The sequence below is a fragment of the Oncorhynchus gorbuscha genome, linkage group LG16 (assembly GCF_021184085.1).
Source record: "Oncorhynchus gorbuscha isolate QuinsamMale2020 ecotype Even-year linkage group LG16, OgorEven_v1.0, whole genome shotgun sequence".
NCBI lineage: Eukaryota > Metazoa > Chordata > Actinopteri > Salmoniformes > Salmonidae > Oncorhynchus > Oncorhynchus gorbuscha.
Genome location: NC_060188.1, coordinates 84,102,155 through 84,246,333, shown reverse-complemented (window position 1 = coordinate 84,246,333; position 144,179 = coordinate 84,102,155). Strand labels below are relative to the sequence as shown.

The 144,179-nt window shown below is 44.0% G+C and overlaps 5 protein-coding genes and 1 non-coding gene across 7 annotated transcripts in view; 3 read left to right on the top strand and 3 right to left on the bottom strand.

The window, feature by feature from the left end:
* LOC124000710 (proline-serine-threonine phosphatase-interacting protein 2-like) overlaps positions 1-13,495 on the top strand; it is a 19,797-nt gene extending 6,302 nt beyond the window's left edge. Inside the window, exons 4-15 of the mRNA XM_046307279.1 lie at positions 2,570-2,604; positions 2,764-2,870; positions 3,272-3,334; positions 8,123-8,221; positions 8,748-8,793; positions 8,929-9,008; positions 9,221-9,319; positions 9,513-9,609; positions 12,136-12,220; positions 12,392-12,426; positions 12,584-12,651; positions 12,767-13,495. Of these exons, the coding sequence (XP_046163235.1) occupies positions 2,570-2,604; positions 2,764-2,870; positions 3,272-3,334; positions 8,123-8,221; positions 8,748-8,793; positions 8,929-9,008; positions 9,221-9,319; positions 9,513-9,609; positions 12,136-12,220; positions 12,392-12,426; positions 12,584-12,636 (799 nt within the window). The 3' untranslated portion in view covers positions 12,637-12,651; positions 12,767-13,495. The remainder of the gene's footprint in view (positions 1-2,569; positions 2,605-2,763; positions 2,871-3,271; positions 3,335-8,122; positions 8,222-8,747; positions 8,794-8,928; positions 9,009-9,220; positions 9,320-9,512; positions 9,610-12,135; positions 12,221-12,391; positions 12,427-12,583; positions 12,652-12,766) is intronic.
* Positions 13,496-26,963: 13,468 nt separating this feature from the next.
* Positions 26,964-55,662, bottom strand: dhx29 (DEAH (Asp-Glu-Ala-His) box polypeptide 29). The gene is made up of 27 exons (XM_046307100.1): positions 55,113-55,662; positions 54,871-54,944; positions 54,669-54,782; positions 54,404-54,533; positions 54,153-54,280; positions 53,834-53,977; positions 53,403-53,529; positions 49,347-49,514; positions 48,807-48,975; positions 47,985-48,105; positions 47,354-47,716; positions 46,997-47,263; positions 46,617-46,760; positions 38,323-38,499; positions 37,764-37,904; positions 37,350-37,494; positions 37,028-37,148; positions 36,797-36,881; positions 36,473-36,690; positions 36,271-36,346; positions 32,568-32,792; positions 31,905-32,041; positions 31,508-31,598; positions 30,588-30,920; positions 28,545-28,676; positions 27,453-27,549; positions 26,964-27,263 (listed from the first exon to the last, which is right to left on the bottom strand). The coding sequence occupies exons 1-27, from the start codon at positions 55,276-55,278 to the stop codon at positions 27,208-27,210; spliced, it is 4,149 nt and encodes a 1,382-aa protein (XP_046163056.1). The 5' UTR covers positions 55,279-55,662; the 3' UTR covers positions 26,964-27,207.
* A 48-nt stretch (positions 55,663-55,710) lies between these two features.
* On the top strand, positions 55,711-105,035 carry LOC123999249 (exosome RNA helicase MTR4-like). The gene is made up of 26 exons (XM_046304818.1): positions 55,711-55,820; positions 57,805-57,948; positions 58,216-58,282; positions 58,418-58,480; positions 58,620-58,732; positions 58,932-59,106; positions 59,514-59,729; positions 60,154-60,252; positions 63,012-63,132; positions 63,282-63,413; positions 68,716-68,795; positions 69,786-69,896; positions 70,186-70,287; positions 76,723-76,848; positions 81,353-81,503; positions 82,049-82,221; positions 82,454-82,522; positions 84,101-84,229; positions 85,547-85,657; positions 85,866-86,054; positions 95,050-95,213; positions 98,379-98,484; positions 100,965-101,021; positions 101,855-102,017; positions 103,745-103,849; positions 104,758-105,035. The coding sequence occupies exons 1-26, from the start codon at positions 55,729-55,731 to the stop codon at positions 104,808-104,810; spliced, it is 3,111 nt and encodes a 1,036-aa protein (XP_046160774.1). The 5' UTR covers positions 55,711-55,728; the 3' UTR covers positions 104,811-105,035.
* On the top strand, positions 59,927-60,056 carry LOC124000963. Its single transcript, XR_006832725.1, has one exon. It is a non-coding gene; the product is annotated as a small nucleolar RNA SNORA35 (small nucleolar RNA).
* Positions 105,036-105,137: 102 nt separating the features above from the next.
* LOC123999250 (phospholipid phosphatase 1-like) lies at positions 105,138-132,683 on the bottom strand. 2 transcript variants are annotated; one of them, XM_046304820.1, is made up of 6 exons: positions 132,158-132,683; positions 118,357-118,508; positions 116,215-116,498; positions 112,634-112,691; positions 107,197-107,373; positions 105,138-105,860 (listed from the first exon to the last, which is right to left on the bottom strand). In XM_046304820.1, the coding sequence occupies exons 1-6, from the start codon at positions 132,213-132,215 to the stop codon at positions 105,741-105,743; spliced, it is 849 nt and encodes a 282-aa protein (XP_046160776.1). In that variant the 5' UTR covers positions 132,216-132,683; the 3' UTR covers positions 105,138-105,740. The 2 variants fall into 2 exon arrangements, with proteins under 2 accessions (XP_046160776.1, XP_046160775.1); XM_046304819.1 differs by lacking the exon at positions 118,357-118,508 and adding an exon at positions 122,897-123,051 and having other exon boundaries at positions 132,158-132,679.
* A 6,910-nt stretch (positions 132,684-139,593) lies between these two features.
* Positions 139,594-144,179, bottom strand: part of LOC124000705 (chondroitin sulfate N-acetylgalactosaminyltransferase 1-like) — a 70,394-nt gene continuing 65,808 nt past the window's right edge. The window contains exon 8 of the mRNA XM_046307277.1: positions 139,594-142,421. Within this exon, the coding sequence (XP_046163233.1) occupies positions 142,126-142,421 (296 nt within the window). The 3' untranslated portion in view covers positions 139,594-142,125. The remainder of the gene's footprint in view (positions 142,422-144,179) is intronic.

The window sequence follows — 144,179 nt, the reverse complement described above, 5'->3', positions numbered from 1 at the left end:
CCTTGAATTCTAAATAAACCACCAACAGTGTCACCAGCAAAGCATCATCACACCTCCTCCTCCATGCTTCCCGGTGGGAACCACACACGTGGAGATCATCCATTCACCTACTCTGCGTCTCACAAAGACATGGCGGTTGGAACCAAAAATCGCAAATTTTGACTAATCAAACGAAGGACAGATTTCCACCGGCCTAATGTCCATTGCTCGTGTTTCTTGGCCCAAGCAAGTCTCTTCTTATTATTATTGGTGTCCTTTAGTAGTGGTTTCTTTACAGAAATTTGACCATGAAGGCCTGATTCACGCGGTCTCCTCTGAATAGTCGATTTTGAGATGTGTCTGTTACATTTATTTGGGCTGTAATTTCTGAGGCTGGTAACTCTAATGAACATATCCTCTGCAGCAGAGGTATCTCTGGGTCTTCCTTTTCTGTGGCGGTCCTCATGAGAGCCAGTTTCATCATATCACTTGATGGTTTTTGCGACTGCACATAAAGGAACTTTCATTGTTCTTGACATTTTCCGATTGACTGACCTTCATGTCTTAAAGTAATGATGGACTGCCATTTGTCTTTGCTTATTTGAGCTGTCCTTGCCATAATATGGACTTGGTTTTTTAACAAATTGGGCTGTCTTCTGTATACCAACCCTATCTTGTCATACCGCAACTGATTGGCTCAAAAGCAATAAGAAGGAAAGAAATTCCACAAATAAACTTTTAAGAAGGCACACCTGTTAATTGAAATGCATTCCAGGTGACTACCTCATGCGGCTGGTTGAGAGAATGCCAAGAGTGTGCAAAGCTGTCATCAAGGTGGCAGCGTAGCCTAGTGGTTAGAGCGTTGGACTAACCGGATGGTTGCAAGTTCAAACCCCCAAGCTGACAAGTTACAAATCTGTCGTTCTGCCCCTGCACAGGCAGTTAACTCACTGTTCCTAGGCCATCATTGAAAATAAGAATTTGTTCTTAACTGACTTGCCTGGTTAAATAAAGGAAGAAAAAAAGGAAAAGGTGGCTTCTTTGAAGAATCTGTAATATAAAATATATTTAGATTTGTTTCACACTTTTTTTTTTGGTTACAACATGATTCCATATGTGTTATTTCATAGTTTTGATGTCTTCACTATTGTGTCTTCTACAATGTAGAAAATAGTAAAAATAAAGAAAAACTATTGAATGAGTAGGTGTTTCTAAACTTTTGACTGGTACTCTACGTACATACATACATACATACATACATACATACATACATACATACATACATACATACATACATACATACATACATACATACATACATACATACATACATACATACATACATACATACATACATACATACATACACTACATACATACACACACTACATACATACACACACTACACATACATACATACACACACATACATACATACATACATACGTACGTAGTCAGGGCTTTCCAATCGTTATCACCGTACGTACGTACGTTTCCCACCGGTTGGTCAATCCTAATCACAACCAATCAAGACAAGGATCACAGATTAATGCAAACTGAACTGTCAACTGTTAATCATATCATCTAACTCAAGTGTACTGAGATTGAATCAATCTGAATACAATATATATGAACATATCTGAATATAATGTAATTGTCCCTTGATTTTGAAGAATACCTTACAGATCTTGGAACTGTTTTACTTTATCAATATAAAAATGTGAAAGACCTGTTAATGTTTTGTCATTGGATCATTTGCAAAGAAAAGATCAAGCATTTGAAGCTTGTACATATGATTCATCGTGCTTGTATTAATTATTATCCTAGACAATCTTATTAGTTTTTGTATTTTCACAAAACTATATTTTCTGGTGTTCTTTGTTTGTGAATAATATTCTGAAATGACCAATGAGGAGTTTATCAACACATACCGTATAAGAGCAGGGAATGCATTCTGCACTATAAAAGATGTGAAACACCATCATTAGTGTTTAGGAGCTTTAGAGGGAGGAAACAGCACCAAAAGAGAAGGAATCTATTTCTGCACTAAACAGGACTCGAAACAACAAAATAGTGTTTTTATCATTTCCCTGTAGCGCTCCCAATCTCTGGCAATGTGTTGTACAACTCTTGATTATGTGGTGTTACAACACACCATGTCATGTTTCGGAAAATCTCAGAATTATATGTTTCAACACTCTAGCAAAGTCAAGGTTTTGTCTCCTTAACGTTGGTGGCAGTGTAACGGATGTAAAACGTCTAGCTAGTTAGCGGTGGTGCGCGCTAAATAGCGTTTCAATCGGTGACGTCACTTGCTCTGAGACCTTGAAGTAGTGGTTCCCCTTGCTCTGCAAGGGCCGGGGCTTTTGTGGAGCGATGGGTAACGATGCTTCGTGGGTGACTGTTGTTGATGTGTGCAGAGGGTCCCTGGTTCGTGCCCGGGTATGGGTGAGGGGACGGTCTAAAGTTAGACTGTTACAGCAGCTCAGTTGCCACTAGTTGTAGTGTTACAAAACACTTACATTCTGACAGCATAGGTTGTACTGCATGCATTACTTTTCATAAAGCTGGTGTTTGTTTGTTTCATTAGCACACTGAAGAGATCGCTGGACATGTTCAAACTGCGTAAGTGTTCTGCTGTCACAACAAATGTTTCTGATGTATGTTGATGACTAAGCTCAATTCTTTCGATTTCCATGCGTGAGTGAGTGAGTTCGAGTGTGTGTGTGTGTGTTCATGTAATTTACTAACTCTCTCTTTACTAAACCCTCCTTTACAACATAGAAACTGAACATGTGAGTTTATCACACCTCCAACTGGCACAAACAATGCGGGACGAGGCAAAAAAACTGGAAGACTTCAGAGAGAGACAGAAAGAGACAAGAAAAAAGGTACATTAGAAACCAACCAATTACTTAAAAAATGACACAAATGTAGGAATTAATACGACCTTTAATTACTAATAGACCTTATACGTTGCTAATACAGTGCACTTTGCTTAATAGTGAATGCGGCTATAGTGAACAATTGCTTATCAACCGCTTATATCAACTTATTTAGCGAGGCGAGCCACCAACCAGAGGTTTGCCAGTTTGAATACCATGTCTGACGGAAACCTGAAACCTCTGTGTGTCTTTCGGGATGGGATGGGAAGTCAGATTTCAGTTGGACCTTGTGATCTTAATCCTAAACGCCCTGCACATATGTGATAATTATCATGGTGCAAATCATGGATATATCATCTCTATGTTCTTTGCTTTAATATAATATATTTGACACCTCTTCTTCACAGGTAGAACAACAGATGGATGCCCTACACAAACAGAGGGCCACGCAGTTCAAGAAAACCATGGAGGTAAACTGGAGAACTTTCCTACATTTTTTTGTCAAACCAGCAGTTTGAGATGAGAATGAGATCAAATCAGATTTTATTTGTCACGTGTTGAATACAATATGTGTAGACCTTACAGCGAAATGCTTACTTACAAGCCCTTAACCAACAATAAAGAGTAATAAAAAAAGTAAGTAAGAAATATTTGCTAAATAATCTAAAGGAAAAATAGTAACAAAATAAAAATTACACTAATGAGGCTATACAGTGCCTTGCGAAAGTATTCGGCCCCCTTGAACTTTGCGACCTTTTGCCACATTTCAGGCTTCAAACATAAAGATATAAAACTTTATTTTTTTGTGAAGAATCAACAACAAGTGGGACACAATCATGAAGTGGAACCACATTTATTGGATATTTCAAACTTTTTTAACAAAGCAAAAACAGAAAAATTGAGCGTGCAAAATTATTTCAGCCCCCTTAAGTTAATACTTTGTAGTGCCACCTTTTTCTGCGATTACAGCTGTAAGTCGCTTGGGGTATGTCTCTATCAGTTTTGCACATCGAGAGACTGACATTTTTTCCCATTCCTCCTTGCAAAACAGCTCGAGCTCAGTGAGGTTGGATGGAGAGCATTTGTGAACAGCAGTTTTCAGTTCTTTCCACAGATTATCGATTGGATTCAGGTCTGGACATTGACTTGGCCATTCTAACACCTGGATATGTTTATTTTTGAACCATTCCATTGTAGATTTTGCTTTATGTTTTGGATCATTGTCTTGTTGGAAGACAAATCTCCATCCTAGTCTCAGGTCTTTTGCAGACTCCATCAGGTTTTCTTTCAGAATGGTCCTGTATTTGGCTCCATCCATCTTCCCATCAATTTTAACCATCTTCCCTGTCCCTGCTGAAGAAAAGCAGGCCCAAACCATGATGCTGCCACCAGCATGTTTGACAGTGGGGATGGTGTGTTCAGGGTGATGAGCTGTGTTGCTTTTACGCCAAACATAACGTTTTGCATTGTTGCCAAAAAGTTCAATTTTGGTTTCATCTGACCAGAGCACCTTCTTCCACATGTTTGGTGTGTCTCCCAGGTGGCTTGTGGCAAACTTTAAACGACAATTTTTATGGATATCTTTAAGAAATGGCTTTCTTCTTGCCACTCTTCCATAAAGGCCAGATTTGTGCAATATACGACTGATTGTTGTCCCATGGACAGAGTGTCCCACCTCAGTTGTAGATCTCTGCAGTTCATCCAGAGTGATCATGGGCCTCTTGGCTGCATCTCTGATCAGTCTTCTCCTTGTATGAGCTGAAAGTTTAGAGGGACGGCCAGGTCTTGGTAGATTTGCAGTGGTCTGATACTCCTCCCATTTCAACATTATCGCTTGCACAGTGCTCCTTGGGATGTTTAAAGCTTGGGAAATCTTTTTGTATCCAAATCCGGCTTTAAACTTCTTCACAACAGTATCTCGGACCTGCCTGGTGTGTTCCTTGTTCTTTATGATGCTCTCTGCACTTTTAACGGACCTCTGAGACTATCACAGTGCAGGTGCATTTATACGGAGACTTGATTACACACAGGTGGATTGTATTTATCATCATTAGTCATTTAGGTCAACATTGGATCATTCAGAGATCCTCACTGAACTTCTGGAGAGAGTTTGCTGCACTGAAAGTAAAGGGCCTGAATAATTTTGCACGCCCAATTTTTCAGTTTTTGATTTGTTAAAAAAGTTTGAAATATCCAATAAATGTCGTTCCACTTCATGATTGTGTCCCACTTGTTGTTGATTCTTCACAAAAAATACAGTTTTATATCTTTATGTTTGAAGCCTGAAATGTGGCAAAAGGTCGCAAAGTCCAAAGGGGGCCGAATACTTTCGCAAGGCACTGTATATAGGGGGTACCGGTACCGAGTCAATGTGCTGGGGTACGGGGTAGTTGAGGCAATTTTAATTGCAACCTGGAATTAAAATTGTCCTGATTTTTGGGGAGTTTGTATCATTTGATTGATGCCTACCACTTTGAAGATGCACATTTTTGTGTGTGTGAAACAAACAATAAATAAGACAAAAAAAACAGAACTTGAGTGTGCACCCCCCCAAAGTCTGTACTTTGTAGAGCCACTTTTTTCAACAATTACAGCTGCAAGTCTCTTGGGGTATGTCTCTATAAGCTTGGCACATCAAGCCACTGGGATTTTTGCCCATTCTTCAAGGCAAAACTGCTCCAGCTCCTTCAAGTTGGATGGGTTCCGCTGGTGTACAGCAATCTTTAAGTCATACCACAGATTCTCAATTGGATTGAGGTCTGGGCTTTGACTAGGCCATTCCAAGACATTTAAATGTTTCCCCTTAAACCACGCGAGTGTTGCTTTAGCAGTATGCTTAATGTCATTGTCCTGCTGGAAGGTGAACCTCCGTCCCAGTCTCAAATCTCTGGAAGACTGAAACAGGTTTCCCTCAAGAATTTCCCTGTATTTAGCGCCATCCATCATTCCTTCAATTCCGACCAGTTTCCCAATCCCTGCCAATGAAAAACATCCTCACAGCATGATGCTGCCACCACCATGCTTCACTGTGGGGATGATGTTCTCCGGCTGATGAGAAGTGTTGGGTTTGCGCCAGACATTGCGTTTTCCTTGATGGCCAAAGAGCTAAATTTTAGTCTCATCTGACCAGAGTACCTTCTTCCATATGTCTGGGGAGTCTCCCACATGCCTTTTGGTGAACACCAAACGTGTTTGCTTATTTTTATTTATTTTAGCAATGGCTTTTTTCTGGCCACTCTTCTGTAAAGCCCAGCTCTGTGGCGTGTACGGATTAAAGTGGTCCTATAGACAGATACTCCAATCTCCGATGTGGAGATTTCCAGCCCCTTCAGGGTTATCTTTGGTCTCTTTGTTACCTCTCTGATTAATGTCCTCCTTGCCTGGTCTGTGAGTTTTGGTGGGCTGGCCTTCTCTTGGCAGGTTTTTTGTGGTGCCATATTCTATCATTTTTTTAATAATGGATTTAATGGTGCTCTGTGGGATGTTCAAAGTTTCTGATATTTTTTTATCACCCAACCCTGATCTATACTTCTCCACAACTTTGTCCCTAACCTGTTTGGAGGGCTCCTTGGTCTTCATAGTGCCGCTTGCTTGGTGGTGACCCTTGCTTAGTGGTGTTGCAGACTCTTGGGCCTTTCAGAACAGGTGTGTGTATGTATACTGAGGTCATGTGACAGATCATGTGACACTTGGATTGCACACAGGTGGACTTTATTTAACTAATTATGTATCTTATGAAGGTAATCTTTTTTAGGGGCTTCATAGCAAAGGGGGTGAATACATATGCACGCGCCACTTTTCATTTTCATTTTTTTTTTTCACTTTAGTTTTCACTTTATTTTCACTTTACCAATTTGGATGTTGTTTTGTATATCCATTACATGAAATCCATTTAAATTACAGGTTGTAAGGAATGAAAATAGGAAAAACGCCAAGGGGGTGAATACTTTTGCAAAGCATCGTCGATGCACTTATTAATGAAGCCAGTGACTGATGTCGCATACTGCTAAATGCCATCGGATGAATCCCAGAACATATTCCAGACTGTGCTAGCGAAACAGTCCTGTAGCCTAGTATCCGCTTCATCGGACCACTTCTGTAATTGAACACTGGTTGAGTGCAACCACTGATACCTCCTGTTTTGAGTTTTTGCTTGTAGGAAGGAATCAGGAGATAGAGTTGTGGTCAGATTTTCCAAATGGAGAGCTGTAAAGATGATCTAGAGTTTTCTTTCCCCTAGTTGCACATTTGACATGCTGGTAGAAATGAGGTAAAACGGATTTCAGTTTTCAGCGTTAAAGTCCACGGCCACGAGGAACGCGATCTCTGAACGAGACTTTTCTTGTTTGGTTATGCCTTGTACAGGTTGTTGAGTGCAGTTTTAGTGCCAGCATTGGTTTGTGGTGGTAAATAGACAGCTACAAAGAATATAGATGAGAACTCTCTTGGTAAATAGTGTGGTCTACGGCTTATCACGAGGTACTCTAACTAAGGCGAGCAAAAGATACAGACTTCTTTAATATTAGTGATCGTGCACCAGCTGTTGTTAATAAAGAGACACAGACCCACCCCCCCGATCTTACCGGAGGCTGCTGTTCTGTCTTGCCGATTTATGGAAAACCCAGCTAACTGTATATTATCCATGTCCTTGTTCAGCCACTAATATTACAGTTTTTAATGTCCCACTGATAAGATATTCTTGAACGGAGCTCATCCAGTTCATTCTCTAGTAGTTGCACGTTCACCAGTATAACGGAGGGTAGAGGAGGATTATCCACTAGCCGATGCAGTCTCGGCAGGCATCTGGCTCGTCGACCCCTGTAGCAGCATCTCCTCTTCTTCAAATTACGGGGGTTTGGGCCTGGTCCCGGAAGAGATGATATGCACAGAGGGGACCTCATTCTAGGTCAGCACTCTAACTCTGTCTCTTTCTAAATTATTTTCCTGATTTGATTTTGATCCTAAATGCCTGCCGTTTTTCATTGGTCAGACAAAGTGGTACTGTTAGGGCTGTGCATGTTGTGCCACATTGCCATGCCAACTGAAACATCAGGCATTTTATACACAGTGGAATGACCTCAGAGTGTTGAAAAATGCAGGTTGTGGTAGTTGAATTCAAATGCATGGGCTTCATGTTTCATTTAGAGACTTTTATGTTAAGTGAAGACAGTATAGAGTCTAGTAGAGTCAGTAAACTATATTATGAGTTATTTCCTACCTTCACCCCCCCCCCTTCCTGTCCATGTCGTTAACCACAGACAAAGAAGACATATGAGCAGAAGTGTCGAGACAAAGAGGAAGCAGAACAGAACATGAACCGAAACGCCAGCACCAGCAATGTCAAGCAGCAGGAAAAGGTGAGTATTCTGAGATACTGTGGGGGGTTGGGCAGGGGGCAGGGGGCAGGCGGGGGGGGGGGGGGGGGGGGGGTCTAGTGGTAGTGCTGCTGCCCCCGGACCACACATTGTCCCTGCAACCATGGGTTCAGAACCAGAAAGCAACACTTTCCATTCTATGTCCTTCTCCTTTATCACCTCATCAATCACTTATTCACCGTGTTTGTTGATTTAAAAAAAGATACATCAAAAAGAAACAGAAAGCACTAGTGACAATAAATAATGTGAGTGAGCCATGGGAATCTTTCTGAAGGAAATAGCATACCTATTTTGAGCACAGGAATCAGACCACAAAAATTAGGCCTACACTGACCACAGAAAGAACAAGGCTACCTAGTTTGTACCCTGTTTATTGAGAGGACATTTACCAATCAGACATGTGCTTTCACTCCTATATGCAGCATTGCATTGAAAGTCATATCTGAACACAATAAAGAGTTGAATAAAGTACAGAATCAGTGATTTTGTTTCCTTCTTCATCTTTCAGCTATTGACAAAAACACAGCAAGCAAAGCAGAATGCAGAAGAAGCTGGTAACAATGACAACTTATTCTCCTTTGGTCTCTTAGCAACCATCAACAGGAAAACCATCATTTAGTCTAAAGATAATCAAAAATGTGCCTCTATACTATGGTCTCCCAAGATGTATTCTCTGATTTGAATCCCAGACAGGCTATACATGCACAATGTGTCTCTGCTGGGGAAAACTAGGGAGGACTGGCAGAAAGAACACATTAAAGCATGTGAGGTAAGGGCCAGAAAGCATGATGATATTTACTTTCTTTGTTAGTTACATACTGTATTACTGATGTAGTATGTGTAACAGTTTGACTACATCCAGGTATTTGTTTCTTAGCTATATGTTGTAGTATTGGTATATATAATTTACATCCAGTTATTTGTTTGTCAGCTATAGGTTGTATTACTGGTATATATAATATAGTGCTCTGTTACATCCAGGTATTTGAGAAGCAGGAAGTGGAGAGGATCAATACTCTAAGGAACATGGTATGGACTCACCTCAACCAGCTCTCCCAGCAGTGTGTCACCAGCGATGAGGTAAAGTGCTTCTAGGGACTCATAAATGTGCAATCTGCAATATTACTTACTGGTATTGCATTTGTATTAATGATACCCATTGATTCTCTAAGAATATAGCAAATGAAGGATTGTGGCTGTAAGTGACCATCCGTATTGCTTTGTGTTTCTATCTTGCCCGCCTGTGTGTCTTTGTCCTTGTCTATGGGTTCAGCTTCATGAGGAAGTGAGGAAGTCTCTTGAACAGTGTGACATACAGGAGGATATAGAACACTTTGTGAACCTCAGACGGACTGGGGACAAACCGCCTGGTACAGTTCTCACTCTTCACAGATCACCTTTGACAACAGACACATACAATACTATATAGGTCCTCTAAGGACCACAATGAAAATCAGACTGACTTTTTGGTGTCATCCTTGATGGCATAAATGTTGTCCTAATTTTGTTTTGTCCGGGTCCCCCTCCCTGACAGTCTAGTTGCGTATTGTAGTTGTACTGTCCTCACCCATCACTCCTTGGCCTGCTCTGTCCCCACCCACTGGCCTGCTCTATTCTCACCCTACACTCCCTGGCCTACTCTGTTCTCACCCCTCACTCTCTGGCCTGCTTTGTCCTCACCCCCTGGCCTGCTCTGTCCTTACCTCGTGGCCTGCTCTATCCTTACCCCTTACCCCCTGCTCTGTCCTCCTACCCTGGCCTGCTTTGTCCTCACCCCCTGGCCTGCTCTGTCCTCAACCCTCACCCCTGGCCAGAAGGGAGTCATCATGTCAGGTAGTCCTGGGGCATGGTCCTAGGGCTCAGGTCCTCTGAGAGAGAGAAAGAAAGAGAGAATTAGAGAGAGCATATGTGGGGTGGCCAGTCCTCTTCTGGCTGTGCCGGGTGGAGATTATAACAGAACATGGCCAAGATGTTCAAATGTTCATAAATGACCAGCATAGTCGAATAATAATAAGGCAGAACAGTTGAAACTGGAGCAGCAGCACGGCCAGGTGGACTGGGGACAGCAAGGAGTCATCATGTCAGGTAGTCCTGGGGCATGGTCCTAGGGCTCAGGTCCTCCGAGAGAGAGAAAGAAAGAGAGAAGGAGAGAATTAGAGAACACACACTTAGATTCACACAGGACACCGAATAGGACAGGAGAAGTACTCCAGATATAACAAACTGACCCTAGCCCCCTGACACATAAACTACTGCAGCATAAATACTGGAGGCTGAGACAGGAAGGGTCAGGAGACACCTCTCACCCCCTTGCCTGCTCTGTCCTCACCCCTCATCCCCTGCTTTGTCCTCACCTCTGCTCTGTCCTCATGCCTCACCTCTTACCCCCTTGCCTGCTCTGTCCTCACCCCTCAACCCCTGGCCTGCTCTGTCCTCACCCCTCCCCCCCTGGCCTGCTCTGTCATCACCCCCTGCTTTGTCCTCATCCCTGCTTTGTCCTCATCCCTCACCTTTCACCCCATTGCCTACTCTGTCCTCACCCCTCATCCCCTGCACTGTCCTCAACCCTCACCCCTGGTCTGCTCTGTCCTCACCCCTGGTCTGCTCTGTCCTCACCCCCTCGCCTGCTCTGTCCTCATCCCTCACCCCTCACCCCTGGCCTGCTTTGTCCTCACCCCTCACTCCCTGGCCTGCTCTGTCCTCACCCCCTGGCCTGCTCTGTCCTCACCCCCTGGCCTGCTCTGTCCTCACCTCTCACTCCCTGGCCTGATTTGTCCTCACCTCTCACTCCATGGCCTGCTTTGTCCTAACCCCCTGGCCTGCTCTGTCCTCACTCCCTGGCCTGCTCTGTCCTCATCCCTCACCTCTCACTCCCTGGCCTGCTTTGTCCTCACCCCTCACTCCCTGGCCTGCTCTGTCCTCACCCCCTGGTCTGCTCTATCCTCATCCCTCACCCCCTGGCCTGCTTTGTTCTCACCCCTCACTCCCTGGCCTGCTCTGTCCTCACCCCTCACGCCCTGGCCTGCTCTGTCCTCACCCCCTGGCCTGCTCTGTCCTCACCCCCTGGCCTGCTATTTCCTCACACCCTGGCCTGCTCTGTCCTCACCCCCTGGCCTGCTCTGTCCTCACCCCCTGGCCTGCTCTGTCCTCACCCCTCACACCCTGGCCTGCTCTGTCCTCACACCCTGGCCTGCTCTGTCCTCACCACCTGGCCTGCTCTGTCCTCACACCCTGGCCTGCTCTGTCCTCACACCCTGGCCTGCTCTGTCCTCACCCCTCATCCTCTGCTCTGTCCTCACCCTTCTTCCCCAAGCCTGCTCTGTCCTCACCCCTCATCCCCTGCTCTGTCCTCATCCCTCACCTCTCACTCCCTGGCCTGCTCTGTCCTCACCCCCTGGCCTGCTCTGTCCTCACCCCTTGGCCCTGCTCTGTCCTCAACCTCACCCCCTGGCCTGTTCTGTCCTCAACCCTCACCCCCTGGCCTGTTCTGTCCTCAACCCTCACCCCCTGGCCTGTTCTGTCCTCAACCCCTGGCCTGCTCTGTCCTCAACCCCTGGCCTGCTCTGTCCTCAACCCATGGTCTGCTCTGTCTTCACCTCCTGGCCTGCTCTGTCCTCACCCCCTGGCATGCTCTGTCCTCACCCCTTGGCCCTGCTCTGTCCTCAACCTCACCCCCTGGTCTGTTCTGTCCTCAACCCTCACCCCCTGGCCTGGCCTGTTCTGTCCTCAACCCTCACCCCCTGGCCTGTTCCGTCCTCAACCCTCACCCCCTGGCCTGTTCTGTCCTCAACCCTCACCCCCTGGCCTGTTCTGTCCTCAACCCCTGGCCTGCTCTGTCCTCAACCCATGGTCTACTCTGTCCTCACCCCCTGGTCTGCTCTGTCCTCACTCCTCAGCTCCTGTTCTGTATGAGAACTTCTACAGTGGTCAGAGGGTCCCCGCAGGACCACCATCCTCCCGAACGGCTCCTCCTATCACTAGGTGAGAGAGGTTTTATCAATACAATTATTTTTCAAGCAAACCAAGAGTCACCCTGAGAGAGAAATGACCCACACAGCAGATGAGGATCTTCACCTTACCACAAAAATCATGTTTTTCATCATTCTCATCATGTCATGTTGATTTCTATTTTGTCTGTTTTGTGAAAATCAGGAGAGGACCGTTGCCTAACCCAGACAATACTGAAGGTACATGTTAAAAAACTCCAGAGATATACAGATAGATATGACAGTTGTCAGATTGGATCCATCATTTAATATAATGATAAACTGTTATTTGATTTCCTTTTTAATGACAAGCCACTGTTTGTCTGTTTTATTTGTGCTTTGAATCCCCCTGCTGTAGGTGATGTGATCTACTCAACTGTAGATCCAGGCTACAGTGCTCTACAATACTAGAACATATGTTCAGTGGTAACTACTTCATTCTTCAGTATTACAGCTTTAGTCAAATGACTATTGTTATCACAATAAGTTTGAGCCTGACTAAAACCATGGGTTCATTTGTTTCTTAACTCTTTATTTCCAGTTTTCCATGGATATTGACTGTCTGGTGGATTTACACAGATGGCTGAGTGGGGATTCCTTCATTGACGGATATGAAGAGTGGACTCTGTGACTTCGTGGTCATTCAACAGTGACACCTGACAAACCAACTACCTAAATAGCAGCAATGCTGACGTTAGTAGAGCATGTTTGATTGTGTCACCATTGTGGCTTTATAGCTGTGTTATAAACAGTAAGATGATGTTTCATAGCTCAATATATGTAAATAGGTTCCAGAATGTATGAATATACTTAGTTTTCTACAGTCTAAACCAGGAAATGTAATTAAAGCACTAATAAAGGTAATTCCTTTATAAGTTATTAACATTTTGGACAGCAGACATTCCAAAGCATTTTGCAACTTTTCAATATAAGAGGGTCACTTTTATTTGTTGATTAATAACACGAATATTACAACAATACAGGTACATGATCTAAATGTTTTAAAATTGTGTGATAAAGGCAAAATAACTTTAATAATTTAAGTAAATAAATGTTATGTATATATAAATCTAGGTTTGTCAGTCACTTAATTAACACATTATTCTGTACCTTTGTAGAACCTAGTTGTTTCCTGTTGTGGTCGATTATAATCTGATTGGTCTGTACTTGAACACTACATTGTGTTACTCAGACTAGTTTCTGGTTGATGATTGCACACAGATCTTGATAAGAAAATTGAATAAAGGGCAGTTTAAGGTTGTATTAAGCATTCCCTGATCGAGAATATTCTGTAAGTGACAATTGTCATCACGGAGAGGTCAAACACACTCATAAATTATGTTATGAAACACTGACAGACTTTCTTGTAAAAACTCACTTCCTATTCCAGGTCTTCTATTGTCTTTTCCCCCCATACAATACAATTGAGAAACAAATGAGTGGGGATGCACAGGAACCTGACACGCTAATAATATGAGCAAATCTTGTGCAATCTATTGGTTGATAGAATGGGTGTTGTACTTACACCCAATATGGACGCAAAGTGTTCAGCTTGTCTGGCAAGCTCATTGAGATGGGTATTTTGCTCTTTTAAAGTGAAGATCTCTTCCTGTTTCTGCTTAGTGTGGCAGGGGAAAGATCTCAATTGCATACTCCTCTCGCGTCTTCGTCTCCTCAAAACCCATTAGAGAAGAAGGTCAAAGAGAGGAACCTCTGGCTTTCTCATCCAATGGGTTTTTGTGAAGGAGACGAGGAGTATGTAATTGAAATCATCCCACGACATGTAGCTGTGGAGATTCATATAGAGTCAGATCTCAGAAAGATCTAAATAATTCAATTAAATAAGTCCTAAGAGTGAATTGCAGTATACCAAGTATGTCTATATTTGGGCCTTTTTGTTTTGCGAGGCCTGACAAAACAGTGATAGAATCAGCGGAAATTGGAACTCCCACAATAATGTTTCTCAACACTCTACTGTTCAAAACGTCAACTGGTGGTTAAAACGACACAATGATTCTTTCTTAACTTCTCCCCTGTCACTCAGGGGTGAAGGTCATGCTGGGGTCACCTCCATGTTTTTTAATGTCTCCTTTATTCAACTTGGTAATCTCATTAAGATAAAAGAAAATCTACACTACATGACCAAAAGTATGTGGACAGCTGCTCATCTAACATTTAATTCCAAAATCATGGGTTTTAATATGGAGTTGGTCCCCCTTTTGCTGCGATAACAGCCTCCACTCTTCTGGGAAGGCTTTCCGCTAGATGTGGAAACACTAGGTGTTCGATGGGGTTGATGTCAGGGCTCTGTGCAGGCCAGTCAAGCTCTTCCACACCGATCTTGACAAAGCATGGACCTTGCTTTGTGCACAAGGGCATTGTCATGCTGAAACAGGAAATGCCTTCTCCAAACGGTTGCCACAAAGTTGGAAGCACCGAATAGTCTAGAATGTCATTGTATGCCTTAGCATTAAGATTTCGCTTCAATGGAAATTCCATGAAAAACAGCCCCAGACCATTATTCCTCCTCCACCAAAGGTGGCATCCTATGACGGTGCCACATTGAAAATCACTGAGTAAATCAGTAAGGCCGTTCTACTGCCACTGTTTGTTTATGGATATTGCATGGCTGTATGCTGAATTTTATACAGTTGACAGCAACAGGTGTGGCTGAAATATCCAAATCCACTCATTTGAAGGGGTGTCCACATACTTTTGTGTATATATAGCATATTCATTAAGAGAGACCAGTCACTGTGTGAGGTCCGTGTTCATATTGGTGTGTTTGTCAGACAGAGATCAGGGAAGTAGCTATGGACAGCAGAGATAGACTATATAACCTGGAGGCCTTTTGGTCTATTCAGGAAATCAAACTGTAGATCAATACCACACTATGAAAACACACACACTATGATAACACACACTGTGTACAAAGTTAAAACAAGAGATTAGTTAACCATCCGGGTTCATGGCATGGCCACAACTTTTCTGTGATTTCTGAATGTCAAGTCATGTAAATAACAGTTATTTCAAAAAATGTTTGTGATTGCTGATCGGTTAATTTGTATATTTATGATTTGTATATTTACTCATTCAAACGTTTTTCTTTATTGTACATTCTAGAATAATTGTGAAGAGATCAAAACGATGAAATAACACATATGGAATCATATAGTAACCAAAAAAAGTGTTCAACAAATCAAAATATATTTGAGATTCTTCAAAGTCACCCCTTTCCGTCATGACAGCTTCAAATCAAAACAAATGTTATTGGTCACATACACATGGCAACTACCTTATACACACAAATACACACAAATGTAAAGGGATGAATACAGTATATACAGTGGGGCAAAAAAGTATTTAGTCAGGCACCAATTGTGCAAGTTCTCACACTTAAAAAGATGAGAGAGGCCTGTAATTTTCATCATAGGTACACTTCAACTATGACAGACAAAACAAGAAAAAAAATCCAGAAAATCACATTGTAGGATTTTTTATGAATTTATTCGCAAATTATGGTGGAAAATAAGTATTTGGTCAGTAACAAAAGTTTATCTCAATACTTTGTTATATACCCTTTGTTGGCAATGTTATATACCCTTTGTTGGTCAAACATTTTCTGTAAGTCTTCACAAGGTTTTCACACACTGTTGCTGGTATTTTGGCCCATTCCTCCATGCAGATCTCCTCTAGAGCAGTGATGTTTTGAGGCTGTTGCTGGGCAACATGGACTTTCAACTCCCTCCAAAGATTTTCTATGGGGTTGAGATCTGGAGACTGGCCTGGGCACTCCAGAACCTTGAAATGCTTCTTGCCAAGCTACTCCTTCGTTGCCTGGGCGGTGTGTTTGGGATCATTGTCATGCTGAAAGACCCAGCCATGTTTCATCTTCAATGCTGATGGAAGGAGGTTTTCACTCAAAATCTCACAATACATGGCCCCATTCATTCTTTCCTTTACACGGATCAGTCGTCCTGGTCCCTTTGCAGAAAAACAGCCCCAAAGCATGATGTTTCCACCCCCATGCTTCACAGTAGGTATGGTGTTCTTTGGATGCAACTCAGCATTCTTTGTCCTCCAAACACGACGAGTTTAGTTTTTACCAAAAAGTTCTATTTTGGTTTCATCTGACCATATGACATTCTCCCAATCTTCTTCTGGATCATCCAAATGCTCTCTAGCAAACTTCAGACGGGCCTGGACATGTACTGGCTTAAGCAGGGGGACACGTCTGGCACTGCAGGATTTGAGTCCCTGGCGGCGTAATGTGTTTTTGATGGTAGGCTTTGTTACTTTGGTCCCAGCTCTCTGCAGGTCATTCACTAGGCCCCCCGTGTGGTTCTGGGATTTTTGCTCACCGTTCTTGTGATCATTTTGATCCCACGGGGTGAGATCTTGCGTATAGCCCAGGATCGAGGGAGATTATCAGTGGTCTTGTATGTCTTCCATTTCCTAATAATTGCTCCCAAAGTTGATTTCTTCAAAACAAGCTGCTTATCTATTGCAGATTCAGTCTTCCCAGCCTGGTGCAGGTCTACAATTTTGTTTCTGATGTACTTTGACAGCTCTTTGGTCTTGGCCATATTGGAGTTTGGAGTGTGACTGTTTGAAGTTGTGGACAGGTGTCTTTTATACTGATAACAAGTTCAAACAGGTGCCATTATTACAGGTAATGAGTGGAGGACAGAGGAGCCTCTTAAAGACACATCTCAACATCAACTGTTCAGAGGATACTGCATGAATCAGGCCTTCTTGGTCAATTTGCTGCAAAGAAACCACTACTAAAGGACACCAATACAAAAAAGAGATTTGCTTGGGCCAAGAAACATGAGTAATGGACATTATACCGGTGGAAATCTGTCCTTTGGTCTGATTAGTCCAAATTTGAGATTTTTGTTTCCAACCACCGTGCCTTTGTGAGATGCAGAATAGGCAAACTAATTATCTCCGCATATGTGGTTCCCACCGTGAAGCATGGAGGAGGAGGTGTGATGGTGTGGGGGGGGGCTTATCTGGTGACACTGACTGTGATTTGTTTAGAATTCAAGGCAGGGTTAACCAGCGTGGCTACCACAACATTCTGCAACGGTACACCATCCCATCTCGTTTGCACTTAGTGGGAATATAATTTGTTTTTCAACAGGACAATGACCCAACACACACCTCAAGGCTGTGTAAGGGCTATTTGACCAAGAAGGAGAGTGATGGAGTGCTGTATCAGATGACCCGGCTTCCACAATCACCCGACCTCAACCCAATCGAAATGGCTCTGAATGAGTTGGACTGCAGAGTGAAGGAAAAACAGCCAACAATTGCTCAGCATATGTGGGAACTCATTCAAGATTGGTGGACAAGCATTTCAGGTGAAGAATCTACTTTGAAGAATCTCAAATATAAAATATATTTGTTAGATTTGTTTAACACTTTTTTGGTTACTGATATGATTCCATATGTGTTATTTCATAGGTTTAATGTCTTCACTATTATTCTACAATGTAGAAAATAGTAAAAATAAAGAAAAACCCTTGAATGAGTAGGTGCGGCAAACTTTTGACTGGTACTGTATGTATTGTACATACATTTTTGTGTTTTTTATATCAGTCCTTGGGCTTCCAACCTGCACACTGTTACAGTTTTCTGGTGGAAGAGAGGAGGACCAAAATTCAGCGTGGTTATCTTTATACATTTTTAATGAAAGATGAAAAATGAACAATATACAAAACAAGAAAACGTGAAAAACCGAAACAGCCCTATCTGGTGCAAAACACAGAGACAGGAAACAATCACCCGCGAAATACCCAAAGAATATGGCTGCCTAAATATGGTTCCCAATCAGAGACAACAATAAACACCTGCCTCTGATTGAGAACCACTCTAGGCAACCATAGACTTTCATAGACTACTTAACTAAACACAATCCCATAACTACAAAACCCCTAGACAAAACAAACCACATAAATCACCCATGTCACATCCTGGCCTAACCAAAATAATAAAGAGAACACAGAATACTAAGACCAGGGCATGACAGTACCTCCCCCCCCAAAGGTGCGGACTCCCGGCCGCACACCTAAACCCATAGGGGAGGGTCTGGGTGGGCGTCTGTCCTCGGTGGCGGCTCTGGCGCTGGACGTGGACCCCACTCCATCATAGCCTTTGTCCACCTCCTTAGCGTCATTAGATTGGCGACCCTCACCATCGACCTTGGCCTACTAATCTTAACAAAGGGCCCCACTGGACTGAGGGGCAGCTCCGGACTGAGGGACAGCTCGGGACTGAGGGGTAGCTCGGGACTGAGGGGTAGCTCAAGACTGAGGGGTATCTCAAGACTGAGGGGTAGCTCAAGACTGAGAGGAAGCTCAAGACTGAGAGGAAGCTCAGGCAGGTTGACGGCTCTGGCAGATCCTGGCTGACTGGCGGATCCTGGCCGACTGGCGGCTCTGGAAGAACCTGGCCGACTGGCGGCTCTGGAAGATCCTGGCCGACTGGCGGCTCTGGAAGATCCTGCCCGACTGGCGGCTCTGGAAGATCCTGCACGACTGGCGGCTCTGGCTGCTCTATGCTGACTGGCGACTCTGGCGGCTCATGACAGACGGCAGACTCTGACGGCTCATGACAGACGGCAGACTCTGACGGCTCATGACAGACGGGAGACTCTGGCGGCTCATGACAGACGGGAGACTCTGGCGGCTCATGACAGACGGGAGACTCTGGCGGCTCATGACAGACGGGAGACTCTGGCTCATGACAGACTCATGACAGACGGGAGACTCTGGCGGCTCATGACAGACGGAGGGAGACTCTGGCTCATGACAGACGGGAGACTCTGGCGGCTCATGACAGACGGGAGACTCTGGCGGCTCATGACAGGCGGGAGACTCCGGCAGCGCTGGACAGGCGGGAGACTCCGGCAGCGCTGGACAGGCGAGGCGCACTGTAGGCCTGGTGCGTGGTGCCGGCACTGGTGGTACTGGGCCGAGGACACGCACCTCAGGGCGAGTGCGGGGAGCTGCCACCGGAAGGCTGATGTGTGGAGGTGGTACCGGATAGACTGGACCGTACAGGTGCACTGGAGCTCTTGAGCACCGTGCCTGCCCAACCTTACCTGGTTGAATGCTCCCGGTCGCCCTGCCAGTGCGACGAGGTGGAATAGCCCACACTGGGCTATGCAGGCGAACCGGGGACACTGTGCGCAAGGCTGGTGCCATGTAAGCCGGCCCAAGGAGACGCACTGGAGACCAGATGCGTAGAGCTGGCTTCATGGCACTTGGCTCGATGCCTACTCTAGCCCGGCCGATATGCGGAGCTAGTATGTACCGCACCGGGCTATGCACCCGCACTGAGTTCACCGTGCGCTCCACAGCATAACACGGTGCCTGCCCGGTCTCTCTAGCCCCCCGGTAAGCACAGGAAGTTGGCGCAGGTCTCCTACCTGGCTTCGCCATACTTCCTGTGTGCCCCCACCCAATACATTTTTGGGGCTGACTCTCAGGCTTCCTTGCCAACCGTGGTCCCTCGTATCGCCGGCTTCTCTCTCCAGCTGCCTCTGCTCTCCTAAGTGCCTCCACCTGTTCCCATGGGAGGCGATCTCTTCCAGCCAGGATCTCCTCCCAAGTGTAGCAACCCTTGCCGTCCAACACATCATCCCATGTCCATTCCTCCTTGCGCTGCCCCTGCTGCCGCTGCCTGTCGCCAAGCCGCTTGGTCCTGTTGTGGTGGGTGATTCTGTTACGGTTTTCTTCTGGTGGAAGAGGAGGACCAAAATGCAGCGTGGTTATCTTTATACATCTTTAATGAAAGATGAAAAATAAACAATATACAAAACAAGAAAACAAGAAAAACCAAAAGAGCCCTATCTGGTGCAAAACACAGAGACAGGAAACAATCACCCACAAAATACCCAAAGAATATGGCTGCCTAAATATGGTTCCCAATCAGAGACAACGATAAACACCTGCCTCTGATTGAGAACCACTCTAGGCAACCATAGACTTTCCTAGACTACTTAACTTAACACAATCCCATAAACTACAAAACCCATAGACGAAAAAAACACATAAATCACCCCTGTCACACCCTGGCCTAACCAAAATAATAAAGAGAACACAGAATACTAAGACCAGGGCGTGACACTCACCATGTTTTATTTATTCGTTTTTATCTGTATTGTTTATCACTTATTTTCTTTGGTACAAATAAATTAAACCATCAACCTACATCACAATATATTAAGCTAGCTAGGGCTGTGGGTCCAGATCCCTTGATCCCAAGTTTAACACCTCTGAAATTCTCTCGATTTCCAAAGCCAAACATTTTGAATTGCTTGCGGTTAAAGTGAACGTATATAAGGACTCCAACATCACTGTAGTCAGCTACTATAGACCTCCCTCGGCTGCTACAGACCGCCCTCGGCTGCTATAGACCGCCCTCGGCAGCTATAGACCGCCCTCGGCAGCTATAGACCGCCCTCGGCTGCTATAGATCGCCCTCGGCTGCTACAGACCGCCCTCGGCTGCTATAGACCGCCCTCGGCAGCTATAGACCGCCCTCGGCTGCTATAGATCGCCCTCGGCTGCTATAGATCGCCCTCGGCTGCTATAGATTGCCCTCGGCTGCTATAGACCGCCCTCGGCTGCTGTAGATCGCCCTCGGCTGCTGTAGATCGCCCTCGGCTGCTGTAGACCGCCTTCGGCTGCTATAGATCGCCCTCGGCTGCTATAGACCGCCCTCGGCTGCTACAGACCGCCCTTGGCTGCTATAGACCGCCCTCGGCTGCTATAGACCGCCCTCGGCTGCAATAGACCGCCCTCGGCTGCAATAGACCGCCCTCGGCTGCAATAGACTGCCCTCGGCTGCTATCGACCGCCCTCGGCTTTGGGTGACGCACTAAACTCTTTCTGATGTCCTGCACAAGTTAAATGACTCTAAACTCATTATTTTAGGAGATTTGAACTGGAACATGCTTACATCTGTATTGGACTCTTTTAAATAATTGTGCGACTCTGAATCTCCCTCAATTAATTCATGCTCCTACAAGACCGAATCCCAGAGCACCAAACAAATCAACTCTATTGAACATTCTTCTAACGAATACCCCTCACAAATACACACCGACTGGGATATTCTGTGATGTCAGTGATCACTGTGCAATTGCTTGTGTTAGAAATACAAAAATGACCAAAGTCAATCCCCGTTAGATTTTTAAAAGACGTTTTAGACATGAGCAAACATTCTTACATGATCTGTGCTATAATATTGATAGAGTACGTCTGATTCCCGATGTTGACACTGCCTGGGACTATGAAATTTGCGTCCATTTGTGATAAGCATGCCCCTGTGAAGAAATTTAGAATCAGTGGAAAGGATAATCCCTGGTTTTCAGATAATTTAGCAGAATTAAATAGAAAGAGAAATGTCTCTTGGGTTCAAGCTAGACATACAAATGCTCCTGTTTACTGGGCCACCTTCAGAAACAAATGCACAAGATTGATCAGGAAGTCCAAATCAGATTTCTATCCAAATGCAGTCACAGAGAACCTGAACAACCCTACCAAGTTCTGGAAGCGAATCAAATCTGTGTTAGGGAGCATAAGCAAAGTACTTCCTTTTTTAAAACATTTGAATTTCAACAGCTCCTTGGTCATGTGACTGACTGACCTCAAACAAGGTTCAGAATGTACACTCAGTGGGCCTACACATTGCACACCTTTTAGTTTGTCCATTTTCATCTCACACGACTTTACATGAATTTTGTCATCTTTAGAATTGCAATAGCTCCTTGGTCATGTGACCTACTGATCTCAAACAAGGTTCAGAATGTACTCAGTGGGCCTCACACGATTTTATATTAATTCATTTTCAGTGTTTCCAATTTCAATAGCTCTTTGGTCATGTGACCTACTGGACTCAAACAAGGTTCAGAATGTCCACCGACTACCCTTCTATATTGCACACCCTTTAGTTAATGTAAAATCGTGTGAGATGAAAATGGACAAACTAAAGGGTGTGCAATGTGTAGGCCCTCTGAGTGTACATTTTTAACCTTGTTTGAGGTCAGTAACAATGTTTATTACAAAAGTAACAATGCTGGTCCAGTTTCAACTGTTCTGCCTTATTATTATTCGACCATGCTGGTCATTTATGAACATTTTAACATCTTGGCCATGTTCTGTTATAATCTCCACCCGGCACAGCCAGAAGAGGACTGGCCACCCCACATAGCCTGGTTCCTCTCTAGGTTTCTTCCTAGGTTTTGGCCTTTCTAGGGAGTTTTTCCTAGCCACCGTGCTTCTACACCTGCTTTGCTTGCTGTTTGGGGTTTTAGGCTGGGTTTCTGTACAGCACTTTGAGATATCAGCTGATGTACGAAGGGCTATATAAATACATTTGATTTGATTTGATTTATTACAGCAACAGGGGCAGGCAACCGACAGGTCAAGGCAGGCAGGGGTCGATAATCCAGAGTAGTGGGGCAAAGGTACAGGACGGCAGGCAGGCTCAGGTCAGGCAGAGGTTGGTAATCCAGAGTAGTGGGGCAAAGGTACAGGACGGCAGGCAGGCTCAGGTCAGGCAGAGGTTGGTAATCCAGAGTAGTGGGGCAAAGGTACAGGACGGCAGGCAGGCTCAGGTCAGGCAGAGGTTGGTAATCCAGAGTAGTGGGGCAAAGGTACAGGACGGCAGGCAGGCTCAGGTCAGGCAGAGGTTGGTAATCCAGAGTAGTGGGGCAAAGGTACAGGACGGCAGGCAGGCTCAGGTCAGGCAGAGGTTGGTAATCCAGAGTAGTGGGGCAAAGGTACAGGACGGCAGGCAGGCTCAGGTCAGGCAGAGGTTGGTAATCCAGAGTAGTGGGGCAAAGGTACAGGACGGCAGGCAGACTCAGGTCAGGCAGAGGTTGGTAATCCAGAGTAGTGGGGCAAAGGTACAGGACGGCAGGCAGGCTCAGGTCAGGCAGAGGTTGGTAATCCAGAGTAGTGGGGCAAAGGTACAGGACGGCAGGCAGGCTCAGGTCAGGCAGAGGTTGGTAATCCAGAGTAGTGGGGCAAAGGTACAGGACGGCAGGCAGGCTCAGGTCAGGCAGAGGTTGGTAATCCAGAGTAGTGGGGCAAAGGTACAGGACGGCAGGCAGGCTCAGGTCAGGCAGAGGTTGGTAATCCAGAGTAGTGGGGCAAAGGTACAGGACGGCAGGCAGGCTCAGGTCAGGCAGAGGTTGGTAATCCAGAGTAGTGGGGCAAAGGTACAGGACGGCAGGCAGGCTCAGGTCAGGCAGAGGTTGGTAATCCAGAGTAGTGGGGCAAAGGTACAGGACGGCAGGCAGGCTCAGGTCAGGCAGAGGTTGGTAATCCAGAGTAGTGGGGCAAAGGTACAGGACGGCAGGCAGGCTCAGGTCAGGCAGAGGTTGGTAATCCAGAGTAGTGGGGCAAAGGTACAGGACGGCAGGCAGGCTCAGGTCAGGCAGAGGTTGGTAATCCAGAGTAGAGGCAAAGGTACAGGACGGCAGGCAGGCTCAGGTCAGGCAGAGGTTGGTAATCCAGAGTAGTGGGGCAAAGGTACAGGACGGCAGGCAGGCTCAGGTCAGGCAGAGGTTGGTAATCCAGAGTAGTGGGGCAAAGGTACAGGACGGCAGGCAGGCTCAGGTCAGGCAGAGGTTGGTAATCCAGAGTAGAGGCAAAGGTACAGGACGGCAGGCAGGCTCAGGTCAGGCAGAGGTTGGTAATCCAGAGTAGAGGCAAAGGTACAGGACGGCAGGCAGGCTCAGGTCAGGCAGAGGTTGGTAATCCAGAGTAGTGGGGCAAAGGTACAGGACGGCAGGCAGGCTCAGGTCAGGCAGAGGTTGGTAATCCAGAGTAGTGGGGCAAAGGTACAGGACGGCAGGCAGGCTCAGGTCAGGCAGAGGTTGGTAATCCAGAGTAGAGGCAAAGGTACAGGACGGCAGGCAGGCTCAGGTCAGGCAGAGGTTGGTAATCCAGAGTAGAGGCAAAGGTACAGGACAGCAGGCAGGCTCAGGTCAGGCAGAGGTTGGTAATCCAGAGTAGTGGGGCAAAGGTACAGGACGGCAGGCAGGCTCAGGTCAGGCAGAGGTTGGTAATCCAGAGTAGAGGCAAAGGTACAGGACGGCAGGCAGGCTCAGGTCAGGCAGAGGTTGGTAATCCAGAGTAGAGGCAAAGGTACAGGACGGCAGGCAGGCTCAGGGTAGGCAGGAAAGGTCAAAACCAGGAAATTAGAAAACAGGGACAATAGCAAAGACAAGGGGGTGGAGACAAGCACAAGGACAGGTGAAACAGATCAGGGCGTGACAGTTGGTGGACGTAAGGAAAACTACAAGCAAATATTTGTTGAATACCCAACCTGAATCTGTTTTTACCTCTGTGTTTCTAATGTCTCCTCTGGCCTTTCTGACCATTTAATGATGGCTTCTAATGAAGTGAAGGATAAAGCCGATAATGAAGGAGTTTTTAACAAGCAAATATCTGCTGGTTCAGTTTTTGATAATAGTGGGGCCCAGGCCTCTAATGTAAGCTCTGTTACAGTAAACTATGATATAGGCCCTCATGGGAACTATTTGGACTTTGAGCCTGTTTCTTATGCGGAGACCTATAAAGCACTAAAGGCAATAGACACTAAAAAGTCTGCAGGTCCAGACAACCTGGATCACTAACTCTTAAAGGTAGCAGCTTGTATTATTACTGAACCTGTGGCTCACATTTTCAACGCGTCTCTTGACCAATTCCATACCCAGCATTTGGAAATCAGCTCATGTCCTCCCACTGCTGAGCGTGGAGATCCTTCAGATGCTAATAACTATCGTCCTATCTCTAAACTCCCTATCCTGGCCAAAGTCTATGAATCCCTAGTGAACTCCCTATCCTGGCCAAAGTCTATGAATCCCTAGTGAACTCCCTATCCTGGCCAAAGTCTATGAATCCCTAGTGAACTCCCTATCCTGGCCAAAGTCTATGAATCCCTAGTGAACTCACAGCTGAAAAACTTCTTATTTGAAAAGAATATACTGAGCAGGGTTCAGTCTGGCTTTAGATTGGGACACAGCACCACAACTGCAGCTGTGGCAGAGGCAAATAACATACTGAGCGGGGTTCAGTCTGGCTTTAAATCAGGACACAGTACCGCAACTGCAGCTGTGGCAGTGGCAAATAACATTAATGGACTTGATAAAAAGCAACGTTGTGCTGCTCTGTTTGTTGATTTATCAAAGGCATTTGATTCAGGTGACCATGAATTGTTGCTAGCTAGACTCAGTAACATTGGTCTCTGTGAAGGGGCAGTAAACTGGTTTAGGAACTATCTTTCTGACAGAAGATAATGTGTATGTACTGACAATCACAAGTCTAGCTTTCTTGAGATTAATAGAGGGGTTCCCCAGGGTTCCATTTTAGTTCCTGTGTTCTCAATTTTTATTAATGATTTGGGAAATGCAATGCAACCAGCAAAGTTGCATCTATACGCAGATGAGTCATATATTCATGTGCTCCTTCTCTGGTTCAGGCTGTTGAAGAGCTCCAGACTGCTTTTCAGTCACTGCAGGCCCCCTTTATGGTCTCAAACTGGTCTTGAATGTACAAAAAACTAAATTAATGAACTTTACCAGAGTTCGCACTCAGCCAGAGAACGTTAGCATTGTCACATATGGTGGCTTATACATTGAACAAGTGTAATCCTACAAACACCTTTGTATATGGTTGGATGACAAGTTGTCCTTTAAAGTTTATATGGATAATCTTGTGAGGAAGCTTAAATTGAAATTGTTCTTTTATTTTCGTAATAAGGCTTGCTTGCCGCTTATGGCTAGAAAGTAGCTTATTGAGGCCACTTCTCTGTAATTCAGTATGGTGATTTATTGTATATGCATGCAGGCTCCTCTGTCTTACAGAGATCAGACTGTTTATCATGCATCCTTTATTACAAATGCCAAGTCACTCACCCACCATTGCACCTTCTACCAAATGGTAGGTTGGACCTCACTTCATATACGCAGAAAGCTGCATTAGTATATGTTCATCTACAAAGCCCTTTGGGGTAAACTCCCTCTTCACCACCAGCCAAGTTCTGTTTGGTAGCATCTGAACCGTTTGGGCTACAAACCAATGGGACCCCACTATAGAAAGATTCTGAGCAACATGATGGTGTTCTTGTAAAGGCCAAAATCAATATTTTTTCCGCAAATTTTTTAATATACATTCTTAATATATACTTAAATCAAATGGCTAAATGAGCCGTAGTATGACCATCTTAAAACATTTCCACATGTCACCTTTTCATCCCACTCCCCCAACATCTTAAACTTTAAAGAATTATGCAATAAGGCCCGAGGGGTTGTGGTATATGGCCAATATACCACGGTTAACGGCTGTTCTCTGGCACGACGCAACGCAAAGTGCCTGGATACAGCACTTATCCTTGGTATATTGGCCATATACCACAAACCAGTGAGGTACCTTATTGCTATTATAAACTGGTTACCAATGTAATTAGAGCAGTGAAAATACATGTTTTTTCATATCCATGGTATACGGTCTGATATACCATGGCTGTCAGAACCACCCAGTTTATAATCTGAAATAACTGTTTGGGCAGCACCAGTCTGACATAATTGCAGGAATATTTCAAGGATGTTTACTAGGCGCACACACAAGGCCATTAGAGTTTTGTTTATTTTAGAAAACAAAGACATGCTAATCACCAAAGGATGTTTGTTACATTCCGAGGGAGGGAGCTATGAATTAATTTCAAATGTTTATTTCCCTAAAACAGATAACAAACATAAATTAGCCATCAACACCTCATACAGCTTTATTTTGTTTGGCAACAGTCATCACTGATAAAAGAAGAAATATATTCTTTAATTTCATGATTTAAATGTCATTATACAGTCCACCACCACCCTCTGATCTTTAGGCTGTCCATCTGTCCTTGGACAACCATGTATGACTGAGGTCTCCAATGAGAGGTCAGAGGTCACAGTGGTCAGAAGACATTCTCCATCTTGATCAGTTCTATTATCAACTGGATAGTCTTCTCATCTACGGGAGAGAGTAAAAGAGTAAACAACACCATTTACCACTACACAGTTAAACAACACACAGCACAATGTCATGAACACAAAAAAGAAAAATGTAGGGGGCTTAGGAAGAGACGAAGGAAACAGAAAATGAGATAGGGATTCAAGAGAAAATGGAGGGGGAAAAGACAGAAAAAGGGTAGAATATTACCTTCTAGATTCATCCTTGGGTTCTCCAGCTTCTTCTCCAGTAGTGAGTCTATGAGCTTCCTCAGATGTTTAAAGATCACTCCGATCCTCACTGGGGCCTGGGAGAGAGAGAGGAGGACAGGGAGGAACAGAGATCAGACAGAGCCTTGCTTGCGACAGTATGCTCAACTACAAGGCTTTCCTGGACCTAGATTAAGGCTGCAGTCCAAACACAGTAATTTTAGCCCTCGCAATAGCCACTTTCCCTTGGGGGAATCCTCGTCAAAACCGGATACAGTTTGATTGCCATCTTAAGTGGAGGTCCAATTCACTAACGTTGCCCCCTCGGCCCTTGATTTAGCTTGAGGGAGCGAGTGAAGAACTTTGATCACTTGTGGGGTTGATATGACCCACAATTCAATGCAAACTGTAGTCACGTGTCAAATTGAATCAACATGGCTGAATTTTCGGCATGTCAGACATAATTATGAAGGCTAGCTTGCTAAAAGAAAATATATAGGTGACATTGATTTTAGCATTGGCAAATTGGCTTAGTCTCGTAGTGAGGACCCTATAAAAACGTAGTAAGCTTCATAAACATATTTTGGGGGAAATTCAGAAATTTATTGGAATAAATAAACTATAATACTAGCTAGCCAGCTATGGGCAACTGTAGCTAGCTACTTGACAGGACTGCTAGCTAGCTGTTAACTTACTAGGTACATTAATAGCTTTAGGTTGTTTGTTTTTAAACTCAATATTTCCTCCAACAACGTTGCCTCTCCGATCAACACTCTTCCTCGCTTGGGCAAGGGACATTTAAAAGTACACTTTGTAAAACATCATTCAAGGGCTGAGGGTTTAGGGCCGAGGGCTGTCTACTTTGAATTTGGATTGTAGCCTAAGACTAGTATTGGACTATAGAGCACTTACAATGGAGATTCTCTATTGAGAAGTAATTTTATTTTTTTATCTGGGTCTGGGAAACTGGTTACAAGAGTTAGATTTTCTTTCTCTTTGTGTATCACACTGTCTCTACTGTAGCACTGACACACCACTCTAGTCATTCACGACACAGACATGTAATACAGCTGACCCAGATATGAACTCTGACCTGGAAGTGTATCCATCCATCCAGAGAGATGAGTCTCTCCCGGTGTTGTACGTCGATGTCCCCTCCAAACAGTAGCATGGGGAAGGGAGAGATCAGCGTCGTGTCCCGCAGGTAGATCTTAGAGTATTTTACCTGAGGGAGAGTCAAAATTAGATTAAAAAAATTTGCAACTTAATAGTATTTTACCTACAATTACACACAGTAAATTATTCTATTTAGGCCTACCTGGGAGTTAGAGGTTGCCCTGGCCTAGCCACACCCTTGGTTAGGATTACAAGTAGGGAGAATTTGATCCTATATCTCCAGTTAAGGGCACCTTCTACACCCAGTGAGTAATCGATTTCACCATAGAGATTACAGACGGGTAGATTGAATGATCATGGATCAATACAGTGCCTTGCGAAAGTATGCGGCCCCCTTGGACTTTGCGACCTTTTGCCACATTTCAGGCTTCAAGCATAAAGATATACAACTGTATTTTTTTGTGAAGAATCAACAACAAGTGGGACACAATCATGAAGTGGAACAACATTTATTGGATATTTCAAACTTTTTTAACAAATCAAAAACTGAAAAATTGAGCGTGCAAAATTATTCAGCCCCTTTACTTTCAGTGCAGCAAACTCTCTCCAGAAGTTCAGTGAGGATCTCTGAATGATCCAATGTTGACCTAAATGACTAATGATGATAAATACAATCCACCTGTGTGTAATAAAGTCACCGTATAAATGCACCTGCACTGTGATAGTCTCAGAGGTCCGTTAAAAGCGCAGAGAGCATCATGAAGAACAAGGAACACACCAGGCAGGTCTGAGATACTGTTGTGAAGAAGTTTAAAGCCGGATTTGGATACAAAAATATTTCCCAAGCTTTAAACGTCCCAAGGAGCACTGTGCAAGCGATAATATTGAAATGGAAGGAGTATCAGACCACTGCAAATCTACCAAGACCTGGCCGTCCCTCTAAACTTTCAGCTCATACAAGGAGAAGACTGATCAGAGATGCAGCCAAGAGGCCCATGATCACTCTGGATGAACTGCAGAGATCTACAGCTGAGGTGGGAGACTCTGTCCATATGACAACAATCAGTCGTATATTGCACAAATCTGACCTTTATGGAAGAGTGGCAAGAAGAAAACCATTTCTTAAAGATATCCATAAAAAGTGTCGTTTAGAGTTTGCCACAAGCCACCTGGGAGACACACCAAACATGTGGACGAAGGTGCTCTGGTCAGATGAAACCAAAATTGAACTTTTTGGAAACAATGCAAAACATTACGTTTGGCATAAAAGCAACACAGCTCATCACCCTGAACACACCATCCCCACTGTCAAACATGGTGGTGGCAGCATCATGGTTTGGGCCTGCTTTTCTTCAGCAGGGACAGGGAAGATGGTTAAAATTGATGGGAAGATGGATGGAGCCAAATACAGGACCATTCTGGAAGAAAACCTGATGGAGTCTGCAAAATACCTGAGACTGGGACGGAGATTTGTCTTCCAACAAGATAATGATCCAAAACATAAAGCAAAATCTACAATGGAATGGTTCAAAAATAAACATATCCAGGTGTTAGAATGGCCAAGTCAAAGTCCAGACCTGAATCCAATCGAGAATCTGTGGAAAGAACTGAAAACTGCTGTTCACAAATGCTCTCCATCCAACCTCACTGAGCTCGAGCTGTTTTGCAAGGAGGAATGGGAAAAAAATGTCAGTCTCTCGATGTGCAAAACTGATAGAGACATACCCCAAGCTACTTACAGCTGTAATCGCAGCAAAAGGTGGCGCTACAAAGTATTAACTTAAGGGGGCTGAATAATTTTGCATGCCCAATTTTTCAGTTTTTGATTTGTTAAAAAAGTTTGAAATATCCAATAAATGTCGTTCCACTTCATGATTGTGTCCCACTTGTTGTTGATTCTTCACAAAAAAATACAGTTTTATATCTTTGTTTGAAGCCTGAAATGTGGCAAAAGGTCGCAAAGTTCAAGGGGGCCGAATACTTTCGCAAGGCACTGTATATCTCTATGGGACCAACTGACCTTCTCCTGGAAGAGCAGCCAGCCGCGTGTCTGCAGGCAGCGGTTGACAGAGGAGGGGTGGACTTGGGCCTTCCCCTGGGCAGTCTCCACAGAGCACGCCACCCGGTCCAGGACGTCCACAGAGGGAGTGTAGAGGATCCGTCCCACGCTGTCATACAATCCTGCCGTCAGCACCGCGTTCAGGACACAGATCTGAGGCTTACCAAGGGGGGTGAGGGGAGCCTGGGGACCCCTGGGGTCAGACCGATCCCGGGAAGGTGGCCCTCGACCGGACCTGGAGGAACCAGAGAATCCAGCCTGGTCCATCATACGCATCAGCTCCTGTTTGATGTCCTGATGGAGAAGAGATCCAGGTTTAATGTCCTTACCAACCACTCTAAATGTCATATGATCTCTTATAACTACTGTCCCTGTGTACAGCAGTTGTACATGCTCAACAGGGTTGGGGTAAATTCAATTTCAACGGCCTCCCGAGTGACACAGTGGTCTAAGACACTGCATCGCAGTGCTAGCTGTGCCACTAGAGATTCTGGGTTGGAGTCCAGGCTCTGTCGCAGTCGGCTGCAACCGGGAGACCCATGAGGCGGCGCACAATTGTCCCAGCGTCGTCCGGGTTAGGGGAGGGTTTTGGCGGCAGGGTCCTTGTCCCATCGCACACTTGTGACTCCTGGGGCGGGCCGGGCACAGTGCACGCTGACACGGTCATGGTGTTTCCTCCGGGTTAAGTGGGCATTGTGTCAAGAAGCAGAACTCCCATACGGGAGTTGCAGCAATGAGACAAGACTGTAACTACCAATTGGATACCACGAAATTTCAATTCAAGAAGTAAACTGAAATTCGAAATTGACCCCAACCCTGACGCTCACTGTTAAAGCATATCAGATGAGAGAACCATACACACAAGTTAGAAAATAGAGTACCTCTATGGTGATGAGGGCGGTACGGTTCAGGAAGTGTTTCCTGCAGTAGGCCATTTCGGCTCGATATCCCTCACTGCGTATGTTCTTCCACCTGTTAGCAGAACAATACCATTAGAGAACAGAAACCAAGATGGTGGCTGAGCCATTAAAATGGCACAGGAACAATCAACTTCTTCAGGGTTAGGCTATGTGTTATTGCTTTTAAAAAAATGTATTAGGCATAATATGGAATAAAATTTATTGAAACAGAGAGGGACTAGGTGAACTTGACCAAGAAACACATGTTTTCTTTACTGTCGCAAAACAATTTGCTGCCACGTGCCCTGAACTGAACATGACCTTGAATTATCTATCTCAGATTTTGGTCATTCATACTCTTGAAACGAGATGCACGTACCCCAGGTAAGCATTGTAGATAGTCAGGTGATCTGAGTTGGCTACAGCCAGGGCAGCTTTAGCCAGGTTAGCCTGATCCTTCTGGTTCATGGGTGTGGCAAAGGGAGACTTCTCCGAGATCGCTGCTGCTATAGTCGCCTGCAATACAATTACATTCAGTCATTATGGAAATTAGATTTATCCTTTAAAGCTGGAATCCTTTGTTGCTACATCTATTTTTGGACTTAAAAATAAATGATATACCCATTTATTCTTGAAGAAAATAACTTCTAAATGCCTCATGAGCTTAGTTCAACTGTCGTACCCCATCAGTACCCAAAGTATAAGCTTGTTTTACTCCAATATTTGTAAACAATGTCAAATGTAAACAAACACTGTATAGCCTGAAAACATGGTTAAAACTACAACTTTGATATCATGGATCGTCAGTCCTTGAATCCATAGCTCTTGTCTATGAATTTGAGAGTGGTTAAATTTCTCCAGGCCCATCCCTCAGCTTTTTTACCAAGACACAGGCGGGGTGACTGCTTTGTTCTTGTTTCAATAAAGGATTCTAGCTTTAACTAGGTGAGTCCCATTTCACATGGTTGATTGCTGATTTTGCAAGCAGTTAATACAATGCTAATTCAGAAATGTATGACACCCCGCATGGACTGTAACTTACAATGGGGTCCAGGCAGCCCAAGATGGCACCAAAGATGAGCATCTTGCCGATCTTGACGTTGACAGGCAAGGTGGCGAGATGGTGACCCAGCGGGGTGAGGGCGTGGCCCTCCGGTATACACGCTCCGATCCTCCGGAGCAGGCACACGGCGTTACTCACAGACTGGGGCTGGGGTGCGTCTAGGGCTCGACACAGGAACTCCTCTGGAGAGCCATACTCACATTTCTGTACAGGGGACAGAGACGGAACAGTGATGGTTAGGGTGGTTTACAGTGGTTAGGGTGGTTACGGTGGTTTACAGTGGTTGGGGTGGTTTACAGTGGTTAGGGTGGTTTACAGTGGTTTACAGTGGTTAGGGTGGTTTACAGTGGTTAGGGTGGTTTACAGTGGTTAGGGTGGTTTACAGTGGTTAGGGTGGTTTACAGTGGTTAGGGTGGTTTACAGTGGTTAGGGTGATTTACAGTGGTTAGGGTGGTTTACAGTGGTTAACAGTGGTTGGGGTGGTTACGGTGGTTTACAGTGGTTGGGGTGGTTACGGTGGTTTAAAGTGGTTAGGGTGGTTGGGGTGGTTACGGTGGTTTACAGTGGTTGGGGTGGTTTACAGTGGTTAGGGTGGTTGGGGTGGTCTACAGTGGTTAGGGTGGTTGCGTGGTTTACAGTGGTTAGGGTGGTTTACAGTGGTTAGGGTGGTTACGGTCATTTACAGTGGTTAGGGTGGTTACGGTGGTTTACAGTGGTTGGGGTGGTTAGGGTGGTTGGGGTGGTTACGATGGTTTACAGTGGTTGGGGTGGTTTACAGTGGTGAGGGTGGTTACGTGGTTAGGGTGGTTATGGTGGTTTACAGTGGTTAGGGTGGTTGGGGAGGTTACGGTGGTTTACAGTGGTTAGGGTGGTTACGGTGGTTTACCGTGGTTGGGGTGGTTTACAGTGGTTAGGGTGGTTACGGTGGTTTACAGTGGTTAGGGTGGTTTACAGTGGTTGGGGTGGTTACGGTGGGGCGGCAGCGTAGCCTAGTGGTTAGAGTGTTGGACTAGTAACCGGAAGGTTGCGAGTTCAAACCCCGAGCTGACAAGGTAAAAATCTGTGGTTCTGCCCCTGAACAGGCAGTTAACCCACTGTTCCCAGGCCGTCATTGAAAATAAGAATTTGTTCTTAACTGACTTGCCTGGTTAAATAAATAAATAAATAAAATGGTTTACGGTGGTTTACAGTGGTTTACAGTGGTTACGGTGGTTTACAGTGGTTTACAGTGGTTGGGGTGGTTACGGTGATTTAGGGTGGTTGGGGTGGTTGGGGTGGTTACGGTGATTTAGGGTGGTTAGGGTGGTTACAGTGGTGAGGGTGGTTGGGGAGGTTACGGTGGTTTACAGTGGTTGGGGTGGTTTACAGTCGTTACGGTGGTTTACAGTCGTTTACAGTGGTTGGGGTGGTTATGCTGGTTTATAGTGGTTAGGGTGGTTGGGGTGGTTTACAGTGGTTAGGGTGGTTACGGTGGTTGGGGTGGTTTACAGTGGTTGGGGTGGTTGGGGTGGTTATGGTGGTTTACAGTGGTTAGGGTGGTTGGGATGGTTACGGTGGTTTACATTGGTTAGGGTGGTTGGGATGGTTACGGTGGTTGGGATGGTTACGGTGGTTTACAGTGGTTGGGGTGGTTTACAGTGGTTGGGGTGGTTTACAGTGGTTGGGGTGGTTTACAGTGGTTGGGGTGGTTTACAGTGGTTGGGGTGGTTACGCTGGTTTACAGTGGTTGGGGTGGTTTACAGTGGTTAGGGTGGTTTACAGTGGTTGGGGTGGTTAGGGTGGTTACGCTGGTTTACAGTGGTTGGGGTGGTTTACAGTGGTTGGGGTGGTTCACAGTGGTTGGGGTCGTTACGGTGGTTTACAGTGGTTAGGGTGGTTCACAGTGGTTGGGGTCGTTAGGGTGGTTTACAGTGATTAGGGTGGTTTACAGTGGTTGGGGTGGTTTACAGTGGTTAGTGTGGTTCACAGTGGTTGGGGTCGTTACGGTGGTTTACAGTGGTTAGGGTGGTTTACAGTGATTAGGGTGGTTTACAGTGGTTGGGGTGGTTTACAGTGGTTAGGGTGGTTTACAGTGGTTAAGGTGGTTTACAGTGGTTAAGGTGGTTTACAGTGGTTGGGGTGGTTTACAGTGGTTAGGGTGGTTTACAGTGGTTAAGGTGGTTTACAGTGGTTAGGGTGGTTTACAGTGGTTAGGGTGGTTTACAGTGGTTAAGGTGGTTTACAGTGGTTGGGGTGGTTACGGTGGTTTAGTGGTTATGGTGGTTTACAGTGGTTATGGTGGTTTACAGTGGTTAGGGTGGTTTACAGTGGTTAGGGTGGTTTACAGTGGTTAGGGTGGTTTACAGTGGTTAGGGTGGTTTACAGTGGTTAAGGTGGTTTACAGTGGTTGGGGTGGTTACGGTGGTTTACAGTGGTTAGGGTGGATTACAGTGGTTAGGGTGGTTTACAGTGGTTAGGGTGGTTTACAGTGGTTAAGGTGGTTTACAGTGGTTGGGGTGGTTACGGTGGTTTACAGTGGTTAGGGTGGTTTGGGGTGGTTGGGGTGGTTAGAGTGGTTTACAGTGGTTGGGGTGGTTACGGTGGTTTACAGTGGTTACGGAGGTTTACAGTGGTTACGGTGGTTTACAGTGGTTACGGTGGTTGGGGTGGTTACGGTGGTTTCCAGTGTTTAGGGTGGTTGGGGTGGTTACGGTGGTTAGGGTGGTTTCCAGTGGTTGGGATGGTTTCCAGTGGTTAGGGTGGTAGGGGCGGTTTCCAGTGGTTGGGGTGGTTTCCAGTGGTTAGGGTGGTAGGGGCGGTTTCCAGTGGTTGGGTGGTAGGGGCGGTTTCCAGTGGTTGGGGTGGTTTCCAGTGGTTAGGGTGGTTTCCAGTGGTTAGGGTGGTTTCCAGTGGTTAGGGTGGTTTCCAGTGGTTAGGGTGGTTACGGTGGTTTACAGTGGTTGGGTTTTTTACAGTGGTTTACAGTAGTTGGGGTGGTTAGGGTGGTTACGGTGGTTTACAGGGGTTGGGGTGGTTACGGTGATTTGGGGTGGTTACGGTGGTTTACAGTGGTTACGGTGGTTTACAGTGGTTGGGGTGGTTTACCGTGGTTGGGGTGGTTACGGTGGTTTACAGTGGATGGGGCGGTTACGGCGGTTGGGGTGGTTACGGTGGTTTACAGTGGTTGGGGTGGTTTACAGAGGTTAGGGTGGTCTACAGTGGTTAGGGTGGTTTACAGTAGTTGGGGTGGTTAGGGTGGTTACGGTGGTTTATAGTGGTTAGGGTGGTTTACAGTGGTTGGGGTGGTTACGGTGGTTTGGGGTGGTTAACGGTGATTTGGGGTGGTTACATTGAGATTGCCATCTATTTGTCAAGTGAGCCCTGTGAGTGGATTGTTCCTGTGTCTGTTATGAAGAATATCTAGGAATAATTAAGCAATAAGGCACTTTGGGGGGGGGGGGGGGGGTTGTGGTAAATAGCCAAATATACCACAGCTAAGGGCTGTTCTTAGGCACAGTCCTTAGCTGTGGTATATTGGCCATTTAACACAAACCCCAGCTGCCTTATTGCTATTATAATGTAATTAGAGCAGTAAAAATAAATGTTTTGTCATACCCGTGGTATCTACAGTCTGATATACCACGGCTGTCAGCCAAATCACCATTCAGGGCACGAACCACCCAGTTTACAGTTGTCAGTGTACCATGATATGAAGACACAGCTCCTCCAGTGGAACCCTCAGTATCTCTGGTATGGAGTAATCCATGAAAGCCTGAAACCTGTTACATAGAAGAACATTCACAATCAGGCTGTAACTTGTGTAGCTGCTGACCTCAGATAAGGCAGTAGAGGTATTTGTGTCGTAGACAGCAACTTGTTCTGTGATTGAGAGAGGAGGGGCTGACCTGAATTTGGGGTACAGGCGGAAGCAGAAGCCATCCCGCACGCGTCCTGCCCTGCCTTGCCTCTGGAGGGCGCTGGCCTTGCTGACAAACGTCTCCACCAGGGAACTCATCTGGCTACTCTCATGGTACTTGTTTTCTTTGGTCTTTCCGGTATCAATAACGAACACAACATCAGGTATTGTTACTCCAGTTTCCGCTATGTTTGTGGACAGCACAATCTAAAATAGGGTAGACAGGGTAATAAAAATTTGTTTTTCACTTTTGTTAATTCATAGCAATATGGATCGCAGTTCATCACTGCACTAAACAAAGAAACCCCAGTACCTTTCTAACTCCAGTAGGGGGCACTGTAAATGCAGCAGCCTGGTCCTTAGATGACAGTGTGGAGTGCAGGGCTACCAGTTTGTACCTGGACAGTGAGACATAAACCAATCTCTTTATGAAAGCTAAAACCTTTGCTACAACAAAATAGTTTATAAATTAATTTAGAAATTGCTAGCACGCAAGATGGTATTCTTCTCAGGATGACATTGTCAGTGAAGACTATAAACTCACCTGTCTTTGCCACGGAACCTCTTGTCTGTGGAGAGCAGGTCATAAAGCTGTTGGATGTGGGCCAGACCTGGGAGGAACACCAGAACAGCTCCATCCACCACTGCAAACTGAGGAGACTTATCTGGGGAAGGGAAAAATATATTACAGTTGGCGCAACACCTATCAATCAATCAACATCTAAATTGCCCCAACATGTAGTACAGTCATATCAACAACCATAAACCAAATATAAACTGGACTAACTCTCCAGTCTCCAGCTCTCTCCACGTCCTCACACTGGGCTGAATGAACCCGCAACTCTGTCCAGGAGCTGTGTATTTACCCAGGTAGTCGAGCAAGTCCAGGACCAGTTCCATGTTGATTTTGTTGGGGTTCATGTACTGCAGGGCGTGGCGGGTCCGGCTGCTGAAGTGGTCCAGGTCAGGACCCAGGTCCCAGCCAGAGCCTGAGTCTTTCACTATAAACTCCTGGAGAACACACACAAAACACCATGAGTTACATATTGGTTCCTGTTCACTGTAATGCACAACATGGATCCGAGGCATTTACAGTAGTGTAGAATAGGATCGCACACAGCACAATGATTCAGTATAGTTAAGGAAATAAGGCATTTCTACAGTGTTTTCAGAGACAAGTCAGTAATCAATCTGACCCTGAGACCCAATGCAGCAGGTAGGTACTATCACCAGGCCCCTCAATCCCAAAGATCTCACCCCTCTGTCACACCCCCTCTCACCTGGTGCTGCATGCTCTTTCCTCCTTTCTGCGTGAAGTTGATGTTGACCTCCTCCTCCTCCTCCAGGATCTTCTGGCTGTATTCAGAGTCCTTCTCCAGAACATAGCCTGTCTCCTCCACTATGTCCTCCAGATGGAACACCTGACAATAGAGGTGCAAAGCACTTCAGAACCACAGAAATATAATCACTTTCCGCTTTATTGCCATGGGGACACTCAAAATGGCCGACCAGTCCACCCATTATGACATTTTATTTCACCTTTCTATTCATTTTAATGATATGGTCAGAACACATCAGGACAACACCATACAGCACGATACAACAGAATACCTGAGAGACACACTGTAACAATGCTCTACTACATCGATCGCTGAAATAACATTTTATATCAGGACAACCACAAGTAGTATGATACAAATAACATCATTTTTGGCACTTAGACAGACTAGGACAGGAATATAATTCACTTGTGATGGAAAATACAATTTAAACAGAAAATACAGTTCATATTTTCATATCTGTGAACTATAGGGAAATGAAAAGTTCCCGACATCTAACCTCGACAGGGAAGGTTCTGCCAGGGATGTTGACTATAGGACAGCGGTTGAAGTAGGCAGCGAACTTATCACAGTCGACCGTGGCGCTCATCATGACCAGGTGCAGGTTGGACCGTTTCTGGACCATGTCCTTCAGGATGGTCAGCAGGAAATCAGACTGGACGCTGCGTTCATGGACCTAGAATGGATGAGACAGACAGCGTGTTTGATGGGATCGGTTTGAGCAAGGCAAAAGCGCAGCATAGTTTATTTTGGTTATTTGGCATGCAGGGTAATATGTAGATTAGTAAGTCTGCCCAGTTTGGCTGCAATGTAGTTGATCTGAAACATGCACAGACTGAAGTGTGAGAGTCTGATCGAACCCTGGGCACAGTGGGCAGTGTGTAAGAGGTCAGGTGTCTAGACTAGAGTTTTCATAGATCCACCTGGACACAAATTCCACAGATGCAATCGGGAACCGAGCGGGTCCAGATCCAGAATTCGAAATAATTTCACAGGTCTGTCAGATCTGTTATGGTTGTCATGGGTCAAATCAAATTGTATTAGTCACATGTGCCAAATAAAACAGTGAAATGCTTACTTATGAGCCCCTAACCAACAATGCAGTTAAAAAGAATAAGAGTAAGAATAAGTAATAAAAGTAACTAAGTAATTAAAGAGCAGTAGTAAAATAACAATAGCGAGACTATACACAGAGGGGTACCGGTACAGAGTCAATGTGCGGGGGCACCGGTTAGTTGAGGTAATATGTACATGTAGGTAGAGTTATTAAAGTGACTATGTATTGATGGTAACAACAGAGTAGCAGCGGTGTAAAGGGGGGGGGGGGTGCAAATAGTCTGGGTAGCCATTTGATTAGATGGTCAGGAGTCTTATGGCTTGGGGGTAGGAGCGGTTTAGAAGCTTCTTCGACCTAGACTTGGCACTCCGGTACCGCTTGCCCTGCGGAAGCAGAAAGAACAGTCTATGACTAGGGTGGCTGGAGTCTTTGACAACTTTTAGGGCCTTCCTCTGACACCGCCTGGTGCAGAGGTCCTGGATGGCAGGAAGCTTGGCCCCAGTGATGTACTGGGCCGTTCGCACTACCCTCTGTAGTGCCTTGCAGTCGGAAGCCGAGCAGTTGCCATACCAGGCAATGATGCAAACAGAGGAAGCTCTCGATGGTGTAGCTGTAGAACCTTTTGAGGATCTGAAGACATGCCAAATATTTTCAGTCTCCTGAGGGGGAATAGGTTTTGTCATGCCCACTTCACAACGGACTTGGTGTGCTTAGACCATGTTAGTTTGTTGGTGATGTGGACACCAAGGAACTTGAAGCTCTCAACCTGCTCCACTACAGCCCTGTCGATGAGAATGGTGGCGAGCAATGTCCTCTTTTTCCTGTAGTCCACAATAATCTCCTGTCTTGATCACGTTGAGGGAAAGGTTGTTGTCCTGGCATCACACAGCCAGGTCTCTGACCTCCTCCATATAGACTGTCTCGTCGCTGATCACTGTTGTGTCATCTGCAAACTTCATGTTGGAGTCGTGCCTGGCAGTGCCGTCATGAGTGAACAGGGAGTACAGGAGGGGACTGAGCACGCACCCCTGAGGGGCCCCCATGTTGAGGATCAGCGTGGCGGATGTGTTGTTACCTACCCTTACCACCTGGAGGCACCTGAATAGCATTCTCACATGTGTTCCTTTTGTCCAGGTGGGAAATGGCCGTGTGGAGTGCAATCAAGATTGCATCATCTGTGGATCTGTTAGGGCAGTATGCAAATTGGAGTGGGTCTAGAGTCTCTGGGATAATGGTGTTGATGTGTCGGTATTACAGACTCAAGACAGGGATAGGTTGAAAATGTCAGTGAAGACACTTGCCAGTTGGTCAGCATATGGTTGCATTACATGTCTTGGAAATCAGTCTGGCCCTGCGGCCTTGTGAATGTTGACCTGTTTAAAGGTCTTATATCGGCTGCGGAGAGCATGATTACACAGTCTTCCGGCAGCAGCTGGTGCTCTCATGCATGTTTCAGTGTTATTTGCCTCGAAGCGAGCATAGAAGTAGTTTAGCTCGTCTGCTAGGCCTGTGTCACTGGGCAGCTCTTGGCTGTGCTTCCCTTTATAGTCTGTAATGGGTTGCAAGCCCTGTCACATCCGACGAGCGTCAGAGCCGGTGTAGTACGATTCGATCTTAGTCCTGTATTGACGATTTGCCGGTTCGTCGTTTGATGGTTCGTCGGAGGGCATAGCGGGATTTCTTATAAGCTCCCGGGTTAGAGCCCTGCTCCTTAAAAGTGGCAGCTCTAGCCATTAGCTCAGTGTGGATGTTGCCTGTAATCCATGGCTTCTGGTTGGGGTATGTATGTACGTACGGTCACTTTGGGGATGACATCAATGCACTTATTGATAGACCCAATTGTGTTATATTCACCTACATTCAATTCACATTTACACAAACTTCAGAGTGTTTTCTTTCAAATGGTACCAATAATATGCATATCCTTGGTTCTGTGCCTGAGCTACAGGCAGTTAGATTTGGGTATGTCTTCAGGCAGAAATTTAAAAAAGTAGGGGGGTTTTAACATAATCACTAGTAAACTACACATGATTGATGATATTACTAGTTTATCTAGCTTGTCCTGTGTTGCATATAATCGATGCGGTGCCTGTTTATTTATCATCAAATCACAGCCTATTTCGCCAAATGGGTGATTATTTAACAAGCGCATTCGCGAAAAAAGCACTGTCGTTGCACCAATGTGTACCTAACCATAAACATCAATGCCCTTCTTTAAAATCAAAACACAAGTATATATGGTTAAACCTGCATATTTTGTTAATATTGCCTGCTAACATTAATTTCTTTTAACTACAGACATTTTTTTTTGCGTTCCGTGCAAGCAGTGCAGCAGTTTGGGCCGCCTGGCTCGTTGCAAACTGTGTGAAGACCATTTAATCCTAATAAAGACCATAATTAATTTGCCAGAATTGTACAGAATTATGACATAACATTTAAGGTTCTGCAACGTAACAGCAATATTTAGACTTAGGGATGCCACCCGTTAGATAAAATACGGAACGGTTCTGTATTTCACCGAAAGAATAAACGTTTTGTTTTCGAAATGATAGGTCATTATTATGGTCAAATCTGGAAACTAAGGCTCGTATTTCTGTGCGTTATTATGTTATAATTAAGTCTATGATTTGATAGAGCAGTCTGACTGAGCCTTGGTAGGCTCGTAGGCATTCATTCAAATAGCACTTTCGTGCGTTTGCCAGCAGCTCTTCGCTGTGCTTCAAGCATTGAGCTTTTTATGACTTCAAGCCTATCAACTCCCGAGATTAGGCTGGTGTAACCGATGTGAAATGGCTAACTAGTTAGCTTGGCGCGCGCTAATAGCGTTTCAATCGGTGACGTCACTCGCTCCGAGACCTTGAAGTAGTTGTCCCTTGCAGAGCAAGGGGAACGTGGCTTTTGTGGAGCGATGGGTAACGACATTTCGTGGGTGGCTGTTGTCGTTGTGTTCCTGGTTTTAGCCCAGGTAGGGGCGAGGAGAGGGACGGAAGCATGATTCACAATATACACTGAAAGAATTCAGACCCATTACTTTTTTCACATTTTGTTACTTTACAGCTGTAATCGCTGCCAAAAGGTGCTTCAACAAAGTACTGAGTAAAGGGTCTGAATACTTAAATGTTATATTTCAGTCCATGTTTTTTTATACATTTGTAAAAATGCATGAAACCGGTTTTTGCTTTGTCATTATATAGGGTATTATGTATAGATTGAGAGGGTATTGTGTATAAATGAGGTACATCTATTTTAGAAGGCTGTAAAGTAACAAAATGTGAAAAAAAATCAAGAAGTCTGAATTCTTTCCGAATGCAGTGTATATTGTGAATCACCCATAAGTTTGAAAATAATCTTATATGATTTCTAGGCCATGTCACCCAGTTCTAAGAATATGGTCATTCAGTGGACATAAGGAAAGATGAGTAACTCAGTGAACATATGGTACAGAAGACCAAGTCATGCTGTTCAATGAGGAACATCAGAATTTCAGATCAACTGACTGAATTGAAATGAAGGGTTTGACTACAACCCCGAATCAATGCATGACATAAGGAGAGCTGAGCAACTCATGGTTCAGTTTAAACTGAACAGATCTTGAATCAGTTAAACATTGTCATCACGTCTTTCTCTCACCACAGGAGTTTCAGAGTATGAAACATGAACATAGAGTTTGACCCTGCCATTGAAATCAATACCAGCTGTTGGTGAGGGACTTAAAAGGGGAAATCAGCAGTTGCTACATCCATTTCCAGAGTTCTAAATTAATGATATGTACCCATTGATTCTTGAAGAACATAACTTCTCAATGCTTCATGAGCTGCCACACTCCAATGTTAGTAAACAACGTAAATGTAAACACACCATAATAAGCCTGAAAAACACACATCCATAGCTTTATGAATTTATGAGTGGTTACATTTCTTCATCCCCACCCATCAGCTTTTTACCGAAACAGTGGCGGGGAGTGCACTTCGTTATCGTTTCTGTTTTGAGTAGAGGTCGACCGATTAAATCGGAATGACCAATTAATTAGGGCCGATTTCAAGTTATCATAATCGGAAATCGGTATTTTTGGACGCCGATTAAAAAAAATATATATTTTTACAACTTTATTTAACGAGACAAGTCAGTTAAGAACACATTCTTATTTTCAATGATGGCCTAGGAAAAGTGGGTTAACTGCCTTGTTCAGGGGCAGAACGACAGATTTTTACCTTGTCAGCTCAGGGATTCAATCTTACAACCTTACGGTTAACTAGTCCAAAGCTCTAACCACCTGCTTCACGAGAAGCCTGCCTGTTACGTGAATGCAGTAAGAAGCCAAGGTAAGTTGCTAGCTAGCATTAAACTTATCTTATAAAAAACAATCAATCATAATCACTACTTACTTACACATGGTTGATGATATTACTAGTTGATCTACAGTCTCCTGTGTTGCATATGAAATCAAAGTTTATTTGTCACGTGCACCAAATACAACAGGTGTCAACCTTACAGTGAAATGCTTACTTACAGGCTCTAACAAATGGTGCGGAAAAAATGGTATTTGTGTGTGTAGGGTAAGAAACAAAACAGTAAAAAGACATTTGAAAAAAAGAGTAGCAAGGCTATATACAGACACCTGTTAGTCAGGCTTATTGAGGTAGTATGTATATACATATAATTCTGTGTGATTATTTAGGTATTTAGTAAATAAATAATTAAGCCTATTTGTGTATTGCTGATTGAACTTATTAGCTAGGGTTCGTGCAGATAACCCATTTCTTACAACAATCAGAATGAGACTGATCAAGGTGCCGATTAATAATTGACTGCTATTGATATAAAAGATCTTCAGATCTTTAAGAGAGTGGATTCAGGAGATAACCGCTCTATATAAACTAATTCTTCCCCAGGTTATTAATGGTTTAATTCAATCACGTAGTAAATTAAACGTTAGGTAATCGATTTGATAAAATAGCATGTCATATAATCATAGTCAGAGATACGACAGGCCAGATTGGGAATTCAGCCAGGACATCGGGGTTGACACTAGAGGTCGACCGATTAATCGGAATGGCCGACTAATTAGGGCCAATTTCAAGTTTTCATAACAATCGGTATTTTTGGATGCCGATTTTGCCTTTTTTTTACACCTTTATTTAACTAAGCAAGTCAGTTAAGGACACATTCTTATTTTCAATGATGGCCTAGGAACAGTGTGTTAACTGCCATGTTCAGGGGCAGAACCACAGATTTTTACCTTGTCAGCTCTGGGATTCAATCTTATAACCTTACGGTTAACTAGTCCAACGCTCTAACCACCTGCCTCACGAGAAGCCTGCCTCTTATGCGAATGCAGTAAGAACCCAAGGTAAGTTGCTAGCTAGCATTAAACTTATCTTATAAAAAAATCAATAGTTAACTACACATGGTTGATATATTACTAGCTTATCTAGCGTGTCCTGCGTTGCATTTAATTAATGCAACGCAGGGGGATGATTTAACAAAAGCACATTTGCGAAATTTCACTGAAATAAACGTTTTGTTTTCGAAATTATAGTTTCCGGATTCGACCATATTAATGACCAAAGGCTTTTATTTTTGTTTGTTATTATGTTAGAATTAAGTCTATGATTTGATATTTGATAGAGCAGTCTGACTGAGCGATGGTAGGCAGCAGCAGGCTCGTAAGCATTCATTCAAACAGCACTTTTGTGCATTTTGCCAGCAGCTCTTCGCAAGCACAGCATTGTTTATGACTTCAAGCCTATCAACTCCCCAGATTAGGCGGGTGTAACCAATGTGAAATGGCTAGCTAGTTAGCGGAGTGCGCGCAAACATCACTCGCTCTGAGACTTGGAGTGGTTGTTCCCCTTGCTCTGCAAGGGCCGCGGCATCTGTGGAGCGATGGGTAAGGCTGCTTCGAGGGTGGTTGTTGTCGATGTGTTCCTGGTTCGAGCCCAGGTAGGGGCGAGGAGAGGGACGGAAGCTATACTGTTACACTGGCAATCCTAAAGTGCCTATAAGAACATCCAATAGTTAAAGGTATATGAAATACAAAATGGTATAGAGAAAAATAGTCCTATAAATACTATATTAACTACAACCTAAAACCTCTTACCTTGGAGTATTGAAGACTCATGTTAAAAGGAGCCACCAACTTTCATATGTTCTCATGTTCTGAGCAGGAAACTCAAACATTAGCTTTTTTACATGGCAAATATATTGCACTTTTACTTTCTTCTCCAACACTTTGTTTTTGCATTATTTAAACCAAATTTAACATGTTTCATTATTTACTTGAGGCTAAATGGATTTTTATTCATGTATTATATAAAGTTAAAATAAGTGTTCATTCAGTATTGTTGTAATTATCATTATTACAAAAAAAACCACACAATTGTTTTTTATATATATAATAATAATAATAATAATGATAAAAAAATAAATAAAAAAAATAAAAATAAAAAAAATATAAAAAAATAAGCCAATTAACCAGTATCGGCTTTTTTTGATCCTCCAATAAATCGGTATTGGCGGTGAAAAATCATAATCGATCAACATTTACATTTAAGTCATTTAGCAGACGCTCTTATCCAGAGCGACTTACAAATTGGTGCATTCACCTTATGACATCCAGTGGAACAGTCACTTTACAATAGTGCATCTAAATCTTAAAGGGGGGGGGGGTGAGAGGGATTACTTATCCTATCCTAGGTATTCCTTAAAGAGGTGGGGTTTCAGGTATCTACGGAAGGATCAACCTCTAGTTGACACCCCTACTCTTACGATAAGTGCCATGGGATCTTTAGTGACCACAGAGAGTCAGGACACCCGTTTAATGTCCCATCCAAAAGACGGCACCCTACACAGGGCAACGTTCCCAATCACTGCCCTGGGGCATTGGGCTATTTTTTTTTAGACCAGAGGAAAGTGTGCCTCCTCTATGGCTCTTCAACACCACTTCCAGTAGCATCTGGTCTCCCATCCAGGGACTGACCAGGACCAACCCTGCTTCAGAAGCAAGCCAGCAGTGTGATGCAGGGTGGTATGCTGCTGGTAAAGTATCTTAAAAAAATGAAATAGAGGCCTCCTTACATTTACATTTAAGTCATTTAGCAGACGCTCTTATCCAGAGTGACTTACAAATTGGTGCATTCACCTTATGACATCCAGTAGAACAGTCACTTTACAATAGTGCATCTAAATCTTAAAGGGGGGGGTGAGAAGGATTACTTATCCTATCCTAGGTATTCCTTAAAGAGGTGGGGTTTCAGGTGTCTCCGGAAGGTGGTGGTGGCTTAGTGGCCCAGCGGTCTAAGGCACTGCATCGCAGTGCAAGAGGCATTCCTACAGACCTAGGTTCGATCCCGGGCTGTATCACAACCGGCCGTGATCGTGATTCCCATTGGGCGGCACACAATTGGCCATCGTCTTCCGGGTTAGGTTAGAGTTAGGCCGAGGGTGCTTTACTTGGCTCATCGCGCTCTAGCGACTCCTTGCGGCAGGCCAAGGGCCTGCTGGCTGACCTCGGTCGTCAGTTGAACGGTGTTTCCTCCGACACATTGGTGCGGCTGGTTTCCAGGTTAAGCAGGGGGTGTTAAGAAGCGCGGCTAGGCGGGTCATGTTTCGGAGGACGCATGACTCGATCTTCGCCTCCCGAGCCAGTTGGGGAGTTGCAGCGACGAGACAAGATCCAAATTGGGGAGAAAAAGGGGGTAAAATACACAAAAGAACATATATAAATAACTAAATACCTCGTCCACTATGATGTGGGTCAGAGAGCTGAGCATGTGGTCCTGCTGCAGCTTCCTGAGGAGAACCCCGGTGGTGCAGTACAGAAGACGGGTCGAGTCCGAAGACTTGTTCTCCATCCGGATCTGGTACCCGCACAGCGACGACTGAAACATCAACATTGTAAACATGTAATAGAAAATACCTTCATCAAATGTGTTGCATTCAACTCTTCCCTTACCCAACACCTAACCTTTTTGAGGCACCCTATATATCCTAAACCACACAAAAACCACCTAACGTAACCCTTTAACCACCCCAACCTACATGTAACTTGTTGTCAAGCTCAATCCAATCTCAAACCACCTAACCACTTCCACCAGCCCAACATATTCCCTCTAACCTTGGATCCAGGCCCATCGTCACAGCCCAGCTCCTGAGACACCCTGCTGGCCAGACTCATGGCAGAGATCCTGCGTGGCTGGGTGACCACTATGTTACAGGGCTGTGCAGCAGCTCCCCCAGTCAGAAGCTCCTCTAGGATAAACTGGGGGATCTGGGTACTCTTCCCGCTGCCCGTCTCCCCCGCTACCACCACCACACGGTTGCGTCGCAGAGCCTCCATAACCCGCACGCGGTGCTGGAACACCGGGAGCTGCTCTCTGTCCGTCTGTAGAGTTTATAAACATTTAGTAAAGTGTCACTCCACAATATTACAACTATTGATAAGACATTACAACTGATTAAAAACATTACAGACCTGTAACCGCCTGGACAGGGCCGAGCCACGGAGCTTCAGAAGAAGGGCCCGAGCCGCCACCTCTGCAACCCCACCACCTCTCTCCTTCGGGGTAATGGTTTTCCCCGGGTCCTCCTCTTCCTCCATGTTGGCCAGGCTCTCCCAGTCATCCTCGAGCTCGTCCCCAGCTCCCTGCAGCCCTGGCTGGGGAGAAGGACACTTCTTCTGGGGTTGCTGCTGCTTCAGCCGGGTCAGCAGTCGGGTGATGAACTGGTCTCGGGGTTTGTTGATGGCTGTGCGGAGCTCCTCCTCCTCTGCCTGCTCGCTGTCCCGCCACTCCAGCCACACCTCACGGTACGTGGGAGGGATCAACATATGGACTGACTGGGATGGCGAGAGAGCAAGAGAGAGACAGAGAGAAATAGAGACAGAGAGAGAGAGACACACACAGATAGAAAGGCAGACAGAGAGAGACAGACAGACAGAGAGAGCAAGAGAGAGACAGACAGAGAAATAAAGAGAGAGAGCGTGAGAGACACACACAGACAGAGAGAGAGAGACAGACAGAGACACAGGTTACAGTTATTGGAATGTAAAACAGCATCAGAAACAGCCCTGACCCTAGTTGAGGTTACATACAGTATGAACTCACCTGTCCTTTACATAGGTTGTAGATGGCCAGTGTTGCACCCAGGTGCTGAGCCTGCATGCCGTCCTCAGTGAGAATATTGGGACAAACCTCCAAAACATCATCCAGTCTCTGAACACGAACCCTAGGAGAAACAATACCAGTCTTACTGCGAGACAAAACTTATAACACATCATACACTGTCTAAGTCTGGCTGACACCAAACTCCAAGTCTTCACCACTTGGAAAGGCTCCTTGACGTTGCAGACCTGTAACATGTGTGTGGCTGTATCAGGGTTAGGGGGTGGCGCTCAGGGGCTGTGTGTGGTTGTATCAGGGTTAGGGGGTGGTGCTCAGGGGCTGTGTGTGGTTGTATCAGGGTTAGGGGGTGGCGCTCAAGGGCTGTGTGTGGTTGTATCAGGGTTAGGGGGTGGCGCTCACGGGCTGTGTGTGGCTGTATCAGGGTTAGGGGGTGGCGCTCAAGGGCTGTGTGTGGTTGTTTATGTGGTTGTGTGTGAATTCTCCATTTAAAACAGACTCCTGTCCAGACCAGTGTGTCAGCTCTCCCTGGCTGTCGACCATGTCAGCCCGGCTAAAACTGTCCATCTTCCAAACACTATCCCTGGAGGATAACAGATTGCAGAAAACAGATGTGCAGCTTCTCTGACTATCAATGTTAAGGTAAATTTCATTTTAATGCAGCTAATTCAGTAAAATATACTGAAATTCCAACTCAACGAAAACTCATTGAAAAAGCAGTTGACTGAATGAAATGGCATTGACCACAAGCCTGCGGACTACTTTAACAACATGCCAGAGGTCCTGAGATTGGATCCAATCACTCACCTGCACTTCCAGTATCTCCCAGCAGCAACCTTCTGGAAGGAGGGAGCAGGGCTCTTAGGGAGGTTCTTCCTGACCCAGTCAATCAGGAACTGTTTGGGGGACTTGCCGGTCCAGCTGCGAGCCGTGTAGTCAAAGTTACGGATGTCTTTAGGCTCATTATTTTTCGCTGCTAAGGAGACAGAAATAAATATGATGTTTTAATACGAAACCTCAGTCCCACAGTCAGTTATACTGTAATGTGTAGGATTTTACTACACAACTTAGTATGCATTTGAACACTCATATACGACTGCCATGCACTATTGTTTTGAATAAGTACAGATATAGTGCATCATATACTTAGTTGACACCACAGGAGGCTGGTGGTGCCTGAATTGGGGAGGATGGACTCCTGGTAATGGCTGGAGCGGAATAAGTGGAATGGTATCACCAACATCAAACACATGGTTTCCATGTGTTTGATGCCATTCCATTTGCTCCTTCCCTGCGGTCCTCCCCTCAGATTGATCAAACAAAGATATTTGGTCAATCCATACTTACTTTTCTCTGCGGGAGGGGGCGTTTCCTTTTCAGCTTGTTCAAACAGGCCGAATGCCAGTTCTTCCTTGCCCTCAGTTGGAGCAGGTGGTTTCTTCTCCTCGATTTTGGGCGTGTCTACAACTTTTATCATTGTGTTGAACATAGGATGGGATTCTAGTGGCTTCATCTCTAAAATGTCAATAGAAACATAACCATTAATATGTGGTGTGAAAATAAAACCTATATAAACCCAACAAAAAAAGAAATGTCCCTTTTTCAGGACCCTGTCTTTCAAAGATAATTCGTAAAAATCAAAATAACTTCACAGATCTTCATTGTAAAAGGTTTAAACACTGTTTCCCATGCTTGTTCAAAGAACCATAAACAATTAACAGGTACAGGATGGCAACAACAACTGCCCAAATTACACCAGGAATGCACAATCCCTCCATCAGTGCTCAGACTGTCCACAATAGGCTGAGAGAGGCTGGACTGAGGGCTTGTAGGCCTGTTGTAAGGCAGGTCCTAACAAGACATCCCCGGCAACAACGTTGCCTATGGGCACAAACCCGTCGCTGGACCAGACAGGACTGGCAAAAAGTGCTCTTCACTGACGAGTCGCAGTTGTCTCACCAGGGGTGATAGCCAGATTCGCGTTGATCATCGAAGGAATGAGCGTTACACCGAGGCCTGTACAGTCGTAACCAAAAGTTGAGAACGACAAAAAATATGAATTTCTTTAGAATATTAGATATTTTTGTCAGATGTTACTTGGAATACTGAAGTATAATTACAAGCATTTCATAAGTGTCAAAGGCTTTTATTGACAATTACATTAAGTTGATGCAAGAGTCAATATTTGCAGTGTTGACCCTTCTTTCTCAAGACCTCTGCAATCCACCCTGGTATGCTGTCAATTAACTTCTGGGCCACATCCTGACTGATGGCAGCCCATTCTTGCATAATCAATGCTTGGAGTTTGTGGATTTTTGATTGTCCACCCGCCTCTTGAGGATTGACCACAAGTTCTCAATGGGATTAAGGTCTGGGGAGTTTCCTGGCCATGGACCCAATATATCGATGTTTTGTTCCCCAAGCCACTTAGTCATCACTTTTGCCTTATGGCAAGGTGCTCCATCATACTGGAAAAGGCATTGTTCGTCCCCAAACTTTTCCTGGATGGTTGGAAGAAGTTGATCTCAGAGGTGTGTTCTTTATTCATGGCTGTGTTCTTAGGCAAAATTGTGAGTGAGCCCACTCCCTTGCCTGAGAAGTAACCCCACACACAAATGGTCTCAGGATGCTTTACTGTTGGCATGACACAGGACTGATGGTAGCACTCACCTTGTCTTCTCCGGACAAGCTTTTTTCCGAATGCCCCAAACAATCGGAAAGGGGATTCATCAGAGAAAATGACTTTACCCCAGTCCTCAGCAGTCCAATACCTGTACCTTTTGCAGAATATCAGTCTGTCCCTGATGTTTTTCCTGGAGAGAAGTGGCTTCTTTGCTGCCCTTCTTGACACCAGGCCATCCTCCAAAAGTCTTTGCCTCACTGTGCGTGCAGATGCAGTCACACCTGCCTGCTGCCATTCCTGAGCAAGCTCTATACTGGTGGTGCCCCGATCCCACAGCTGAATCAACTATAGGAGACGGTCCTGGTGCTTGCTGGACTTTCTTGGGCGCTCTGAATCCTTCTTCACAACAATTGAATCGCTCTCCTTAAAGTTCTTGATGATCCGATAAATGGTTGATTTAGGTGCCATCTTACTGGCAGCAATATCCTTGCCTGTGAAGCCCTTTTTGTGCAAAGCAATGATGATGGCACGTGTTTCCTTGCAGGTAACCATGGTTGACAGAGGAAGAACAAGAAACAATTCCAAGCACCACCCTCCTTTTGAAGCTTCCAGTCTGTTATTCGAACTCAATCAGCATGACAGAGTGATCTCCAGCCTTGTCCTCGTCAACACTCACACCTGTGTTAACGAGAGAATCACTGACATGTCAGCTGGTCCTTCTGTGGCAAGGCTGAAATGCAGTGGAAATGTTTTGGGGGGGGATTCAGTTCATTTGCATGGCAAAGGGGGACTTTGCAATTAATTGCAATTCATCTTATCACTCTTCATAACATTCTGGAGAATATGCAAATTGCCATTATACAAACTGAGGCAGCAGACTTTGTGAAAATTAATATTTGTGTCATTCTCAAAACTTTTGGCCACGACTGTACTCTGGAGTGTTATCGATTTGGAGGTGGAGGGTCCGTCATGGTCTGGGGAGGTATGTCACAGCATCATCGGACTGAGCCGGTTGTTATTGTAGGCAATCTCAACGCTGTGCGTTACAGGGAAGACATCCTCCTCCCTCATGTGGTACCCTTCCTTGCAGGCTCATCCTGACATGTTCAGTTTATGTCTTGACTGTTTTTATGTTCATACAAATATTCACACTAAGTTTTTTGAAAATAAACGCAGTTGACAGTGAACATTGGTGAATATGTTATTGTAAATAGTTTGAAAGAATGTATGCATATCAGGGGTGGGCAACTGGCAGCGGCCCCCATTATGTAGGCCCACGGATACATTTCCAAATACCAAAACATCAAATATTTACAGTATCATAGGACTGGTACTGTATATATATATTTTTAGGAACTCAGTCCAGGGTTTCAGCTTACTGTTGAGAGTTAGAATAGTAGAATACACAAAGTGCAATTTCAAAAATGGGTTGTGCATCAGCAGTTCCTCTTTCTATGTCAGTCAGTAGCTAGGTTTCCATCCAGTTTGCAACAGATTTTCATGCAAATATTCAAAGATTTGTATAAAACAATATGAGCACTTTCCCACCAGGGATGTGTTTCAATTAAACCTTTTGTGGATAAAAGGCTGTGCATGATGATGTAGTGCACATAAAAATGTACTTTTGCCATTAGATTCCAATGGGCTTCCATCGCATTTTCAACTCTGCTGATGGTTTTGTCACAAAACTGTTAGTAATAGTAAATATGCCTAATCTGGTCTTGGCAGATGTGCTCTAACCAACAGCTGGCAGATACAGTGCGGGTAGGCTACCTGCATTATGAGATTATTATAGATAAGAGATATTTATTTGTATTTGTCAAATGGCGGCCAAGCATTGATGTCAACAGAGTAAGACCCTCAATATTTATTGGAAAGGAGCATCAAGCTCATCACCTTGCACTATCACCCCCCTGTGAAGTTCATAATTTATTTAATCTGTAGTCTAAAAAACTGCATGCATTCCTGAGTCGTAGTGGGAGGACCACACAGCATATCATCGTGTGACTCCAAGTTTACTTCCATATGATGGTTATTGTTATTACATCATAAAGGTGTTTCTACTGCCATTTCTTGCATAATTAATTTTACAGACACAAAAAGATCCCACCATGTCAAACGAACAAATAGTCTGTCGCCATTTATAAAACTGTACCGGCATTTCATGTTTCCATCAGCCCGGTCGTTACTTTATTCACGCGTCAGGTAATCAAATAGTTGGATGGAAACGTGGTTACTGACAGTCACTCAATTAAAAATGGTTTTAGATTGGTAAGTTATCTAAACTTGTAGTAATCATGGTTGAATTACCGACTGGGCGGTCCCCCATTGATTTTGTTAATCACTCTGACTCAGATATCATATTAAAAACTGCTAACATTTCTTTCCACTCTATGGAAAAATGTGTACAAGTGCAGGAAAGTAGCTGTAAAACTTCACATTTTTCTCCACGCCCCATGGCAAAATTAGTAGTATTACATTAAATTAGTTATAAAATAACAACATCTTCTTTCTGCCCCATGGCTAAATGTGTAGAATTGGAGCAAACGTGCTTTAAAATGGAAAAATGTTTCTGTTGTTGGGGGGGGGGCAACAACATTTTGCTTAGGGCCGGCTCTGACTGTATGTGTGGTTATGGATGTGGGTACGGAGACCGACTTGCCACTGAGGCCCCTCATGATGAGTTCCGATTTTCTGTGGCACCCATCCCCGTTCAAAGTTGCCCGTCCCCGATATAGATAATGTGAGTGTTCAGTTGACAATGGAGGACCCAGACAGACCTTGCTGTATGACTCTGATTCTGTCCTGTGCAGTCCTCTGTCCTCCTTTGTCCTTCTTGGCCTTGGCTGTAGCAGCCATCTCCTTGGCATCGTACAGTTGTGCAGTGAGCACCAGGTACCTGTCGTTCTACACAACATCACATGACATAACCAGAGTGAAGGGAAACAGTACTACCCATCAAGTAGTGCCCAGTAGTTACGGTGTCTAGAACTTTCAGAAAAGTAGCCTGGGTGCCAGTCTGTTTCTGCTCTCTTGCTAACTCCTTATGGAATTGTCATGCTAAACATTCCATAATGTGTTGGCAAGAGTGCAGAAACAGAGTTGCACCCAGGCTATGAGAGAAGTAAGACCAGCTTAGATTGTCACCATTTATACAGTACATATCAGTGTAACAGGTGAATGTGTGACAAGATTGCTGAGTTCAGCTTACCGGATCAAACTTCTCATCCAGTTCTGGGTTCCGTGTTTTCTTCCCACTCTGCTCCTCCTCTTCTTCGCTGCTCTCCTCACTGGACTGCTCTGCGTATCTAAGGATCCACTCCTTCACACTGGCTCCCTCATCCTTCACAGGCACCTGTCAACATGGAGATCACCATGGAGATGACTGATCATTCATTGACTCACAGACTCAGAATGTGTAGAAAATGTTTCCCATAATCTTACGTTGCCAGACTGTAAATGTCACATTTGCTCCGCATACTCTAAGCAACACAATAGGAAAGGGTGGATCAAGGCTATATTTTCCCCACCTTTGCAGGCTCTTTCTTCGGCTCTTTGGGAGACTCAGGTTCGGGTGCTTGGGGTGCAGGCTGGAACTTTGGCTTGGTCTCATGGTTCTCTTCCTGCATCCTCTGACTGAAACCTGCTGGCAGTTCCTCTGGAGGAGAGGAGGGAATGAAAGAAAGCTAGAGTAAACGAGTCAGTCAGAGGATCAGTGAAGAAGTTTACTGCGATAAGAGGTTAAAAAAAACAGACAATTTGAAAATCAAAGTATAAGTACCATCTTTTAGGTTCAGGCAAAGCCAGTCGAGGGCAGAGTGCAGGTCTCCTCCATACAACACACTGCTTTTCATGGCTTCCTCAATGTGCTCCGTCTTAAACTTGAACTTCTGCAGAGCTAAGTAGAGATCCTGTATGACACAATCACAGGCTACATCATGACAGTGTAACACAAAGCATATGACATTAGAATATATTAACAAAATACATATGACAGACATGTGAATAAAGGATTGTTTGTTACTGTGACACATGATGTTCTTTACCAGCAGTTTCTTGTTGGTGAGTCTTCCTGATATCGGTCCTTTGTCTCCATTCTCTTGCCTGAAATCATTGATCAGTTTGATGATCTTCTTCTCCAAGTCTGTTTGAATGACAACCTGTCACAGAAGTAAAACATTTCAGAACGTGTTTATAAAGTAGTAGGCTAATAACAGGGTTAAACATCAGTCTATTCTGCACACTTACTTTGAGTATAGACTTGTCAGTGACTCCTCCTGTGTCCACTTGTGCTGTGTTTGTGAGGCTGTAGGTCTTTGGACCTGTCAAACGAGTCAATGAAAGTGTCAGACTCACACAGATGGTTTAATTATGCCTGCCATATGCCATCCAACATTGAGGTATTACAGGCTATCATTACCCACCAGGGGTTTCTGACTCATAACAACAGCCACAGCCTTCTGAGAAATTGCTTTATATGAGTGACATACCTTTTGGCTTGATATCTTTCACAGCAGCTTTAGCAGGAGTTGGCTTCTGCTTTTTCCCAGTAGTAGCAGGGTCAGCCACGCCGTTTCCAGCAGCAGGAACATTGTTGCCTGCTGCTGCCGGTTGGACTGTAGGGACAGCGGCTGATTTCTTCTTCTTTCCACCCATTCAGAAACTGCGATCTGTTGACCTACAGGTCTAATAAATTGAAAAACATCTGCCAACAGATAATTTAATGTGTTTCTTAAAATATAACGGTTGTTTGGCTACTCTAAAAACAGATAGATAGCTAGTAACGTTAGCTAGTTAGCAAACAGCTACACCTTGCAGGCACCGGTGAAAAGACACAAGCACTTCCAACGCAATCTGTTTGTCACGTTATAATAACACGTTATAACACCGCTGTACTAAACTAGTATATAGTCAGTTTAAACGATTGACTATTCAAGAGTGGAGTCGAGCATGTTTTCTATATTCATAATAATGCTGTGGCTAGTTTGCCAAATAATAAAACGCGTTTAAAATATTTTTCGCAAGTTATGAATTGGTAGTTTCCGGTTTCCGTAGCGGAAGTAATATTGTTGCATTGTGGGATTTGTGTGCTTTCATCTTGCAATCATGGCGGACGCCTTTGGAGACGATTTGTTCAGCGTGTTCGATGAAGAACAAACATCTTCAACTAAAAAGAAACCACCAATACCTGAAAAGGGGTATGTTAGTTATGGGTTTTCATTCGGTTAGAAAGTTATTTTAAATTAATAAAGTAATGACACAGACAACTATCAAATAAGAACACTCGCAAACAACATCTCGCATTGCTGGCTAGACAATGCTAACGACGGCTAGCTACTAAGTTTACAACACAATGCCTAACGTTACATTTACACCGGTTTGTTTAATCCCAGACTCTTGGTTGTGAGACTGTGTGCTTATCAGTTAGCTGATGATATGAACATTTGGCCACATTTTATTCGTTTAAATATTTAGTGTTAATGATTTTAGATATAGTATAGTCGGAAGGTAACTATCAAACAAGGCAGCATTCTGCCTTCTCCCTACAGTCCTCAGACATTAACTTCGTCCACGACTGCCTCGAACTACATTTACAATCCCGACGCTGTGTTAACATTTAGACACGTAGATACTACGCATCGCTTACAATATGGCTGGTATTAAAGATGGTAGATAAATGACGCTGTTTTACTCGAGCCGTTTACTTTTGAAATAAATGGTCAGTTCCGGTCTGCTTAACGGGGTTTATCTCCAATGCCCCAATCTGATAGCTGCTGGGTCTGGCCTGCTTCGTTAATTGACTGTAATGTAACCGGGAGGCACTTCTGTCTCAGGTGTAATCTTTCCCAATATGCTATTCTGTACAGATGTTCCACTCATTCAGTTTGAACTTTGACCCTCAAGGGACCACACTTTGGAAGATCAGCCAGATATTGCTGTGAAATAATAACCTGCTAAGATATGGGGCAGTAGTAAATATATATTTATGTGGACACCCCTTCAAATGAGTGGATTTGGCATTTTCGGTCACACCCATTGTTGACAGGTGTATAAAATAGAGCACACAGAGCTCAGTGACTTTCAGCGTGGCACTGGCCTAGTATGCCACCTTTCCAACAAGTCAGTATGTAAAGTTTCTGCTCTACTAAAGCTGCCTTTTTTTTTGTAAGTGCTGGAAATGCCTTGGAACCGTTACGGCTCAGCCGCAAAGTGGTAGGCCACGCAAGTTCACAGAACGGGAGTGCTGAAGCGCGTAACAACTGTCTGGCCTCGGTTGCAACGCTCACTACCGAGTTCCAAGCTGCCTCCTGAAGCAACATCAGCTTCATGAAATGGGTTTCCATAGCCGAGGAGCAGCACACAAGCCCTAGAGCTCCATGAACATGGTTATGCCTAACATTTTTAGAAGCATTAGACCAGAACCGTGATACTGTTTGAACATTAGTCATGAAGCCAAGCGTCAGCTAGAGTGGTGTAAAGCTCGCCGCCATTGGACACTGGAGCACTGGAAAGGAGTTGTCTAGAGTGGATCACGCTTCACCATCTGGCAGTCCGACGGCCGAATCTCGCTTTGGCGGATGCCAGGAGAATGCTACCTGCACCAATGCATAGTGCCAACTGTAAAGTTAGGTGGAGGAGGAATAATGGTTTGGGCTAGACCCCTTAGTTCCAGTAACGGGAAATCGTAAAGCTTCAGCATACAATGACATTCTAGACAATTCTGTGCTTCCATCTTTGTGACAACAGTTTTGGGAAGGCCCTTTCCTGTTTCAGCATGACAATGCCGCCTTGCACAAATGAGGTCCATACAGAAATGGTTTGTCAAGATCGGTGTGAAATAACTAGACTGGCTTGCACAGGGCCCTAACCTCAACCCCATCAATCAACTTTGGGATGAATTGGAAAGCCGACTGCGAGCCAGGCCTTAATCGCCCAACATCAATGCCCAACCTCACTAATGCTCTTGTGGCTGAATGGAAGCAAGTCCCCGCGTCAGTGTTCCAACATCTAGAAGAGTGGAGGCTGTTATCGCTGCAAAAGGGGTAACAAATCCAGATTAATGCCCATGATTTTGGAGTGAGTTGTTCGACGAGCAGGTATCCACATACATTTGGTCGTGTAGTGTATCTAATCAATGGAAGATGTAATTGACGGAATTACTGATTTATTCTCACTTTTCAGGAAAGCAACCAGTAATAATGATAAAGGCGGAACGAACGAGCCCCCTGCTGCCAAGACCAAGAGGGAAGCAGACAACGACGGGACAGATGAGGTGGTGTTCGGGAAAAAGGCCAAGCTGGAGACTCTCTCTACAGAGGAGATCAAGTAAGATGACGTGACTTTGAACAATGCTAGATTTGCTGCCTTAAGATCAGATATAGCTGCAGCATGGGTTTGAGTCCGGCCCACTGCAATTTCAGTGCACTCTTTCATCTCTACCGACTGCCTAGATTTGTAATTATGTCAAGTGTTATGATTCCCTGTTAGTGTAGACGCATGGCTATATGATACGCAAATTAGAGTGATGTGTGAATTCTACTCATGGTTGGTTAACGAATTGAATGCTAATGAATATGAAATGGCCATCCCCAGTCTTGCAGACTGCATGCCCAAAGTGAAGGTGGAGCCGGTTGAGACAGTGGAAGGATGCAATCACGAGGTAAGAGCTTTCACAGATCTTTTGAAATATTAACAAAATATATATTTTAAAATATTAATTTAGGAAACCTGGGTATAGTCCAATATATTAACCGGCTTCCCCCTACTGACATTTCTGTTTTCCTTACCTGAACAGGTGGCTCTGCCAGCCAATGAGGAGTACACACAGCTTAAGCCTCGTGTGGGGAAAGCAGCCAAGGTAGTGTAATTGTTAATCTCTGTTGCGTGGATATGGTGAAAGCACCGTCTGAAAATCAGGGCCTTAAACATTGCTTTGTCATGTGACTCCAGTCCACCCATTTCTGTTCCCGCTAATGTCTTTCTGGTCTGTTTTGCAGGAGTACCCCTTCATTCTGGATCCCTTCCAACGTGAGGCCATTCTGTGTATAGACAACAACCAGTCAGTGCTTGTGTCTGCCCACACCTCTGCAGGAAAGACTGTCTGTGCAGAGTGAGTTTGACACAGCGAGTGTGTGTTATTTTGGCTGTAAATTAGTTAATTGATTCATGTCAATGATTGGCTTGAGATTCCACTCACCTGATGTCCCAGGTAAAAATCAGTACCTGTACTTAGGACCTCAAAGGCAAGATTAGTGTATCTAGGCAGTTTCTTAAACACTTTCCCAAACCCACGTCTACCTCTCCTCCAGGTATGCCATAGCTCTAGCCCTGAGAGGGAAGCAGAGGGTAATCTTCACCAGCCCCATCAAGGCCCTGAGTAACCAGAAGTACAGAGAGATGTACGAAGAGTTCCAAGATGTTGGCTTGATGACCGGTGATGTCACCATCAACCCCACTGCCTCCTGCCTTGTCATGACGACTGAGGTACAACATCAGAGCTTTCCGTTATCATTCGATTATCATCACATTATCAACTCTCCACTCTGTCTGCTCAACTTGATATTGCCCTTGGCGCCGACCCCCGTTCCGACCTCCGTCCCCTGCTCTCATCTGTCTGCTCTGCTCCATTCTGTATTTTGGAGGGATAAGGATAAAATGGAAGACTCATTTAGTATATATATAGTATAGTATATATGCCATTTAGCAGACGCTTTTATCCAAAGCGACTTACAGTCATGTGTGCATACATTCTACGTATGGGTGGTCCCGGGGATCGAACCCACTACCCTGGCGTTACAAGCGCCATGCTCTACCAACTGAGCTACAGAAGGACCAGAAGGGCATTTGTGTATACATTGGACAATACAGTTAACTTCTTCTTATTGTTTCAGATTCTGAGGAGCATGTTGTACCGAGGGTCAGAGGTCATGAGAGAGGTGGCCTGGGTCATCTTTGATGAGATCCATTACATGAGGGATGCAGAGCGTGGTGTGGTCTGGGAGGAGACCATCATCCTGCTTCCTGACAATGTCCACTATGTCTTCCTGTCCGCCACTATCCCCAACGCAAAGCAGTTTGCTGAGTGGATCTGCCACCTCCACAAACAGGTGGGTTTTATTTCATTAACTTGGTCACTTACTTGACTTAACCCTTGGTTCCTATAAGAAGCGCAGGCTGTTGATGGATGTTCCACATCTTGTGCCTCCAGAGGTGTCCACCACATATCCTATTACTTTTAAAGACCGGTCCCCTCTGCACGGTCTAGTGACCGGCCCCCTCTGCACGGTCTAGTGACCGGTCCCCTCTGCACGGCCTAGTGACCGGTCTGCCATCCCCCTGGCTGCTCAGTCTCACTCCAGTGCCAGACTAACCTTGGTCAGCAGAAGGACTGGGCCGCAACACTGGCCGTTCCCTTTCGAAGGCCGAGCACACACTTGGAAAGAATTTACTGAATCGACTTAACTGTGAATAAATTGTTATTGTGATGAGATGCTAATACTTTACTGGTGACTTCCTCTTGTCCCCATGCAGCCCTGTCACGTGGTGTATACTGACTTTCGGCCCACCCCCCTGCAGCACTACATCTTCCCAGCAGGTGGCGACGGACTTCACCTTGTGGTGGATGAGAACGTAAGGACATCCACAATACCAGAGGTTTCCTCTTGTCTTGACTGTGACAATATGTTACCTTCTGCATTTACTTTTCACACTCGCACACAGATGATGCACACCCTGTCATGGTGGAAATACACTTAATTCACTTCCTTGTACAGTCATTTGATAGATGTATCCATAAAGATAAAGTGGAAATGTTTAGGAGCAGCAAGGGCTCAGTTGTGAAGTGGATGATCACACAAGCTCACAGAACGGTACCGCTGATGCGTGTAGCGCATAAAAATCATAATTCCTCAGTTGCAAAGCTCACTACCAAGTTCCAACCCGCCTCTGGAAGCAATGTTAGCACAATAACTGTTAGTTGGGAGCTTGATGAAATGGGTTTCCATGGCCGAGTAGCCGCACATAAGCCTAAGATCACCATGCGCAATGCCAAATGTTGGCTGGACTGGTGTAAAGCTCTGCGCCATTGGAATCTTGAGCAGTGGAAACTCATTGTCTGGAGTGATGAATCACGCTTCACCATCTGGCAATCCGACAGGCTAATCTGTGTTTGGAGGATGCCAGGAGAATATTTTTTATTTTATTTAACCAGGTAGGCCAGTTAAGAACAAGTTCTCATTTACAACTGCAACCTGGTCAAGATAAAGCAAAGCAGTGCAATACAAACAAGTGTTACACACAAACAAACGTACAGTCAATAACACAATAGAAAAATATATATACAGTGTATGCGAATGTAGTAAAATTATGGAGGTAAGGCAATACATAGGCCATTGTGGTGAAATAATGACAATTTAGCATTAACACTGGAGTGATAGATGTGCAGAAGATGAATGTGCAGGTAGAGATACTGGGGTGCAAAGGAGCAAAATAACAATATGGGGACGAGGTAGTTGGGTGGGCTGTGTACAGGTGCAATGATCGGTAAGCTGCTCTGACAGCTGATACTTAAAGTTAGTACGGTAGTAATGCTACCTGCCCCAATGCATAGTGCCAACTGTAAAGGAGGAATAATGGTCTGGGGCTGTTTTTCATGGTTCGGGCGAGGTCTGTGTTAAGCATTGCTTGCATCACGCTGTTGTCCTAACAGGCCAGATGGGTTACAGTGATGAGAGCACACAAAAATCACTCTATTATTTAGGTTCGGTTTACAATGTCTGTCAGTGGGATGACGAAGCATGGTGTTAGGTACCTGGCTAAACATACAAGTAGCCGCTTAGTGATTAGCCATTCACATCTCTGGGAATAGTAGCGGAGTCATAGCCATTCACACCTCTGGGAATAGTAGCGGAGTCATAGCCATTCACACCTCTGGGAATAGTAGCTTAGTCATAGCCATTCACACCTCTGGGAATAGTAGCATAGTCATAGCCATTCACACCTCTGGGAATAGTAGCGTAGTCATAGCCATTCACACCTCTGGGAATAGTAGCGTAGTCATAGCCATTCACACCTCTGGGAATAGTAGCGTAGGCATAGCCATTCACACTTCTGGGAATAGTAGCGTAGGCATAGCCATTCACACCTCTGGGAATAGTAGCGTAGGCCTAGCCATTCACGCCTCTGGGAATAGTAGCGTAGTCATAGCCATTCACGCCTCTGGGAATAGCAGCGTAGTCATAGCCATTCACACCTCTGGGAATAGCAGCGTAGTCATAGCCATTCACACCTCTGGGAATAGTAGCGTAGTGATAGCCATTCACACCTCTGGGAATAGCAGCGTAGTCATAGCCATTCACACCTCTGGGAATAGCAGCGTAGTCATAGCCATTCACACCTCTGGGAATAGCAGCGTAGTCATAGCCATTCACACCTCTGGGAATAGTAGCTTAGTGATAGCCATTCACACCTCTGGGAATAGTAGCTTAGTGATAGCCATTCACACATCTGGGAATAGTAGCTTAGTGATAGCCATTCACACCTCTGGGAATAGTAGCTTAGTCATAGCCATTCACACCTCTGGGAATAGTAGCTTAGTCATAGCCATTCACACCTCTGGGAATAGTAGCTTAGTCATAGCCATTCACACCTCTGGGAATAGTAGCGTAGTCATAGCCATTCACACCTCTGGGAATAGCAGCGTAGTCATAGCCATTCACACCTCTGGGAATAGTAGCGTAGTCATAGCCATTCACACCTCTGGGAATAGTAGCGTAGTCATAGCCATTCACACCTCTGGGAATAGTAGCGTAGTCATAGCCATTCACACCTCTGGGAATAGTAGCGTAGTCATAGCCATTCACACCTCTGGGAATAGTAGCTTAGTGATAGCCATTCACACCTCTGGGAATAGTAGCGTAGTCATAGCCATTCACACCTCTGGGAATGACCGGATGTTGACTGTCGAGATTACTTACAACTATTAAAGTTTTATCCTTCACCACAGAAGACAGATCTGCGTCAAAAGTTAGATATGTCAGTTTGTAATAGAATGTGAAATAAGCACAGAGTGTCTGATCGTGTCTACTCTAGGGTCGGTTATTGATCCAGAGTGTCTGATCGTGTCTACTCTAGGGTCGGTTATTGATCCAGAGTGTCTGATCGTGTCTACTCTAGGGTCGGTTATTGATCCAGAGTGTCTGATCGTGTCTACTCTAGGGTCGGTTATTGATCCAGAGTGTCTGATCGTGTCTACTCTAGGGTCGGTTATTGATCCAGAGTGTCTGATCGTGTCTACTCTAGGGTCGGTTATTGATCCAGAGTGTCTGATCGTGTCTACTCTAGGGTCGGTTATTGATCCAGTGTGTCTGATCGTTTCTTGTTTCCTCCAGGGAGAGTTCAGAGAGGACAACTTCAACACGGCCATGCAGGTGCTGAGAGACACAGGGGACTCTGGGGGCAGCAGCGGTGGTGGCAAGTGGGACACCAAGGGACGCAAAGGAGGAACACGAGGTGTGTGACTAACTGCCTATACTGCTCACCACAAGTACTAATGTGAGCAAAGTTTTGTCAGATGACTTAGTGTCATCTAAATTTGGGTTTCAAAACTCCTGGAATGTTACCCAAAATCCCCTGTTTTGTTCACTATGTGTTTCCTTTAGGGCCGTCCAACGTGTTCAAGATCGTGAAGATGATCATGGAGAAGAACTTCCAGCCGGTTATCATCTTCAGCTTCAGTAAGAAGGAGTGCGAGGCCTATGCCCTGCAGGTGTCCAAGCTGGACTTCAACACAGGTAGCTATACCCTCGATGGGGAGAATTCATTAGAGCACAACATAGCAATGCGCTTTGCAGTGGAAAACGGATGATTCTTATTGGACATGTTCAGGTAGTCTGCCTCCACCAGTCCGTTTTCTTCTACTTGGTGCTTGCTGCGTACAACCATGTACCTCCTCCAAGGGTGGGACGGGAATGTCAGGAATTTTTCTAACAGAGTTCTTAATAGTCGCCATCACTCAAGATTCAAACGGGGCCTAAAATTAACACCTGCCAGCTGCGGGTAGATTTCACCAGCCACGTTGGCGTGTGGTCAGGGCTCCACAGTGCTAGTATTTCATTTGTATAATAAAAAATAGTATGGTATCTATATAGTGTGGTGTGTCTGTGGGGGGGGTGTCTGTATGGTGTGTGGCTCCACAGTGCTAGCATTTTACTCACATTTGTAAATGTGTGGGATGTCTGTATGGTGTGTGTGTGTGGGATGTCTGTATGGTGTGTGTGTGTGGGATGTCTGTATGGTGTGTGTGTGTGGGATGTCTGTATGGTGTGTGTGTGTGTGGGATGTCTGTATGGTGTGTGTGTGTGGGATGTCTGTATGGTGTGTGTGTGTGGGATGTCTGTATGGTGTGTGTGTGTGTGGGATGTCTGTATGGTGTGTGTGTGTGTGGGATGTCTGTATGGTGTGTGTGTGTGTGGGATGTCTGTATGGTGTGTGTGTGTGTGGGATGTCTGTATGGTGTGTGTGTGTGTGTGGGATGTCTGTATGGTGTGTGTGTGTGTGTGGGATGTCTGTATGGTGTGTGTGTGTGTGGGATGTCTGTATGGTGTGTGTGTGTGTGTGTGTGTGTGTGTGTGTGGGATGTCTGTATGGTGTGTGTGTGTGTGTGTGTGTGGGATGTCTGTATGGTGTGTGTGTGTGTGTGTGTGTGGGATGTCTGTATGGTGTGTGTGTGTGTGTGGGGATGTCTGTATGGTGTGTGTGGGATGTCTGTAATGCAGACACCCCACACACACACACCAGACTACACAATTTTTATTTACAAATGTGAGTGAAGTGCTAGCACTGGAGTGGGTGTCTGTATGTGTGGGTGGTGTCTGTATGGTGGGTAGTGTGTGTGTGTGGTATCTGTATGATGTGTGGGGTGTCATTTCTTTATAAAAAGGTATTTTGGAATCTACCCGCCACAAAATGTTAATTTTAACTGTACACGTAACTCACTGCTCTCTCTCTCATTTGCTCTCTTCGTGATGTGACTAACAATACAAACTAAATCCACTGATTTGAAGGCAGAGCATGCCAGCCATGGGCTACATAAAAGCATGCCACTCAACACTGGACTACACAACTTTTCTGTGTGTGCAGATATGTCCCAAATGGAACTCTCTTCCCTACTTTTCGCCAGGGCCCATTCAGAATGTCTTTTGATACATAGCCATAGAATGGCTAGTAAACACTTTGCGACACTCTGTGCCAGTATGTTATGCAGACTATGCTGATTCATTGTGCGATGATCCTGAGTAGCAGCAGCAGGATGATGAATCTAGGCTGCAGATTTAATTGGTTAACTGTGGAAAATACCCACGTGTCAGAGTACGTTCTGCGTAGCTGGTTGAAAGTTTGATTAAGTCTGCTAAGTGCAAGGGCACCAAATCCAGTGAGCCGACGACTCCAGTAGACATCAATATGCCCCATTGTGCTTTCTCGGCTGCTTTTAGATCTCTGCTCCACTTACAGTGAAGAAATGCATTATGGGGTACTGCCCAGTCAGTCTCTGAGGGGGGGATAGACAACACAGTGTAATGATAAAGATGATGGAGCAGATAAATCTTGACTTGACCCTACAGAGGTTTCTATCCCTCCATCCTGACCAGAGGCTGTTTGTACTAAAATAACAAATATTTTGACATTCTTCCTCCCTTTGTTGTTGCGTTGCAACACACTGACGCTGATACATCTTGTGAAAGATTTTGTATTTACACAACCAATTTCGCTAAGCCGTGTGTGCGGTTTATGCAGAAGGTTTTAGAATTCCCCTCTCTCACAAAAACCTGTTTATCACCGTAGCAGTTCTTTAATAATATCGTAATAAGGAGCTGCACTGTTGTAGTTTCGTCTGTTGTATTTATAGAAACAGGGCTGCTGGTCTGTTTTCAGGTTTAGGCAAATCCAGTGTTTCTTTAACTCTTGTCCTCAGGACTCCAAGGGCTGCACATTTTGTTTTTTTGCCCTAGTACTACACAGCTGATTCAACTAATCATCCAGCTTTGATTATTTAACTTCGCTGTGTAGTACTAGGGCAAAAAAAAACAAATGTGCAGCCCTTTGTGTCCCTGGGACGGCAAGGGTTGTAGTAATGCTATTGAGGATCATAGAGAGAAGGGAGCCACGTACATCAGTCTTTCTCTTCTCTCTCCCTCCTGACCCCTGCCCATCTTTTTCTCTTTCCCCTCCCCCCTCTAATGAACTTATAATAATAATAATATATGCCATTTAGCAGACGCTTTTATCCAAAGCGACTTACAGTCATGTGTGCATACATTCTACGTATGGGTGGTCCCGGGGATCGAACCCACTACCCTGGCGTTACAAGCGCCATGCTCTACCAACTGAGCTACAGAAGGACCACAACTTCTCTGGCTGGGGTTTAATCCTTTATGACATTGTTTCTGGGCTGTGTTTCTGGAACTGTCAGGTATGGCTTTTCCTCTGACACTGCCCCTGGAACCAACCAACCAACAGCATCACAGACTGACTGGCTCTATGATGAGTAGTCACATGTTGAAGTGTCTGCTGCTGTCTAATTGACTGATGAAGTGTGCTGTTGTTAAATAAGTAGTCTATCACTTGACTAGGCTATCAAGAGAATCAGACTATGATAAATGGTCATATGTTTGTTTCTCAGGCTGACCTGGATGTCATCTGATTAACTGTGTGGCGTGGTGTGTGTGGGTGGCGTGGAGCCTGTATTGTGTGTGGGGCCTGTATTGTGTGTGGTGTGGTGCCTGTAGTGTGTGTGTGTGTGTGGGGTGTGGCGCCTGTAGTGTGTGTGTGGTGTGGCGCCTGTAGTGTGTGTGTGTGTGGTGTGGCGCCTGTAGTGTGTGTGTGTGTGGTGTGGCGCCTTGTGTGTGGTGTGGCGCCTTGTGTGTGGTGTGGCGCCTTGTGTGTAGTGTGGCGCCTTGTGTGTAGTGTGGCGCCTTGTGTGTGTGTGGTGTGGCGCCTTGTGTGTGTGTGTGGTGTGGCGCCTGGTGTGTGTGTGTGTGGTGTGGCGCCTGGTGTGTGTGTGTGTGGTGTGGCGCCTGGTGTGTGTGTGTGTGGTGTGGCGCCTGGTGTGTGTGTGTGTGGTGTGGCGCCTGGTGTGTGTGTGTGTGGTGTGGCGCCTGGTGTGTGTGTGTGTGGTGTGGCGCCTGGTGTGTGGTGTGTGTGTGTGGCGCCTGGTGTGTGTGTGGTGTGGCGCCTGGTGTGTGTGTGGGGTGTGGCGCCTGTATTGTGGCGCCTGGTGTGTGTGTGGATTGTGGCGCCTGGTGTGTGTGTGTGGGGTGTGGCGCATGTATTGTGTGTGTGGGGTGTGGCGCCTGTATTGTGTGTGGGGCGTGGCGCCTGTATTGTGTGTGGGGCGTGGCGTCTGTATGGTGTGGCGCCTGTATGGTGTCTGTATGGTGTGGCACCTGTATGGTGTCTGTATGGTGTGGCGACGTTGTGGCACCTGTATAGTGTCTGTATGGTGGCGCCTGTATGGTGTTGCGCCTGTGTGGCGTCTGTATGGTGTGGCGTCTGTATGGTGTGGCGTCTGTATGGTGTGGCGCCTGTATGGTGTGGCGCCTGTATGGCGTCTGTTTGGTGTGGCGCCTGTATGGCGTCTGTTTGGTGTGGCGCCTGTATGGCGTCTGTTTGGTGTGGCGCCTGTATGGCGTCTGTTTGGTGTGGCGCCTGTATGGCGTCTGTTTGGTGTGGCGTCTGTTTGGTGTGGCGCCTGTATGGCGTCTGTTTGGTGTGGCGCCTGTATGGCGTCTGTTTGGTGTGGTGCCTGTATGGTGTCTGTATGGTGTGGCGACTATGTGGCGCCTGTATAGTGTCTGTATGGTGTGGCGCCTGTGTGGCGTCTGTATGGTGTGGCGCCTGTGTGGCGTCTGTATGGTGTGGCGCCTGTGTGGCGCCTGTGTGGGGTGGCGCCTGTGTGGCGTCTGTATGGTGTGGCATCTGTGTGGCGTCTCTATGGTGTGACGCCTGTGTGGCATCTGTATGGTGTGGCGCCTATATGTTGTGGCGTCTGTGTGGCGTCTGTATGGTGTGGCGCCTGTATGGCGTCTGTATGGTGTGGCGCCTGTATGGCGTCTATATGGTGTGGCGCCTGTATGGCGTCTGTATGGTGTGGCGCCTGTATGGCGTCTGTATGGTGTGGCGTCTGTATGGTGTGGCGTCTGTATGGTGTCTGTATGGTGTGGCGTCTGTATGGTGTCTGTATGGTGTGGCGTCTGTATAGTGTGGCGCCTGTGTGGCGCCTGTATGGTGTGTGTGGTGTCTGGTGTGTGTGGTGTCTGGTGTGTGTGGTGTCTGGTGTGTGTGGTGTCTGTATGGTGTGGCGCCTGTATAGGACCTGTGTGGCGCCTGTGTGGTGTATGTCTGGTGTCTGTATAGTAATGTGACCATGGCGTCTAGTATTTCTATAGCGGTGTGAACACATTTATAGGAGAGGGAGAGGAGAGACGCACTGTCCCATACCGGCACACACAGGGTCCTGCCTACAGTCACCGTGGAGTGCAAATACAAGTCATGTATTTGAATATGAAAATGGCTGTGCGTTATCATATCTGCATGTATTATATTCCTGTTTGCCTCAGTTCCTGGTCTGATCCATCAGACTGTCTATCACTGCATGTACTTTTACATGGTCTGCGCTGCAACATTGTTCTCAGACAAAACACTCACTACCTGCCCTGTCAGAGGGTCCTGTGTGGCTGTCTGTAGAGCGTGGTGTTTGCAACGCCAGGGTTGTGGGTTCGATTCCTATTCGGGACCAGTACAAAAATGTATGCCCTCACTACTGTAAGTGGCTCTGGATAAGAGCGTCTGCTAAATGACTCACTACTGTAGTGGATAAGAGGGTCTGCTAAATGACTCACTACTGTAAGTGGCTCTGGGTAAGAGGGTCTGCTAAATGACTCACTACTGTAAGTGGCTCTGGATAAGTGTCTGCTCAAATGACTCATGTAAATGTAGAAGGCTGTTGATCTTTGGAGTGGTGTCTGAAGTGGCACTATACACGTCTGATGGTCAACCGTGTCAGTTAATATGCACATGTCCCATTTGTTTTTCCAGATGAGGAGAAGCAGCTTGTAGAGGAGGTGTTTAACAACGCTGTAGACTGTCTGTCTGACGATGACAAGAAGCTGCCTCAGGTGGGTCGGTTGATTTGAATGTCATTAAATATATACATGCACACACACTGAAAAAAGCCTGATTTACTTGTTTGCAATACATGCTGTTCTCACTTAAATCAGCCAATTCATGCACCCCATGCAATGTCAATAGAGGCAGAAGAAAAGTCTCCTGTCCATGTTGAACTCCACTCTAATAAAGTCTGTGTGAATTGGGTCTCCTTGATGTGTGGTCATCCGTGGCTATTAGAACTCTAACACACGAGCCACACCAAAGAGCAACGTGAAGAGCTTGTTCTGAAATGGTTCAGCTTGGTGACATGCAGAGATATTTTGGAGGTTCTGAAAGTGGATTCTTTATTAGCATGTAAAAGTTTCCACCAGTCTCTCTGTGGTTCGCGCTAGTGGTTTTGATTACAACACATACAATATTATTTCTCTATCCCTTTATACCGTTAGTTCAGGCTGTATAGGATGTGTTCTCCTGTGGTTGTTTCTGTTTGTGTAGTTTTAGCAGGCAGACTAGCGATTAAGACAATTGGGACAGTAACGAAAGGTTGCTGGTTCGAATCCTTGAACCGACTAAGTTAACCTATCAACATAATCCTTTCAGCAAGGCACTTAACCCTAATTGTTCCTGTAAGTCGCTCTGGGTAAGAGCATCTGCTGAGTGACAAATGTAAAATTCTACTGAGCGGTGGTCGTTGGTTTATAGTGTAGTAGAGCTGTCAGAAGGCTGCTGCAGTTTGAAGGCTGGCTCAGAGGGTCTGGTAATGGTCACAACCATGTGTGTGGCTCTGCTAGGGTCAGAGGAGGACAGCATATTTATATTCTTCAGATGGCTGGCTTAAGCTAATGTGAACAGTAAAAAAAAAAAAGTTTTACATTTTGATCTGACATCATTGTATGGCTTCACTGATTTCTAGATTGTCCTGTCTTTGACATATGTTAGTGTCTTTAACAATAAATGAGTTATATTCATCAAATGACTTATTATTGCTGTGTTTCCAGGTAGAGAATGTTCTACCACTACTGAAGAGAGGTATAGGGATTCACCACGGGGGACTGCTCCCCATCCTGAAGGAAACCATTGAGATCCTCTTCTCTGAGGGGCTAATTAAGGTAGGCCTTGCCGGTCTGGAACTTACCTGGATCTCACTTTAACTCATACAGAACGTTGTCATTCACTTGAAACCTTTTCACGCTATCACTCCCACCCCAAACATACTGTGCTGGCTTGGATATTGTCATTTCCAGCACGGTTCCAGCAACTATTATGAATCCAACCAGACTAGCACAGTATGCCTCGGCTAATCTCAGCTCAATATGGTGAAAAAGCTATAGCCATTCCTGTGTGTTTTAAATTGGAGTGAGTTTGCTAAATGTATTGTTGTTGATCCTTTCTCCTCAGGCGTTGTTTGCCACAGAGACCTTTGCCATGGGCATCAACATGCCTGCCCGCACCGTCCTGTTCACCAGCGCACGCAAGTTTGACGGCAAAGACTTCCGATGGGTAACACATCTTTTAATAAGCCAGGCTCCCGCTGGGTAACTTACCTTTTAATGAGCCAGGTAACGCACCTTTTAATGAGCCAGGCTACCGCTGGGTAATGCACCTTTTAATGAGCCAGGCTCCCGCAGGGTAACGCACCTTTTAATGAGCCAGGCTCCCGCTGTGTAACGCACCTTTTGATGAGCCAGGCTCCCGCTGGGTAACGCACCTTTTGATGAGCCAGGCTCCCGCTGGGTAACGCACCTTTTGATGAGCCAGGCTCCCGCTGGGTAACGCACCTTTTGATGGGCCAGGCTCCCGCTGGGTAACGCACCTTTTGATGGGCCAGGCTCCCGCTGGGTAATGCACCTTTTAATGAGCCAGGCTCCCGCAGGGTAACGCACCTTTTAATGAGCCAGGCTCCCGCTGGGTAACGCACCTTTTGATGAGCCAGGCTCCCGCTGTGTAACGCACCTTTTGATGAGCCAGGCTCCCGCTGGGTAACGCACCTTTTGATGAGCCAGGCACCCGCTGGGTAACGCACCTTTTGATGGGCCAGGCTCCCGCTGGGTAACGCACCTTTTGATGGGCCAGGCTCCCGCTGGGTAACGCACCTTTTGATGGGCCAGGCTCCCGCTGGGTAACGCACCTTTTGATGGGCCAGGCTCCCGCTGGGTAACGCACCTTTTGATGAGCCAGGCTCCCGCTGGGTAACGCACCTTTTGATGAGCCAGGCTCCCGCTGGGTAACGCACCTTTTGATGAGCCAGGCTCCCGCTGGGTAACGCACCTTTTGATGGGCCAGGCTCCCGCTGGGTAACGCACCTTTTGATGGGCCAGGCTCCCTGGGTAACGCACCTTTTAATGGCCAGGCTCCCGCAGGGTACGCACCTTTTGATGAGCCAGGCTCCCGCTGGGTAACGCACCTTTTGATGAGCCAGGCTCCCGCTGGGTAACGCACCTTTTGATGAGCCAGGCTCCCGCTGGGTAACGCACCTTTTGATGAGCCAGTCACCCGCTGGGTAACGCACCTTTTGATGAGCCAGGCTCCCGCTGGGTAACGCACCTTTTGATGAGCCAGGCTCCCGCTGGGTAACGCACCTTTTGATGGGCCAGGCTCCCGCTGGGTAACGCACCTTTTGATGGGCCAGGCTCCCGCTGGGTAACGCACCTTTTGATGGGCCAGGCTCCCGCTGGGTAACGCACCTTTTGATGAGCCAGGCTCCCGCTGGGTAACGCACCTTTTGATGAGCCAGGCTCCCGCTGGGTAATGCACCTTTTGATGGGCCAGGCTCCCGCTGGGTAACGCACCTTTTGATAGGCCAGGCTCCCGCTGGGTAACGCACCTTTTGATGGGCCAGGCTCCCGCTGGGTAGGCCAGGCTCCCGCTGGGTAACGCACCTTTTAATGAGCCAGGCTCCCGCTGGGTAACGCACCTTTTGATGGGCCAGGCTCCCGCTGGGTAACGCACCTTTTGATGGGCTAGGCTCCCGCTGGGTAACGCACCTTTTGATGAGCCAGGCTCCCGCTGGGTAACGCACCTTTTGATGGGCCAGGCTCCCGCTGGGTAACGCACCTTTTGATGAGCCAGGCTCCCGCAGGGTAACGCACCTTTTAATGAGCCAGGCTCCCGCTGGGTAACGCACCTTTTGATGAGCCAGGCTCCCGCTGGGTAACGCTCGTTTTGATGAGCCTGACTCTCACATACCTGTGATTGTACCACGTTGGTAAAGACAGGGTCACTCCATTATGTCAGTGACTGACTCTGTCCTCATGGGGACATTTTTCTTCCTTGTAAGTTTCATCACTCCCTGGAATGATTAATAGCATCAATGAGGTTCAACTCAATATCCACACGTCTGTGGGTAATTTCTGCTATGTTGCAACCAGATTGACGGATGAGCCCAGGGTTAACTTCATGTAGTGCAGCGCTCTTCTCTCTGTCTAACAGGTCATATTGAGGGTTCATCATTTACGTTTGTGTGTGTGCATTGACGCCTTTATAAGGCCACGGAGGGAGCACAGAGGGAGCTGGGAGTCTCTGTCGTAAGATAAAAAGCCACGTATTGTTTATGTGAGGAGCTGGGGGCCATGGGGCCGGCCGTGAATCAAGCTGTAGGGAATGAAAGGGCCAGATCGTTACACCTCTGGCTCTGAGAGGGATATGGGGGAGAAAAGATGAGGAGAGAGGGAAAGGGAAGTGGCTGTCCAAGAGACTCGTGAATAACATCTGGTGTGTTTAAACTGGTGCCAGAACACCACGCATGCAGTCAAGGCTTCCCTTCTCCTCTCCCCCGTCTCTCCTTCCCTCCCTCAGTAACAAAACAGAGAGCAGAAATCCAGGGCCTCTTCGTGGGGTGACTGCTCCCTCTTATCTCGCTCCATATGCTCGTCTTTCTCCTCCCCTTCCCCCTCTCAGAGATTTATGAGGAGAGGACCGTCCAGAGCCAGTCTTATAATCAGGACCTTATGATGTAGAGCACCAAAAATGCCCAAGAGATTATGATTGAATCTGCATGACGAAGGTATCAACAGAGCTGTTGGGGTTAGTTTCGTGGCAGAGAATGTTTATACAGTTGGAGATGAAAGAAAATCTGTTGATTAGCCTAATCAGGGCCATGTGTGTCATGCAGTGTTAGTAAAGCAGAGGGTTTTAAAGCCAAGGGGCAAATCAAGGCGTTCCAGCTCTCCTCCATGTTAATGTTCTGAAGAGGTGTTGCAACGCCAGGGTAAAGTTTCAAGTTTTACTAGTCTGGGATACACATGGTAAACACCGTCCAACGAAATGCTTACTTGCAGGTTCCTCCTCGACAATGCAACAACCACAATAAAAGTTAAGAATACGATCATAAAGTAAATGGCTCAGTAGAATATAATGAACATTTTTGCTTAAGAATCAAATCAAGTTTTATTTGTCACATGTGCCGAATACAACAGGTGTAGACTTTACAGTGAAATGCTTACTTATGAGCTCCTAACCAACAATGCAGTTAAAAACACAAATAAGAATAAGAAATAAAAGTAACAAGTAATTAAAGAGCAGCTGTAAAATAACAATAGCGAGACTATATACAGAGTCAATGTGCGGGGGCACCGGTTAGTTGAGGTAATATGAACATGTAGGTGGTGTTATTAAAGTGACTATGCATAGATGGTAACAGAGAGTAGCAGCGGTGTAAAAGGGGTGGTGCAAATAATCTGGGTAGCCATTTGATTAGACATTGCGGTGTTTTATGGCTTGGGGGTAAAAGCTGTTTAGAAGCCTCTTCGACCTAGACTTGGCGCTCCGGTACTGCTTGCTGTGCGGTAGCAGAGATAAGTCTATTACCAAGGTGGCTGGAGTCTTTGACAATTTTTAGGGCCTTCCTCTGACACCGCCTGGTATAGAGGTCCTGGATGGCAGGAAGCTTGGCCCCAGTGATGTACTGGGGCGTTCGCACTACCCTTTGTAGTGCCTTGCGGTTGGAGGCCGAGCAGTTGCCATATCAGGCAGTGATGCAACCAGTCAGGATGCTCGTGATGGTGCAGCTGTAGAACCTTTTGAGGATCTGAGGACCCATGCCAAATCTTTTCAGTCTCCTGAGGGGGAATAGGTTTTGTCGTGCCCTCTTCACAGCTGTTGGTGATGTGGACACCAAGGAACTTGAAGCTCTGATCCTGCTCCGGTACCATCCTGCCGATGATAATGGGGGCGTGCTCTGTCCTCTTTTTCCTGTAGTCCACATTCATCTCCTTTGTCTTGATCACGTTGAGGGAGAGGTTGTTGTCCTGGCACCACACGGCCAGGTCTCTGACCACCTCCCCATAGGCTCTCTCGTTGTCGGTGATCAGGCCTAACATTGTTGTGTCATCGGCAAACTTAATGATGGGGTTTTGAGTCATGCTTGGTTGAGCAGTCATGAGTGAACAAGGAGTACAGAAGGGGACAGAGCACGCACCCCTGAGGGGCCCCTCTGTTGAGGATCAGATGGGGGATGTGTTGTTACCTACCTTTGCCACCTGGGGGCGGCCCGTAAGGAAGTCCAGGATCTAGTTGCAGAGGGAGGTGTTTAGTTCCAGGGACCTTAGCTTATTGATGAGCTTTAAGGGCACTATGACATTGATTGCTGAGCTGTGGTCAATTAATAGCATTCTCACACAGGTGTTCTTTTTGTTCAGATTGGAAAAGGCAGTGTGGAGTGCAATAGAGATTGCATCATCTGTGGATCTGTTGGGGAGGTATGCAAATTGGAGTGGGTCTAGGGTTTCTGGGATAATGGTGTTGATGTGCGCCATGACCAGCCTTTCAAAGCACTTCATGGCTACAGACCTGAGTGTTATGGGTCAGTGGTCATTTAGGCAGGGTACCTTAGTCCCTGTGCCCTAGAACACTGATGGTTTGTTTAAAACATGTTGGTATTATAGACTCTGACAGGGAGAGGTTGAAAATGTCAGTGAAGACACTTGCCAGTTGGTCAGCGCATGCTCGCAGTACACGTCCTGGAAATCCGTCTGGCCCTGCGGCCTTGTGAATGTTGACCTGTTTAAAGGTCTTAGATCGGCTGCGGAGTGCGTGATCACACAGTCTTCCGGCAACAGCTGGTGCATCTCATGCATGTTTCAGTGTTATTTTCCTCGAAGCTAGCATAGAAGTAGTTTAGCTGCTCTCTGGTAGGCTCGTGTCATTGGGAAGCCCTCGGCAGTGCTTCCCTTAGAAGGCTAATGGTTTGCAAGCCCCGTCACATCCGACGAGCATCAGAGTCGGTGTAGTACGATTCGATCTTAGTCCTGTATTGTCGCTTTCCCTAATTGAAGGTTCGTCGGAAGGCGTAGCAGGATTTCTTATAAGCTCCCGGGTTAGAATCCCACTCTTTGAATGCAGCAGCTCTAGCCTTTAGCTCTAGCCTTTAGCTCAGTGCGATGTTGCCTGTAATTCATGGCTTCTGGTTGGCGTATGTACGGTCGGTCATTGTGGGGATGACGTCATCGATGTACTTATTGACGAAGCCAATGACTGATGTGGTGTACTCCACAATTCCATTGGCGGAATCCCGGAACATATTCCAGTATGTGCTAGCAAAACAGTCCTGTAGCTCAGCATCTGCTTCATATGAATATTTTTATTGTTTGAGTCACTGGTCCTTCCTGCTTTAATGTTTGCTTGTAAGCAAAAATCAGGAGGCTTGAATTATGGTCAGATTTGCCAAATGGATGGCGAGGGAGAGCTTTGTATACGTCTCTGCGTATGGAGTAAAGGTGGTCTAGTTTTTTCTCTCTCTCTGGTAGCAAATTACCATGCTAATTGAAATTTGGTAAGACATATTTCCTACATTCAAGTCCCCGGCTACGAGGAGTGGCGTCTCTGGGTGAGCGTTTTCCTATTTGCTTATGGCAGAATACAGCTTATTCAGTGCGGTCTTTGTGCCAGCATCCGTCTGTGGTGGTATATTGACACCTACAAAAAATACAGATGATAAACTCTTGGTAGATAGTGTGGTCTACAGCTTATCATGAGATACTCTACCTCAGGTGAGCAAAACCTTGAGACGTCCTTAGATATTGTGCACCAGCTGTTATTTACAAAAATACATAGTCTGCTGCTCCTTGTCTTAGCAGACTCTGTTGTTCTATCCTGCTGATACAGCGTATAACAAGCCAGCTGTGTGTTGATAACGTCGTTGTTCAGCCACGACTCAGTGAAGCATAAGATATTACACTTTTGAATGACCCGTTGGTAGTTTAATCTTCCGCGTAGGTCATCGATGTTATTTTCCAAAGATTGCACGTCTGCTAGCAGAATGGAAGTGGGGCTTTATTCGATCGCGTACGAGTTCTCAGAAGGCAGTCCTCCTTCTGGCCCCCTTTTCTCTGCCCTTCATACAAATGAAGCAGTATACACGTCATACACGTCAGGCTCGTCGGAGTTGTTAAAGGGTTAGAAGGATTCTGCCAGTCCATGGTGCGTAATCGGTGTTCTGATTTCCTCAAGTTCTTTTCGGTCATATGAGACGGTAGCAGCAACATTATGTACAATATAAGTAAAAAATAATCATTTACAAACGACGAAAAGAAACAAAGAAAAAACACAATTGTTTATGAATACGGAAAACGTCAGCCTTGTTCTCCGGTGCCATTATAATACAAGAATTACAATTTATAATGTTTACACGTTTGGGGGTTGGCGCCAAGTAATGTAGATGTTGCATACAAAAAAACAATCTACCTTCAGGAGCATACCCCCGCTGACTGTTCTAGCTCGTATTTGGTTCCGAAAAAAGCATTTGAACATGTACATGTAGACCTCTAAAAGAATCCTTCCCATGACATTCTGTACACTTTGGTTTGAATGACTAGAAACTGAAAGTTTTCCTTGTTTCATTGGTCCTACACATTTATTCTGCTCTACATTACATCTCTGTGTGAATGTTGACGTGCTGTGTGTGACCATATTAATGAGTTGTGCGTGTCTCTCTGTTAGATCACGTCTGGCGAGTACATCCAGATGTCTGGCCGAGCTGGCAGGAGAGGGATGGACGAGAGAGGTATTGTCATCTTCATGGTTGATGAGAAGATGAGCCCTGCAGTGGGGAAACAGCTGCTCAAGGTACTACTGACTCCACAGACTGCACACTGGGGTTTTTAAATAACAACCGTGTGTGTCTGTGGAACATATTCTTGGAGATGAATGATTAATCATCATAGTTTATCTCCATGTGTAAACTGTGTCAATACACACAAACCATTGGGATGCCTAAAGTCTTGGCATTGATATCTTCTTTAGACGTTATACAGTGTACGTACTAAGACATGTGTTTTGAGTCCTTGTAGACTTTGGCCAGTTGTAAAACCCGTTCAGCACCAGACCAGTAACTCTTGGAACGTTGCAATAATCCTAACCCCTGTTGGGATGATGTCACAATGGTTCTCGTGCCAACACAGCTCCCCAAGTGTTCTCAGAACGACTCAATCTCTCTCCTCCACACGCTGTCCAAGTGACATACAGACTCTGCGAATGATTGCAATGAGGGGGGTGGAGAGATTAAGGGATTTACAATCGCAAACCTGAGCCAAGACTCTCATATCCTCCTGAGCTGCAGTGGGAGAGTGAGTCAGTCATTTTGGGGTTGTCTCCTGGGTCATAGAGCTACTTCCTGGCCTTCGGGTTGTTAACGAACAAGCTCCACAGCCGAACACACACCGGCGTGTGCAGAAAAACACTTCTCTGAACCGTTAGCAACTTCCTGACCCACGGGTCATTTACGAACTCACTCAGCTGTAGCCAAACACTTCTCTGAATCTTTAGGGAGCCATGATATCATCAGGTACCTAAGGACTCTTGGTATGATTAACTGACTTATATGTTCAAACCTCAACCCCCTTCCCGATCCATTTTTGGAGTTCTGTAGTAGTTTTGCAAAGGGAGTCATGATATGACCAGGGACGTCTGGAGGCTTGGTTTGATTAACAGGCTTGCAGGCCTCAAACTCCAAACCTTAAACCTCTTTCTCTCCATTTAGGGGTCTGTCATGTTAAAGTTGTCTCTGGGACAACAGTCAGTCCTCCATGTCTCTGCTCTGGTACCTTGGGTTGTTGGTCCTGGGTTGAGATCCATTTAGGCTTGCACAACTGGGTTTTTAATGGGCCAAGGGGCAGTTTAACACATGACAGATTAATGGCAAGGAGTGAAATGTCTCATTTTAAATTATCTGGCCCCCCTGGAGATCTCATATCTCTACTGACTATTCTGTTGTAATCGCTCACTAAGACTTTCGATTGCGCAAGACAGTATCTGCAAAACTCAAACTGCCCTTGGCTTCGTTGGCGAGTGGTCTCAACTAGAGGTCGACCGAATATGATTTTTCAATGCCGATACCGATTATTGGAGGACCAAAAAAAGCTGATACCAATTAATCAGACAATTTTTAAATTTTTTTAAATTATATTTGTAATAATGACAATTACAACAATACTGAATGAACACTTATTTTCACTTAATATAATACATCAATAAAATCAATTTAGTCTCAAATAAATAATGAAAAGTGTTCAATTTGGTTTAAATAATGCAAAAACAAAGTGTTGGAGAAGTAAGTAAAAGTGCAATATGTGCCATGTAAGAAAGCTAATGTTTAAGTTCCTTGCTCAGAACATGAGAACATATGAAAGCTGGTGGTTCCTTTTAATGAGTCTTCAATATTCCCAGGTAAGAAGTTTTAGGTTGTAGTTATTATAGGAATTATAGGACTATTTCTCTCTCTACCATTTGTATTTCATATACCTTTGAATATTGGATGTTCTTATAGGCACTTTAGTATTGCCAGTGTAACAGTATAGCTTGTATAGCAGATGGCTGATGTTCTGAAAGAGCTGCAAAATCTGGACCCCTACAAATCACCTGGGCTAGACAATGACAGCCTCTCCTGGTTCACCAATTACTTCTCTAATAGAGTTCAGTGCGTAAAATCGGAGGGCCTGTTGTCCGGACCTCTTGCAGTCTCTATTGGGGTGCCACAGGGTTCAATTCTCGGGCCGACTCTTCTCTGCTGGTGCTTCTCTGATCCACCTCTATACAGACGACACCATTCTGTATACATCTGGCCCTTCTTTGAACACTGCTAACTGACCTCCAGATGAGCTTCAATGCCATACAACTCTCATTCCGTGGCCTCCAATTGCTCTTAAATACAAGTAAAACTAAATGCATCCTCTTCAACCGATTGCTGCCCGCACCTGCCTGCCGGTCCAGCATCACTACTCTGGATGGTTCTGACTTAGAATAAAAGGACAACTACACGTACCTAAGTGTCTGGTTAGACTGTAAACCTTCTAGACCCACATTAAGCATCTTCAATCCAATATTAAATCTAGAATCGGCTTCCTATTTCGCAAAAAGCAACCTTCACTCATGCTGGCAAACATACCCTCGTAAAACTGACTATCCTACCGATCCTCGACTTCGGCAACACTCTACTCAACAAATTGGATGCAGTCTATCACAGTGCCATCTGTTTTGTCACCAAAGCCCCATATACTACCCACCACTGCGACCTGTATGCTCTCGTTGGCTGGCCCTGGCTTCATACTCGTCGCCAAACCCACTGTCTCCAGGTCATCTACAAGTCTTTGCTAGGTAAACCCCTGCCTTATCTCAGTTCACCGGTAGCAGCACCCACCCGCAGTACGCGCTCCAGCAGGTATATTTCACTGGCCACCCCCAAAGCCAATTTCTCCTTTGGCCGCCTTTCCTTCCAGTTCTATGCTGCTAATGACTGGAATTAACTGCAAAAATCACTGAAGCTGGAGACTCATATCTTCCTCACTAAATTCAAGCACCAGCTGTCAGCAGTTCACAGATCATTGCACCTGTACATTTACATTTTACATTTAAGTCATTTAGCAGACACTCTTATCCAGAGCGACTTACAAATTGGATGTAGCCTATCTGTAAATAGCCCATCCAACTACCCCACCCCCATACTGTATTTATTTATTTATTTTGCACCCCAGTATCTCTACTTGCACGTTTATATTCTGCACATCTATCGCTCCTGTGTTTAATTGCTATATCATAATTACCTCGCCACTATGGCCTATTTATTGCATTACCTCCCTCATTACCTCCCTCATTTGCACACACTATAGACTTTTTTTCCTACTGTATTATTATTATTATATATTTTTTTCTTCCATGTGTAACTCTGTGTTGTATGTGTCGAACTGCTGTGCTTTATCTTGGCCAGGTCGCAGTTGTAAATGAGTACTTGTTCTCAACTAGCCTACCTGGTTAAATAAAGGTGAAATAAAAAATTAATCAAAAATGTGAACACCTTTGGGATGAATTGGAGCACAGAATGCAAGCCAGGCCTTATTGCCCAACATTAGCGCCCGACCTCACTAATGCTCTTGTGGCAAATTTGACCAGAACCATGCACAATGCACGAATAATGACTAACTTCTTGAAGCAGGCATTATAGAACAATGAACACGGGTCTCATACACAATCTCTCAAGCACAAGTCCACGTGCTAGTGAGTAGCCAGCTAATCTTTATACTTCAAGTTTAGCCTACTTGGATCTATTTACTTGCGAACACATCAGAACAGTTGAATTATGAACACAGCCGTCTCCAACCATTTGAACAGCATGCTAGTCTGTCCAATTTGTTCAGATGTTGAAATAAATTACCTGCCTCATTTTTCAGAATGCGAACAAGTTACCAATTCCTTATATAATTGTTTTATGCTTATTACACTTTTATAGAACAGACTAGACAGCTAGTATATGTCTTTGGCTTAAAAGCTGCTAGCGGTACTGCAACCTGAGCATTCATTTTCCAGAATCAATGTTCATTGATACTTCAGTTTTAGTAGTGTCTGTTCTGCGCACAATTTGAGTAGTTGAGACATTAAAATGGTGTAGATAGAAAGGGTAACTTATCTATTACAGTGTAATGTCTCAATGTGTTTGTGTCCATATGACCCATTTGTTGGACCAAACCTCAAATGCAAATAGCGAGTTGAAACCGCTTGACAGAGGAAGAAGTGATCTCTCAACTTTATTTGTTGTGTGTTGCAGGGGGAGTGGCGTGTGTGTGTGTGTGTGTGTGTGTGTGTGTGTGTGTGTGTGTGTGTGTGTGTGTGTGTGTGTGTGTGTGTGTGTGTGTAAACAGAGGAAGAGGCGAAGCGAGAGGTTTCACTCTCGCAGAATCTGTCCCAAATAAGCCCAATGCGTTTCTATGGGATTATTTTGGACATAAGTTTGTTGCCTGCCTTTCAGCCTTTGGGACAACAACTCCCATTATTAGGGTGGAAACATGAGCATCTTGTCATTATATTCAGATCTCTGGTGTACATGAGAAGGAGCAAAGGAGACGAGGCCAAAAAGACAACATGGGAACAAGCGGACATAAACGAAAAATACAAAGAACATCGTTTCTTGCCATGAAGGAATTTGGAAATTCGCACATAAAAACAAACATTCAAATTAATCAAATTAATTTTGTTTCGCTCAGCCTTACTTCCTCTCCTGTTCCACCTCACCTACAACATGGTCCTCAACCTGCTGAATAGCGACCTGTTTAACCTTCCTCTCTCCTCCCGCTCTCCACAGGGCTCAGCTGACCCTCTCAACAGTGCCTTCCACCTCACCTACAACATGGTTCTCAACCTGCTGCGGGTGGAGGAGATCAACCCGGAGTACATGCTGGAGAAGTCTTTCTACCAGTTTCAGCACTACAGGGCTGTGCCCGGCGTCGTAGAGAGTGAGTGCAGACAACTTCTCAAGTCTAGTCCTATATGTAATTCTCGGATCCTCTTTCATAGGAATTCCCCTGCCAGTGGTGCTTTATTCAAATTAATTTACCAAGTTGATTCAATGTTCTGTTCTGTTGATTTGGTCTGGCTATGTATAGCACAAGTAATGTTTTATCTTTGAGCATTTGAACTCTATACACTGAGTGTACAAAACATGCACCTGCTCTTTCCATGGCGTAGACTGACCAGGTGAATCCAGGTGATAGCTATGGTCCCTTACTGATGTCACTTAGGGCTGCCTGGTATACCAATTTTACGAAATACCGGTATTGATGCACTGACCGCCAAGCAAGCATCTCAATATTAGCAAGGTGTTCTTAATGTTTTGTACACACTGTACATGGCAACATCAGGTGCTATTTCTGTGTCGTTTGACCACCGCTGTGGACAATGTGTTAGGTTTGCTATGATCACCTTAGAATTAGAATAGAGTACGAGAATTCCCATTCTAGTTTTTCTCTGGGTATGATTGAACTCTGTTTTAACTCCACAGAGATGGGAAAGCTGGAGAAGATGTATAACGCCATAGAGATCCCCAACGAGGAGAGTGTGGTCACTTACTATAGGATCCGCCAGCAGCTGGCTAAACTGGGCAAAGAAATCGAAGAGTTTGTCCACAAACCCAAGTACTGCCTTCCTTTCCTCCAGCCTGGTAGATTGGTCAAGGTTAGAAACAAATAGCACTCATACCACAGCACCAACACCACCAACTGAAATATTTCTATATTGCACAACCACACAGACAACTTGTGCTCCACCATTTCCCATCTACTTTGTCTTTGTTCTGTTTAATAAGGCTTCCGCAGGTGGAAAACAACTTTGTTTTGCTCAGATAAGGAACTATTATGGTTATTGCTGAACATACAGATGTGCCAATTCCGTTGACCCTTTTTTACAGGTCAAAAACGAAGAAGTTGACTTTGGATGGGGCGTAGTCGTTAATTTCTCAAAGAAGTCAAACGTCAAGGTAATATGGATTAAAAAAAACTTTATTTTCAATAAACGTAACGTGTAAATATTTTTGTATGACCACAACAAGATTCAACAACTGAGACATAAACTGAACAAGTTCCACAGACATGGAAAAATGTGTCCCTTAAGAAATGGGGGGTTGTAAAAATCAGAAGTAACAGTCAATATCTGGTGTGGCCACCAGCTGAATTAAGTACTGCAGGGCATCTCCTTCTCATGGACTGCACCAGATTTGACAGTTCTTGCTGTGAGAGGTTGCCCCGCTCTTCCACCAAGGTGCCTGCAAGATCCCAGACATTTCTGGGGGGAATGGCCCTAGCCCTCACCCTCCGATCCAACAGGTCCCAGACGTGCTCAATGGGATTGAGATCCGGGCTCTTCGCTGGCCATGGCAGAACACTGACATTTCTGTCTTGCAGGAACTCGCGCATAGAATGAGCAGTATGGCTGGTGGCTTTGTCATGCTGGAGTGTCATGTCAGGATGAGCCTGCAGAAAGGGAACCACATGAGGGAGGAGGATGCCTGTAACGCACAGCGTTGAGATTACATACAATGACAACATGCTCAGTCCAATGATGCTGTGACACACCGCCCCAGACCATGACAGACCCTCCACCTCCAAATTGATCCCACTCCAGAGTACAGGTCTCGGTGTAACGCTCATTCCTTTGACGATAAACTCGAATCCAAACATCACCCCTGGTGAGAGACAACCACGACTCGTCAGTGAAGATCACCTTTTTTCCAGTCCTGTCTGTTCCAGCGATGGTGGGTTTGTGCCCATAGGCGATGTTGTTGCGGGTGATACAACAGGCCTACAAGCCCTCAGTCCAGCCTCTCAGCCTTTTGCGAATAGTCTGAGCACTGATGGCAGGATTGTGCGTTCCTGGTGTACCTCAGGCAGTTGTTGCCATCCTGTACCTGTCCCGCAGGTGTGATGTTCGGATGTATTGATTCTGTGTAGGTGTCGTTACATGTGGTCTGCCTCTGCGAGGACGTGCAGCTGTCCGTTCTGTCTCCCTGTAGCGCTGCCTTAGACGTCTCACAGTACGGATATTGCAACTTATTGCCCTGGCCACAGCTGCAGTCCTCATGCTTCCTTGCAGCATGCCTAAGGCACGTTCACACAGATGAGCAAGGGCCCTGGGCATCTTTCTTTTGGTGTTTTTCAGAGTCGGTAGAAAGGCCTCTTTAATGTCCTAAGTTTTCATAGCTGTGATCTTAATTGCCTACCGTCTGTAAGCTGTTACTGTCTTAACGATCATTCCACAGGTGCATGTTCATGAGTTGTTTATGGTTCATTGAACAAGCATGGCAAACAGTGTTTAAACCCTTTACAATGAAGCTCTGTGTTTTCTTTGAAAGACAGGGTCCTGAAAAAGGAACTTTTCTTTTTTGCTGAGTTTGTTGAATTTTATCAGAAAGTATCTTTGAAAACATAACATTTAGTATTTCAAGTAACTACAAAGTAGATATAGTTTATCGCTTATGTTTTGGCCTTTGTGTAATGTACGTGTTGTCCTTCAACTTAGTGTCGTGCCCATGTTGAGTATGTATGTTTTTCTTCTCCAGGCCAGTACAGGTGATGCAGACCCTCTGTACGTGGTGGAGGTGCTGGTCCACTGTAGTCAGGAGAGTGTGAAGAATGCAGCTACAGAGGCTGCTAAACCTGCTGCCACTGGGGAGAAGGGTGAAATGCAGGTGTGCATATGATGGAAAACGCCATGGCTCTGTCAGAAGTAGCACCCTATTCTAGTGCACTACATTTGACCCTGTATGGCCTCAAACGGGGTCAGAGACCCAATAGGTGCCAATCGAGAGATAGTCCATGTGTATGCATTGCTGTGACGACTGGACACTATATACTCCTAGTTTGGTGGTCAGCAGTAGGATGGAATCCAAAATTAATACATTCTAGAATGTAGTCCACACACAATCATTATGGGAGGGGTTACTAACTGTCCTTGAGACTGAAGGAAATCAAACATGGCCAAAGGCGTTTGTGGTCAAACTGCTGCTGGGCTGTGTCCTAGAGAGCTTCTCTTCAACTTAAAGCAACATCCACACAATGAAATGGAATAATGTTTGGCTATACTGCATATCCTCTTGATTTTAAGATACATTTTCTAAAATGGTATCTAATTTAGAGCCATTTAAGACGTTCCTTCATTCTCAGATTGAAACATACCATGCTTGTGTGGTTGGAAAAGATGCTCCTCATTCAAAACATGTAATATAAACACCTTCCAAACTCTTAGATCTCTTTCAGTTAAGAGTTCATATTCATATACTCCCACAGTGTTATTTTTTTACCTGATTTCATTAGCTGCTGCACATTTGACTTAAGTTTGCTTGGCTTAATGGACCAATAGAACAGCCCCTAAAGTACAAACCCTGCCCACCACCTGGCCCTCCAGACAGGTTAAAGGATACACTCAAAGTATTTGAATGATCTCAAGTGGTATTTGAACCCAGTTCCACCGAATTCCATGCATTAAAACTGCCTGTACTGTTGCGGCACATTTTCCCTCAATTGTACGCTAGTCCCTTTAGAGTCCTAGTGTCTTGTGTTATTTAGTTCTGTCAACCAGTCCTAAACCCCTGAGCTCTGTGTCTACATCAAGAGTACTTCAGCTGCCTGGCTGCCTCTTGGCTCATATTATCTCTGAGGATGCCAATAAACTCCAGCTAAAACACTTCCTTGTCCTGCTCTCTGGGCTGGCTTCTGCTAAATGCCTTATGCTGCATTAACTAGAAGTACAGGCTAGGGGAACAACTTTGATTTAAACTGGAAAGGTTAAATCAGGTGTGCTAAGATAAAGATCCCACAGACTTGTAGACATAGCAGCAGTCAGGATTGCATTTTAGTGCTGTATTTGTGTTTAAAACCCCCATTAAGTGTTCAGGATCTCCTGCTGCAGTCAATGATGGCTACCATGTTGGATACTAAATAGATACTAATATATTTAGAGATTAACTGTATACATAAAATAATATACTATTTGTCTTTGTGATCAGGTGGTTCCTGTGATGCTCCGCCTCTTGACCTCTATCAGTTCAGTCCGTCTCTACATCCCCAAAGACCTCCGGCCTTATGACAACAGACAGAGCATGCTGAAATCCATACAGGTGAGAGAGACAGCCTTGTGTCCTAGAGTGTGTTCATCAATGCCTTTCTCAACCATTAACACTATTGCTCAAGCTACTCAGAAATCAGTTTTATTCCATGAAAACAGGCTGGGACATTGGAGACTGTTATATATATAGTTTTATTGTATTTTACTTTCATTAAAGCAGTTCTTATGCTTCATTCTCTGGTCCCTTCTCCACCACACAGGAGGTGCAGAAGCGCTTCCCAGACGGAGTTCCCCTGCTGGACCCCATTGATGACATGGGCATCAAGGACCCAGGCCTGAAGAAGATCATCCAGAAGGTGGAGGCATTCGAACACAGGATGTACTCCCACCCCATGCACTCTGACCCCAGCCTGGAGGCTGTCTACTCCCTCTGCGAGAAGAAAGCCCTGGTGAGCATGGGTGGGGTGGTGTTATTTTGGATGGTTGGTTCATGTCCAGTAGGACCACACTGCGGTGTATGTGTGGCAGGGGACCATACAATGTTCTGTCAGTAATGTACTGACATAAACAAGCACAGGATGAGTATCAGAGGAAAATAATATTGGATCTGGCTCTCATTCACTTACTCACATTTTGGCAGAACATTCAGCACCCAACGACTGTTCATCTTTTTAATTGATCTTTATTTAACTAGGCAAGTCAGTACAAATTCTTATTTACAATGACGCCAAACCCGGACGACGTTGGGCCAATTGTGTGCCTCCCTATGGGACTACCAATCATGGCCAGATGTGATGCAATATAAGAGAATATAAAGACTCGTATTTCACTTACCAGTCTTACCAGTCTAACGTTACCTCTCATTTAGCTGTTGTCGATTACATTTTTCTGCAAGAATGTCATCCAAAATCTGTATACTTGGACATTGATTTAGCTTTTCCAATATTAGTAGCCATAAAGTAAGTTCAACATTTGCAAAACACTTAGTTTTCATAACTCACAGGTATGCTTAACACGGAACTCAAACCGGCTGCGCGCGTGCGCTATTGTGCATACATTTATTTTGCCCCCCCCACACCAAACGTGATCACGACATGCAGGTTCAAATATCAAAACAAACTGAACCAATGACATTAATTTGGGGACAGGTCGAAAAGCATTAAACATGTATGGCAATTTAGCTAGTTAGCTTGCTGTTGCTAGCTAATGTTAATTTGTCCTATTTAGCTAACTTGCTGTTGCTAGCTAATTTGTCCTGGGATATAAACATTGAGTTGTTATTTTACCTGAAATGCACAAGGACCTCAACTCTGACAATCCACACAATCTCAACTCTGACAATCCAGTCATCTCTCCTCCTTCCAGGCTTTTTCATCTTTGAATTTATATGGTGATCGCATCTAAACTTTCATTGTATTACCCCGACAACCGGCAACAAAGTTCGTCTTTCAATCACCCACGTGGGTATAACCAATGAGGAGATGGCACCTGCTTATATAAACCAACGAGGAGATTACTTTCAGCGCGATATGTGTCAGAAATAGGAACGACTTCTATTTTAGCCCTTGGTGTTGCAGACGGTCATTGGTGTGTGTGTGTGTGTGTGTGTGTGTGTGTGTGTGTGTGTGTGTGTGTGTGTGTGTGTGTGCGCGCGCAGTAATTTAATAACATGGATTTCTACATTTATTTTGCGACGCAAGCAACGTGTCTGGTCAGCATGTAACGCGCTTCGCCATATTCTTGCATGAATGTCCAAGAGGAACTAGCTTCCTGGCGCAAGGTTCACTGGATGATTGTGCGACGGATACTGGGTTTCCACATACTCTCATAAAGCCCAGCTCATTGGCTATCTAGCTAGCTTGGTTTGAACACGATTGGTGCTCGTTTGACAAAGTTACAGTCAATCAAGTGAACACCGCCCGTGTCATCCCTTACTAAAATTGGTGTCCTATTGGATATACTAAATGCCAAACAATATTGTGAAGTCTGGTTACATTTTAGGGTGTCTGATTAATAAATATGACCGTAATTTGACTGGTTGAAACAATGTTTGGCATTAGATTTTCACAGATTTCTTTCTTTGCAAGTTGAACGGGTGGAAATACATAATCGATCGCTATATGGACCTTTTTAGTATATGATGACGTGTTATTTCTGGGACCCTTAGGATGACAAATCAGAGCAAGATTTCAGAATGTAAGTACATATTTCACCTTTAGATGTGAATGTATCAAACCTGTGGTGAAGTGTTTTTTTGTTTTGTGCTCTCCTCAAACAATAGCATGTTATTTTTCACAGTCATAGTTACTGTAAATAGGACAATGCAGTTAGATTAGCAAGAATTTAAGCTTTCAGCCGATATGTACCACAAAAAAATGTTCCGCTAAAATCAGCATACATGACATTGCGCTACATGATTTACAACGGTACCGTTGACAGGAAACCAATCCTGAAGAAATTAACTTGTTAGTGATCAGCCGTGTTTTTTTTTCTAATTTCGCATTAAATGACGTACCCAAATGTTTAACTGCCTGTATGTAGCTCAGGCCCTGAAGCAGGGATATGCATATTCTTGGTACCATTTGAAAGGAAACACTTTGAAGTTTGTGGAAATGTGAAATTAATGTAGGAGAATATAACACAATAGATCTGGTAGAAGAAAATACAAAGAAAAAAACAACCTATATTTGTTGTACCGTCTCTGAAATGCAAGAAAAGGTCACGCATCTAGCCTTGAAGCTGGATGTAATTTAGATGGTGTCCACAAGAGGGCAACAGTGTTTGCGCAAAGTTTCAAACTGAGTACCTGAAGAATGAACAATCCACATAACATTTAGAATGAAGTCACCCAGGTGTCTGTCACTATTTGCCCAGATGTACCAAAGTATCTGAATTGGTAAATTGATACATTTTCAAGAACATAACTACAGAAAACATACAAAAATGCTATGCCAATAAAAAATACACGTTTACGCACTACCAGGAATGTCATACATTATGAAAATGTACTAACAGCAGACCCAACAAGAATGCTGATCCAATGTCTCCAAATACATGTGAAATATTTAAGATAAGGGCCATGTTAGCAGCCAACACTGATCAAATGTCATAAGTGTACACACCACAAACACAAAGTAAAAAAATGACACATTATTTACAATGACTGGACTTACAACACATCCTCTACACAAGATTGTGCTGCTGGTCCCAAGTCCCTTTCAGCAGTAAAGCACTTACCATCTACTTGTAGGCTGGCTGGGTATTCACACCTCTAGATGGTGAGCCACAGAGCAGCAGTCAGACTAAGTGGGGGATGGAGGCCTTGAATGTGGCGTCTTTGAAGTCAGTAAACTCAAGTTTACTTATTATATATTATATTGAACCTTTTTTTTTTCAATACACCAAATAAACAACATCTATAAACATATATATTATATTGAGTGGAGAACACTGTGGTGAAGGTTGTGTACCAAATCTTTGTCTTTCTAATTGGCTAGCTTTGAAATGCAGAGGAGGAGATTTCAAAGAAATAAGGAGAAAAATGAATCTAATTTTGCGGCTAGGTGCCTGTGAAAGCATTAGTGTTAAGTCCCAGCTGTAGTCCGACTTTGCTGGCTTGGGTATTATATTTTCCATTCCGCACTGTCCTTTTTCCCAGTTCAATTCCAGCACATATGGTGAATGTGTAGCCAGGTCAGTACAGTACAGCTCGGCTTGCTTAAAGTTAGCTCTGTAGTGTGAAATGGGCCCTGCTCCTACAACTGGCCTTGGTCATGACCTGGCTAGCCGAAGAGGTCTACCTGCTAATTCTTGGGCTACAATATCTGGAATTGAGCGGTCATCCCGCTCTTCAAAAGGGGAGACACTCTAGACCCAAACTGCTACAGACCTATATCTATCCTGCCCTGCCTTCTCTAAAATATTCGAAAGCCAAGTTAACAAACAGATCACCGACCATTTCGATTCCCACCATACATTCTCCACTATGCAATCTGGTTTCTGAGCTGGTCATGGGTGCACCTCAGCCACGCTCAAGGTCCTAAATGATATAACTGCCATCCATAAAAGACAGTAAAGTGCAGCTGTCTTCGTCAACCTGGCCAAGGCTTTCAACTCTGTCAATCACTGCATTCTTATTGGCAGACTCAATAGCCTTGGTTTCTCAAATGACTCCCTTGACTGGTTCACCAACTACTTCTCGGAGTTCAGTGTGTTAAATCGGAGGGCCTGTTGTCCGGACCTCTGGCAGTCTCTATGGGGGTGCCACAGGGTTCAATTCTCGGGCCGACTCTCTTCTCTGTATACATCAATGATGTAGAGCTTGCTGATGGTGATTCTCTGATCCACCTCTACGCAGACGACACCATTCTGCATACATCTGGCCCTTTGGACACTGTTAACAAACTTCAAAACAAGCCTCAATGCCATACAACATTCCTTCTGTGGTCTCCAACTGCTTTTAAATGCTAGTAAAACTAAATGCATGCTCTTCAACCGATTGCTGCTCGCACCCGCCCGCCCGACAATCATCACTACTCTGGACGCTTCTGACTTAGAATATGTGGACAACTACAAATACCTTGGTGTTGTTTGAGACTGTAAACTCTCCTTCCGGGCTCACATTAAGCATCTCTAATCCAAAACTAAATCTAGAAACGGCTTCCTATTTCGCAACAAAGCCTCCTTCCCTCAATCATACCCTCGTAAAACGGACTATTCTACCGATCCTTGATTTTGCCGATGTCATTTACAAAATGGCATCCAACACTCTACTCAGCAAATTGGATGGAGTCTATCACAGTGCCATCCGTTTTGTCACCAAATCCCCTTATACTACCCTCCACTGCGACCTGTACCATCTTGTTGGCTGGCCCTCACTACATATTTGTCGCCAAACCCACTGGCTCCAGGTCATCTATGAGTCTTTGCTAGGTAAAGCCTGACCATATCTCAGCTCACTGGTCACCATAGCAACACCCACCCGTAGCACGCGTTCCAGCGGGTATATTTCACTGGTCATCTGCAAAGCCAACACCTCCTTTGGCCGCCTTTCCTTCCAGTTCTCTGCTGCCAATGACTGGAAAGAATTGCAAAAATCACTGAATCTGGATACTCATATCTCCCTCACTAACTTTAAGCATCAACTGTCAGAGCAGTTTACCGATCACTGTACCTGTACACAGCCCATCTGTAAATAGCACACCCAACTACCTCATCCCTATATATTTTTTTAAATGTTATTTTGCACATCAATCACTCCAGTGTTAATGCTAAATTGTAATTATTTCACCTCTATGGCTTATTTATTGCCTTAGCTCCCTAATCTTACTACCTTTGCACAAAATCAAATAAAATGTATTTATAAAGCCCTTCTTACATCAGCTGATATCTCAGTGCTGTACAGAAACCCAGCCTAAAACCCCAAACAGCAAGCAATGCCGGTGTAGAAGCACGGGGGCTAGGAAAAACTCCCTAGAAAGGCCAGAACCTAGGAAGAAACCTAGAGGGAACCAGGCTATGGGGGGTGGCCAGTCCTCTTCTGGCTGTGCCGGGTGGAGATTATAACAGAACATGGCCAAGATGTTCAAATATTCATAGATGACCAGCAGGGTCAAATAATAATGTGGTTGTCGAGGGTGCAACAGGTCAGAACCTCAGGAGTAATTGTCAGTTGGCTTTTCATAGCCGGTCATTGAGAGTATCTCGACCGCTCCTGCTGTCTCTAGAGAGTTGAAAACAACAGGTCTGGGACAGGTAGCATGTCCGGTGAACAGGTCAGGGTTCCATAGCCGCAGGCAGAACAGTTGAAACTGGAGCATCAGCACGGCCAGGTGGACTGGGGACAGACAGCAAGGAGTCATCAGGCCAGTTAGTTCTGAGGCATGGTCCTAGGGCTCAGGTCCTCCAAGAGAGAGTTTAGAGAGGGCATACTTCAATTCGCACAGGACACCGGATAAGACTGTAGAAATTCTCCAGGTACAACAGACGGACCTAGTACACCGACACACAAACAACTGCAGCATAAATACTGAAGGCTGAGACAGGAGGAGTCGAAAGACACTGTGGCCATGTCCGACGATACCCCCGGACAGGGCCAAACAGGCAGGATATAACCTGTACATAGATTTTTCTATTGTGTTATTGACTATACGTTTGTTTATCCCATGTGTAACTCTGTTGTTTTTGTCACAATACTTTGCTTTATCTGGGCCAGGTCGCAGTTGTTCTCAACTGGCCTACCTGGTGAAATAAAATCAAAATTAAAATAAACATGCTCGTAAAAAATAAAATCTCCAACACTGCTTGGCTTCTGGGACTATGCCACTGCACAAAGTATCGGCCTGCATAACATTGTGTCCAAATCCGACCACAGCAGGACACACATGCATACAGACCGGCAGGAAGACACTTTCACTAGAAACACACAGCAGGTTAAATTCTATTTCTAGTGCATTTGTTGTAATTGACTTAGGCTTGAATTCAAGACATAGTACAGTATAAGTTTGTAGGGTTATGCCTAAGTATCTGCTAATCAGCTTTTCAATATCAGTTAATGTGTAAAATAAATATCCTCTGACTTAGTGGATTGCCTAGAGCTGGAGGTAGCCTAGCACCGCTGTTGTCTATCCCATGTTGTCAAACTCTCCCCGCAGCATGTTCTAGTGGTGTTGGGTGAGCCTGTAATTGGATAATGGTCTTAAGCAGGGACAGTTACACAAGGTGTGTGGCGGAGAGGAACAAACTGGCCTGTAAGACAGACCGAGACTATTAACCAACACGTGGTCTCAGCTGTGTCAGTTCCGACTGGGCTGAGATCTGATTGGATTTCATTCCTCAGTTTGCAGCTTCAGTCATGCAAGGCAGCTTTGTGCTACTGTTTTACGGGCTCCTAACCAACTGTGCTTTATTACATGCTCCTTACAGACAGTCTTTTTTCGCATTGTTTGTAACTTATTTTGTACATAATGTTGCTGCTACCGTCTCCACTCTGGGCTCCCGAGTGGCGCAGCACAGCATCTCAGTGCAAGAGGCATCACTGCAGTACCTGGTTCGAATCCAGCCTGCATCACATCCAACCGTGATTGGGAGTCCCATAGGGCGGTGCACATTTGGCCCAGCGTCTACCGGGTTTGGCCGTCATTGTAAGTAAGAATTTGTTCTTAACTGACTTGCCTAGTTATATAAAATTAATTTTTATTTTTTTATTTTTTAATACGCCCGAAAGAGCTTCTGGATATCAGAACAGTGATTACTCACCTCGAACTGGATGAAGATGTTCTCTTTAATGAGTCAGACTCGAAAGAATGTTGTTTCTCTGAAACCAGGCCCAAATCCCTGTCATTCGCGTGAAGAAAAGACTGATACCCCCATCTCTCCCTCTGTGTCTTGTGAGATTTTGGTGGCAAGTGGGTAACCCGCCTCTACCGTCCGATCTATTGGCCAACGTACAATCGCTGGAGAATAAACTGGATTAGCTCTGTATGAGACAATCCTACTAATAGAACGTTAACTGTTAACTATATCTTGCTCCTACCCCAAAGCCATAAGACCGCTGAATAATTAATCAAATGGCCACTGGACTATTTACATTACAATTAAAACATTTGATTTATATGATTTAAAATAGTACATTTTTAAAGGATTGTTTGCACTGAGAGCAGGGATTTTTCTGCCATAGAAGCACTTGGGTGGGCCGCCTAAGCATATATTTTGGATGCCTAAGTCTAATCTATTAGTTTTTTTTATATATACGAATTTAAAATACACTTTTAGAATGTAAAACTAAAACCAGATATAAAGTATGTAGGAAAGAAAATGGTGATGCGCTTAGAAATGTCCTTGTTTTCCATGAAAACATACTTGAGATGAGTTGCAAAATGATGAATAGGAAATATAGTCAAGGCGTTGACAGGGTTATAAATAATGATTTTTTTTTAGTGAAATAATAATTGTGTCCTTCAAATTTTGCTTTCGTCAAAGAATCCTCCATTTGCAGCAATTACATCCTTGCAGACCTTTGGCATTCTAGTTGTCAATTTGTTGATGTAATCTGAAGAGATTTCACCCCATGCTTCCTGAAGCACCTCCCACAACTTGGGTTGGCTTGATGGGCACTTCTTACGTACCATACGGTCAAGCTGCTCCCAATAGGGTTGAGATCCGGTGACTGTGCTGGTCACTCCATTAGACAGAATACCAGCTGAATGCTTCTTCCCTAAATAGTTCTTACATAGTTTGAAACTGCTTTGGATCATTGTCCTGTTGTAGGAGGACATTGGCTCCAATTAAGCGCCGTCCACTAGGCATGGCGTAGCAAAATAGAGTGATAGCCCTCCTTCAAGATCCCTTTTAGCCTGTACAAATCTCCCCCTTTACCTACCACCAAAGCACCCCCAGACATTATTGTTTCCACCATGCTTGACAGATGGCGTCAAGCACTTTTCTGAATCTCTCTTCTTCATTGTGATCGGAACACCTCAAACTTACATTTGTCTGTCCATAACACTTTTTCCCCCAATCTTCCTTTCTTTGCAACGCTGCCTAGAAGGCCAGCATCCCAGAGTCGCCTCTTCACTGACATTGAGACTTGTGTTTCTCGCAGGGAATAGCGTTCATTTCTCAGAACAAGAATAGTGACGAGTTTCAGAAGAAAGTACTTTGCTTCGGGTCATTTTGAGCCTGTAATTGAATCCACAAATGCTGATGCTCCAGATACTCAACTAGTCTGAAGTCCAGTTTTATTGCTTATTTAATCAGAACAACAGTTTTCAACTGTGCTAACATAATTGCAAAAAGGTTTAATGATCAATTAGCCTTAAAAATCTTCCGTTTTTAGCTACAATAGTCATTTACATTAACACGTCTACACTGTATTTCTGATCAATTTGATGTGATTTTAATGGACAAAATATTAGCTTTTCTTTCAAAAACAAGGACATTTTAAGTGACCAAACTTTTGAACGGGTGTTATTTTTTATAATGATGTAATCTTTGTGCGCTAACAATCACCAAAATCAAAGCTAGAACATCAGGGTAATTGAAAATATGAATTTAACAGTATTGCTTTTAAGTTTGAGCAGAAAAACGGCATTAGCCGTGGCAAAATGCAGGGAATTATCTTGAAAACGGCAAACGGAATATGTAGAATCCTGAGAAATTTGCTTTAAAACGGCAACATTTTCTCTCCGCTCCATGGCAAAATGTGTAGAATTGTAGGAAATTAAGTTTAAAGCTGATAAAATGCATCTTGACTCCATGAAGAATTGCAGGAAATTGGTGTAAAAATGCTGAAATTGTACACACAAAAATTAGGGTCTTTAAAATGTTTTTAAAATTCTGCTGCTCCAATTGCCTAAGCCCCTTTTTGATTCAGAGACTCTTTTCTTTATCCTTATTAGAGGGTAAGGTTTTAAGCAGTTATGTTATCCCGTGTCTCTCTGTCAGATTGCAGGGGACATTAAAGGGGCCAAGCGGGAGCTGAAAAAGGCTAGGACCGTCCTGCAGATGGACGAGCTGAAGTGCAGGAAGCGTGTCCTGAGACGTCTGGGGTTCGCTACTTCCTCTGATGTCATCGAGGTGAAGGGCAGAGTGGCCTGTGAGATCAGCAGGTAAGGAAAAGAACACCTGCAGCAGTAACACTTTACCCCAAAGTTTGCATTTTGGTAATGATGTAAAGCACAGGACATAGAATAAAACCTACACCAGTCAGATTTAATCCCATCCACATGGATACATGTCGATTTTAGGTAGTTCTAATCTAAAACCAGACAATAGCAGATGTACTGAGTCTAATCTTATCATGCAACCTGTTTAAATGCACGGTTATGTTATAATTCTGTTTAAGGCTGTATTAAACCCCTCTCTGTAATAATATTATGATTGATCCTAGAACAGTGTGTATATTACCTTGCTATTGAATCTCTGTAACAATACTGTGACAGATCTGATACCTGTGTTAATGCTGTGTATGAGCCAGTGCTGATGAGCTGCTGCGAACAGAGTTGTTCAACTTAGAACAGTTATATACATTGAACAAAAATATAAATGCAACAATTTAAAAGATTTTACTGAGTTCATTCAAGTAAATCAGTCAATTTAAATTAATTCATTAGGCCCTGATCTTTAGATTTCACAATACAGGGCATTAGGGCTGTCCCCGAAAGAAGAAGAAAATCTTAGTTGCCCGAAAGTAGTCTGCTCTGTCGACCAATCGATTGGTCAAAATTAAAACGTTTATTTGTAAAACGTGTATGTAACACCCTATTTGTTTTGATAAAAACAACTATATATATATTGAGCTTGTCTGATGCTTTAAGCTCACTGTTTGATTAATTAAGACACAAATTACTCAAGAGGGAGCCAGAGATCAAGATAACCAAGAAAAAACCTTCACCTGTCTCGACCATTCTCCCGCTCCTACTGGCTTTCGCAGATTCCGCCATTACGCTCTTGAAGTTGCCAGTAATAGGCTACACAAGTAGTCGGCAAATTTTCTAATGTGGAATGCCAATTTATCTTACCATTTCTTCCGATCTGCGTTCAAATTCTGGTTTTCATATGCACATTTAGGTGCAACAATTTAATTTGTCTTCGTATCTGACTCATTATCATGTGGTTAATCAAAATTATATCCAAATGAAAATTAGACAAACCTTTAAATTAACAATTGCCATCTGTAAAAAATAACCTATAAAGCCAACAAATGAAAACATTGCAGCCTGCAGGTAGAAAACAACCTGATAAAAATAAATATCCTGGGCCTCCCGAGTGGTGCAGCAGTCTTAAGGCAAAGCAGTGCTTGAGGCGTCACTACAGACCCGGGATCAATCCCAGGCTGTGTCACGACCGGCCCGTGACAGGGAGTCCCATAGGGAGGCGCACAATTGTCCCAGCGTCGTCTGGGTTAGGGAAGGGTTTGGCCGGCGAGGGCTTTACTTGGCTCATTGCGTTCTAGCTACTTCTTGTGGTGGGCCAGGCACCTGCAGGCTGACTTTGGTCATCAGTTGAACTGTTTCCTCACACATTAATGCATTTGGCTTCCGGTTTAAGCGGACAAGTGTTAAGGAGTGCAGTTTGGTGGGACATGTTTCATAGGACGCATGACTCAACCTTCGTCTCTCCCGAGCCCGTTGGGGAGTTGCAGCAATGGGACAAGATCGTAATTAAAATTGGGAGAAAGAGGCTAAAAATTAATACAAATTAAAATACACTCTTTTAAAAACCTTTAAATCACATTGGCTATGCATGCCCTGTTTGCAACAGCTTGAAACATTGTATCAACTATTAACTTGGGTCTGGCCTGAAGCTCCTTGGAACATTGTGTAAAATATTCTGGGCCCTCAGTTTCCACCTCCTGTGAGCTCAGAACAGACACAGCTGTAGGCTATTTGCGCAAGGGATAAGTAATCAGGTGGGCCTACTTTATGACAGTTCAACTGGATTCCTTTTCATGCTGAGTGGTTATCAAAAGGGATAGAGCTGGAAAGATTATTCAAATTAATTGAGGAAGTATTGTAATTCTCAATGGATGTAAAAGCACACTTTGTTTGCTTGCTGTTCGAGGTGAAGATTTCTTTTTCATTTAATTATTTTTTACCTTTATTTAACTAGGCAAGTCAGTTAAGAACATATTCTTATTTTCAATGATTGCCTAGGAACAGTGGGTTAACTGCCTGTTCAGGGGCAGAACGAGAAGCTCCACAGCTCATAAGTGGTGGTGCATTAAAACCAATCAGAAATGCTATCAGATCCCCAAATGCACATTTATATGCCTACATTTGCACTCAGACCAGGTAGCCCGTACTTCTAAAAATCGAATACAATTTTATTGGTCACATACACATGGTTAGCAGATGTTAATGCGAGTGTAGCCAATTTGTAAGTCGCTCTGGATAAGAGCGTCTGCTAAATGACTTAAATGTAAATGTAGTGAAATGCTTGTGCTTCTAGTTCCTACCGTGAAGTAATATTTAACAAGTAATCTAACAATTTCACTATTACCTTATACACACACAAGTGTAAAGGAATGAATAAGAATATGTACATATAAATATATGGGTGAGCGATGAACGAACGGCATAGGCAAGATGCAGTAGATGTTATAGTGTACAGTATATACATATGAGATGAGTAATGTAGAGTATGTAAGCTTTATATAAAGTGGCATTGTTTAAATTGACTGATACATTTATTACATCCAATTATTAAAGTGGCTAGAGATTGAGTCAGTATGTTGGCAGCAGCCACTCAATGCTAGTGATGGCTGTTTAGCAGTCTGATGGCCTTGAGATTGAAAAACAGTTTCGGTCTCAGCCCCTGCTTTGATGCACCTGTACTAACCTCACCTTCTGGATGATTGAGGAATTTATACATTCCTGTAGTTAGCATGCCAATTTCAGGCTCCCTCAACTTGGGACATCTGTGGCATTGTGTTGTGTGACAAATCTGCACATTTTTGAGTGGTGTTTTATTGTCCCCAGTACAAGGTGCACCTGTGAATTGATCGTGCTGTTTAATAATCTTCTTGATATGCCACACTTCAAGTGAATGGATTATCTTGGCAATGAGAAATGCTCAAAAACAGGGATGTGAACAAAATTGTGCGTATGAAACTTTTCTGGGATCTTTTATTTCAGCTCATGAAACATGGGACCAACACTTTACATGTTGCATTTATATTTTTGTTCAGTGTATATTAACATGCTGTAAAAAAACAAAAAAACAAATGTATTGACAATGTGACTGATCTTAGAGCTGTGTTCTGTTTGGTCCAGTGCTGATGAGCTGCTGCTGACTGAGATGGTGTTCAACGGTCTGTTCAATGATCTGACTGCAGAACAGGTTACTGCTTTGCTCAGTGTCTTCGTCTTCCAGGAGAATGTAAGACACACACACACTGGGAACACACTCCGATGCACACCATTTCCTACGCAATCAGATAAAACACTTTTGGCCAGATAAACACCATCCTCCTTTCCCCATGCCATCATGCCACCTCTTACTTGCATGCATACATACATACATACATACATACATACATACATACATACATACATACATACATACATACATACATACATACATACATACATACATACATACATACATACATACATACATGCATACATGCATACATGCATGCATGCATGCATACATGCATACATACATACATACACGCATACACGCATACACGCATACACACATACACGCATACACACATACACACATACACGCATCAACAAAAGCACACTAACCTATTACCTTGCAGTAACCTAGTGACCTTAACTCTTGAGTTTATGATTCGATCTCCAGTACATCCTCTTGGGGCTTCCTCTCTCCTCAAGGATTTCCTGTGTCAATTCTTTGAAAACATTTTGTCTTGTCTAGCTCAATTTCAGACCTCTCCAATAACAAATTCCACTCACTCCAGACAGCGGTCGGCCAATCTGTTAAAAGTAGACCTTAGTAGGTCTCTGGCACGCTAAGTGATATGAGCCTTCACCGGTTTCTCAGTACTGCCAGATGCGATCGTGTTCCCTGCACTCAGCCCCTCCCAAGCTTCATTATGGCACCCCTCGTGTGTCTTTTTTTAATCTAATGCTCCTATACTTCTGAGTATAACACCGTTCAAAGTTTCACCCAGAATCCAACAACACCAAGGAACTTGAAGCTCTCAACCTGCTCCACTACAGCTCCGTCGACGAGAATGGGGGCGTGCTCTGTCCTCTTTTTCCTGTCGTCAATCTCCTTTGTCTTGATCACGTTGAGGGAGAGGTTGTTGTCCTGGCACCACACGGCCAGGTCTCTGACCACCTCCCTATAGGCTGTCTTGTCGTTGTCGGTGATCAGGCCTACCACTGTTGTGTCATCGGCAAACTTGCTGATGGTGTTGGAGTTGTGCCTGGCCGTGCAGTCATGAGTACGGGAGGGAACTGAGCACGCACCCCTGAGGGGCCTCTGTGTTGAGGATCAGCGTGGCATATGTGTTGTTACCTACCCTTACCACCTGGGAGCATCCCGTCAGGAAGTCCAGGATCCAGTTGCAGAGGGAGGTGTTTAGTCCCAGGGTCCTTAGCTTAGTGTAGTGATGAGCTTTGAGGGCACTATGATGTTTAACGCTGAGCTGTAGTCAATGAATAGCATTCTCACGTAGGTTTTCCTTTTGTCCATGTGAGAAAGGGCAGTGTGGAGTGCAATAGAGATTGCATCATCTGTGGATCTGTGGGGAAGGTATGCAAATTGGAGTGAGTCTAGGGTTTCTGGAATAATGGTGTTGATGTGAGCCATGACCAGCCTTTCAAAGCCCTTCATGGCTACAGACGTGAGTGCTATGGGTCGGTGGTCATTTAGGCAGGTTACCTTAGTGTTCTTGGGCACAGACACTATGGTGGTTTGCTTAAAACATCTTGGTATTACAGACTCGGACAGGGAGAGGTTGAAAATGTCAGTGAAGAAACTTGCCACTTGGTCAACGTATGCTTGCAGTACACGTCCCGGTAATCCGTCTGGCCCTGCGGCCTTGTGAATGTTGACCTGTTTAAAGGTCTTACATCGGCTGCGGAGAGCGTGATCACACAGTCTTCCGGAACAGCTGGTGCATCTCATGCATGTTTCAGTGTTATTTGCCTCAAAGTGAGCATAGAAGTAGTTTAGCTCGTCCGGTAGGCTCGTGTCACTGGGCAGCTCTCGGCTGTGCTTCCCTTTATAGTCTGTAATAGTTTGCCAGCCCAGTCACATCCGACGAGCGTCAGAGCCGGTGTAGTACGAGACTACATTGCAATTTAGTCTTCTATATGTCATATCTACTTCCTGCAAGTCTCTGTCTCTTGTCCCTCTTGTCTGTCAGCAGATAGTCTCTGTGACATTCACATGCCACTGTGGTCCAGTGTCTGGGTGCCCCGCTGGCGTCCATTGTCCTAACATTAGTCAGGCTAACAAAGGACATACCAATTTAAAGCTAAGGACAAAATATTGTGTCCTTTCATAGTTTGAGATCTGTTAAGGTCAACCGTATCCTTTAGAGAAGATACATTTAGCCGTCACAGTAAAACGAGATGCTCTGCAGTCTGAGGGCTTCGTCCCATTACTGAAGTGGGTCACTCTGCATGTTTCTTAAATCAATAACCGACAGACGGCAGTAATGTTTTATTGACACTTAGGAGTACTGGAGCAGAGACCGATCAATTATCCTGCCGAGTGCCCCGGACCACAACATCGGCTGACATTTTCTGTTGATTTTCCAACTATTCTTCATGTTGAATTGGCGAAAACAGCCTCTGCTCTTCGACACACAGCAGGTGGTCGCAGTGTGTCCAAAGTTTTAGACTAACGTCATGTTTGTGTTCTCCTCATTCCCTCAGGCGAATGAGATGCCCAAGCTGACAGAGCAGCTGGCTGGACCACTGAGACAGATGCAGGTAAACATTCCACATGACGCTGCGGAATAGGAGCTGTCCAGGGGGTTAGCCTAGGTTACAAAGCAAGATCAATGTGTGTCCCTGGTCAAAAGTAGTGTATTTGGGGCACAGCCAATGAGTTTAGCAGCTGGCTTTTATAAATATTATTAAATAACTTTAGGTTGCCTAGTGGTGCCAGTAACCGAGAGGTTGCTAGATCGAATCCCAGAGCTGACAAGGTCAAAATCTGTCGTTCTGCCCCTGAACAAGGCAGTTAACCCACTGTTCCTAGGACGTCATTGTAAATAAGAATTTGTTCTTAACTGACTTGCCTAGTTAAATAAAGGTTAAATAAATATAACATTGCAATGGGCATGGTAGCAAACTGGATACGTGGTGATGATGCTTTATGACACACCCCTCAGACCTGGTTTAGTCTGCTTTTCAGGTTCACTTAGTTCATGTTAAACCAAAGCATTGATGTTTAACTAGACTGCAATCTATGTGAGACTTGACAGCCAACCAGTTTATCTATTCTATTGACTTACTGCTGTTTCTGTCTGCTGAGACTTGGCACATTCTGCAAAGCCAGCTAGGTCCACAGTCTACAATCTAGATGTTTGGTGAAAGATTAAAGATTTGGGTCTCCCTGCCTGAGTGTTTGCCTTCATTTGAATGGCTGCTTGAGATGAACAGGAAACTACAAAGAAAGCTTAAGTTAATGATACATTTCCTGTCCATTTAATTTTCTATTTACAAGGATTCAGCACCCAAACAAGTTCAATAATTATTCTGAGCTCGAGCATGTTATTATCCAATGTCTGTTTTGTTGAACTGTCTGTTGTGGTTGTCAGGAGTGTGCCAAGCGCATTGCTAAGGTGTCTGCAGAGGCTAAACTGGAGGTGGATGAGGAGACCTACCTGGACAAGTTCAGGCCTCACCTGATGGATGTGGTCTACACCTGGGCTAACGGATCCACCTTTGCTCAGATCTGCAAGATGACCGACGTCTTCGAAGGTAACAACCCCACCAACACCTGTCACCTTAATACCTGTACAGAACTACGAAATGGTTAGCTCTTTCCAAATGTTCTTATGCAGGACGTCAGACATCTTTGAAGGTAAATTATACACACATTTTAATCATTTAGCAGGTGATCTTATCAAACTTAGTCAGTGCAAGGTAACTTGCCTAATGCCTGCCCCAATGTCAATGAAATGGATGTCTGAGCGCTTTCAATTGTTGTCTTTCTGTTTCCAATGTCTACAACTAGCAGTTAATAAAACTATTTGGTTTGGCATCTTTCATGTTGTAGATCATTGAAGGTGAGCCAAATGACCTGGTGAGGAACTCAGTTGAAGCACATTGTTTTCTCTGCATTCTGACTTGGCTTTGGTCCATTATATATTGTCAGGAATGGTTTTTGTCTGAAAGAGGCACATAGTTGGGGGCTTGGAGTGGGAGAGACTCTTCAAAGGAGGACAGATTTGAAGCCCTCCCTGGATGAACTTCAATGGGCTGAAATGTATAGCTTCAAAATGTTTACAACTATCATGTGCGTGCAATGGACTGTCCTTACTTCAAGAGTGGCACTGTCTATGAATTTGAGCGGGATTAGGCCTGCATTTCCCTATTCCCCAATCTGAAAAACAAATCCCAGATTGTAGCTTTAAAGGGATACCCATTTGTATGTCTCTATGTGCAGTTTGAAGGAAGTTGCGAACCAGCATTAGTGTAATGTCTGGAAGTCTTTGGTAACGTCTAGCATGCTAATAGATACCATAGACTTCCAGTCATTGCGCTAACACTAGTTAGCATTGGCTCGCAAAACTACCTTTAACTTCCTTCCTACTGGACGCAGAGACAAAATGGTGTCCATGAGTTCGTTGGGGTCTTGGGAAGTAGATCAATGCCTTTATTGCCCCCCCCACCCGTTCTGTTGGTCTTTAGTATAATCCCCCCGTTCTGTTGGTCTTTAGTATAATCCCCCCCGTTCTGTTGGTCTTTAGTATATCCCCCTGCTCTGTCGGTCTTTAGTATATCCCCCCATTCTGTTGGTCTTTAGTATATCCCCCTGCTCTGTCGGTCTTTAGTATATCCCCCGTTCTGTTGGTCTTTAGTATATCCCCCTGCTCTGTCGGTCTTTAGTATATCCCCCCGTTCTGTCGGTCTTTAGTATATCCCCCTGCTCTGTCGGTCTTTAGTATATCCCCCTGCTCTGTCGGTCTTTAGTATATCCCCCGGCTTTGTCGGTCTTTAGTATATCCCCCGCTCTGTCGGTCTTTAGTATATCCCCCTGCTCTGTCGGTCTTTAGTATATCCCCCTGCTCTGTCGGTCTTTAGTATATCCCCCTGCTCTGTCGGTCTTTAGTATATCCCCCGCTCTGTCGGTCTTTAGTATAACCCCCCGCTCTGTCGGTTTTAGTATATCCCCCGTTCTGTCGGTCTTTAGTATAACCCCCCGTTCGGTCGGTCTTTAGTATATCCCCCTGTTCGGTCGGTCTTTAGTATAACCCCCTGTTCTGTCGGTCTTTAGTATAACCCCCTGTTCTGTCGGTCTTTAGTATAACCCCCTGTTCTGTCGGTCTTAGGTATAATCCCCCTGTTCTGGCGGTCTTTAGTATAACCCCCTCCCGCTCTGTCGGGTCTTAGGTATAACCCCCCCTGTTTTGTCGGTCTAAAGGGAGTATCATTCTGTCTCCCTGCGCTGAGTTGTCTGTTTGCATATTGATCCCTGTCTGTAGGTAGTATCATCCGCTGTATGCGTCGCCTGGAAGAACTGCTGCGTCAGATGTGTCAGGCAGCCAAGGCCATCGGCAACACCGAGCTGGAGAACAAGTTTGCAGATGGTAAGATCTGTTATGACTCGATCCTCACACAGCTCAGAGAATTCAACTATAGTCTAAACTAGTAGATCAAGTTTGCAGAGGGTACATTTGTTCTGCCTACTTCCCTCTTGTAGCCTGCTTCCCAGACCCAGATTAAGCCTACTGGACGAGGAAGCATTCTCAACTGCAAATCTTGTTAAATGGCATTTTAGATATTTTTGGCAAACTGGTCCTAAAACTTCCTCTGCAGTCTGTGGAGGTAACCCTCGGGCCCTCTGCAGTCTGTGGAGGTAACCCTCGGGCCCTCTGCAGTCTGTGGAGGTAACCCTCGGGCCCTCTGCAGTCTGTGGAGGTAACCCTCGGGCCCTCTGCAGTCTGTGGAGGTAACCCTCGGGCCCTCTGCAGTCTGTGGAGGTAACCCTCGGGCCCTCTGCAGTCTGTGGAGGTAACCCTCGGGCCCTCTGCAGTCTGTGGAGGTAACCCTCGGGCCCTCTGCAGTCTGTGGAGGTAACCCTCGGGCCCTCTGCAGTCTGTGGAGGTAACCCTCGGGCCCTCTGCAGTCTGTGGAGGTAACCCTCGGGCCCTCTGCAGTCTGTGGAGGTAACCCTCGGGCCCTCTGCAGTCTGTGGAGGTAACCCTCGGGCCCTCTGCAGTCTGTGGAGGTAACCCTCGGGCCCTCTGCAGTCTGTGGAGGTAACCCTCGGGTCTACCGTACACTAGGTTCTGTGTTAGGTTTCAGATAGACACTTTGAAACTGAATTACTACAAACTTGTGTGTAACTTTGGACCCCAACAGTAACAAATCTCGAGTTGTATGGACCAGTTTGTTGTGAGGCACCCATTAGACTGTAATAGTCTTAGTCTGTAGGTGTACGTACATTGGCTTTAGCAAGTAAATAGTAATTTATTTCTTCTGTTTTTCCTTATAGGTATCACAAAAATCAAGAGGGATATTGTGTTTGCTGCTAGTCTATATCTGTAATTTGTTGTATTTTGTAAGAATAAGATTGTTTGTAATTTCATCATGATATCATCCAGACAATGTTTTTTTATATTTTTATTTGTATTCATGTTGATAAGCATGAAATGGCTTTTTTTCCTTCCAAAAAGTGCAACACATTTGTACATAGTTAACACAATTTTAATTTAAAAAAACGTCTGTAGTGATTTTTTTTTACATATGGATGGATAAAAAAAAAGTAAGGTATTTTGTTTGTCTATTTTGTTGCTTCGGGTACAGATGCATTATATTAGTCTTGGGATAGTCAGGTATATTATATTAGTCAGGTACAGATGCATTATATTAGTCTTGTTGGGATAGTCAGGTACAGATATATTATATTAGTCTTGTTGGGATAGTCAGGTACAGATATATTATATTAGTCTTGTTGGGATAGTCAGGTACAGATATATTATATTAGTCTTGTTGGGATAGTCAGGTACAGATATATTATACTAGTCTTGTTGGGATAGTCAGGTACAGATATATTATACTAGTCTTGTTGGGATAGTCAGGTACAGATATATTATACTAGTCTTGTTGGGATAGTAACGATAATACAGGAAGGAAGCTATGAGTAGTAGCAGTCCAGCCAAGGCAACATGGGTGTGACTCAATGTCCAATAGGGAGCTTGGCTCCAGGTCATAGGTCAGAAATGCACAAAGCAGGGTTACATTCACAGGTTTGGCAACGCTACAAATGGCACCCTATTTCCCTACATAGTACAGTACTTTTGACCAGAGCACTATAGGCTATGCTATATAGGGAATAGGGGGCCATTTGGTACTTAAGCCTTTCTGTCCACCCCAGTGGTCCGTCCCTTAGTGGGGTATGATGCGCATGCAGTAAACACTTCCCCACTGGCTACACGCCATGTATGGTTCCGGATGGTTCCTCCTCTCCTTTATAGTTTAGTTGGGGCTGCTGTCGTAGTGGTTTCCGTTTGTGGGTGTCTCCTGCAGGGTGGTGTGGGGAATATCCTCCTTCTGAGGCTCAACCTTCTTCTTGAAGAAGTCTGACACGAAGAAGACCTGCATCAGAAAAAGAGTGGTAGAGTAAGTGGAAGGAGAAGTGGGAGATTCCTAGGTCTACAGTGCCTTCGGAATGCATTGTAATGAAGCAGCAGGGAGCAGGTCTCGAACCCTCGATCTTCGAGCCCGAGGTCCGGCGCGCTATCGACTGCCGCAAAAACAGCAGAATCGATTTCCACGCTTATAAACCCAGGGTCATCACAGTATTGAGACCCCTTCACTTTTTCCACATTTTGTTATGTCATAGCCTTATTCTAAAATAGATTAAATCGTTTTTTCCCCCACTCATCAATCTACACGGAACACCACAATGATAAAGCAAAAACAGGTTTTTAGACATTTATAAAAAATGAACTGAAATGACATTACTCAGTACTTTGAAGTACCCTTTGGCAGCGATTACAGCATCAAGTCTTGGGTATGATGCTACAAGCTTGGCAACCTGTATTTGGTGAGTTTCTCGCATTTTCCGCAGATCCTCTCCAGCTCTGTCAAGTTGGATGGGGAGCATTGCTGCACAGCTATTTTCAGGTCTCTCCAGAGATGTTCAATCCCAGGTTCTGACTGGGCCACTCAAGGACATTCAGAGACTTGTCCCTAAGCCACTCCTGTGTTGTCTTGGCTGTGTGCTTAGGGTCGTTGTCCTGTGTGAAGGTAAACCTTCGCCCCAGTCTGAGGATCTGAATGCTCAGGAGCAGGTTTTCATTAATGGTCTTTCTGTACTTTTCTCCGTTCATCTTTCCCTCGATCCTGACTAGTCTCCCAGTCCTTGCTACTGAAAAACATTCCCAGAGCATGATGCTGTCACCACCATGTTTCACCTTAGGGATGGTGCCAGGTTTCCTCCAGACGTGACACTTGGCATTCAGGCCAAAGAGCTCAATCTTCGTTTCATCAGACCAGAGAATCTTGTTCCTCATGGTCGAAAAGTCCTTTAGGTGCCTTTTGGCGAACTCCAAGTGGGCTGTCGTGCCTTTTACTGAGGAGTGGCTTCTGTCTGACCACTCTACCATAAAGGCCTGATTGGTGGAGTGCTTCCTAAAAAGCTGTTTTCACTTTGTCATTATGGGGTATTGTGTGTAGATTGATGAAAAATAATCATAATTTAATCAATTTTAGATTAAGGCTGTAATGTAAAAAATGTGGAAAAACAAAGGGTCTGAATACGTTCCTGAATGCACTGTATAAGCCAGTTTAATGCTGCAGATCACACGGTTTGGAAACCACCTCTGGGTGATAGATAGCAGAGTATCAAAGCTGAAAACCAATTTCCATTGTAAAAAATGGACCAATCAAGTTATTTTGAACCAAATGAAGCGGTGTCGTGGTTACTCACTACCAGTGTGGCCATGAGCACTCCCTGGATAAGGCCAACCAGGACGTCGCTCCAGTGGTGTTTGTAGTCAGACACACGAGACAGTCCGGTGTACACAGACGCCGCGATCAGGAAGAACTGTAGGGTTGGTCTCAGGAGTCTGGCCCACCCTGCCTGCAGCCTGGCCTGGATGTACAGCTGGGAGACACAGATGGAAATGAGTTGTTAGAATAAGGCCTTGTGGTTTTACTACTAACTTGTTTGGCCAGTAACTAATTTCCAGTTTAAGTCCTGTTTATACCTGGTGCTAACACGTCGTTGTTGGCATCTGATTAAGATAATCCAATCTCTGATCAAGATTTGCCACGTCAACACTTGGCATAAAAATGTGTTTGTCTGCATTGTGATTTCATGGTCCCGCTGTATGAAAATGATTAGACTTCAAATGAATAAATTCATACTATAATATATATATTTTAAGACCATTATGGTCAATGGTGTCAGCTGTGAATTGATATGATGGGATATTCATCATGTAAATGTTTTTATTGACCAGATCCATCTACACTATATTCAGACACAATGCATACCTGGGTACTTTACACGTATTCTGACCTTGAACTTAAGCATGGCGGAAATGCCAGTTCCAGAAAGCCACGCATTTGGGGTGAAGATCAAAGAAATTGAGGTGTGGTGGAGGCGTATATAGATAAGCCGTATTCTTACCTTGAAACCATAAGGTAGCGCAAACCTGCCTGTCGGAAAAAGTATGACTTCATTTTTTGTTGTAAGAAATAACGCCATTCTCCATGCGCTGTAATTTATAAATTGATATGATGAGCTAGGTAAACCAGTAATCCGTTTGGATAAGGGGATTATAAATATAGGCTAATTGACCATTTGTTTTATCTATTTGACCTTGTTTGCCTGAGATGAATGTGAAGCCAGTCATATGGCAGGAAACTGGAACGTATAACATGACAGGTAGTCCCACTCATGCCTCTTTCCCACAATGAAGTAAGAAATGCTGTGCCATTATGCAGGGTTATAATTGTATGGCCTAATAACTTGCAGTGATTTAAATTTGGATATCAAAGCAAAGAGTCTCGTCAAATATACCCTTTCAACTCTAGAATGTTCTAATCATTGTACCCTGACTTTTCCTGCCTCTTTCAATTTGTAGGCTATAGCCTATGATGACTTATTATTTACTATTGGTAGCGACCATAAGTAATAAACACTTATATTTAAATGCCAAATAAGTGTTATTTCCCTTCCCTACATTTGTCTCATTCCATTGCGTCGTTTGATTTTGCCTCCGTTCTTTGTTTCCTCTGTAAAGCCGTCATGTCCTTGTGGCTGAGGGTGAAGTAGTAGTGGATACTATAGTATTTAATGAAGGCCAAACACAAATTGTAGTAACAATGAATTGGGACATGGATGCTTATTAAATCACGGCATAAGACTTGGCACTTGCCATCACAGTTCTATGATCAGTGCGGGCAATTAGGGTATACTATTGTGTACTATTCTCCATATTATAATTGTAGGCTACAGTACTTCCAACGTTACCATTGATTAACTGAACGCGGTAACTTTAGGTAGGAATCAAACCACCTTTTTTTAATACCTGCCACAAACCTCGTTACACACCTCCATAAGGTAAGTCTGAATAACTACTGAGAAGTGCGTAGGATAGACATTCATTCCTGAACTCTGAATCGGCCCACAGGGCTTTTGATAGTCTACACCTGTCTACAAAATGTGGGCACAATCAGGGCAACGGATGAATGTTAGCACCAGGTATAACCGGTTTAAATGGATTTACTACTATCTTGTTGGACTAGAATAAAAACAAAGGTTTGCTGTCCCAATACCCAACCTCAACACAAAACAGAAGGGTAAGGAGCAGCACACTGTCTGCTGCATAGCAGCGTCTCCAGAGCAATTGTAAGGCGAGGCTAGTTGTTGACATGCTTTAAACCTCTTGGGTTTCTACTTGGGTTTGTGTGTTTCTTTTGGGTGGGTCACAGTGCTGGCTAATTTAAGTCTCGTCTGGTTTTGTCATTTAATGATGTTCGTGAGGAGCTGGTTTTGCCACTGTGTGCTCTGGTAATTGTTTATGCAAACGTTCTGATGAGGGCAGCTGTGTGCCCTTGCATGCTCTCTTCTGTTTCCTTAAATCAGCACTGTGGCTGGGCTATTCTCTATTACCACTCTACATGGCAGATTCTCAACTGCTGGGTATATACATTCTGCACAGCCAAAACCTCCAAAAGGTATTATTTAACCAACCAATCAGCTTCCGTTAACAAGGCCTATAACTTTTTGAATAAAGTTTAAAGGCATTAAAATGTCAAATTTAATATACAGGTTGAGATACGTGTGTCAAATCTGTATCAGTTATCAAAACAAATCATCTACTGATCAATTTAGATCCATTTCCATCCAAAGGTGACTGACTGCTTATTGTCTACAAATCAGTGTACATGGTTAAAAAACGCTTCTATGGGACACATCTATGCTTGCCTCAGTAGTTCTCAATAATGGGTGTGTCTGGTCTATTCATTTAAATGACAAACAAACCAGCCACACTTCTTAAAATAGACTATGGGATTGTCATTGCCACTCCTTCAGTTCTGTCTGACGTAAACATAGTGATTTTACTGGTATGCAGGGATAGACCGGACACTGTTGGTCTCGTTTGAAGAATGTTTTACTGCTATTTAGTGACACGGTGCTGCAGTGAGTGTCCATACTTTGTAATGTGCCAGGACTTTGTCCCCACGACTATTTTTATGTTTCGTTCCTTAATGAGTCACCACAGTGTAATAAACCAAAAACTGTTCAAACAGGAACAGCCATTCATGAAGAGCTGTTGCTGGTGTGATCCTGGGTCGTCCCGTACCTCACCACTGATAAGACAACTGGTTTAAACTGGGGTCATGTTCAGTAGTGCTTCCCGTTGCAAAACGTTTAATGGAAGATGACAGTTCTGTGCTCTAATTGGATATGTTAGCGTTTTCTCCCTATTGCACACACCCCTCTCTGACCCTGGTCACAGTACTAATGGGGAGGCCCAGTAGTGACATATAGGGGTTATGGTCATGAAGCTTGTCAGTCTTGCTCATAACTGAATGAAGTTTGGTTCCTGGAGGAGAGGGAGCGAGGGGGTAACAGCACAGGCTACCTCTGTCAATGTGCTGTTGTTAGAGCCTACAGTGTGTTAAAGCTATGCCCCCCGTGCCATTTTTATATTCATTTTGAAAGTTACTGTAGGTATAATAATAATATATGCCATTTAGCAGACGCTTTTATCCAAAGCGACTTACAGTCATGTGTGCATACATTCTACGTATGGGTGGTCCCGGGAATCGAACCCACTACCCTGGCGTTACAAGCGCCATGCTCTACCAACTGAGCTACAGAAGGACGAAAGGGTGTATTATATCCCAGAGTAGAGGTCTATACGGGTCCACCCAAATACCTGCGCAGGTCCGGATCCAGAATTCAGGTCCTGAAGGCACAATAGTGCCTCTTCAACCTCAGGAGGCTGAAGAAATTTGTCTTGGACCCTAAAACCCTCACACACGTTTACAGATGCACAATTGAGAGCATCCTGTCGGGCTATACCACCGCTTGGTACAGTAACTGGACCGCCCGCAAAAGGGCTCTTCAGAGGGTGGTGCGGTCTTCCCAATGCATCACTGTGGTCACACTGCCTGCCCTCCAGGACACCTACAGCACCCGATATCACAGGAAGTCAAAAGGGACATCAATCACTCGAGACACTGCCTGTTCACCCCGCTATCATCCAGAAGGTGAGGTCAGTACAGGTGCAGCAAAGCTGGGACCAAGAGACTGAAAAACTGTTCAAGGCCATCAGACTAAATAGCCATCACTAGCCGGCTTCCACCCGGTTACACAAACCTGCACTTTGGAGTCGGCTGCTTTGGAATCACTGGCCACTTTAGTGTTTCAATGTTTGCATACTGCTTTACTCATCTCATGTATATACTATTCTATTCTACTGTATTTTAGTCAATGCCACTCCAACATTGCTCAATCTAATAGGCCCATATTTCAAGATGTGTGTATTTTTGTGAATTGTTAAATATTACTACATTGTTGGAGCTAGGAACACAAGTATTTCACTACACCCACAATATCTGCTAAATATGTGTATGTGCCCACTAACATTTAATTTGAATCCTGTTTCTAAGAACGCTCCAAATAAACCCTAGTATTCTGTTGTGGTCAGGAGTCGGACCTCGCGGAAGATCTGCATAAAAATGTTCAAGTACTTTTCAGTTGAGCCGACACATGCAGTGTGTACCATGAATACAGTCTCCGTGACTGTGGGAAGATTGCCTTTAATTGTCAATCGCGCTATAAAGTGGGTCTTTAGCGCTACGGATTGAATAGAGCCCTAACACACACTACTATGTGGACCATTCAGAGCTGCCTAATGTAACGTTACACTGTGCACCCCAGTAAAGATCAACATGACCAAACCTACTTTTTTTCCCATTTTACCCCTAAATGTACAAGCACCTCTAAATGTACCCCTGCACATTGACTCGGTACCGGTACCCATTGTATATAGGGAAAGGGAAGTTATTTTTACTTTTTTTTATATACTTCAGTTTTAGTAAATATTTTAACTGCATTGTTTGTTATGGGCTTTTAGTAAGCATTTCACGGTAAAGTCTACACCTGTTGTATTCAGCATTTCACGGTAAAATCTACACCTGTTGTTGTATTCAGCATTTCACTGTAAAATCTACACCTGTTGTTGTATTCAGCATTTCACTGTAAAATCTACACCTGTTGTTGTATTCAGCATTTCACTGTAAAATCTACACCTGTTGTTGTATTCAGCATTTCACTGTAAAATCTACACCTGTTGTTGTATTCAGCATTTCACTATAAAGTCTACACCTGTTGTTGTATTCAGCATTTCACTGTAAAGTCTACACCTGTTGTTGTATTCAGCATTTCACGGTAAAGTCTACACCTGTTGTATTCGGCTCGTGACAAATAAAATTAGATTTGAACACAGTGCACTGCATGTCTTGTGCTGTAATGACCTTGAAGTGAACTCAGTTGGTCGCTAAGCAATAAGGCACAAGGGGGTGTGGTATATGGCCAATATACCATGGCTGAGGGCTGTTCTTTGGCACGACGCAACGTGGAGTACCTGGATACAGCCCTTAGCCGTAGTATATTGGCCATATACCACACACCTCCGAGATGACTTAGTTATTATAAACTGGTTACCAATGTAAATAGACAAGTAAAAATACATGTTGTCATACCCGTGGTATACGGTCTGATATACCATGGCTGTCAGCCAATCAGCATTCAGGGCTCAAACCACCCAGTTTATAATCTTATACATGCCCTATCAGTGAGTGCACATATTGCCCTTTGAGGAAACCCCATAATGGATACTTACTGCCAGGAACAGCATGCAGTACATGGAGAAGGAGGAATGGCCGGAGTAGAAAGACAGCCTGCAACACAACAACAATGGCATCATGGGATTGCTGTGGGTACTTTGAATGCTGGGAAAAAAACTCTGGGAAATATTTCAGCATCCACCTCAATCGGCTCTGTGTTGGTGATAGATAGATTATCCTATTGTTCCATTGAATAACATAACTGGCTAAACTGTGACGCACCCTTTTCCGGGTGATAGGGTTGTGCTGGAGAGCGGGGAGAGACGTCCGTTGACGTCTGTTATTGGGGGGGGGGGGTTGGATGTTGAGACCGTGTCAGGCAGCCTGGTCGATCGGGGCAGTTAGGGGGCAGTTAGAGGGACGCTAGCCTAGCTCACTCATCCGGCCAGCTTTAGTGTCTTCCTGTTTACTTAAGCAGTGCTGCACTGCCCGCCCAGCAGATTACTGATATCCAGCGTCTGATATAAACACTGGAGAGTTGCAGGCCCACAGACACTAGTTACTGTTGAGATGGCCGCAGTGCTGATGTGGACACTAGTTCGTGTTGAGAGAAAGCCACAATACTGAAGTGGATACTAGTTAGTGTTGGGAGAGTCAGTGTAACACTGATAAATAGGCTGGCTGCTTATCAGGGAAAATGTCTTAAGCGCTTTCTCTGTACTTTAACCCTTCCACATCGATAAGTGTGGGAGTAAAGGCCAAACTTGAATAAAGATGTAGGCCCATAGCGCCTCTGTAATAAACAGAGGTAGGCTCATAGCCTCTCTCTAATAAACAGAGGTAGGCCCATAGCCTCTATTTCCTTTGACATTGTACTGGGAAGCCTGGGGTTGCCCTATATACACTGGACTAGGAAGCTTGGGTTTACCTTGGCTTGTCTTTGTGTTAATGGGTCTTGCAATTCTGCTACTGAACCGGTGGTGGGTCTGACTGAGCTTGGACGTTCCTTCCGAGATCTGCTCGGCCTCTCTGACCTTTCACTGAAAGCTTTTCTCCAAGCGTATGTGTTAATTATCACCATGGTAAATTGTCAGTATCAGATGAGGCGCTAACCGAATTCTGTAAAACCAGGTCACTCTAAATTGAATCTGACAAGATTCGAACACCCTCCCTTGTTTACTCAAACTGACGGATGTACACAGGAGAGGAAGTCTGTCCTTATTTTAGTTTTGAAATCAACATCCAGGATTTTCTATTTCTAGAGAAACAAACAAGTTAGTTGTCGAGTGGCTGTTGGGCTGTCCCACCCTTAGACATACATTATTGTTACTGGCTGTGGTGGGCGATAGTTAGCTAGCTAGTGGTCTGTCTCTATACAGACTTTCATTATGGCTGTGGTGTGAGACAGCTGCCTATCTGTAGACTGTCATTACCTCATGGTCATGTGGTGAACCTCCCATGTTAGCCAAGTATAACCTATACAGAGACTACCCTAATCTCTACCATGATCCTTGGGTGGGCTCTCCCAGTCTCTTTTGGCCACAGAAGGTCATATTTACCTGGGTGTGGCTCTGGTCTCCCATGGCAGCCCTTGCCTGATCGGGCCCGGCTTTCTGTGTTTTCTTTGGTATGGTAGTCATTAATAGAACAAACACCTACCTGGTGGACTGAGTGAGTAGAACAGGTCAGAATAACCTAGGGATCATCTTTCTGCAATGTTAGCATTTCCCTTAGGGACATGAGGCCCACCATCAGCCAGAGCCTTGGCTTGTGTATGTGTGTTATATAGGTAATCCTCTCTAATGGTTTACAGAGGATTTGGGACCTGACTCTGTCGTCCCTCACTGCTGTACTGTCCTCACTGGGTAAATAAAGATAATTAAATAGTGAGGTTGACTTACAACTCTCTTGGCTCCCTCTCTGTGTGATATCTGGCTGAACTTTTGTCTTCAGCCTTATCCACCAGAACAGTGGAATACTGAGCTCTCTCAACACTAACTAGTGTCCACTTCAGTACTGTGGCTCTCTCAACACTAACTAGTGTCCACTTCAGTACTGTGGATCTCTCTCAACACTAACTAGTGTCCACTTCAGTACTGTGGCTCTCTCTCAACACTAACTAGTGTCCACTTCAGTACTGTGGCTCTCTCAACACTAACTAGTGTCCACTTCAGTACTGTGGCTCTCTCAACACTAACTAGTGTCCACTTCAGTACTGTGGCTCTCTCTCAACACTAACTAGTGTCGACTTCAGTACTGTGGCTCTCTCTCAACACTAACTAGTGTCCACTTCAGTACTGTGGCTCTCTCTCAACACTAACTAGTGTCCACTTCAGTACTGTGGCTCTCTCCCAAAACTAACTAGTATCCACTTCAGTACTGTGGCTCTCTCCCAAAACTAACTAGTATCCACTTCAGTACTGTGGCTCTCTCCCAAAATCCACTTCAGTACTGTGGCTCTCTCCCAAAACGAACTAGTATCCACTTCAGTACTGTGGCTCTCTCCCAAAACAAACTAGTATCCACTTCAGTACTGTGGCTCTCTCCCAAAACTAACTAGTATCCACTTCAGTACTGTGGCTCTCTCCCAAAACTAAAAGTACTGTGGCTCTCTCCCAAAACTAACTAGTGTCCACTTCAGTACTGTGGCTCTCTCCCAAAACTAACTAGTGTCCAAAACTTCAGTACTGTGGCTCTCTCCCAAAACTAACTAGTGTCCACTTCAGTACTGTGGCTCTCTCCCAAAACTAACTAGTGTCCACTTCAGTACTGTGGCTCTCTCCCAAAACTAACTAGTGTCCACTTCAGTACTGTGGCTCTCTCCCAAAACTAACTAGTGTCCACTTCAGTACTGTGGCTCTCTCCCAAAACTAACTAGTGTCCACTTCAGTACTGTGGCTCTCTCCCAAAACTAACTAGTGTCCACTTCAGTACTGTGGCTCTCTCCCAAAACTAACTAGTGTCCACTTCAGTACTGTGGCTCTCTCCCAAAACTAACTAGTATCCACTTCAGTACGGTGGCGCTATCCCAGAACGAACTAGTGTCCACTTCAGTACTGTGGCTCTCTCCCAAAACTAACTAGTGTCCACTTCATCCTGAAACTTCAAAGTGTCGGCTTGCCTTCCTCAATGATCCCATGGTCAGCACTCAGCATATTATCTGACCATAATAAACAATACAACAGGATATTGTATTTCAGTTGATGGATGACGTCATGATTTGAAAGACGCATCCCAGCCAGTCAAATAGTTTCCTACCTGTCCCTTTGATGTTTGCATATCTGTAAGGCATATGGTGGAAGCTCCACCGAGTCACTGTACATACTACCTCAACTAACCGGTGCCCCTTCACATTGACTTTGTACCTGTACGCCCCTTTTATATATATATGTTTTTACTGCTCTTTAATTACTTGTTACTTTTATCTTATCCATATTTTTTTTTTTAACTACACTGTCGGTTAGGGGCTTGTAAGTAAGCATTTCACTGTAAGGTCTACACCGGTTGTATTCGGCGCATGTGACTAATACAATTTTATTTGACTCTTCAGATCTGCTTTGAACACTGAAGCGATAGGGGGCCTAGGGGTAGTGGGTAAATTTGGCCCAATTGTCAGTTTCCCCTCAACAACACCCACCTGCCCTCATTGGCCAAGCGTGCGTCCCCTGTGCAGGTAAAGTCCTCTATGTAGGTGCCTGCCGTGCAGTTGATCAGCTTCCAGTCAGGCTTGCACACGTCCAGGAAGTGGGGTCGGAGCCGGCCAATCGAATACTTGGCGATGTCAGTGAGCGATTGGCTCATGGCTGCCCCGAACACGAATGTGCCGATGGCTTTGTAAACACGGGCCACATACATGTTGCTGAAAGAGGACTTTGATTTGATGCGTTTGAGATAGACCGAAAGGCACTCTCCAAAGACCATCTGTGAGGAAGGGAGGAGAGGAAGTAGACATGTCGTGAGGTTAGGTCTCTCAATGTTCCCTCACAGCTTGGAGTTACAAGATTACAACGGTTACAAGTCAGTCACTAAAATTACAGGAATTTCAAAAGGTCCAAGCTGTTTTATCTCAATATCAATTCATTTCAGGGTAACAAGTACCGTACTGTGATTGTTTGTAGTTAAAATGGTCAAAAAGAAACAAATAGCTTCTTAGCAGAGAACAATTTCTCAAGGAAAAATGTTGCTTAGACTGTCAGTGGTTTTAGTGGGGAGGGAAAACTGAACACCTAGCTGCTGTTGGCAGAGGTTTGGAACTCTTAATGGTCTATTAATAAATGTACTGCATGGTGATGTCACCATGGAAGGCCAATGCTCCCTCCAATCAAAACAGGCTGACATTTCAGGTGGTCTTTTCAAACAGCTCTTACACTAAAAGGGCATTATCATTTTTTACAATTTCACAATTATTCAAAACCTCAATGTGGAAATATAAAACACAGAAAAATCATGTTCTTGACTGCACCGACCCTTTAAGTGAATTAGACCCTTACATTTTAGAGGAATGTCCATCTGAGTGACTTTAAAGACCTAACAAGGATGTCCACTGAAAAACGTGTGTAAAGTCAAATGAGTAGATGTTTTTAAACAGGGAAAACAAACACACTGGTGCATCACAATACAGCTTCTGAGTCACACCTGAGCAGTCAAACTTAACCTGTTCCTTTAGAAGATATAGCTATTTGTGGTCAGATGTGTGTCAACAGTAGAAACTATTTTGAGACCATGTTGAATGTAAAACATACGTCATGGAATCATTGTGGGTGGGTTGTGGGGGTCTTTTTAAAATTGTGTTCTTGTAAATAAGCGGATGTGGTTATTATAACTGTCTGGCTCACACCTCTCTACCACTGAGGGACAATGGACCTGAAAGCATGAGAGGTTATTTGGAAGTGTGTTTACATTCCCCTATCTGGAAATAGGCCTAAAACTACCATATGAACATACACTTACTGCTGTACTGTCAAGGAGGTGGTGTTGTCCTGGTAACGGTTTCTGTTTAACTTAAAGCTCAACTGTTCAAACATTTAGGGTAATTCCAGGTCATTCATGACGTGTAAATGAGTTACATCCAGTGTGAGGGTTTACTGGAAATGTGTGCAGACCATGAGGTGAATTTATATACATTTAATGGAACAAAAAAAGCTTTTTTGAATGAATGCTGCAAAACCTGTTGTAAGACTTGATAACAGCCACAACAGGGCTCATCTAAAGTGCCTCATCTCAGAGTAGGAGTGCTGATGTAGGATCAGTTTTGTTTTGATGAATAATATGTGGACAGGGGGGACCTGATCCTAGATCAGCACTCCTACTCCGACGCTTTATGAATATGATATTTACTAAGACAGTCAGTGGAATACTGGCCAAGAGTCAAGCGGGAGATCTGAGGGAGGGACAGTTTGGCTATTCCTATTGTATCGTTCAGATGGAGACTATGAGTAGGCTTATGGAGAGGCCTTTGTTTCAGTGACTAAAGGTCAACTGCCATGGTCTGATACATTTGTGGTCTGTGAGTACACAGAAGTAACTAACACAGGTTGGGGTTTGATTTTTCAGTTTTCGTGATACTCTAAAATAGGAAGTTCTTACTACTCTGTTTACATGCGCCATCTTTGGTTAATTTTGTTATTTTTAATAGTGTTATTATTAGACAATACGATTAATGAAGCAAGCCGTTAAACTAGACATACAAGTAATTTGTGTATGTATGTATAGCCTAAATGGATTAAGCACAAAATGGCAAAGGAAGAGAAAGAAGTTAACATAAAACAGGTGCACTTACAGTGAGTACTGTGACTGGTATCATAACTCCACCTAACAACTCATAGGATATGGTGTCTTCTTTTAGAGGGTACTTGATCGAATCATCGTTACAGAAAAATCCCCGTTTGAAGGGATTGTGTAGCGGTGTGAGTATTGCGAACGGGAGTCCAGCTAGCAAAATGAAAGAGAACAGGAGGAACAGGTTAGGAGAGTAGACTCTGAACACCTTGTTATCCTACACCCACATACACCCGTCTAACACTGAGCAGAAGAGAGCATTCGGAGAGGAAAGTCCCGACCAGCCAAGACATACACTGTAGTGATCTTGTATGGCTCAGTTGGTAGAGCACGGCTTTGCATTGCCAGGTTTGTGGGTTTGAGTCCGGGGCCACCCATATGTAAAACGTGTGCAAGCATGACTAAAAGTCACTTTAGATAAAAGCATCTGCAAGTAGATATTTCAACATTGCAGGAACAGGAGGAATGGAAAAACAACATGGTAGCTAAAGAGTTGTCATGGGAACTAACGCTACTCTCTCCCCTGGCGAAGAGAAGGTGTTAGTGGAAGAACCAACTAAGCCCAAATGATCCTCCCTCTCCACCACCCTAAACTTTCACATCTGTTTCGTGCTTGAGTGCACAGTGCAATGGACATGCAATCCACAAGTAGGCCTAGATGTCCATTCCACAAGTAGGCCTAGATGTCCATTCCACAAGTAGGCCTAGATGTCCATTCCACAAGTAGGCCTAGATGTCCATTCCACAACGACCAGCAACAGTGTTCTCTCTATGCTCTCTTCTCTCGAAATTCAATTCAAGGGGCTTTATTGGCATGGGAAACAAATGTTTACATTGCCAAAGCAAGTGAAATCTCTCTGTTCCTTTCTCTCTCCCTGCATTCCTTAAAGCACAGTGGGTCATCATGTTGGAAGTAACTGGAATGCTTTTTCAGGAAGATGTTAGTTACATTAGAAACTTCCAAATAGTTTCCCACTACATACAGTAGGGAAACGGTATACTTCAAACGTGCTGTGGAAGCAATCATTAGTAATTTGTAATAAACACAAAACCATAGTTTTTAAAACGTCAAATCGCACACTGCAAGCTTTGACACACATTGACCCAAGGAAAGTAGAAGCAGGATGTGTAAAAAGGTTAGTTGAGCTTTTAGTTCACATTAGTATGCAAATCATTTCCATAGCTGAATAAAGGGTTGATATTTTTTTACATTATCATGGTCAGATCATACTACTGACATCAATAAGGACCCCAGCACAGTCTGGCTGTCAAGGACAGAGAGGAGAAACTGGTCCCACACAGACTCTCAGGTGATAGATTCACTCTCACTAGCCAGACTCCTTTTCTCTGTACTGCTGAAAGCTGCATTGTGAAGCACCACAGTTTGAAATGTAGCAACGGGTTGATGTATAGAGAAATAAATCAGTTGGTCTGGTCCAGGGGACTGGAGTTGAGATGTAAGTGTTGTGTATGGGACTCCAGTGAATTATAATGGAATAGACAGTTTATGACGGTGTGTTTAAGGTTTTCATCACAGTAAAGAATTTAGAAGACCAGGAAGAGGAATCAGTCACCAACACTACACACACACCAGCTCAACTTCTGACCGTAACACAGGATCGTAGACAATAGCTAGTAGTAGACATGCTTTCCTAACACAGGATAGTAGACAATAGCTAGTAGTAGACATGATTTCCTAACTAACACACAAAGGGAACAGTGTGCCAACACTTCTGTCTCTGTCATTCCTCAAATAGAATCTGTATCAACAGTGTTCCAGGAAAGTGTTCCAGTTCTTCTTGGACAGAGAACTTTTGGACAGAGAATGTAACCTGTGTTTGTTCCAAAGCTATCAGCAGGAACCTCAATAACAGACATGTCAATTTCATTTAATCTCATTTCTGGTAGAATCAATCATTTATGAATGCATCAATGGCCCAAGTCAGAATAAGTGATATGTTATAAATCATGTTTGAATGGCCTAGTTAACAGGGTAACAAAATAAACAGCTTGACTACAGGGTTGCTAGGTCTTTTCAGGTTCTGAACTCATGCTCTGTGATACTCAACCCCAGAACACCCCTTCTGTGAGTGGCCAAACTAACACCAGGACTTCCTACTTCCTGATCGGTTGGACTCTAAAGGCCTTACTATTGATGAAAACCACAAATGATCCAATAACATCTGAGAAGCTTTCACAACACAAGCTTCAGAAGTGACTGAAATGACATGCGGATATCAGGATGTGTGTGAATTAAATACTCTATAGGGGTGGCTGAAATGACGTGTCAAAATGGGGATATTTGAAAGGGGAATGGGGACACTGGGCATTCTCTTTTGAGTTAACCCTTCCCCGGTCGGCAAAGCTGGTTGAAATATCATTCCAATCAGTTTATATGGGTGTAATCTGGTTTTAATAACATCATTACAACCGGTTTATATGGTTATAAGCTGGTTGAAATAACATTACATTATACCCTGATGAAGACAGCTTGTCTGTCAACATTGAATATTAGGTTATTCAATTATTGCACCTGAGCTTCTAGAGTGTGCGGCTCTCCTTTAATTTTTCAAGTATTCTACTCTGCTAGCCAGCACCTCGCCTTAACGGGTGTTCTACTCTGCTAGCCAGCACCTCGCCTTAACAGGTGTTCTACTCTGCTAGCCAGCACCTCGCCTTAACAGGTGTTCTACTCTGCTAGCCAGCACCTCGCCTTAACAGGTGTTCTATTCTGCTAGCCAGCACCTCGCCTTAACAGGTGTTCTAATCTGCTAGCCAGCACCTCGCCTTAACAGGTGTTCTACTCTGCTAGCCAGCACCTCGCCTTAACAGGTGTTCTAATCTGCTAGCCAGTACCTCGCCTTAACAGGTGTTCTACTCCGCTAGCCAGCACCTCGCCTTAACAGGTGTTCTACTCCGCTAGCCAGCACCTCGCCTTAACAGGTGTTCTACTCCGCTAGCCAGCACCTCGCCTTAACAGGTGTTCTACTCCGCTAGCCAGCACCTCGCCTTAACAGGTGTTCTACTCCGCTAGCCAGCACCTCTTAACAGGTGTTCCTTAGCACAGGTGTTCTACTCCGCTAGCCAGCACCTCGCCTTAACAGGTGTTCTACTCCGCTAGCCAGCACCTCGCCTTAACAGGTGTTCTACTCCGCTAGCCAGCACCTCGCCTTAACAGGTGTTCTACTCTGCTAGCCAGCACCTCGCCTTAACAGGTGGTCTACTCCGCTAGCCAGCACCTCGCCTTAACAGGTGTTCTACTCCGCTAGCCAGCACCTCGCCTTAACAGGTGTTCTACTCCGCTAGCCAGCACCTCGCCTTAACAGGTGTTCTACTCCGCTAGCCAGCACCTCGCCTTAACAGGTGTTCTACTCTGCTAGCCAGGACCTCGCCTTAACAGGTGTTCTACTCCGCTAGCCAGCACCTCGCCGTAACAGGTGTTCTACTCCGCTAGCCAGCACCTCGCCTTAACAGGTGTTCTACTCCGCTAGCCAGCACCTCGCCTTAACAGGTGTTCTACTCCGCTAGCCAGCACCTCGCCTTAACAGGTGTTCTACTCTGCTAGCCAGGACCTCGCCTTAACAGGTATGCGTTTCTTTTGCATCCACACTGAAATAACATTACAAACGGTTTATATGGTTATAAGCTGGTTGACATAATAATGGGGCGGCAGGTAGCGTAGTGGTTAGAGAGTTGAGGCTGTAACTGAAAAGGTTGCTGGATCGAATCCCTAGGCGATTCCCCGGGCGGCAGGTAGCGTAGTGGTTAGAGAGTTGAGGCTGTAACTGAAAAGGTTGCTGGATCGAATCCCTAGGCGATTCCCCGGGCGGCAGGTAGCGTAGTGGTTAGAGAGTTGAGGCTGTAACTGAAAAGGTTGCTGGATCGAATCCCTAGTGGTTAGTGGTTAGGGTTGAGGCTGTAACTGAAAAGGTTGCTGGATCGAATCCCTAGGCGATTCCCCGGGCGGCAGGGTGGCCTAGTGGTTAGAGCGTTGGACTAGTAACTGGAAGGTAACCCCCGAGCTGACAAGGTACAAATCTGTCGTTCTGCCCCTGAACAGGCAGTTAATCCACTGTTCCTAGGCAGTCATTGAAAATAAGAATTTGTTCTTAACTGACTTGCCTAGTTAAATAAAGGTAAAATAAATCAATAAAAATGATGGTTATAAACTGGTTGAAATAACATCAATCTGTTTACATGGTTGTAATCTGGTTGTCGTGGCATCGTATCAATTTGTTTTGCTTACTATGTATGGCCTTGTTGAATTTAACTCTTTTTGGTTCTGACACCTAAGCTCTATGGACATCCTCCCTAAAGTTGAAGCCTTACATCATGACCAGGTGTTTAACAAAATAACTAAATGGAACACTGTGTATGGTATCAAAAGTTAACTGTCAATTTGGATAGAACAGCTGCCTGTTTATTAGTTAGTGTAGTACTGTAGCTGTCCATTAGAATGTACTCTAAGCCAGCTGTTCAATATTTGGTTAGTAAAAATGTAAGAAATATTTTGTTTTGTCAACTCTTCCATTGTTACTTACAGAGCAAATGGGCAAAGTGAAGCCCACACCGTAGAGCACATTGGAGGTGACTGTGCTGGGGTGGAAGGGGTAGCTGATGCTGTCATCGTTACAGAAAAAGCCCCTCTGATAGGGCTTGATTTGGCCCAATTTAAGGGCTGCCAGGGGCAGTCCCGCTGTGGATGGAGAGAGGAAGTTTAGGGGTTAACTTTGTAACAATAGTATTATGTCTTGCAGCAGGGACACTATTGACAGCAGCAACACCACAGTGTCTACCATGCTACTACAGTACCAGCACGTGTTTGTAATGATGCGGAGATGTTAATATTCAACCAGAGACTTCAGCCTCAGAGCAGTGTTTCCTCTACAATTGTACAGGCAGGGCATGCATCCCTGCCTAGCTGTCTTGTCCCCTGCCCAGGTGTGGAATTGGAAAAAGTCACTCATGGAACTGAATTTACTTTAAAGAACTCACACATTCCAGCCCAATTCTATTCTTTCCCTGACCTGAAATTGTTTGGTTTCTATTCATTTTTTCCAGAAATGCTGGTTGGATGATTACCAGATTTCCTGCTTATTCACTCATAATTCCAGGAATCTCTCAACCAGGATTTCTGAAAAATTAGGGAGTTTTGGGAAAGGTACCAGAATTTTGCAACCCTACTCTAAGGGAACGATTGTTTCAGAGAGGAATGTTTTAGAGACTGGTCTGGGACCATTCCGTCACTAGCTATGAGAATGAGTTCCCAAGGGAGGCCCTTCAGTAAATGCTCCAGTTGAATGACAACATAGCATCAAAAGAAACAGTTCATCATATATTCTGGCCAGTGATGTCATTGTTGTTGAAATGACAACATAATGACATTTTTCACAGCACAGAGGATTCTTGAAAGATTGTACAATCTCTTTGGGAAATCGGTGCTGTAGTGCAATTGGTGAGTAGTAGCTCATTACTCTATGGATCCAAACGGTAAAGACTGGTTGATAGTGTATCATAACTAATAGGTTGTGACCATTCAATGTCTGAGTTGAATGTGTCTGTTCTCTGGCTCCCTGTCCGTTCAGCCTTTTGTTATTGCTGGGGAAAGGCATGCTGGGAAAACGGCAGAGCCTTTTTATTCTGGTTCAAGTTGAAGCCAGAAGCATGAGGCCCCTCTTCCCCCGAGGGACAGAGTGGAGGTCTGTGTTGCTCAACTGTCACACTACATCCTCAAACTCATACACTCATCATGTAAACGCTCTGCCGTACTCATCATGTAAACGCTCTGCCGTACTCAGCATGCAAACGCTCTGCCGTACTCAGCATGCAAACGCTCTGCCGTACTCATCATGTAAACGCTCTGCCGTACTCATCATGTAAACGCTCTGCCGTACTCAGCATGCAAACGCTCTGCCGTACTCAGCATGCAAACGCTCTGCCGTACTCAGCATGCAAACGCTCTGCCGTACTCAGCATGCAAACGCTGCAAATGCAAACGCTCTGCCGTACTCAGCATGCAAACGCTCTGCTCATCATGTAAACGCTCTGCCGTACTCATCATGTAAACGCTCTGCCGTACTCATCATGTAAATCGCTCAGCATGCAAACGCTCTGCCGTACTCAGCATGCAAACGCTCTGCCGTACTCAGCATGCAAACGCTCTGCCGTACTCAGCATGCAAACGCTCTGCCGTACTCAGCATGCAAACGCTCTGCCGTACTCAGCATGCAAACGCTCTGCCGTACTCCGCATGCAAACGCTCTGCCGTACTCAGCATGCAAACGCTCTGCCCTACTCAGCATGCAAACGCTCTGCCGTACTCAGCATGCAAACGCTCTGCCGTACTCAGCATGCAAACGCTCTGCCGTACTCAACATGCAAACGCTCTGCCGTACTCAGCATGCAAACGCTCTGCCGTACTCAGCATGCAAACGCTCTGCCGTACTCAGCATGCAAACGCTCTCTCTCAATTCAATTCAAGGGGTTTTATTGGCATGGGAAACATATGTTAACATTGCCAAAGCAAGTGAAGTAGATAATATACAAAAGTGAGAGAAACAATAAAAATTTACATTACAGTAAACATTACTCAGACGTTCCAAAATAATAAAGACATTACAAATGTCATGTGTATATATACAGTGTTGTAATGATGTACAAATGGTTAAAGTACAAAGGGGAAAATAAATAAACATAAATATGGGTTGTATTTACAATGGTGTTTGTTATTCACTGGTTGCCCTTGTGGCAACAGGTTACAAATATTGCTGCTGTGATGGCACACTGTGTAATCTGAGGGAAATAGGTCTCTCTAATATGGTCATACATTTGGCAATAGGTTAGGAAGTGCAACTCAGTTTCCACCTCCTTTTGTGGTCAGTGTGCACATAGCCTGTCTTCTCTTGAGAGCCAGGTCTGGCTACGGCAGCCTTTATCAATAGCAAGGCCATGCTTACTGAGTCTGTACATAGTCAAAGCTTTCCTTAAGTTTGGGTCAGTCACAGTGGTCAGGTATTTTGCCACTGTGTACTCTCTGTTTAGGGCTAATAGCATTCTAGTTTGCGCTGTTTTTGTTCATTAAGTAATGATCTTTTTGTTTTCTCATGATTTGGTTGGGTCTAATTGTGTTGCTGTCCTGGGGCTCTGTGGGGTCTGTCTGTGTTTGTGAACAGAGTCCAAAGACCAGCTTGCTTAGGGGACTCTTCTCCAGGTTCATCTCTCTGTAGGTGATGGCTTTGTTTTGGAAGGTTTGGGAGTCGCTTCCTTTTAGATGGTTGTAGAATGTAACATCTCTTTTCTGGATTTTGATAATTAGTGGGTATCGGATTGATCCTTACGTTGAACACAAAGGATATTTTTGCAGAATTCGGCATTCAGAGTCTCAATTTGGTGTTTGTCCCATTTTGTGAATTCTTGGTTGGTGAGGGGACCCCATACCTCACTTCCATAAAGGGCAATGGGTTCTATTACTGATTCAAGTATTTTTTGCCAGATCCTAATTGGTATGTCGAATTTTATGTTCCTTTTGATGGCATAGAAGGCCCTTCCTGGCTTTGTCTTTCAGCTCGTTCACAGCTATGTGGAAGTTACTTGTGGCACTGATGTTTAGGCCATGGATTTTATAGTGTCGTATTTTTTCCCCCCCAACACCACTTTCCATCCATTTGTATAGCAGTCCCTCATGCCAAATTGGGTCAAAGGTTTTTTGAAATCAACAAAGCATGAGAAGATTTTGCCTCTGTTTTGTTTGTCAATTAGGGTTTGCAGGGTGAACACAGTCTGTTGTACGGTAATTTGGTAAAAAGCTAATTTGACATTTGCTCAGTACATTGTTTTCACTGAGGAAATGTATGAGTCTGCTGTTAATGATAATGCAGAGGATTTTCCCAAAGTTGCTGTTGACGCATATCCCACGGTAGTTACTGTGGTCAAATTTGTCTCCACTTTTGTGGATTAGGGTGATCAGTCCTTGGTTCCAAATATTGGGGAAGAAACCAGAGCTGAGGATGATGTTAGAGTTTAAGTATAGCCAATTGGAATTTGTCATCTGTATATTTTATCATTTCATTGAGGATACCATCAACACCACAGGCCTTTTTGGGTTGGAGGGTTTGTACAATGTAATTGGAGAATTCAGTGTGTTCCGGTAGTCTTAAATAGTTGATTCTAAGATTTGTATTTGATCATGTATATGTTTTTGCTGTTTGTTCTTTGTTATAGGGCCAAAAAGATTGGAGAAGTGGTTTACACATACATCTCCATTTTGGATAGATAATTATTTGTGTTGTTTGTTTCGTATTTTCCAATTTTCCCAGAAGTGGTTAGTCTAGTGATTCTTCAATTACATTGAGCTGATTTCTGATGTGCTGTTCCTTCTTTTTCCATAGTGTATTTCTGTATTGTTTTAGTGATTCACCATAGTGACGGTGTAGGCTCAGGTTTTCTGGGTCTCTATGTTTATGGTAGGATAGGTTTCTCAATTTCTTTTAGGTTTTTGCATTTATCAAACCATTTGTCATAGTTGTTCATTTTCTGGTTATCTGTTTGACATTTTTAGATTTGATAGGGAAGCTGAGAGGTCAAATATACTGCTTAGGTTCTCTCTCTCTCCAAAGAGGACAGGAGAAGACACAAAGGAGAAGCTGGTCATGGTTAAGCTTTAGTGCAAATAGCTCAGAGATATCCATTCACCAAAACACTTCAAATAGTAGGATATTTATGGACATTGGTTATCTCAATCACATTCAAAATGTCAGAAACATTTCAAAGGGTCTGCTATACTGTATAATGTGTTTCGTTTACTTTGTTGTCAGTGGAAGTTCCGAGATAGAACACCACACAGACATGCAGCAGACAGTCATGATATTCACATTAAGGTTTCTGGCAACCAGCAGAGTAAATGCGGAACGATTGCTTGACAGGGGGTGCGGAACCATTGCTTGACAGGGGGTGCGGAACCATTGTTTGACAGGGGGTGCGGAACCATTGCTTGACAGGGGGTGCGGAACCATTGCTTGACAGGGGGTGCGGAACCATTGCTTGACAGGGGGTGCGGAACCATTGCTTGACAGGGGGTGCGGAACCATTGCTTGACAGGGGGTGCGGAACCATTGCTTGACTGCGGAACCATTGCTTGACAGGGGTGTGGAACGATTGCTTGACAGGGGGTGCGGAGATTGGACGGGGTGTGGAACGATTGCTTGACAGGGGGTGCAGAACGATTGCTTGACAGGGGGTGCGGAACCATTGCTTGACACGGAGTGTGGGATTTCTTTTGAACCCTAATTTAGATGTTTCTTATCATTTCTGATATTTTGGTAGGCTATTTGTTAGTCAACTTGTCTATAATTAGATACATGAAGCTTCTCTTGTCATAATGTCATAAATCGATGAAGGTTTCAATCTAGTTGACGTCGGTAAAGTTCTCTCATCTCTGCTTCTATCACACAGCAGACATTTTAGGGACCAAGGATAACAAACAAAAAGCTTGACAATAACAGGAAAGATTTTAGGGGAATTAAAAGCTGTGAAAACGACCCAACATGATCGTAAAAAATATTTGAGTTCGACTTGGATGTGTATTTATATCAACCCTATGGACAAAACTAGTCTTGTTCGTGCATCTAGCTACCATCCTGACGCTTTGAAGAGAGGCTTTCCATACAGCCAATTCTTACGCATCAGACGCATCTGCACCCGAGACATGGACTTTGTCATAGAATCAAATAAACATTACTTGAAGTTCCTCAACAGAGACCTGCAGTTGAAGACATGGTCAGATCTGACACATTACAAGTGATCTTAAGTTCTGTGCCATTGATCATGTTTCCCAAGCCCCAGATGCCACGATATGGATGAACGTCTTCTCCAGAGTGAAGCCTGATGGATCTTCTATCCGAAAACTCTACACCCCCAAGGCTTAAATTAGTAATTGGACCTTGTAATGTTGTGTCTGGATGCACCAGCAGCCCCCCGCCTGCCCTCTTTGAGCTGTACACCTGAGTACTGTACCGATACATTTTTCTAAAATGTTTTTACGATAACGCTATTTAGCCTATAACGCTGTTTTACTTCAATCGTATGTTAACATTTGAATTGTAATTTTTGTATATTTCTCTACATATTCTCTGTTCATATATACTTTGTTGACTCCCCATTCGCTAGTATCTAATGAATTAGATGTATTCACCTGCTGCGCTACACAGTGTCTACTGAAGTCTCTTATTTGCTCTTTTTACTTTTATTTTTTAAATAAAAACTGTTACCCTGTGTATTCTTTTGAGCGTGGATTAAACTGACTATATTATTTTTGCATCTCGGCCTCTGCGTTTATCCTTTTCATGGTTTGAGTGGGAGTACCTTTTGAACTCTTTATCATTTCAGACCTTTTGGTCGGCTATTTTTTAGCTCTCAAACAGTTCTCAGCGGTTACACATTCGCCCACAGTTGGTTCCAAGTGAACGACAATTCCCGAAACTGTATTTTAACATTAAGAAACATCAATAATCATTGCTTTCAAACCGGTTTTCGAAACATATGGCCCTTATCTTTCATATCAGTGAGAAATAATCTTTCAAATAAAAAATACATTTACTGTAGCAGTTTTGCACAGATCCACAAACTGTGTGACTCCAGTTGCAAACTACACCTCCTCCCCAGTTACGCTTACACACATTGTGTATACTTACTCCTTAATCACCACTGAGGAGTATAAAAGTACTGTAGTGGAGGTATACACTGTTTCAATTAAGGCTGAAGGAACAAATCAGAATGTTTAGCTTAATGTTGCTAAACTAACATGTCTTCACATTTTAAACGCAGCAATGTGCATACAGAGAGAGGTAAACTCATGTTCCAAAATACAGGGAAAAAACGTTCTAAATGCACACCGCACATGAGGTTTCATGGACAGAGATGGAAATATCCATTAGAAATTTAGAAATATGACTGCATTTGGCTACTAGTGTCGCACCCTGATCAGTTTCACCAGTCCTCGTTATTGTCTCCACCCCCTCCAGGTGTCGCTTGTTTTCCCTAGTGTATTTATCCCTGTGATTCCCGTCTCTCTGTGCCAGTTCGTCTTGTATGTTTCCAAGTCAACCAGCGGTTTTCCCGTTCGCCTGCTTTTTTGCAATCTCCTTTTTCTAGTCCTCCTGGTTTTGACCCTTGCCTGTTTCTGTACCTGCCTGCCTGACCATTCTGCCTGCCTTTATTTCACCTTTATTTAAACACGTTGGCCAGTTGAGAACAAGTTCTCATTTACAACTGCGACCTGACCAAGATGATTAAACATTGTAAGACTCCAACCATCTGCCTCCTGTGTCTTGTCTTGTGCCTTGATAACTAGACAATGAAAGAAAGTGGAATGGTCAGGAGAGCGCATACGAGGATGTGTTTATAAAACATTTCCCTCTGATTTTGGCTAATATGAAGTTAAACATCCAGGTTTCAAACAATTGAGGAACTGGAAAAATATAGTGATAATGATAGACCTAACCATCTTCTGGTAGATGGAAAGGATTTCCCCAAAAACGTCTAAATTAAACGTCAACTAGCTACAAGGTAGCCTACCTGGCAAAATTATATGATTATTTGCATAAATTCAGTGGCCAATTGTTCTGCAAAGTAGGTGCTTGGCACTTTGCACATGAATTAAAGGGTAAATACACTCAAATCAAAATTGTATTGATTTTTTTCCCAGACCACAAGAGGTCTCCTGATGTGGTGTAAGCATTGTTGTGGACTTAGATCATCCAATGTTGTTTTTATGTAAATAAATTAGAAATAGTGACAGTGGGAAAACATGGGGGAAAAATCTGAGACCTGTGAATTTCAGACTCAGTTGACAGCCTCATTATCTATTTCAATATCAGGTCTACTATTAGCCTACTTGCACAGTACAGCTTGGGTTGGCCTGACTGTGAAAGACCAATATGTGATTAAACATTTTAGGCCATTCAGAGTACATGTCACTGTTTCTCATAGACTTTCACACAGGGCACATTTCCTTTGCCGGGTGGGCCGTTTGGGGAAAAATTCAAGTACAGTGCCTTGCAAAAGTATTCATCCCCCTTGGTGTTTTTCCTATTTGGTTGCATTACAACCTGTAATTAGATAGATTTTTATTTGTATTTCATGTAATGGACATACACAAAATAGTCCAAATTGGTGAAGTGAAATCTAAAAAATAAAAACCTGAAAAGTGGTGTGTGCATATGTATTCACCCCCTTTGGTATGAAGCCCCTAAATAAGATCTGAAGGTAATTGGTTGCACCAGAAGTCACATTATTAGTTCAATAAAGGCCACGTGTGTGCAATCTAAGTGTTACATGATCTGTCACATGATCTCAGTTCTGAAAGGCCCCCCAGAGTCTGCAGCACCACTAAGCAAGCAGCACCATGAAGACCAAGGGGCTCTCCAAACAGGTCAGGGACAAAGTTGTGGAGAAGTACAGATCAGGGTTGGGTTATAAAAATATCAGAAACTTTGAACATCCCACGGAGCACCAATCCATTATTAAAAAAAGGAAAGAATATGGCACCACAACAAACCTGTCACTGAGTCTGAAGGTAGGTCTTGAAATACCTGCACAGGGACACCTCCAATTGACTCAAATGAGGTCAATTAGCCTATCAAAAGCTTCTAAATCCATGACATAATTTTCTGGAATTTTCCAAGCTGTTTAATTAAAGGCACAGTCAACTTAGTGTATGTGAACTTCTGACCCACTGGAATTGTGATACAGTGAATTATAACTGAAATTATCTGTCTCTTAAACAATTGTTGGAAAAATTACTTGTCATGCACAAAGTATATGTCCTAACCGACTTGCCAAAACTATAGTTTGTAATAAGAAATTGGTGGAGTGGTTTTAATGACTCAAACCTAAGTGTATGTAAACTTCTGACTTCAACTGTATCTCTAGTATTTACTATATGTTCTGAGAAAACCATAGAATCCACTTTCAACACACACCTATGAAGGTATCGGTAGTTGCATCTGGTAGACACACATCTAGACATCCTTGAAGGGTTTGTATTTTTTGTATGCTATCACCCCAAACCATATGAATGTCATGACTGAGGAAGCTCTATCTAGTAGAGAGACACTATCTGAGTGTGAAATCAGTTCCAAGTTCCAGCACCCCCTGAAAATTCTGAATTTAAACTATTAATAAAAAAATAAAAACATTTTCCCCACAAATGTAGGCCACTGGGCCTTTACTAGTCCTGTATTGGCAGCTATGGAAAACAGCACCTGATAGCTTTGAAAAGCCAATATAATTTGTTGACGCTAGATACTGTAGGGGTGATGGCTATAACTGACGCCAGATAATGTAGGGGTGATGGCTATAATTTAATGCAATTTAAACAACAGCAAGGCTCATTCCATAGTCCCTACTTTTACGGCAGGAATACAATTTTAATAATAATTCTAGAACGCAAGAGTTACATTTGTTATCGTTCTATTACATTGTATCATCACCAATTTCACAAGCAACATTAACTGTTCAACAATCAATCAACGGAGTGCAGCAGGAGCAGTAAGACATATGGCACTCAATCTCTTTCACTGCTTTGGTCACAAAATACTTGTTTTTGGTGTTAATTAGCCTACTTATTATCAAATTATCAACTTCTTCTCGAAAGATTCACCCTCGTTTGACCAATAAGCAACATATAACCACTCCCTCGATAGCCTATACACGTGACAGCGATTGTCAAATATTATGTAAATAAGGTTAACTCATTACAATATAACAACATTATAATAAGCAAGTCATAGCAAGCAGATACATACCGAGAATTAGACAGGCGATGTCAAGCAGAATAAAAGGAATCCCTCTCGTCTCGAACATTTTTACGGTTTCTCCTCAGCTCGTGGACACAGATGATCCTTAGACGACTCGTGTTGTCGTCGTATCCTTGAAAGCGTAGTAGCCAAGTAACCGTAGATCTGATTAGACTAAACCTAAACAATAATTCGACCTAAAAATAATATTAGAGACCGTCAATTGAGAAGCCTAACCTTTGAAGCCTTAGAATGGCGACAGACGGTGTAAATGCCGTAAATTGACACAGAATATTAGAACTGATCCTCCCCTTTGAATGATCGTGCGTCGTGCGCATCGAAATTATAATTACCGTGGCCTGGTAAATTAGACAGTCCTTTGCGTATCATTTAAAATCGGTTGGCAGAGCCGACGGTGAAGGCTATAATGTAGAGGTCTGTATACTCTGTAGTCTACCAGACTGCTCAAAGAGCCATGAGCACAGTGGGGTTTCGTTATGGCAGCTGGCAAAGAGGATGGACAGAAGAGACTATCGCCTGCCAGCACAATAGAATATGACATCACGGATAACGTCTCATTTACCTTTCGCTCCGCCTACTCTAGGCCTACTCCCATTGCTGTGGTAACGTTGATACTTTAATTTAATAAATTATTATCGTCCTTTAATAACTAATAGAGCAAAAGATACACAGATATCACATAGGAAGAAAATATCTTATGCAGCCTGCTTGATAGGCTAAATGCAAAGCATAATTTGTAAACCTGTAACAAAAAGCTGTATTGGTTTTATCAATAAACATTCCCAAGACTTCTCATAAATATTGTATGCTTTATCTTATAAAGCCTATATCATTTATCCAGGACATTTTAATGATGTTTAGGAACCATATTGTTTTCTTCATGTGCTCGTGTGAAATGGGAAACTGGGAGCTGGAAAGTCTGAAATCCGACATGTTCGTGTTCAAGTGCTGTTATTAATGTTGTTAATAATAACGTTGTTAATAATGAAGTTAGCTAGTTTGCTTAACATTGACAATATGGTCAAACTAGCTAGGCCTACATGAGCTAAAGGCTACCTATTAATAAGGAAGTTGTCAAAAACTGATCTGTCAACTTTTGGTTGAAAAGGTGAAAGGTAAGTGGTAAAAATTCACCGACGTGGAGTACAGATAACTCCGATAGCATGTGAACACGGGCGAGAATGAAACGAAAGATGATCCCACTCATGCACGGGTTGGTTCTTATTCAACCTGTAGGCGTATGGTACAGATTACTTTTCTCAGGATTATATTTTATTACAATATTTTTTGGTATTTTTTTGTTTTGTTTATTTAACCTTCATTTAACTAGGCAAATCAGTTAAGAAAAATATAGAATTTACAATGATGGCCTACCAAAAGGCCTCCTGCGGGATGGGGGCTGGGATTAAAAATACACAATTAAATAAAAATATAGGACAAAACACACATCACAACAAGCAAGACACCACAAAACTACATAAAGAGAGACCTAAGACAACAACATAGCATGGCAGCAACACATGACAACACAGCATGTAGTAACACAACATGACAACAAAATGGTAGCAACACAACATGGCAGCAGCACAAAACCTGACCACATCTCCATCCTCTAATAATGCATGATGTTGTGTGCTAGGATGTAACAGGATGCACTAAAGGTCAGTCTCCGGTTGCAAATGTCTTATAGGCAAATAATGTCCAAAGTGATAGCCTCATCTCCACAACATTCAAACAGGTTTTGGCACTTCGGTTCTTCAACAGCGATACAATGCTGCCATCTAGGTGTACCACTGAAAACTGTAATGATGAGACAACCATCTACTGGACATCACTGAAAAATATCACTGAGTGTCCGGAGCCCCAATGGCTGCCAGTGTGGCCTGAGGTGCGGGTAAGATGGTGAACAGGAAAACAAGGAGAAAAGTGGAACATAAGTAAATATGGAATGGGGGAATACACATGAAATATATGCAGCCTACTCAATCACTTTTTATAGCTGCTGTTTACAGGCCTCCTGGGCCATATAGAGCGTTCCACACTGAGTTCCCTGAATTCCTATCGGACATTGTAGTCATGGCAGATAATATTCAAATTTTTGTTGACTTTAATATTCACATGGAAAAGTCCATGGACCCACTCTAAAAGGCTTTCAGAGACATCATCGACTAAATGTCTCCGGACCTACTCACTGCCACAGTCATACTCTGGACCTAGTTTTGTCCCGTGGAATAAATGTTCTGGATCTTAATGTTTTTCCTCATAATCCTGGACTATGGACCACCATTTTATTACATTTGCAATCGCAACCAATGCTCTAATTGGCTGGCCCTCGCTACATATTTGTCGCCAGACCCACTGGCTCCATGTCATAGATAAGTCTTTGCTAGGTAAAGTTCTGCCTTACCTCAGCTCACTGGTCACGATAACAACACCCACCCGTAGCACTCGCTCCAAAGCCAACACCTCTTTTGGCCGCCTTTCCTTCCAGTTCTCTGCTGTCAATGACTGGAACAAACTGCAAAAATCTCTGAAGCTGGAGACTTATATTTCCCTCACTAATTTTAAACATCAGCTAACCAATCACTGCAGCTGTACATAGCCCATCTGTAAATAGCCCATCCAATCTACCTACCTCATCCCCATATTGTTTTAACTTAGTTTTCTGCTCTTTTGCACACCAGTATTTCTACTTGCACATCATCATCTGCACATCTATCACTCCAGTGTTCATTTGCTAAATTGTAATTACTTGCCACTATGGCCTATTTATTACCTTACCACCTCACACCATTTGTACACACTGTATATAGACTTTCTTTGTTTTTTTCTAGTGTTATTGACTGTACGCTTGTTTATTCCATGTGTAACTCTGTGTTGTTGTTTGTGTCGCACTGCTTTGCGTTATCTCCGCCAGGTCGCAGTTGTAAATGAGAAATTGTTCTCAACTAGCCTACCTGGTTAAATAAAGGTGCATCTTTTATGTTTTTTAAATGCTCCACTCTCAAGTTGAACTTGAACTTGTTGACTGATGCCAGGGTAGCTGCTAAGAAGGAAGCAGCTGAGAAAAAGAAGACTGCAGCCAAGGCAGCTCTGGTTCACACCTGCCTTGTCTGTCGGGTGAATAGTATTGGTTAGGTACTGTATGTGCCTTTAGGTTCATCTCCATGTGTAGGCTATTGTACTGGCCTGTTTGGTACAGTCTTTCATATGTGTAGTAGTTTGTACAGCAAAAAAAAATCAAGATCACTGTAGTGTCTTAACACTTAGTACTTATTTATGTAATAAGAAAGACTCTCAATACAAGCAATTGAACTGGAGCTTCACATTTACTCAAACTAGTTAGTACCAGAATAACATAGAACAATACTGCGCATGACCAAGGGCGCTCCATCCTTAAAGGGGACATTAGTAATTAACAGAACATAACAATCACACAAACAACAGGCGGGAAAAGGCTGCCTAAATATGATCCCCAATCAGAGACAGCGATAGACAGCTGCCTCTGATTGGGAACCATACCAGGCCAAGAAAGAAATGGAAAACCTAGACTAGACACCCTGACCTAACCAAAATAGAGAAAAAAAGGATCTCTAAGGTCAGGTCAAGCTAGCTGTCCTCTAATTCAACTCTGGACCTGTGTGCACTTATGTTGCAAACTTTCATTCATAGTCTAGGTTGTAGCAAACCCATGATGGGTATTGGGAAAATTTGAGTATCATGTAGTAGCCTAAACCTATGACTGTTACATTGAACTGGGTGAATGGAGTATGAATGACAGTCATCCAACATGCTGTAATAGAACATAAAAAAAAAAATCTTCCACCCTCATCATAAATGACACTGACCGCCACTGTTTTATGCCCCATGGTCCCTTAACTTTCGGGCACTTTGGAACTCTCTGTCTTCTCTATAAACCCACCCTACCTTCACCCATTTTATTTATTCTAATTCCTTCATTGTTTTTCTCCTGATTTGATAACATCTAGACTCAGTAACACATTTTAAGTGTTGTGGTGTACTGGTCTTATTTGGTTCTTTCCCTCTTTCTATGCTCTTCCCTCCTGGTTCCGTTCCTGCTCCCACACCTATTCCCTAATCATCATTTAGTCTTCCCATCCTTTCCCGATCCACTGATTAGAGTCCCTATTTATTCCTTTGTGTTCCGTTCCTGTCCCGTCGGTTCCTTGTTTAGTATTCACCATGCTGATTGTGTTTCGCCCCTGTCCTGGGTCGTGTTTTTGCCTTCATCAGATTTTCGCTACCTTTTTTCACCTATGTAATGCTGTTGTCCTGCTTATTCTGGGGTTCAGACTGAATGCACTGGGAAATGTGCTGCTCACAAATGACGGCAGAAACATGGACCTGTTAAATTGACAAGAAGGGTGTTGATATAGCTGTGTTTAGATATGGTTTCCTTGTTTTGAGTCTGTTAATTGTGTTTCTCATTCTGCTTCAGTTGACATATATAAAAATACTAACACCTACCTTACACATCCAGTTTTTCCATTTTTAACTTACCCACCAAAATCACAATATGCTGTTGTACATGTTGTGTTGTTTGTGCTGGTCTAATTCCTATAATGGAAAAGTAGAAGCTCTGTGCTCTCTCTGATAGCAATAATAGTTCATATGGTGCTTTTCTCTGTCCCCGGTTTGTAGCATTGATTAATACATGTTTTATTGACTTAAATTGAGATGTTTATATGTTATTTATAAAAGGCATATGTGTGTATTGTTTACTATTTTAATTTCTTTAAAACAATGTAATTGTTGAGTTCAGGTGTTTTATGTGATTGATGGATGACTAGGTGCATTCTTGTCGATTTACATATTCATTCATGATTATGGATACATTCTGCAATGAGTTAATATGGCTTTGAATCTGCAACAGAACATGTCAACAAGTTAGTTCTGAATTGCTTTAATACAGCAGTGCATTCTGACACCATGGACTGAAACACATTTCACCTTGTTCATATAATTGGCAGAAATGATAAGGGATTAAATAAAGACCTCCACTGGCTGAATTAGAAGAGGATCTGGTAAAATAAGGGTATGTTGCTAATATCATCTAGTTTCTTTGCAAGAAACTAGCCTAGTACTCAAGGCACATTTTTTGGTACTTATTTATTCACCTTTTATTTAACTAGGCAAGTCAGTTAGGAACAAATTATTATTTCAACCACGGCCTAGGAACAGTGGGTTAACTGCCTTGTTCAGGGGCAGAATGACAGTTTTTTTACCTTGTCAGCTCGGGGATTCGATCTTGCAACGTTTCGGTTACTAGTACAACGCTTTAATCACTAGACTACCTATTATAAATATCTGACTGCTATTTGGAAAGTATTCTGTACAAGACACAATACAAAATGCATAAATAAGACAACAAATACTAGTTCAATAAAATATGGGACAGCAATATAGCAATATATCTTTCGTCTTGGATCAAGGTAGCTGGTCGCTATCTAGCTGACAGCAAAGGTGTCAGCTAGAGATAGAAGCTGTTTTTCAGTCTCTCGGTCCCTGCTTTGATGCACCTGTACTGACCTCGCCTTCGGAATGATAGCGGGGTGAACAGGCAGTGGCTCTGGTGGTTGTTGTCCTTGATGATCTTTATGGCCTTCCTGTGACATCGGGTGGTGTAGGTGTTCTGTAGGGCAGGTAGTTTGCCCCCCGGTGATGCATTGTGCAGACCTCACTACCCTCTGGAGGGCCTTACGGTTGTGGGCGGAGCAGTTGCCATACCAGGCGGTGATACAGCCCGACAGGAAAAGGACTGTATAGATTGCATATGCCACCTGCAGAGCATTACACAACACAGTAAACTCAGAGGGGCAACATACAATTGGCAATAGTAGTAACCAACTATGAAGAACAATATACAAATGTCACACAACTCACTTTGGGCACGCAGACCATCCCACAAGTCCAGAGATATGATTGAGTCCAGTTGTTGGTGCGGACAGAGACAGATGTTGCTCTCTGCCACTGCTTGAGGGAGACTACAAGTATTGTGTGACCTGCAGAGTCAAGAGGATGGGCAGATGTCTGGCCCCCTAGTAATAACCTCCCTAGAAACCTATCAGGGCACAGGTCACACAGGTCAGAGAAAGTTTGAGAGGCAGGTTTATGGTACTCCCTAAACTCTCAGGCTCAGGTTGTGAGGTAGTGGAGTGTGCAGCTTTGGGTTGTGAGGTGCTAATAACAGTCACCATCAGGGAATTCGTAATAATAACTCATATTTCTATGTGAATTTGGTAGGATCGCCCAAAAAGTTACTTATTGCAGCTTTAGGGCCTATTTTTCTCCACTTCCTGTCTGACTGACGTGCCCAAAGTAAACTGCCTGTTACTCAGGCACAGAAGCCAGGATATGCATATAATTGGTACCATTGGATAGAAAACACTTTGAAGTTTGTAGAACTTCCTATGGCTTCCACTAGATGTCAACAGTCTTTGTTATAGGTTTCAGGCTTGTTTCTTCCCAAACAAGGAATAATTTTGAGTTTTGGTACTGGGAGTCAGAGTTGAAAGTTGGTGAGTCCATGCCGAAGAGGACACGCACCTGCTAATTTTACTTTCATATTGAACATACTTCTTTCCGTGCAAAATATGATAGTTTAATTACTTTTTAGGGTACCTGAGGATTACATAGAATCATATTTTTACTTGTTTTAAACTTTTAACGATAGCTTTTGGATTCCTTTCTCTGCACGTTGAACGAGTGGGTTACTCAAATCGATGGCGCCTACTAAACGGACTTTTTGGGATATAAAGAAGGATTTTATCTAACAAAACAACCATGCATGTTGTAGCTGGGACCCTTTGGATCTCAAATCAGAGGAAGATTTTCAAAATGTAAGTGAATATTTAATCACTATTTGTGATTTTATGAAGCCTGATAGTGGGTTGAACAGGCAAAATATTTTATGTGGGGCGCCATCCTCATACAATCGCATGGCATGCTTTCGCTGTAAAGCTTTTTGTAAATCGGACAATGCAGTTAGATTAACAAGAATTTACGCTTTGAATCGGCATAAGATACTTGAATGTACCTAGATGTTTAATGTTTATGATTATTAATTTGAATTGCGTGCCCTCCAACTTCACCTCAAGTTGTTGACAGGTGTCCCACTGGCCTAGCCCTAAGAAGTTCCAAAAGGTTCTATGTACGTAGAACCCCAAATAACCATTTTTTCCTAAGAGTACAGTCTAGAACAGATTAGAATAAAGTAGATTCCAGACTACTGCAGTTTTTGCAAGAGTCAAATAACATCTGGAAAGAAGCATCACACCAGAAAATAACTTATTTTCTTCATTTTATACAATTACAATGGTCTCAAAATGAATAAAAGTGCATTTCAACTGAAGACAACTTTAAACAGAATAAAAGGTATGCATTGAGAATCAATCAAGAACATAATCAGGAAAGTTATATTTATTATTAACAGAAAGAAGTATCCTTTCATGAAACAATAAAACAAATGTAAAAAATAAAAATTCATTAAAAAGTGTGTCTTCTTTACTCTGTTTACAGGCTTTGGTGATCCAACACAAATGTAGGTTAATATAAATTATTCCATGTGAAACAGTCCACTACTGTCATGGGATTGAAATACTCATGAGGAATGTAATCAAACACCTCAATATACAGTTAACACAAAATGTTGAGAGCTGACATTTAAGACAAATAAGTGAAATGGCATAAAGTCTTTGTCACTCGCTGTGAATGTCAAGCCTGTGAAAATGTGTTCATCTATAATACTGCGCTTAGCCATCAAGAAGTTACATCTCTAAGAAAAACTCTCAGTAGAAATCCACCTGGATAACGTAAAAGCCATGTGTCACTTTAAAATATCAGAGGCACTTTGCCACTAAATTTAAATTTCTAACCATTTCAGATTGTCTTAATTTACACTTTCATACTGGCACTTTCCCCTGGCCTATATTGCTCTGTGGATGGACTGCCTATACTGGCCCATACCTAGCTTATACTGCTCTATAGACATGGAGGCATTCTACTACCTCAACTTCCTTTGGGTCATTTAGACTTGTGTCAAGCCATCGTCATTTAAGCTTCTAAGGAAGAGTAGGCATATTATCAATACAGATAACAACATTGTTAAATAATATTTACAAATTTTTGGACAAGGCATTTAAATTTTTTCTAACAATAAAACTTCTGATCGAGGGTGAAGACCGTTCTACCATTTTTAACACTGTGTTTATAACTTAATTATGGAATCAAAGTGTATGCTATCTATTATAATATATTATTTGCCCAGTTATACCATACACAAAACAATTAGACTATTGTAGATAGTCTTTGTTTTATTTCTTAATATAATTTAATGTTAAGGACTCTTGGAAGATTAGTCCAAATGGGGACTAAAAGAGATCCTAATAAAATCAACAACATTGAGAAATATGTTGGACACTGTATCCATATTTTCTCTCAGGACCATAACATGTTCCCTATCCCTCTCTCACGTGACTAGGGGGTGATCTAGTATACCCATTTCTATGTTGTGTTCTAGTTTCTTTTTCTGTGTTGGTGTTTTGAATGATTCCCAATTAGAGGCAGCTGGTAATTGTTGTCTCTAATTGGGGATCATATTTAAGTAGTTATTTTTCCCACCTGTGTTTGTGGGATCTTGTTTATGTGAAGTTGCCTGTGAGCACGCCATTGTCTTCACGTTTCGTTCATTCTTCATTGTTTTTCAGTTAATAAACATGTGGAAACCATATCATGCTGCACCTTGGTCCGATAATTCTTACGACAAACGTGACGCCCTCATAGCTTCCTGCTCAAACAGCACACCATAATACCGCCCAAAAAATTCTCAATATTTCTTTTGACCCTTCAAACTACACTCTTTTGTTTCTTGATGATAAAAAAGCACATAAAAGCACTTGTAGGATTAGTTAAACTTGTGAAAAAGCAGTACACTGTAGATGTAGGATCTTAATTTGATCTGTGTTGTCACAGGACAATAATCCTGCAGCAGTCCACAATGTTGCTTGATCGTTGGTTTTGCTATCAACTGGAAAAAGTATGCTACATGAAAAATGCAATAATGTTAATATAACCGTGTATTAACCTCGTTTATACCTGGTTCTAACTTGCGTAATTTGTCCTGATTTTGTCCACATTCTGATTGTGCACAAAGGACCCATGTTAGCACCAGGTGTAAACAGGCTAGAGTTGGGGTTTTCTGTGAATTTATGTAAATCACAAAGCTCATATGCATTTGCTGCAGTGAAGGAAAATGATCATCAACAAAGGAGTGATCAAATTAGGTTAGTACATCTGTATATTGATTCTGTGGAGCTTGAGAAATAATGAATATCTAATAGCTTCCATGTACCTCCATTGTTGCCATTGTCTCTCTACATAACCCTCGGTAATGCCTGTTTTAATGTATTGATTGATCATCAGTTCTGAGGAGAGTCACGTAACCAGCTGACATGACTTCAGATTAAGAGTATCCTCATTCCATTCACAGTCATGCTGTTCTCTTCCATTCCACAAGGTGTCTCTAATAGGCTACAGGAAAATCTAGTTCTACTCTTTATCTAGCCTTCAAGAAAGACCAGCAGATGCCACATCATGATTCTCAAAACCAGCTGTCAGTCAGTCAACACGAGGCACGTGATTTTAAACAAAATACAGCAGAGCAGTCAAGTCTTTCTGCTGCTCCTTTTGACTCTCACTGTTGTTTTTACAGTGCTCTCACTTCTTCAAGATACGACAGATGCCTTAGCTGTGTTTTATATATCCATTTTGCCATCGGAAGATAAAATGGAGTGTTTTTCCTCTGTAGTGAGTCAGTATTGTTGTCATCAGTTCACAACAATAGATCTCTGTTCTGTTGTTGTTTCCCCCTCACTGTCTCTGACTGCCATACTGTCATGCCCCCCTCCTTTAGTCTAGAGTCCTGTGTGACTCCCTCATCATGTCTTCTTGGCAGGGTTTAGCCTCTGGGGTTTCTGCTTGTGCAGGTGTGCCTCGATCTCGTGTCGGAAGAAGAGCATGCCCAGCTGACCGTGCGAGGCCTCGTTCATGGCCTTGGACTGCATGCACATCCTGTACTGTTCCGGGGGCAGCTCGTCCGCGCAGCGCTTCTCGTGCCACAGGTGGAAGAGGCCCCTAGACGGGGACCGCACCACCAGCAGGTTGCTGTGAAGGTATTTCCTGTAAAGGTGCACGTCCTCGCCGCCCCAGCCTTTGATGTCCACGTCGAAACCACCTGGAGGAGGGACAACATGAACTCATCAACTCACTGCACATATATAACAGAGGAGGGAGATCAGGGGTGCGTTCAGTAGGACGTTGTGGAGCGTTCATATAGAAAAATGTTATGTGGAAATACAATTAAGCCTCTCTTAAATGCAGAATGTAGTAAAATAAATCATGCCGGCTCTTTTCATTACATTTCTATTTGCAACATTGCACAACATGTTCCCACTGAATTATGCCCCTGATTGATTGATCAGGTCAAACAGGGGTCAGAGGTCAAATCCTGATGACAGGGTTCTGTTTTTGTCATGATGACAGCTTGTTAAATTAATATGTTAATGCAAACACATCCGGTTTGTTGGGATCTGTTCTACATTCATAATGTCTGGGGTCTGTTGCTATTTCACTGTAAGGTCTACTACACCTGTTTTATTCGGCGCACGTGACAAATAAACTTTGATTAGATTTATGACCGCAGAGGAGTGATGAGCTATTGGGATAGAACCTCAGAACATGTCCTAACTCAGAGGAAGAGGTAAAGCGGGAGGCTCTGTCCATGTGAGAAAATAGCAATAAGCAGACCAAGTGAGGATTTTCTGTATGGAGTTCTATGAGAGGTTCAGATTTGGTCAACAACTTTTTTTATTTCTAATTTGCTAACTGAGGCTTATTTGATCGAGTAGAAGTTAGGAAATGTTTAGATTGTTACGAATGTACTGATATAAGTGGATGCACGTGGCATCTCGGCAACTTTGAGAAAAACAATTTTATCTCGGAATTGTGTCTGTTGTTCAAATGTTCCCATCTGATCTCACCTCCTCCCGCCTGCCTTTCCACGTTTGTGACAACGACTCCCATTGTTAGGGCGGAGACGAGACCATTTTGTCATTATAGGGTATCTCTGCCTCCTAACACGACTTTCAGAGGAATTAAGATGCTGACGTAAGTTCTTTCAAACTATCTGGACTACATTCTCCTCATGCCCTAGGTGACACAGGTAATCATGTTTTGTTTATTTATGCAGGAGTGTGTTTTTCTTCCTTTTTCTCTTACTGCAGACTGCTCAGTGCTCAACCATAGACAGAAACTGCTTATCCAATAGAAATCCCCGATCACACTTTTTGTCATGTATTGTATTGTCATGTCTTGTCCCTGTGCTTTCTCTTCTCTTCGTTTCCCCCTGCTGGTCTTATTAGGTTTCTTTCTCTCTCTCTATTCCTCTCTCTCTCTCTCTATCGTTCCGTTCCTGCTCCCAGCTGTTCCTCATTCTCCTAACGACCTCGTTTACTCTTTCACAACTGTCCCCTATTTTGCCCTCTAATTAAGTCTCTATTTCTCTCTCTGTTTCTGCTTCTGTCCTTGTCGGATTCTTGTTTGCCGTTTGCTGTATCCTTGTTCTGTTGTATTCTGCCTCGTCTTCAGATACTGCGTGTGAGCAGGTGTCTCTATCCTCTACGGCCCGCGCCTACCCGAAGGGACCTGCAGTCTGTTGCCGCAAGCCCTGCAACTCTCCCCAACTAAGAGGATTTATGTTTTCCCTGTTTGGACATTTCCTGTTAAGGATTGAGGATTATGTTTTCTCTGTTTGGACTTTAATAAACTCAGTTTCTGTTAAGTCGCTTTTGGGTCCTCACTCACCTGCATAACACTTTTAGGCAATGTCATGGTGACATTAGCTAGCTAAGCTCATGCGCAGAAACAAGTCGTCGGGTCTAATGGTCGTGTAGCGCCAAATTACGTATGTGCAGACTAAAATCAAATGCGCTCC

Coding starts and splice junctions, on each gene's coding strand:
- dhx29 (XM_046307100.1), bottom strand. CDS start 55,278: ATGGGTGGAAAGAAGAAGAAATCAGCCGCTGTCCCTACAGTCCAACCG. Junction 47,264..47,353: donor CCCTGTCCAGGCGGTTACAG/GTCTGTAATGTT, acceptor TAAACTCTACAG/ACGGACAGAGAGCAGCTCCC. Junction 37,495..37,763: donor GAAAGAGCATGCAGCACCAG/GTGAGAGGGGGT, acceptor TGTGTTCTCCAG/GAGTTTATAGTGAAAGACTC.
- LOC123999249 (XM_046304818.1), top strand. CDS start 55,729: ATGGCGGACGCCTTTGGAGACGATTTGTTCAGCGTGTTCGATGAAGAA. Junction 59,107..59,513: donor GCCTTGTCATGACGACTGAG/GTACAACATCAG, acceptor TTATTGTTTCAG/ATTCTGAGGAGCATGTTGTA. Junction 63,133..63,281: donor ACGCAAAGGAGGAACACGAG/GTGTGTGACTAA, acceptor TGTTTCCTTTAG/GGCCGTCCAACGTGTTCAAG.
- LOC123999250 (XM_046304819.1), bottom strand. CDS start 132,215: ATGTTCGAGACGAGAGGGATTCCTTTTATTCTGCTTGACATCGCCTGT. Junction 112,692..116,214: donor CGCTTGGCCAATGAGGGCAG/GTGGGTGTTGTT, acceptor GTTGTGTTGCAG/GCTGTCTTTCTACTCCGGCC. Junction 107,374..112,633: donor ACTGCATGCTGTTCCTGGCA/GTAAGTATCCAT, acceptor TGTGTCTCCCAG/CTGTACATCCAGGCCAGGCT.